This window comes from Akebia trifoliata, chromosome 1 (assembly GCF_017979445.1).
Source record: "Akebia trifoliata isolate Shusen 1 chromosome 1, ASM1797944v1, whole genome shotgun sequence".
NCBI classification, from domain to species: Eukaryota; Viridiplantae; Streptophyta; class Magnoliopsida; order Ranunculales; family Lardizabalaceae; genus Akebia; species Akebia trifoliata.
The window spans coordinates 27,850,407-27,986,789 of record NC_141375.1 but is presented as its reverse complement, the minus strand read 5'-3'; the positions used below and the strand labels follow the sequence as shown (position 1 = coordinate 27,986,789).

General features: G+C 34.0%; 10 protein-coding genes, 2 long non-coding RNA genes, 1 other non-coding gene and 3 pseudogenes across 36 annotated transcripts; 9 read left to right on the top strand and 7 right to left on the bottom strand.

Moving 5' to 3' along the window:
- Positions 1-1,126: 1,126 nt before the first annotated feature.
- LOC147411428 (G-type lectin S-receptor-like serine/threonine-protein kinase SD1-1) lies at positions 1,127-4,530 on the bottom strand. 2 transcript variants are annotated; one of them, XM_086448548.1, is made up of 7 exons: positions 4,312-4,530; positions 3,807-3,938; positions 2,767-2,894; positions 2,456-2,666; positions 2,114-2,351; positions 1,883-2,033; positions 1,127-1,692 (listed from the first exon to the last, which is right to left on the bottom strand). In XM_086448548.1, exons 1-7 carry the CDS (start codon positions 4,493-4,495, stop codon positions 1,396-1,398), a joined length of 1,341 nt encoding a protein of 446 aa, XP_086304674.1. In that variant the 5' UTR covers positions 4,496-4,530; the 3' UTR covers positions 1,127-1,395. The 2 variants fall into 2 exon arrangements, with proteins under 2 accessions (XP_086304674.1, XP_086304666.1); XM_086448540.1 differs by lacking the exon at positions 3,807-3,938.
- A 150-nt stretch (positions 4,531-4,680) lies between these two features.
- LOC147411427 (G-type lectin S-receptor-like serine/threonine-protein kinase At4g27290 pseudogene) lies at positions 4,681-5,610 on the bottom strand (annotated as a pseudogene).
- Positions 5,611-10,104: 4,494 nt separating this feature from the next.
- LOC147411426 (G-type lectin S-receptor-like serine/threonine-protein kinase SD1-1) lies at positions 10,105-11,747 on the bottom strand. The gene is made up of 4 exons (XM_086452594.1): positions 11,558-11,747; positions 11,217-11,454; positions 10,992-11,142; positions 10,105-10,462 (listed from the first exon to the last, which is right to left on the bottom strand). Exons 1-4 carry the CDS (start codon positions 11,607-11,609, stop codon positions 10,208-10,210), a joined length of 696 nt encoding a protein of 231 aa, XP_086308720.1. The 5' UTR covers positions 11,610-11,747; the 3' UTR covers positions 10,105-10,207.
- A 133-nt stretch (positions 11,748-11,880) lies between these two features.
- Positions 11,881-13,763, bottom strand: LOC147411425 (S-locus-specific glycoprotein S13-like; annotated as a pseudogene). The gene is made up of 3 exons (XR_015181153.1): positions 12,498-13,763; positions 12,146-12,277; positions 11,881-12,004 (listed from the first exon to the last, which is right to left on the bottom strand). The product of XR_015181153.1 is annotated as an S-locus-specific glycoprotein S13-like (transcript).
- A 10,387-nt stretch (positions 13,764-24,150) lies between these two features.
- Positions 24,151-30,086, top strand: LOC147411424 (Outer arm dynein light chain 1 protein). 2 transcript variants are annotated; one of them, XM_086448528.1, is made up of 5 exons: positions 24,151-24,297; positions 25,841-26,286; positions 26,405-27,659; positions 27,801-27,947; positions 29,327-30,086. In XM_086448528.1, the coding sequence occupies exons 2-5, from the start codon at positions 26,236-26,238 to the stop codon at positions 29,941-29,943; spliced, it is 2,070 nt and encodes a 689-aa protein (XP_086304654.1). In that variant the 5' UTR covers positions 24,151-24,297; positions 25,841-26,235; the 3' UTR covers positions 29,944-30,086. The 2 variants fall into 2 exon arrangements, with proteins under 2 accessions (XP_086304654.1, XP_086304646.1); XM_086448520.1 differs by having other exon boundaries at positions 24,151-24,629.
- An 8,091-nt stretch (positions 30,087-38,177) lies between these two features.
- LOC147411423 (Adenine nucleotide alpha hydrolases-like superfamily protein) lies at positions 38,178-42,770 on the bottom strand. Of its 9 annotated transcripts, none has more exons than XM_086448444.1 (4): positions 41,989-42,770; positions 41,337-41,406; positions 39,060-39,105; positions 38,178-38,562 (listed from the first exon to the last, which is right to left on the bottom strand). In XM_086448444.1, the coding sequence occupies exons 1-3, from the start codon at positions 42,686-42,688 to the stop codon at positions 39,075-39,077; spliced, it is 801 nt and encodes a 266-aa protein (XP_086304570.1). In that variant the 5' UTR covers positions 42,689-42,770; the 3' UTR covers positions 38,178-38,562; positions 39,060-39,074. The 9 variants fall into 9 exon arrangements, with proteins under 9 accessions (XP_086304570.1, XP_086304577.1, XP_086304586.1 ...); XM_086448451.1 differs by having other exon boundaries at positions 38,178-38,539; XM_086448460.1 differs by having other exon boundaries at positions 38,178-38,534.
- An 870-nt stretch (positions 42,771-43,640) lies between these two features.
- LOC147411422 (uncharacterized) lies at positions 43,641-46,390 on the top strand. 10 transcript variants are annotated; one of them, XR_015181021.1, is made up of 4 exons: positions 43,641-44,120; positions 44,241-44,317; positions 44,416-44,469; positions 46,230-46,390. It is a non-coding gene; the product is annotated as an uncharacterized LOC147411422 (long non-coding RNA). The 10 variants fall into 10 exon arrangements; XR_015181120.1 differs by having other exon boundaries at positions 46,207-46,390; XR_015181130.1 differs by having other exon boundaries at positions 46,194-46,390.
- A 2,675-nt stretch (positions 46,391-49,065) lies between these two features.
- On the top strand, positions 49,066-53,935 carry LOC147411421 (DNA repair metallo-beta-lactamase family protein). The gene is made up of 4 exons (XM_086448430.1): positions 49,066-49,573; positions 51,122-51,330; positions 52,087-52,194; positions 52,844-53,935. The coding sequence occupies exons 1-4, from the start codon at positions 49,282-49,284 to the stop codon at positions 53,516-53,518; spliced, it is 1,284 nt and encodes a 427-aa protein (XP_086304556.1). The 5' UTR covers positions 49,066-49,281; the 3' UTR covers positions 53,519-53,935.
- Positions 53,936-56,435: 2,500 nt separating this feature from the next.
- Positions 56,436-59,018, top strand: LOC147411420 (phosphoinositide binding protein). The gene is made up of 2 exons (XM_086448417.1): positions 56,436-56,817; positions 58,112-59,018. The coding sequence occupies exons 1-2, from the start codon at positions 56,579-56,581 to the stop codon at positions 58,785-58,787; spliced, it is 915 nt and encodes a 304-aa protein (XP_086304543.1). The 5' UTR covers positions 56,436-56,578; the 3' UTR covers positions 58,788-59,018.
- A 975-nt stretch (positions 59,019-59,993) lies between these two features.
- On the bottom strand, positions 59,994-67,361 carry LOC147411419 (uncharacterized). 3 transcript variants are annotated; one of them, XM_086448398.1, is made up of 5 exons: positions 67,154-67,361; positions 62,509-65,312; positions 61,832-61,933; positions 61,566-61,740; positions 59,994-60,619 (listed from the first exon to the last, which is right to left on the bottom strand). In XM_086448398.1, exons 2-5 carry the CDS (start codon positions 65,226-65,228, stop codon positions 60,413-60,415), a joined length of 3,204 nt encoding a protein of 1,067 aa, XP_086304524.1. In that variant the 5' UTR covers positions 65,229-65,312; positions 67,154-67,361; the 3' UTR covers positions 59,994-60,412. The 3 variants fall into 3 exon arrangements, with proteins under 3 accessions (XP_086304524.1, XP_086304515.1, XP_086304532.1); XM_086448389.1 differs by lacking the exon at positions 67,154-67,361 and having other exon boundaries at positions 62,509-67,121; XM_086448406.1 differs by lacking the exon at positions 67,154-67,361 and having other exon boundaries at positions 60,483-60,619; positions 61,566-61,732; positions 62,509-67,121.
- A 6,000-nt stretch (positions 67,362-73,361) lies between these two features.
- On the top strand, positions 73,362-78,320 carry LOC147411418 (PLAC8 family protein). The gene is made up of 5 exons (XM_086448378.1): positions 73,362-73,782; positions 74,305-74,368; positions 75,627-75,791; positions 77,446-77,511; positions 77,595-78,320. Exons 1-5 carry the CDS (start codon positions 73,511-73,513, stop codon positions 77,838-77,840), a joined length of 813 nt encoding a protein of 270 aa, XP_086304504.1. The 5' UTR covers positions 73,362-73,510; the 3' UTR covers positions 77,841-78,320.
- Positions 78,321-81,543: 3,223 nt separating this feature from the next.
- TRNAS-AGA (transfer RNA serine (anticodon AGA)) lies at positions 81,544-81,625 on the top strand. Its single transcript has one exon. It is a non-coding gene; the product is annotated as a tRNA-Ser (tRNA).
- Positions 81,626-90,950: 9,325 nt separating this feature from the next.
- On the bottom strand, positions 90,951-92,470 carry LOC147411416 (uncharacterized). Its single transcript, XM_086448365.1, has 2 exons — positions 91,953-92,470; positions 90,951-91,833 (listed from the first exon to the last, which is right to left on the bottom strand). The coding sequence occupies exons 1-2, from the start codon at positions 92,238-92,240 to the stop codon at positions 91,231-91,233; spliced, it is 891 nt and encodes a 296-aa protein (XP_086304491.1). The 5' UTR covers positions 92,241-92,470; the 3' UTR covers positions 90,951-91,230.
- Positions 92,471-107,746: 15,276 nt separating this feature from the next.
- Positions 107,747-109,368, top strand: LOC147411415 (transcription factor MYB30 pseudogene; annotated as a pseudogene).
- Positions 109,369-114,436: 5,068 nt separating this feature from the next.
- Positions 114,437-116,331, top strand: LOC147411414 (transcription factor MYB63-like). Its single transcript, XM_086451957.1, has 3 exons — positions 114,437-114,652; positions 115,002-115,131; positions 115,614-116,331. Exons 1-3 carry the CDS (start codon positions 114,520-114,522, stop codon positions 116,131-116,133), a joined length of 783 nt encoding a protein of 260 aa, XP_086308083.1. The 5' UTR covers positions 114,437-114,519; the 3' UTR covers positions 116,134-116,331.
- Positions 116,332-118,429: 2,098 nt separating this feature from the next.
- On the top strand, positions 118,430-125,839 carry LOC147411413 (uncharacterized). 2 transcript variants are annotated; one of them, XR_015180081.1, is made up of 6 exons: positions 118,430-119,961; positions 121,900-121,992; positions 122,941-124,315; positions 124,404-124,576; positions 124,664-124,851; positions 125,331-125,839. It is a non-coding gene; the product is annotated as an uncharacterized LOC147411413 (long non-coding RNA). The 2 variants fall into 2 exon arrangements; XR_015180080.1 differs by having other exon boundaries at positions 118,431-119,961; positions 124,414-124,576.
- The last annotated feature ends 10,544 nt before the right edge of the window (positions 125,840-136,383 follow it).

Genomic DNA, 136,383 nt, shown 5'->3' with positions numbered 1-136,383 from the left:
TAAAGGGTTTAGATGATTGAGTTGGTATGGGTTTTTTGCAATGGTCCATCAAGAGGTTGGATTACCTTTTGCACTAGCACTACACCAAGCAACAAGTTTGTGAGTGCTGAATTGGGTATGAGATGCAGGAGACAACATTTTTGTGGATGAGAAATAGCCCCCTCCTAACAGGTGTTTTTTCTTTTCTTTTGATTCAGGGAATATGGCTCTGTGAACACCGTGATTATGCAACTCCTCGCAAGATCGTGGTCACTCTTAATGGAATGCGAAGGATACTGCCTATTTGTTTTTTTTTTTTTTTATATGTTTATATGTGAGAATATACTTTACATACTGGTTCAGATGCATTTATAAAGATGTGCCTGTGGAGCTGCTAAGTGATGAGTTGATCTTCCTTTTTGAAGCAGTCAATCTCGAAAGGTCGAGATCGAGAGAGAGAGAGAGAGAATGTGATATTCGATTCTCTGTGATTTCAGTTGATCGAGAAAGAAAAGAGAAGGTTTTTCAATCAATCGGGTTCAAAGGAGACGAAAGGTTATCAGTCGAGTGAGAAGGAAACTGAGTTATTTCGTTGGATTTGGGTTTAGTTATAATAAAAAACATAAACGAGGGAGTTTTATACAAATAAACGATAGATTGAAGTTGACGAGGGACGCCTTCTCCGCCGTTGGTTCTCCTAAATCCAACGAATGATAATCATCTGTTTTTCATTCGGTTTTCAACACGTCCATCGAACCGTCCCCTACATATATATATATATATATATAGAGAGAGAGAGAGAGAGAGAGAGAGAGGAGAGAGAGAGAGAGAGAGAGAGAGAGAGACTAATTGAGTATTAGAGATAACATTATAAGTACTACTTTTTTGGCAATTAATCATCAGTGATATTCAATTAATTGATACCCAACACTCAAGTTTTAGCTCACTCTCTTTATGCACACGAGACATTGGGAGATAACTTGGACAGGTCCAATCGAACCTTAAGCAGAGCACGTGGTGGTGTTTTCCTTAGATTTGACCCCGTCGTCATAAACTAATAAGATTTAGTTACTGTAAAATTTAAATGGATGGTTGAGTAATTACTTATTTATGAAGTTAGGTTCCAGACTCTCTTTTCATGTAAACAATTGTTATTGAAGTAATGGAGGGGGAGAGTTTTTTAATTATTGAATGAGAATCGACTCTAGAATTTCTTAAATTCCATTGAGATCTATTGTATTTTCCTGGATTAGCAACCTACAAGAGGCTTTTCCTTCATTTCTCTCTTAGGAAATCTTGACTTCGATACCTGATGTCCTTTCTGCTGCCTACACGATGACTTCCAAGATTTCAAAAAGAAATAATAATAAAAAATTTATAGTTTTTGAAGTTATCAACATAAGTATTAAGAATCCTCTATCTAGCTTCCAATGATGTAATAGTTAACACATTTTCAGTGCAACGTTCTTCTGTACCTGTTTCAATAGGACTTGTTTCTCCAAAGAAACCTGGCTGTTTGGGTTGAGGCAATGCTGAGTTTTCAGTACCGAGCATAAAAACCACAGATGACATGTTAGGCCTGTCATCTCGTAATTTTTGTACGCACAGTAGGCCCACTTGGATACATCGTAACACTTCAGATACAATACATGAATCCTCCAAACATGAATCCATTAGTTTCAAGGCGTTGCTTTCTTCCCATAGTATCCATGCCTGAAATAATTTCAATCCATAACTTTGGTCATTAAATGACAGAATGGTGATATTTCAACAAAATAGTGTTTGTTTCAATGGACCATTTTTTGTTTGAAAGAAGATATAATTTTTCATAAGAACTTTCAAACTATTCTTCCTGGTGCAGAAATGGCAATCCAAACAGGCATTTTAAGTTCATCATACTTACATGTCCGAGAAGGTTGTGATGGTGATTCGGATGATAAAACCCTCTGTTCCTTTTGCCACTTACTATCTCCAATACTAAGACACCGAAGCTGAAGACATCAGATTTCACAGAAAAGTAGCCCTCTATCGCGTACTCAGGAGACATATAACCACTGCAAAATATCATTAAGTATAAATATCTGTGAATGATGAGGATATATTTATAATTTCTGATATATGTAATGGTACTTACTATGTTCCGACTACTCTCTTTGTTTTTGCTTCCGTTTGATCCCCTCCGAAAAGTTTTGCCATGCCAAAGTCTGAAATTTTTGGGTTAAGGTTGCTATCTAGTAGAATATTACTAGCTTTGAGATCCCTATGAATGATTCTCAATCTAGAATCTTGATGGAGATAAAGAAGTCCACGAGCAATCCCCAAAACAATTTCAAACCGTGTCTTCCAATCCACTAGTTTGCGACTAGTTTTATCTGGACAGTACATCCAAACCAACAAAAGCTTTTTGTTTAGTATGTAAATTTACATAAATCAATCCAATTATTTAAAAAATATGGAAGAGTTGAGAATAGAAGACCAAAAATGAAATAGTCCAAGCTTTTGTTGGGCATATATTCATAGATCAACATCTTTTCTTCTCCTTGAATGCAACAACCCAAAAGCTTAACGAGATTCCGGTGTTGAAGTTTAGCAATCAATATCAACTCATTTGTGAACTCGGTGAGGCCTTGGCCGGAATCCTTGGAGAGCCTCTTCACTGCTATTTCTTGTCCCCCCACTAGATTACCCTGGAGATTACATTTAGAATGATGTTCCCAGTACAATAGAAGAAAGAGAAGTTAATTACCTTATATATTATTGTCATTTTAGCCCATAAATAGAAATTACCTTGTACACTGAACCAAAACCACCTTCTCCAATTTTATTTGCGTAAGAGAAGTTGTCTGTGGCGGTTACTATGGTCGTCCAGTCAAACAAAGGTAGTTCTTGCTCTTCCTTCCCACTTTTGTTATTAACTGCTAGTTAGGAATATTGTTGGAAGAATGAATTAGTATAAAGAAACAATGATAATGTCCCTAGGGCTACACTATAATAATTGCAGAGTTTCACATCTTTATATATCATCATCGTTACAACTACTCAATGCAAATCATCTCTGTCCTATCCATGAAATGGAAAAAACTTATAGAATAATAACTTGGGTGTTTTGGTTCCAAGAATGTTGATGCTACCTATCAGATATCTGTTGCAATCATTTTGAATGATTTTTCTTTGGCATTAGTGTATGTTTTCTTGTTTCTCATATCAAAAGTAAACAGAGGAATCTGACATGATACATTTCCCCAGTAAATATATTTAGTTATTTGAATCATGTCTCAGTAAAAGCTAATGATCAGGATGACGCTAAGGAGATTTTTTTAGTCATTCATTGAAAATTCAACGAGACTCCTCTTTAACAAGATCCAACAAAGTTCTCCTTTCTAGCTAGGACATTTCCAGCCTTATGCAGATCATGCGTACAACGTCTTCGTTAATTTTAGCTTTAACATGTCCATATTTTATTGAAATAATTTGATAAATGGTGTGGTTCACCTAATTTAGTATATTTTTTCAGCAAATAAGTCTCACTTGGTTTGGGAGTCTAGACGACACTTCACGATCTGTTCTTGAATGACATGTTTCAATGCAGGGCTGAATGTTGACATTCATATCAAAACCACGCTAACACCTTAATTTCTTCTTTGGCAAGTGCAGGTGATAATGTCAAACCATCATCAAAGCAAAGAACAGGGTCAGTTTGGATCAACCCATGACATGAAAAGTAACTTCTTCAAGCATGTTTAATGTAATATAATAGCACTGAAGACAATTAGACAATCACATATTTTATGTTTGGAGATTTTTGTAATTGTTGAGAATGATTTTACCTTCTTTCTTTCTCCTTATTTTCCAAATTATGCACCCGATCACCAAACCCAAAAGAAACATAGATGAAGCTATTGATATGATGACTATTATCACCGGTGGTCTTTTCTTCTTATTGGTGGTGTTGATTGATTCTACACACCACAACGTTAAAAAAAGTAAATCATTTGTTAAAAGCTTAATACAACATTAGTAAGTCAAATCAACTTAAAAATAACTTATTTGCAAGAAACTTGGTGATTGAGAATCTAAAAAAGAAATGGAGAATTGAGTGTTTTGCAAAAGGACTTTCCACAAATTCATTGGAAGGCTATTCATTGTGTTGAAGGTAAATCTACATATTGCAGAGAGCTATAGAGAAATTGGTAAAAATATAAAAGAACTCCATGAAAACTATACACATCGAGAAAATTAGTCATTTGTGGCGAGAATCAAATTAAAGAACTTATTTTCTTATTGAATAAATTGTTAAAAAAAAACAAAAGGTAAAACAATAACAATACGCACCTAATTCGGATGCCGCCAACCGTATATACAGATCTTGCTCTGCTTCATCGATAAACTGTCTAACATCGATCAAATCCCCAAACCAGATAATACATCCACTGCCCCCTCCACGAATATCTGAATTAGCATAAGCTGTACAATTACAGTTCTTCAAGCACTCCACCTTACATTCCGAAAGGCTCATGCTTTTGTTAACCCTAAAATGCAACGTATCAGGCAATTTTACCTGTTCAATCTTTAAAAACCTGTCTCCCTTCCCACAATCCAATGGAATTCTCCGAACACAGCCTTCCAACCAAATGAAAGCTTCCCAATTTTGTTGTAATTTGGGTCTGAATCCATGCAAACACTGACACCATGAAGAATTGCTTATGTTGCAAATACTGTTATTGCCACAAAATCCATAATTGTCACATTGGTCTTTAGGCACGTGAATAAAAGCCTCCAATCCAGACTGTCATGGTTCCATGTAAAACGTTGAATTATCCCCGATTGATTCATTACTGATCTTGTAATAATAGAGGTATCGCTGATCTCAGTCGTGTAAAAGGCCTCATCTGAATTAAACTTGTATATGGGCTTGAAAACTGGGTTTGATACAGAATGTGAAAGTCCACTCAAACGAATGCCATTCCATGGTCCTGTTCTAAACTGTTTGATCGATCCTTTACGTAGAACTAGTTGAGGTAATTCAGAACGTTCCATACGGTAAGAATACTCTCCGATCGAAGGGTCATCGACGTTCTTCCACGATGTCAAATACTGATCCACCCCCATCGTTGAATTCCATCCCTGCATCATGCCCGGTATTAAAGTATCACATAGATAATCAAAACTCTGCCATAGATAACTTGCTGATTTACCATAGATATCATCTTTCAAAACAAGATTTCCAGAGTCTAAAAGTTGAGCAACCGGACTCTCGACCGATCTCGACATATTCGAAGACCAGATAACGCTCTTTGATTGATTGAGAAGGACAATTTCTCCATTATATGTTATTGTTAAAACTCCAGATGAATCTGTTAATGGGTCGTTTCTGTTGGCAACCCATACTACTGTTAGTGGGCTAAACTTGTACCAGATACCCAAATACCGGTTCTTTGAATTACTAGGACTGAAGAATCCTAATTCGAAAATTTGGTTTGGAGAAACTATGGTCTGGTTGTCGCTGATAAATTGGTTTGGAGTTATGGTGTCTAATGCAATGGAGATATTTGAGAGCAATGAGATGAAAGCTAGGAATGAGATGCACTTCTTCATCAATAATTTTGTGTTTTTTAGGATCAACTCTGTCATTGCTCACCATAGGTGAACTGTTGAAATTTGTGGTTAGGCAGAAACACGGAGGAAAAGAACACCACCATGTGAAGATTTTTTAAGATATTAAAAGCTCATCAGCTAGTCCAAGGCTGCAACCAAAAATTCAAGCAAAAAAGTCAAATAAAATAATATTAAATTTATAAATAGTAGTGTTTTAACATTTTAAAATAAATAAAATTATTATTATTCTTTTTTTTTCCACAAACAATATTATTATAATGAATAAGACTTGGTTTCATCAATCCAATCAATTGAATGCCTGCCCTTTTCTTTTTACAAATTTCAACGAAGGTGAGGACCTTTACTTACCCAAAATTTCTAAGCCATCTAAGGGTTGGTGAGACGGTCAAGTCCATTCCTCACGGAGTGGAGGTTTTGAGTTTGAATACCCTCTTACGGGTCACCCTCGTGGATGGAGTTAATCTCATAAATTATTTGGTATGTGCGGGGAGAGGGGATTGCATGTGCCCGAGAATTAGTTGGATAGTTTAAAAGGCCTATATACCTTGGATTAAAAAAAAAAAATCTGATTATTAATCACTCTGGTGTGTCACATAACATCTCTAGTTTGGGGTCTTTAGGCAAGCATGTCACGCATGGTAGTTGAGGTGCAAACTTTCTGGGTGCTCTTGGGATGTGCAATGTATAAAGCGGGACAACTCTCTCCTTGTAAGTTTGTTTCTGATGATGGGTTAGGCCAATGGGCTTTTAACATATGCCACATAGCTAATAGAGTATTTTACTTGAAGTTTGTGTTATAATCTGAAATTTTCCTTGACATGGTGGATGCTGATGTGAAAGATTCATTCTGGGAAATCTCTTCAATTTTTTTTTTTTACAGTCATGATGAATGCACACAGACTTGATACGATGGTTAGGTACAGAGATGATGTGGTAAGGGCATAGAACCATAGATTGTTTTCATTGAGATACACAAGAAAAAGGTGTGTGGTTCATTGCCACGTCAACTGTGTGCCTTTATCATTATTCTTTATTTTATCTTATTTTTCTATTGTGAAAGGAACATGTTGGAAATTTCCATTAATTTGTTTGACTTGTACTACTAAAAAATTTCTCAGTTTCTCCTTTTCTCCCTTTTAGTTTTTTCTGTGTGAACACTCTTTAGGGTAAACGACCTACAAATCTACAAATCGTGCAAATTCTTCTATAGATGGAATTGTGGTGGGGAGAGGGATATCCCATTACTTTGATCCAGTGCATGTTGGTCCATTGAAGTATGTTATTTGCACCAGTATGTTTTGCTTGACTTAATCTAAATAGTAAGACCTTTACGTCATCAAAATTTACCTTGATTAGTAATCGTAGACCTTCATTTGCAATTTTACTTTGACGCCCAAGTAAATAACAGTTCTGACACAGTATGAGAAGATAGCATACATTTGCCTTCACTTTCTTTCCTTCTTATAATTGTTGATCACTGATCTTAGTAAGTTGTAATCATGTTCTGAATTTGTGCGACAACGATTATACATTTTTTATCACCTTAGGAAATACATCCTATAGCTGCCACTTTTGATCATGTCTGACGGACAATAGGACCTAGTTCGGTTTGAAACATTTTGGGTTTGGATTTTTCTTATCAAGGAAATTGTGACTCATGATGGTGTAATCTTTGATAGCAATTGGCTCAGGATGGCTTCTTTGGATTTGCGTTTGAGAACTTTTAGAATAACGAGCTTCTTTGCTCAAAAGAAATTTCCTTTATGGATAGGATTTATAGTATTTTTACCTTTATGAAAAACGAGTTAGTGATTAAATGATGGAAAAAATGAATAAGGATCGATTTATCTTCTTGAATTAAATGAACCCTAATGGGATTTTATATAGAAAATAAGGAAAAATCCTAATTATATATAGGAAAATAAAAACTCTATGTAAAGAACCTAACCTTATTCATATTTTATCCCAATCTTCATCCTCATCTTCAAAGATATTAATTTGGCGTACCACAATATTGTTAGGTGGTCTCTCTTATGTGGGGACCACGTGAGCCAAAGTTTTTTTTTCTTTAAAAGAAAAAAAAAAAAACCTAGCCGGCTCAATGCTATATAAAATCACAATTAAAAAAAGAAAAGAGAAATAGCCGTCGTTTCTTGAGAGAGAAAATTAGGGTTTTTGACATAATATTTTCGTCAGAGATTGGAAGATCGTCTATGGTCTAATCTTGATCAAATTCTAGCATATTTTTCCTGACTACAAGTGTTACGCATCGACCAGTGTCGATCATTGATTTTCTTCTTCAGTTGTTCAATGAGATCTTTTTTATTCTTGTTGGAATCCATTTTATATAGTTATGAATTTGTTTTTTATCCAAAAATAGATATATTCTTGATGAACTAGTAGCCTCTCGATATTTTTCTAGAAAAGACTGTGTATCATATTATTATTCATAGTGAAAGTTTTGACTGGACTACGTGCCATGATTTTTTCCCTTCTCCTTGGAGGGTTTTCCACGTAAAAATTCTGGTGTCGTAATTGATTATAATTTATGCGTTGTGATTGAGTTATTTTATTGCTATTGACTATTTAATTTAAATAAATTCTGTTGTACTTTGTGTTTGGTGTTCACCCCCCTTAACAATTTATTATAATGCATGCTATAACACACTAATAGAAAATTCAATCAAAAGAAATATGTAAAAGAAGCATAGTTGACTATCTAGAAAAGGATTAAGAGTTGTCTTGGACAATGATATAAAAGGCCTAGATACTTTAAATCCCATCAAGCTATAGACCATCATTTTCTTGTGATGCACATAACTTTTTTTCTTAAATTAGTTGAGAAGCCGTCAACTGTGTTCGAAAGATTATTTTTCCAAGATGCTCATGCCTATGAAATTTGGGCATTATAAGAGAGCTGAGAGAGGAAAATTAGGTGTGATGTCGTTTTTATAAAATAGTGAGTTTAGACTTTAGATGGATGATTGAGATTTCTTACTTATTTCTAAAGTTAAGGTCTCAGTTTTTATATCTTTAGGAATAGTGGTTGTTATTGCAAAGAAGCTAGTTTTGTTATTGAATGAGAATTGACTCTAGCTTCTTAAATATTCCTTCTCAAATTTGGGCTTTGTTGGATTAGCAACCAACTAGAGGTTTTTCCTACATTCCCCGTAAGAAATCATGGCTTTAACGGTAGTTGAAGATTTATATCTTACTTTGTTTACCATTCTTTCAACGACCACCATCATGACTCACAAAATTTCAAAGAGAAATAATGAATTTTTTTTTTTTTTTTTTTTTTTTGCGGGGGTGGGGGAGGGCTGGGCAAGCGAGATTATTGGTCAGCAATTAGTAGGTGAAGGCAGATTCTGAACCAGTCGTGGTATCAACACTCACATACTTTAACCAACTTAGCACTGACACATTTTCCGAATTCTTCGGTACTTGTATCAATAGGAATCCTTTCTAAGAAGAAATCAGGCTACTTTCGTAGAGAAAATTATGAACTTTAAACACTGAGCATCATTTATAACCATAGATGACATGCTAGGCATGTCTTTTCAGAGTTTTTGCACACTCGATACTCCACTTGGATACATACTAATATCCCTTAGACATGCATCCATTAGTTTCAAGGCCTTGCCTTCTTTCCATAGTATACATGCCTGAAACAATTTCATTCCATATTTCTGGTAATAAAATAATAAAACAGTTATGCCCATCTCTAGAATTCCTCTTGTTTAAACCTTGACAAGGCACAAGCTTGTGTAATAGAAGTTATCTATGGCAGTTGGTATGGTTATCAAGTCAAACAAATGTAATTTACATCTTGTTGTTTCTATCAGCTCTTATTTCTCACCACAATTCAATTTGTTGTTGTTTCAGAAACTTTGAGGGAAATAAAGACTTGATAGGGATCTTACTGTTATAACCACTGTAATGCCCAATTAAAACTATTTAAAAATATGATGTCTATGACCAAGTAATATCATCTCCAAAAACTATGTTATTATTCCAACCATGGACTGTCTATTTGTCGAACTTTCTAGGACTATCTGCTTACGTAATCATCTCGTTTGCTTTTTCAATCTAATCTGAGGTAGATAATTTGAAGGCTAGACATATGGGAAGGTGTCCAATCTCAGGAACCACCTTCAAACATATAGATGGAAGGACACTTAGCTTGCGATGTGCCTTTTCGGGGAAAAAAATCAACTATTACTTTATCTAAAATTGTTATATTGTCCCCAAGGTTTAGGATTCCAGTTAATGGCTATTTGTTTTATCGATTTTGAAAAGTTTAGCTTGGACCAACCCTGCCAATCTATATTTTGAAAAGTGTTATTGACATGATAGATGCCAAGGTTCTTCCCCTTTAAAGGACCATTGATTTTAAAACTATTAGCTGGACTATATATATTCCTTTTTAATGTTGATGGATTTACACTCATTTTGCTGTTAACCAAATGAAACTAGATGACTGTTCTTTCACGGGTGCCGTTTGGTATAGAAATTCTCTAAATTGGTGTAGAAAATCCGCCTTAAAATTAACATAAGTAATAAGAAACATTTATCTACCTTCCATTAATGTAATAGTTAGCACATTTTTAGTTCAACATTCTTCAAGACTTTTTTCAGTACGACTCCTTTCTGTGAAGAAACCAGGCTGTTTAGGTTGAGGCAGTGCTGAATTTTCGCTACTAAGCATGAAAACCACAGACGACATGCTAGGCCTGTCCTCTGGGAGTGTTTGCACACACAATAGGCCCACTTGGATGCATCGTAATACTTCAGATATGACACATGAATCCTCCAAACATTCATCCATTAGTTTCGAGGCCATGCCTTCTTGCCACAATATCCATGCCTAAAAAAATTTCAATATATACTCTCATTCAGTAAATAACAGAACAGCTTAAGTTTAAACAGGAATTAATATTTTTTTTTTTCATAAGAAGTACCCTTCCCAGTGCAAAAAAATTGTGATTCAAAGAGGAATTAAGTTTAATTTGTTAAGTGTTGTAGGCCCGGTCTGATACCATGATAAATTTGGGGGTCCAACTCACCGATTGGCAATGAGTGGAGAGGTCCATGAGCTTATAAGGAGAGAAACAAGGCAATAAGTGTCCGATGTGGGACTAAACTCAACACGCACCCGCATGTAGCCGGACTGAGCCAAAGCATGTGGAGATATGAACTGGGTGACGTGGAGGAGAGAAAGGCCTGCTTTGCAACCATGATAAATTTGGGGTCCAACTCAAAACCAATTGACAATGAGTGGAGAGGCCCATGAACTTATAAGGAGAGAGAAGGCAATGAGTGTCCGATGTGGAACTAAACTCAACATAATTTATATAAGAGATTGGAAAAAAACCCTGTTTCGTCATCATACTTACGTGTCCTAGAAGGTTAAGGTGGTGATCTGGCTGATAAAAACCTCTGTTCCTTTTGCCAGTCACAATCTCCAATACCAAAACACCGAAGCTGAAGACATCAGATTTCATAGAAAAGTTGCCATCTATCGCATACTCAGGAGACATATAACCACTACAAAAAAATCATTAAGGATAAATACCCATGAATAATGAGAATGTATTTTCGATATATGTAATAGTACTTACTATGTTCCAACTACTCTATTTGTTTTTGCTTCGGTTTGATCCCCTCCGAAAATTCTTGCCATGCCGAAGTCTGAAATTTTGGGGTTAAGTTTGCTGTCTAGTAGAACATTGCTGGCTTTGAGATCCCTATGAATGATTCTCAATCTAGAATCTTGATGAAGATAGAGAATTCCATGTGCAATCCCTAAAACAATATCAAACCGCTTCTGCCAAGCCACTAGTGTGCTTCTATTCTGATCTGTAAATGTATCCAAAACAACACAAGCTTTGGTTTAGTATATCTATGTTTAAACAAGAGGAGTTCTAGACTCAAATATATCAAAGAGTTGACAAGGACAAACCAAAAATGAAATAGTCCAAGCTTTTGTTAGCCATGTATTCATAGATCAACATCTTTTCTTCTTCTTCAATGCAACAACCTAGAAGCTTAACAAGATTTCGGTGTTAAAGTTTGGCAATTAATATCACTTCATTCATGAACTCAACAAGGCCTTGTCCAGAATCGTTGGAGAGCCTTTTCACGGCTATCTCTTGTCCCTCTACTAGGTTACCCTGGTAATTACATTTAGAACAATGACAATAATGATATAATACAATACAATAATGATAAGTTAATTACGTTGTACATCATCGTAATTTTAGTCACTACCGAGAAATTACCCTGTACACTGAACCAGAACCACCTTCTCCAAGCTTGTTTGCATAAGAAAAGTTGTCCATGGCACTTACTATGGTTTTCAAGTCAAACAAAGGTAATTATAGGTCTTCCTTCTTGCTTTCGCTACGACCTGTTAATTAGAAAAATGATCGGAGATCTGATTTAGTAGAAAGGAAACAAAGGGTAATGCTCCAGGGCTGCACTACAATTTATCGTAGAATTACATAATTTATCATAGTAGATATTCAAATGTTTTAAGAAGTTCTTTTACCTCCTTTCATTGTCCTCATCTTCCGAAAAGTACACCAGATGACCAACCCCAAGAGAAGCATGGGTGAAGCTACTAATAAGATGACTAACAATATCACTCGTCTTTTCTTCTTATTGGTATTGTTGATTGATCCTACACACCACCACATTACAAAGAGTAAATATTTGGATAAAAAGCTTATTACAATCTTATCAAATCAAACGTACTATTAAAAAACAAAAAAACAAAAAAACAAAAAACTTTTCGAAAAAAATGAAAATTTTCATGATTGGGAATCTAATGGAGTATTAGGTTTTGAAACAGAGCTTTTCCCAAACTCATTGAATTAAAGCACAAAATTATAATTTCATACCTAGTTCCAATACTGCCAACCATATATATAAATCATGTTCACCATCATCATCAAACTGTCTAATGTCGATCAAATCCCTAAACCAGAGAATACAGCCACTACCTCCTCCACTACCATCTGAATTCGCATAAGCCATACAAGAACAGTTCTTCAAGCACTCCACCTTGCATTCTAAGAGACTCATACTCTTGCTCACCCAAAAATGTTCTGTATCGGGCAATTTCACCTCTTTAATCTTTACAAACTCATCCCCCATCCCACAATTCAATGGAGTTTTCCGAACACACCCACTCTTATCTAGCAATGAATTGGGTGTGAAACCCGGCAAACACTCACACAATGAAGTATTTTTTATGTATCAGATAGTATTAGCGCCACAATAAGCATAATTGTCACATTGGTCCTTGGGCATTGTGTACAAAGGAATCCAATCAAGACTGTGATGGTTCCATGTAAAGCGTTGAAGCATGCCCGATGGATTCAGAACAAACCTTGTAATAATGGAGCTGTCACTGTCCTCCATCATATAATATATATACATCTCATCTGGATTATAGATGAATGTGGATTTTATGCTTGCATCGGATCCAAAATATGGAAGGCCACCAAATCGAGCTCCATTCCATTTCCCGGTTCGAAATTTCTTGATCGATCCTTTACGTAGAACTAAACCAGGTAATTCAGGACAATCCATGCTGTAAGAATATTCTCCAACAGAAGGGTCGTTGATGTTCTTCCACGAAGTCAGATACCTATTAACGCCCGTTTTTAAGTCTCGACCCTGCTTCATGCCCGGTAGCATAGTATCACATAAATAATCAAAACTTTGCCATAGAAAACTTGATGACTTACCCAAGATACCATCTTTCAAAACAAGATTTCCAGAGTCTAGAAGTTGAGCAGCCAGATTCTCTATTGCTCTCGATGAATTTGAAGACCAGATAACACTCTTTGCTCGATCGAGAAGGACGATATTTCCGTCGTTTGTTACTGTTAAAACTCCAGACGAATCTGTTAATGGGTTGTTTCTATTTGCAACCCATACTACTGTAACTGGGCTAAACTTGTACCAGATACCCAAGTATCGATTCTTCGAATTACCAGGACTGAAAAAGCCTAATTCGAAAATTTGGTTCAACGAAACTAAGGTGTGGCCATCAGTGATTGATTGGTTTGGTGTAATGGTGTTAGCTGCAATGGAGAATTTTAAGAACAATGAGAGGAAAACAAGGAGTGGAAGACTCTTTATTGACATCTCTGGTGTTTTTTAAGGATATCCACTCTCATTTGGCACAACAAGTAAAGCTTTTTATTGATCAAAAATTCTGTTAAAGTGAACAAAACAACTTTTTGATTAACTCAGTCAAGGAAGATCATGACTAAGGTAGTTTCAATGGACATGAATCACATTTACATTAGAAAATTGCGAAAATTGGGAAAATTACTTAATGAACCTGACGAATGGATTTCTTTCAAAACTTAGGTACTACTTAGTATAAAAAAATTTGGGAAAATTACATAAAGGACCATCGCGAAAGGGTTTCTTTCTAAAGAATACTTAAGTTTTGCACATGAAATTAATAGGACATTTAGTAAACTTTTTCTTTCTTAATGGTCCCCTATATCAAGTACATAATTTTTACTTTCAAACTCGATACTTTTTTATTTAGTATTGAGTTCACATTTTTTATTGTCAAACTCACCACTTTCTATTTCTTGTCGAACTCGATGCTTTGTAATTGTTGTCGAGTTCACCGTTTTTTTAAATAAAAAATGGTAAACTCGACACTAGTAAAACCCACCCATTTTCAATTTTTGAGTTTTTCCGACCACATAGATAAATCAACTAAAAACTTGAGATAACGACTTGTTTAAATGATTTCAACCCAAAAGAACCATTATTGATTGATTTTCATCCAAAAACTAAGAAAAAAAGTGGGAAAAAAAAACTTAATTTTTTACATACATTTTCAAAATATTTGAAAGAACCTTGAAAATGACTTCTTCTTTCTTAAATCCTTTTTGACAAAATGGAGTCTCTGAAATTCGATTGAGGTGTCAAAAATCCAATTTTTAGATTAAAACAATGAGTTTGAACGGTTAGGACATTCAATCGTGAGAAATGTGGGAGATGAGATCCAGGGACTATTTAGAAAGAAAAAGTTTACCAGATGTCTTGCCAAGCAACCATGGTTTCAAAACTCGTTCGAGACCGAGGCGTATTGTTCGAGTTAACTCGGTATCAAAGTTGAACGAGACCAACTCACAAGTCACTTTTTTGACCAAGATTTAATACTTCATGTTCAATTTTTTTGATTTTTTGAACAAGACGTCTCAAACGTATCAGAAAACTCATCCGAGACGACTCAGTATCAGGCCTGGACGAGACAAGACGTGAAACCGAGTTTTAAAATCATGCAAGCAACTACTGAAAACTTTGAGACTATTTAGAATGAAGTCCCTCCGTGAAGGTCATTTAAGTAATTTTCTCTTCTTCTTTTTTTCTTTCTTAATGCCCCTCTACCCCTTTCAATTGTTGAGATCAACTAAGATTGTATACCCACTGAGCCAAGAATGTATCCACTCCTTAGCATGGTTTTTAAACTCGGTTTCATGTCTCGTCTCGTCTAGGCCCGATACCGAATCGTCTCGAACAAGTTTTCTGATACGTTTGAGACATCTCGTGAGACAAATCAAAAAATTGAACATAAGTCATAAATCTCGATCAAAAAGTTACTTTGTGAGTTGGTCTCGTTCAATTTCAATACCAAGTTAACTCAGGGCGATACGTCTCGATCTCGGACGAGTTTTAAAACCATGCTCCCTAGGACCATGGTCAACAAAAACAAATAACTTCAAAGGTCATTCACCAATTTTCCACAATAAGGAAAGATATAAGGAGAAAGTAAGTTCTAATTTAGCAAGGAAAAGTCAAACTTAGAAACCTTCATAGAAAGATATAAGCAGAAAGAAAACTCTTATTTGGCAAGGAAAAGTCAAATTTAGAAACCTTTATTAAAAGACATAAGGAGAAAGAACCTTCATAGAAAGATATAAGGAGAAAGAAAGTTCTAATTTGGCAAGAAAAAGTTAAACTTAGTGTATGTTTGGTAACACTTCTGAAGTCTGAATGGAGGTAGTCCACCTTTAAAATTTGGACTTTAGAAGCTTTATTTCTATTTGTTTTGGTTTAGATTTTAGACTTCAAAACCAAAATTCAAAAGTTTTGAACAAGCGATGGAGGGATGCTGAACAAAACTTAAAACCATTATTTTTTTAACTTTTCTACATCTCATTTCTTTTCTACCTCTCCTTCCTCTACAACTATATTGTCAAAGTATCTCCCCTTTCACTCATTTCATGTTCAAAAACCTTATATTTTTATATGAAACTATATTTTTCAACTAGAAAATGAATGATTATTTATTGTTTGATTATTACCTTGTTAGAATGTAATTTCTCAAGTATGAATTCAAATTGAAAATAATGCTTTTGGGGTGTTTGATGTGTTAGAAAGAGAAATTAAATATGTAGATGGTTTCATTATGCATAACATGTTATGTTTTTCGATTAACAATTTATTAGAATTACAAAAGGGTATTATTTTCAAAATGGCCATTATGTTTTAAATTCTATTTGTAACCAGAAGCTTTTAAAAATAATAAACAAACAACTTTTCCAGAGTAAGATTTCAGATTTCAAATTCCAAATATTAGAAAATAGCCTTCAGACTTCATACTCCAAATTTCAGAAGTGTTACCAAACATACCCGTAGAAACCTTCATAGAAAGAAGTCTCTCAATCCAAATTTAGAAGGAATTAATCCTTGATTTAATATGCCTCCCTGTAATTGTAAATTGTAAGGTGATCATAAGTTCCTAAGTTCACACATCTTTATCACATGTAGTGCAACCAATCCACCCCTGCACATGCCATCGACTGAAATGATAAAGAATTTTCTTTGTGGGACCCTTTATACCTACTCCAAACATGCATTAATTTAAGTCTTGTAGATACTTGCATAACATCTCCTATTCTTTCTACACATTCTTTCATAGATCTGCACCTTTATTTCTTCGATTAGAAAATTTTCTAATTTTTGAAATAAGGATTAAACTAGTCTTTGCTTCCCAAGTATGCGAGATTTCGAACGAACCCTTGTATCTTGAGGAGCTACATGTCCACCATGTGTCTCGTTTCTTTCCCCAATAAAATGTGAATATATGTTGCAATTTGTCTAATATCATGTTCTTACTTTGCGTTTTACTTAAGTCATAAAAATCAGTGCTTTTAAGAATTCAAATCTCAGACCTAACATATATAAGATGTAAGGTGAAAACCACTTGGATTTTGTCCTCTTTTCTTAAACAAACCATAATTATGGATGGTTTAGATTGCAATTTTTGAGTTGACACTTGACAGGCACGTTGCACCTGTTAATTAGCTCAGGTGACAGAAACAAAAGGGAATCTCAACATGCAAATTTCATGAGGAAAATGCTGGAATGACACAAACGGAGACACAAAGGTGACAAAAATGATGAGGTGACACGTACATAACCATAGATGCTTTTTACTCGTATCTCGCAGAAAAAGCATCTACAGTAATATGCACGACACCACGAGTTTTTGTCACCCTTGTGTCTCCCTTTGTGTCACCCCAGCACAACTCATTTCATGATTGTGTAGTCGGTGGTCCAGAGAAAAAGAATATCCCACGTTCTATTTATGCAGTCTTTCTTCAAATCATAATCATTTGGATTTTTGCAAGAAATGCAATCCCACCGCTTTTATTTATTTATTTCTGCTTGTATGAAGAGTAATGAGGTCTTAGTATGTTGTTGGGTATGTGGCTGACGTGGCAAGGGCACAAAACTGCACATCTTTTTCCTGTGTATCCCTTACTATGTCAGTTGTGTATCAAGACTTCGTGCATTCATCACGACTCTTATACGAAGTAAGATAGCCTGCCAATCAAACATATATATTGCTGTTTGTCCCCCTATGATTTCGTTAATCTCAAACTACCCCCACTTCGATCTGTCAAATGAATATATTTTATAATTTTATTTTTAACCCCACCTGTTTTAGTATTTACCAAACCACCACTATTTAATATCTACTCAATCATCTTATCCAAATATTGGGTCTGCAAAACAAACACACACACATACATACACATATATAAAAGGTTGCATGGACCAGGCGACCATGTAGAGCTTATATATTCACTCTATCATCTTACTCAAATATTGGGTCTGCGTCCCATGTATAAAAGGTTTCATGGGCCATGGGACCATGTTTAGCTTAGACAAAGGTCCTCATTTGGACCATGTGGACATCCATGTTGGTTCCAACAACACCTCAGCCCTCTAGATTATGTAGTCTAGATTCAGTTACTCTTTAAAAGTTTGTAAAATTTTATGCTTTACATCCATGTAGCACACAATCGAGTTTTTGGTTCCACATCGACATGTGGTCCAAAGTGATGGAGGTTTTTGGTCCATTTATATAATAAAATACAATTGTAGGATTCACTTGTGGGATAAGCGTCCCCTCATCTATAGTGGTTTCTTTCCTCACCCCTTCAACTTTATTGTCTCCCCCCACTTTTCAATAATATCTCTCCAATTTTACTTTCTCATTTTTTAACCTTTTTTTTCAATTACACCCCCTCTAACTTTACTATTGTTCCTCTTTTACCCCTATAACCTCAATCTTTTGTGTTTTTTTTTTTAATAATACCCTTTCAAATATATTGTTTTTCCTCTTTCACCCACAAATCCGAAAGAGGATGCCTGTGCCTACGGAATGGGTGAACTGTAGGCTATATAATAAAACACAATTGTATATCTCATTCTAACTACAATTATAAGGGATAAACGTCCCCTCCAAATACAATTTTAGAGTGGGCTCCACATTACCCACCCCCTTCAACTTTATTGTCTTTCCTTTCCTCTTCCCCCCTCATTTTTCAATAATATACCTTCAATTTTACTATCTTCCCTCTTTTACCTCATTTTTCAAACTTTATTATTTCTCCTTTTACCACCAACCTCAAAGAGGATGCATGTGTGATAAGCATGGGAAAACTCTAGTTTGTGTGTATATGTATACACAAACACACAATGAATTATGGACTAAATCACATGAGCAAATGGGTCTAACGTTAGGTTTTGATAGAGCCGAGATTGTAGAAAGTTTGGTTGTAACCAATAGATATCCAAATGAAATTGGTATCGTTGACAAAATTAAAGCTTTGTGGTAGGACCTCAAAGTTCAGAGTAGCACAAATTGAAAGGAGGGAGAAGCACGTTAACTAACATATTTTAATATCAAGAAGGGAAAAGGATGCTTTTGTTTGAATGCAAGTACACCTCAGTCCTCACTTCAAAGTCCACAAGCCAAAATGTAAAATTGTATTCAGGATGCACATTATATGTCCCTTAGAAGGGGTAATAAATGAGGATGCATGGTGATTTTCATTTTTCTCTTACTCTAGAATTAGACGAGGGGGCACGAGAGAGCAAGCTAGGAGTAAAATAGTCCTTCTTCCTTGTACAAATTCATTGTTGTAAGAATTTAATCCAAACAATCCTCGGTAATTGAAAAACAAGATCAAAATAATTGAAGAAGAAGAAGAATAAAATGCTTACTTTTTTATTATTTCTCCCCCAAAACAGAGTTACAATGGTATTTATAAAAGAAGAAAAAACAAGCAAAACCTAGTTCTATTCCAATTGTGTACTTACTATAAATAGTAAATATTATTTATACTAAGTCTAAAAATAGCAAAATCCTACTTACTTCCTAATTGGATTAAGAATCTTAAGTACGTTAAAACTCTCTTCTGCCATAACTTCATAATCACGATCGAATTAGAATTATTCGCAGTCAAAGATTCTATAAATAGAAAATTCAACTTTGACTATGATTTCGGAAGGGCAAACAATGTCGAAACGATTTCATAAGTTGCATCCTCTGAGTCCTCTTTCCAACGCTTTTGGAATCATCGAATTCTAAATCCATATGACAGTTATGTCCAAATTATTATAGATTATGTATGTAGATCTTCCTGGATCAGAATTGCATAAAATTCTCAGACATATAAAGTATTATACCCAAAGTCGTAAATTTTCTTGTCAATTTGAAAAGTGTTTCATAGTTGAGTTTGGGTGTTGTGGGACTAAAGCAGTCATCTACAGAAAGCTTTGGCTATTAGAGAAAGGCAGTATCTTTTTATGTACTTCTCATAGTATAAGCCCCTAAAAGAAAACCTTAACTTTTAACCACTTTGATTTTGACAAAAATTAGCCTGGATTGACACTGCAAATTTAGAAAACCTGTCAATTCCGAGTGTTCTTGACATGTAGGATGCCAATTTGGAAGATCCATATGGTCCATTTGATACTCGAAAACAGTATTATATCACATACATACGACTTCCTTCCCCTTTGAAGGACATGTCTTGTATGAGAGTGAAGTCTGCTGTGTCTGCTCAGATTAAGGTGCCTCCAATTATTTGCATGACTTTCAATAAATATTGAGAAGCACCATTTTTACCCTCAAAAGTTTTAGGCTTTTCAATCATAAATGAGTGCTGTTTGGTATGGATTTCCTCCAAATTATTGTACAAAATACCATCCAATGATGTGATAGTTTAACACATTTTTCGTACAAAATTCTTCAAAATAAAACTCTGTTGAGGCAATAATGAACTTTCAGTACCAAGCATAAAAACCACAGATCGATGACATGCTAGGCGTAGTTTTTGCACACACTATAAGCCCACTTGGATACATCGTAATGCTTCCAATACAACACATGAATCCTCCAAACATGCATCTATCAGTTTCAAGGCCATGCCTTCTTTCCATAGAATCCATGACTGAAACAGTTTAAATCCAAATTATTGGTCATTAATTTTTATTTTTATTTTTAAATAATGTTTCAAAAAAAATATAGTGCCTGTTTTTTATGAACAACAGGCATTAATGTTATATAGAGAATGAAAAAAAAGGTTTTTTTTTCCAGTAGTGCTCACATGTCCTAGAAGGTTATGATGGTGATCCGGATGGCAAAACCCTCTGTTCTTTTCGCCGTTTATCATCTCTATTACTAAGACACAGAAGCTGAAGACATCAGATTTCACAGAAAAGTGTCCATCTATCGTATACTCAGGAGACATATAACCACTATATGACATCATTTTGGATAAGTATTGGTGAATTATGAGAAAAGAATTTTTATGAGATTATATTTATGATATTTTTATCTAGTAAATTTATCCAAGCTAACACAAACTAATGTTTAGTGATCAGTTTAAACAAGAGGAGTTGTAGTGATTGACATAAATAGAAGTACAACTGAATCCAATTAATTTAAATATTTCAAAGAGTTAAGAAAAACACAAACCAAAAATGAAATAATGCAAGCTTTTGTTGGGTATGTATTCATAGATCAACATTTTTCTTCTCGTTGAATGCAACAACCCAACAAGCTTAACGAGACTCCAATGTTGAAGTTTAGCAATCGTTATCACCTTGTTCATGAACTCATTGAGAATATAGAGAGAGCAATGTATAACGATGACGGCAACAATAACAACAACTTCTTTGGTGATTGAGAGTATATATATAGTGTTATCTGCCAAGAAGTAGAGAATTAGGTTTTTGAAACAGAGTTTAATTTTCAGACATATTGAAGTCTACAAAGTATGTTGATGGTAAATGTAAATGAATGGTTGTAGAGAGAGAGAGAGATGGAAAAAATTTAAGAATCACAGAAGATCTTCCATCAACATCTGTGGAAGATTTTTTTTTTTTTTGAAACCCTCCATCTTTAGGTGAATATTTGAGATATCCCCCAATGTGTTCCAAACTTCGGTCTACTCTAGAAGACTAATTAAATGACCTAAATACCCTCATATTCAATTTCTTACTAAAAACCCTTAATTTTTCTACCTAAAAATTCATCATCTTCTACTTATGAGATAAAATCTTTTACCTTCTTCTTCAATTTGAATATTCTATTTATCTCAACTTTCAAACCTCACTAACATGATAGGATTTTAGGGGTAGTGGAAGCGATGGATTTTGGATCACAAATTTCTCCAAAGAGGTTGAGGACAAAGGATTGTAGACAAGGTAATTAATAATTTTATCTTAGAGATTGAAGATCTTTAATTAAGATGAAAGACGGGAGAGAAAAATAAAGGGTTCTTGGCTATATATTGAAATTGTGGGTATTTAGGTCATTTCATTTAAATCTTCTACAGAAGACTGAGGACAAACGGATATGTTACTAGTTTGAGAACACAGGATTAACTCGAATATTCACCCAACATGGCTATATCTAAATCTCCTCTTTTTAAAAATATTACTGTCTTATTCTTCTATTATTTATTTAGAAAGTTACTATTGCCACACCAATTGTTACTAATACCATACCAATTCTTATATAAATCATTAAAAAATTACACACAATTGGTATGGTATAATTAAAAGTTGGTTTGGCAATAACAACTCTCTTTATTTATTTTATTTATTTATTATTAAGTAAAAGCTTGATGGAGTCTCTTTCACTTTTTTAACTTAATACTATTAATATTATTATATTAAGTAAAAGTAGCAAAAATAGGATTAAATTGGATTTCACAAAATATAGACTTAATAAAAAATGGTTAAGGAGGGTCCTCAATTTTAGACCACAAGTCTTACATGGATGTTCTGTTATTGAAAATATCTTAAAATAAGAGAGCTGCTATTGGTATCTCAAATTTTACTTATGACACCCCAATTTCTTAAATTATTTATCACACGCCAGTTAAAGATTAAAACACACTCTTCAAAAATTACAACTCACATTATAACACTATTTCAAATAATTTCAGTAGTGTTTTACATTTGTGATTAGACTTGTATAAAATCCAAAATCGAAAAAATAGCAATCTAACAACAACAACAAAAAATGAGAGCGCTTCTATTGGCACCCCAACTTTTATTTATTCTCAATCATTCATTTATTTTCTTTATTTTGAATTGAGATGTAATAAATAAAGATTGGGGTGCCAATAGACTCTCTAAAATAATCTTTAGGAACAAAATAATTTATAAACTATGATAAAATATAAAGCAGCTTTTACTAAAAATTTGTTGCATTATTAAGCATCATTTGAGCATAAAGCCACAGTAGCTTACAACCATTCAAAATTATTCGGTAAATAAAAAAAAGGCACTTCTTTTTGGGGGTATTTCTCCTCTGTCTCTGAGACATTTTTACTGTAAAAACAATCGTCAAATATAAAGAGAAGTTCTCTTTTTTTTCAATAACTTTTTGTTAGGAAATATATGCTTTTTGTTTGGAAATATCCTATAAATTGTGTCTACATTCACATTGAAAGCAACCACTAATCACCAAAATTTGATCAGAAATCCCTTAATGGATGATATTATCCGTCCAATGTGTGCGGTACCCACATTTTTTTTCTTGCCCTGTGCACCACACATAGAAGAAATTTCAGTTTTAAAATCATTCTCGAAACTAGTCGGGTCAACTCAAATTTTAGCCCTACAAGTCAGAAATTCGATTGAATTATTTGGTTGTATATAATACTTTTGGAATAAAAATATATATTTATATTTTAAAATATTTATAAATTTATTATATTTTTATTTTACTCACTCGAGTCGGTACTTAATTGTTCGACTTCTTTTCTGAATTTTAAAACAGTGGTTAAAACTAGAAGGCTTTTACTCTAATAAAGATGACTAGCATCTTGACCATGGTAAATAACGTAAGGTTGAACAAAAAATGATCGAAATTGATTTTTTTTTTTTTTTTAATACTTCATCTTCATCCTTGATGACTTTACCGAATAAATAAAGGATGAGGGATTGGTTCAATGGCAACTTCGAACCAATAAGTTAGTGATTAATGTTAATAAATAATGGGTTCGATATCCAGTATGATCATTAATTCTTCAGGAACCACTCGTAAGGGCACACCCTTACTTACCTAGTGTGTGTGATGTTCGGACGTTGCATGTGTTTCAAGACTGGTCCTTGAAAAATACCGTAGTCTATGGATTGCAAAGCACAGATATGACCTGAGCCACAAAAAAAAATAAATAAATAAATAATCAAGGTTGAAAACAAATAAGATTTTGAGGGGTGTGTGTGTGCGCACGCGCGCATGCGTGTGTGGATGGAGGGAATTGAAAGTTGTCGAAGAATCAATATTTTCATCCTGAAGATTGAAGATGTTGACCCATCTTTCTTTTAAAATTAAAATAAAAAATTAAATTAAATTGTTATGTTGAAAAGGGAGTTTCATTAGTTGTGAACATTCTATTCATTTAATGCTAATATCTCTAACAAAACCAACGTCAAGGTGGGGCATGCCTAAATCACGAAAAATAAGGTTAGAATAGATTAAAAATGAATTACCATAAAAATTGAAAACAAGTGTTCTTTGGCTGAAGGTTGAAGATGAGGCCACTTAGGTCATTTCATGCAAGTCTAAAATAGAAAACTAAGTCAAGCGGCATTCATCAGTTGAAAATACAGGGGTATCTCAAATATTCACAAAACATAGGGGGGTATGTCTAAATTAGCTTTAAATTGTATAAATATATGGAAATTTTGCAGAAAAAAAAGGGGATCCACGAGAACAGTCGGCGAAAAGGATGAGTACGTGTGGACAGAACCAGAGAACATAAGCTTTGAAGAAACTCGAATTTAACCTTTTTTTTCTTTTCTTTTCTTCGATTTGAAGAAAGAAAACGTGGATAAATTAATCAGGTCCGTTGTTTTAGAACAATTAATTATATAATTTTCCTAATTATATTTTTTTTAAATAACCCATTTAAAGCCAACCTTAAACTTCGCAGTCATTAGGGTTAAGAGTTGAACTTGCCTTCCCCGTCTTCTCTGGTCTCTGGGGTCTCTGGTTTTGTCTGTTTTTTAATTTGTTTTTAGCTCTCCCTCTCTACACAAATGATATTAATATTATATAAGCCTCTCGTTTTCTTTCTTTAATAAACAAAATATTATAAGTTTTTGTTCCTGAGATCTGAGTCTCCGAGGTTTCAAATCTCTCTGAAGAATCACTCCTACAATCTGGCTGGAGAGGGGTTTGTTTCTCTTTCACAATCTTTTTAGTTGTTGTTGTTCACGATGATGATGTTGATGTTGATGCTGTTGTTGCTGTTGTGGTTGGTGTGAATCAATTTATATTATTCAAAGATCTTTTTTTTTTTTCAATAATATTGATAGGGTTCCATGAGTGGTACTAAAACAGGCCTGGCCTGGGTTCAATATCCACTTTCACCCAATTTTATTATTGGGTTGTTGGGTGATTTATCTGAGATGGTATCCAAATCGAAATCAAATGAAAACCCATTGGGTTTGGGAATTCGTGGTTTCAAAATTCCTTATCATCTCGTATAATTGTAAATTCATGTTTTGTATCATCTTCCAATTGATTAAGTTTATTCACGATCCATTAACTGAAGATATGAAACAATAATAATAATAATTGTGCTCCTTGACATGTCTTTGTATTTAATTTTTTTTTTTCTTGATACGACCTTTTTCAGTGTTTTTACATCCATAGGCTTTGCCAGGTAGCTTAGTTGGTAAAGTCTATGGGTGATGATCCCATAGACCTGGGTTCAATTCCCACCATCACCAAGTTATCGATCTCATTAAAGACAGGCTTACAGCTTGATTTCAGGTGGAATGTGTGTTTTTTGTATTGATTTCTACCCATTTTGTATTCTATGGTTGCAATGTTGGTAATTCCTAAGTGTGGAAGTTTGACAATATTATACCTGTCAATGGCATGTCTTGCTTAGCCACTGTAAACAGAAGTTTCTTATTGAGTCTGACTAACCTTACTAACTTAGTAAGATTGCAACTCTTACTAAGGGTCGTTGAACTCACCTTGTGGCATCCAAAAACATGCTCCGATGCCACAGGGTTGTAGAGGACAAAATTCTATGAACTTTGAAATAAAATTCAAAATAAAATTATTTTTCACTGTTGAATTTTAATTTTAAATTTGGGAGGTCTGTGGAAGTTTGGTAGCCGTCCATTTTCAAAACCTCGGATGAAGCCCAAAAAAAAAAGGATCTGAGTTCTTCCATGAAATCTAGAGGGTTATGGTGTTATTGCCTACGTGGTAATCCATTTGAGCAAAACGACCCTTAGTAAGACTTAAAAGCTTAGTTAGTAAGGAAAGTGTTTTTCTTTCTTATGTTATCTTGATGTTAGTAAAACTCATTGTCACTCCTTGGTTCTGAAGTATTATACATTTCCATGTATTGTTGTTTCTGTGTGGCAGGTGTTCATCTCTTCTCTATGCTTGGGGTTGGGTTTTCTTAGTTGACAAAGCATTTTTTTCACTCTGGCCGCTGCTAAAAATTCATACTCTTCTCGCACCGCCAAGTGGGTGTGGGGCATCTATGACGGGGTGATTAAAGTGTGTGTGTTGAGGAGATCGAGATCATCCCACATTTGGAGATTGTGTCGTGTTTCGGAGGGTTTGTCCCTCGACTATGGCTAAGGTTGCCCGTGTCTAATAGATCCAGAAAGCTTGGTAGATGCCTACTTTCTGATATTTGGATTGCAGGTTTAACATTCTCAACTTGTGTAATTTGCACCCGTGGACGTTAATGGTCATCACAGTTATTTATCAACTATTAGTGCGTGAATGAAGCTTTTATCTATTTTATCACAATGGTTAGGTTTTCATGCTTCAATACACACATCCATCACCACAAATCAAAGGTATGTAGAACAATAAGTACCATGGCCATCCATTGAAGTTGAAAATTTCTTCTTCTTTTTTTTTAGGGTGTAGGGGATATGAGTTTTTCTGACTGTGCACCTCCTTTCTTTTATTCAGAAGGAAGTTCAACAACGATCTGCAGAATCAATGCTAAAAAGAAGTCAAGATTGTTCATCTCAGGATCGAGTTCTGAAAGTTTCTATTGTCCCTAGTAGTTCAAGCCCATTACTTTCAAAAGCACACTACGATAATCCTTCCAATACAAGTGTGGAGCAAGTTTCTAGTTCCCCTTCTGTTGATCATTGTTGGAAATCTGAGGAAATGCGTAACAGTTTCAGTCCCGAGGGAAGTATAGAGGTTCATCATAGGGCTTGTATAAAGAAAAGTCAGTCTCTAGGAAGTGGTTTAGACAGAGAAGGAAGAATTTCAAGTGGTATTGATACCGAGGACGAGATAGATCAAGGTTTTCATGAAAAGAAGTCCATCGGAATTTTTGATGCTCTTGACCACAATGAGACAGGGGAACCGTTTGGCAGCAAGGAACCTGGTATGAATTTTTTTAACCAATATGGTGAAACTCTTGAAGAATCTTTTCGAGGAAATGATAGCCCAGTGCATAACGAAACCATCTTCTCAATTGGGGATCCAAAGCAACTAGAAGAAGAGCACGGAGATTTTGCTACCCAAGTGTCTGGACACCATATTCCTGGCATGCCATCCATGATTTCAAAATCATGCTCTTTGCCTAATCTGGTGGTCTCACCTACATCTGGTGAAGGTTCACCAAGTCATGCATATGTTGGACTTCGGTGCAGATCTTCTGAGGATCTGCTCGCTCTATATGCACACACAAAAGAGTTAGTAAATCATGAGGTCAGCTCTCATGCAGTGGCAGATCAAGAAAGAGAGTATAATATAGATGATAATAGAAAAAATTCTTATGACTTTGATGGTTTAGTGAAGGACTGGACAACACCTGGAATGGATCATGAGGTAGACATGACAGAAAATGATGGAAGGGAACCATCAGTCCAGAGGTGGGATGAATTGCCAAGCAAGGAATTCAAGATCAAACGAATCGAGGAATGGGTTAGCATGATTGACCTCGAAGATAGTAGTTCTTTGCAAGAAATCGGTGAATCGTCCCATTCAACTGATAAGGTAAAGAAAGGTTCCAATGTTCCAGGAAGTGTGACTGCTGCAAAGTTGGATGCTAGGATCACCCATGGCATGGAAGCTGCCAAAAACTACATCTCTTCTTTGACTGCCACTTCAACATCAGCACAGCTTACAAATCTTGGATTGGTTGTGATCCCATTTCTAAGTGCTTTTGTTAGCCTAAAGGTGCTTAATTTATCCGGAAATGGAATAGGTACACCTTAATAATAGTTTATTTAGTACGTAGTGGTGTTTCTTAATACTTAATTGGTGTGAATTAATGCTTCATGAATTATCAGATTGCATTTACCTTTTCTGTTTCTTATTTACTGATCTTTATGCATCTTTGTTTCAGTGAGGATGACTTCCGGTGCTCTTCCTCGAGGTCTTCATATGTTAAATCTGGCGAAAAACAGTATCTCTACTATTGAAGGTTTTCGTGAACTTACGCGTCTCCGAGTACTGGACCTGAGCTACAACCGAATTCTTCGAATTGGTCATGGTATGGCATGCTGAACTAGCATTTTCGCCCGCAGTTTGATATTTGGCATATTTTGAACTGGCATTTATGTGGAGACAATGATGAACATCATTTCTTTCATTTTAACATTTATGTGGAGCAGTAGGTGCCTCCCAGTTCTCATTTACAAATCAAACAAATGGATTGCGCATATTGAAACACATGATCATATGAAATTGTGAATACAAAATTTTGCAAAATTCAGGATGCTTTATATATTGCTTCAGTATTCCAATTCTAAACAAATTTTGAGTTGCATAAATTTGTAGAAGCCATTATAACATGTTATTATCATCATCAAAACCTTATCCCAAAAATTTGGGGTCGGCTAAATGAATCTTGTTCCTCCATTCAATTCTAATTTAACTGTGATTTCTTATGTTACTTCAATTGCCTTCAAATCTGCAATTACTATCTCATTCTACGTCCTTTTTGGTCTTTGTTTCGCCTTTTTAGAATCTTCAACTTGCATGTTCTTTCTAATTGGGCCTGATCTTGGCCTTGCTTGCACATGATCAAAACCATCTTAATTGACAGTTTCCTATAAATTATCACCTATTGGGGCTGCCTTTACATTTTCAGGAATACATTTCTTTCTAATTTCACATTTCTTGGTCTTTTTACACATCTACCTCAGCATCTTCATCTCTATTATGCTTAACCATTCAGAAAATCACCCACTTTAAGCATTCAGCTCTACTTCTATGGGCAACAACCTGCTTAATCTCTCAATCTTTACTGGTAATATAACAAAGACAATGGAAATGGTCACTTTCGGGTATTTCTTGGCCATAAATTTTAAGCCGTCCATTTCTCTGTGCTTTTACTGAAGTTGCACTTCATATGCTGTCTTGATCTACTTATTTTAAAGCCCTTCTAATCCAGAACAGACCCCAAGAATTCTAGTTTTACGTTGACTCCATCTCTAAACGTGTGTCATCTGCAAATAACATATTTCAAGGAAACCTCTAGTGAATTTGAGCTGTTATTTCAACAAAACAGATGTTATCATAACAATTTTTTTTTACTAGGCAAGCTAGGGGTTAGTGGGCAGTGTGAAGGTGGGTATAATGGGTTTCAACCCCAATTTGTGGGATCAACATTCCATATGCCTTACCAAGTTTGCTAAGTTGGCACCTTTGATGACATTATAACACATACTATATGTAAAAATCTATTTAAATCATATAATTGAGATTCTGAGTACAATCTCATTAGGTATGAGATATACCAATTTCAGCCCACCTAGACCAATTTACCTACCATAAGCAAGTAGCACGGCATGGTCAGTCTTTGTTTCACTTCATAAACCCGATAAAGCATTTCTGACAGTAATCTACTCTTTTAATTCTCTTTTGAAGGCCTTGCTTCTTGTTCCTCTCTAAAGGAACTGTATCTTGCTGGAAACAAAATTAGTGAGGTTGAAGGTCTCCACCGACTCCTCAAGCTGAACATTCTGGATTTGCGATTCAACAAAATCTCAACGGCTAAGTGTCTTGGCCAACTTGCAGCTAACTACAGTTCTCTACAAGCGATTAACTTGGAAGGCAACCCAGCCCAGAGGAATGTAGGAGATGAACAACTTAAGAAGTATTTACAAGGTCTTCTTCCTCATCTGGTTTACTTCAACAAGCGACCCATCAAAGCCGGCTCATTGAAAGAGATTGCAGACCGCCCAGCTCGGTCAGCCATTACTTCCCATCAGTTTGATCGAGGCTTAAGACCAGAACATAAGCTCACCCGTAAGGGAACCCCAAGTTTACACACTAGCAAGCCATCATCTTCTTCCAGCCATGGTCATACAGTTCTGCGGAGTTCACCTAAGCGGTCCAAGGACCGTCTTGGGCGCCTACCCCCAAGTGGAACTAAAGGAGCACATCAACGCCATCATTATCTGGAGCTGGGTAGCAAATTGTTAGGCTTGCGAAAGGATCTCTCTATGCGCCGAAGTCAAAGTGAGGGAAATCTGGGAGCTTAATGAGACTATTTCTATAACTATCTTCAATTCTTCCATATTAGTCTATATCTTGTAGCTATGGATCCTGAGATATTGGATAGATTTGTGATGTGTGTTATATCTTCATATTTTTAGAATTAACATGTTTTGCTGCATTATATTAAGATGTTTGTTCTTAAAAGGATTGAAGGTTCAAGAATGACATTTTTCATCGGGATGATAGTGATGGTAATGAAAATGTCCATCATCAAAAAAGCCTCATCCAGAAATTTGGTATTAGTTAAGCAAATCTTATTTCTATATTCAATTGTCTAAAGACATGTATGTTATTAATTATGGGTAGAGTTCAATGGCAAACTTTTTAGCAGACTTTTTGGCAAAACATTTTTCAAAACATGAGTTAGAGGTTTTGGAATGGGCTGATTTTTGGTGAGGATGATCTCTACGGTGAGGAGATCATCCTCACCAAAAATCAGCCCATTCCAAAACTTCTAACCCATGTTTACTAGTTGAAAAATTGTGGACTGTCCACTTTTTGTAAACTGTTTTTGATGGGGTTAGAGGTTTTGGAATGGGCTGATTTTTGGTGAGGAGGGTCTCTACACCATAGAGATCATCCTCACCAAAAATCAGCCCATTCCAAAACCTCTAACTCATGTTTTGAAAAATCTTTTGCCAAAAAGTTGGCCATTGAACGCCCCCCATTAATTATATACTGTGTTCTTATTGTTCTTCTTGCTCTTTTAGAATGTTCATCTTATCCATTCTGTTTAATTAAGGTCTATAATTGGCCCTTTTGTACATGATCAAACCATGACCATTTCTTACCTCACCAGAGGATCTGCATTTTTCATAAGGCAATCATTTCTATTTCAATTTCCTAATTAATATTTACTCATTCATCCTACCATTCTCATCTCTACCATGCACATAATGTTTCTTTATTGTCATGAGTTTATTTTGTTAAAAGGATATTTTTTTGAAAGCAAACATATTATTTCAGAGTGAGTGAACATGCTCCATGACAGAACCGTAGATCATTTGCCTCAGGATACACAAAATCACAAATCTTTGTATTGTATATCCCGAGGCAAATGATCTACAGGGTTCTTTGATGGGAGCGTATGTGAAAGTGGGGAATCAGATTATCATGACTCTTAAGTGAGTTGATTTAAAAAATACACACATACAAGAATAATTAGCAACAAGGTGAATTGTTATAGTACTTTTTTCCAGTGCATTGATAAGTTGAGAGAGTAAATTCAAAGTTAGAACCAAATAATAATAATGTTTGGCAGTGGGAAATTTACTACTGCTTGGTGGCCACTAGGAAATCTTTCGCAAAATCACTTTTTATGCCCATTTTTACAATGTAAATAATATATATATATATATAGGGGGGCGTTCAATGGCCAACTTTTTAGCAAACTTTTTGGCAAAACATTTTTCAAAACATGAGTTAAAGGTTTTCGAATGGGCTGATTTTTGGTGAGGATGATCTCTACGGTGAGGAGATCATCTTCACCAAAAATCAGCCCATTCCAAAACTTCTTACCCATGTTTACAAGCTGAAAAATTGTGGACCGTCCATTTTTTGTAAACTGTTTTTGATGGGGTTAGAAGTTTTGGAATGGGCTGATTTTTGGTGAGGATGATCTCCTCACCGTAGAGATCATCCTCACCAAAAATCAGCCCATTCCAAAATCTCTAACTCATGTTTTGAAAAATGTTTTGCCAAAAAATTTGCTAAAAAGTTTGCCATTGAACGCTACCCATATATATATATATTATATATATATATAATATATATATATATATATATATATATATTATATATATATATGGGTAGCGTTCAATGGCAAACTTTTTGGCAAAACATTTTTCAAAACATGAGTTAGAGATTTTGGAATGGGCTGATTTTTGGTGAGGATGATCTCTACGGTGAGGAGATCATCCTCACCAAAAATCAGCCCATTCCAAAACTTCTAACCCCATCAAAAACAATTTACAAAAAAAGGACGGTCCACGATGTTTCAGCTTGTAAACATGGGTTAGAAGTTTTGGAATGGGCTGATTTTTTATGATGATGATCTCCTCACCATAGAGATCATCCTCAGCAAAAATCAGCCCATTCCAAAACCTCTAACTCATGTTTTGAAAAATGTTTTGCCAAAAAGTTGGCCATTGAACGCCCCCCATATATATATATATGGGTCCCGTTCAGCAACAAACATTTTGGCAAAACATTTTTCAAAACATGGGTTAGAGGTTTTGGAATGGGCTGATTTTTGGTGAGGATGATCTCTACGGTGAGGAGATCATCCTCACCAAAAATCAGCCCATTCCAAAACTTATAGCCCCTGTTTACAAGTTGAAAAATCGTGGACCGTCCATTTTTTGTAAATCATTTTTGATGGGGTTAGAAGTTTTGGAATGAGCTGATTTATGATGATGATGATCTCCTCACCGTAGAGATCATCCTCACCAAAAATCAGCCCATTCCAAAACCTTTAACCCATGTTTTGAAAAATGTGTTTGCCAAAATGTTTGTCAAAATGTTTGTTGCTGAACATTTTCCTACATATATATATAGGGTCAGGTTCAAGGGCCATGTGAGAAAACATGTAAGAAAACTTTCGTTTTTCAAAATAAGGGTTAGAGGTTTTGGATTGAGCTGATTTTTTGCAAGGATGGTCACTATGATGAGAAGATCATCCTCACAAAAAATCAGCTCAATCAGAAACCTCTAAATCCATCAAAAGTGATTTACAAATTAGTGATAAAAATTGAAAAAAAATCGACGGTCCACATTCTAAATCACTTTTAATGGGGTTAGAAGTTTCAGATTGGGCTGATTTTTTTTTTTTTTTGATGATCTTCCCATCATAGAGATCATCCTCACAAAAAATCAGCTCAATCTAAAATTTCTAACCCATATTTTAAAATTTTATTTACCGCCGAAAGTTTTCTTACATGTTTTCTCACATGGCCCTTGAACCTGACCCATATATATATATATATATATATGGGTAGCGTTCAAGGGCAAACTTTTTAGCAAACTTTTTGGCAAAACATTTTTCAAAACTTGAGTTAGAGGTTTTGGAATGGGCTGATTTTGGTGAGGATGATCTCTACGGTGAGGAGATCATCATCACCAAAAATCAGCCCATTCCAAAACTTCTAACCCCATCAAAAACAGTTTACAAAAAATGGACGGTCCACGATTTTTCAACTTGTAAACATGGGTTAGAAGTTTTGGAATGGGCTGATTTTTGGTGAGGATGATCTCCTCACCGTAGAGATCATCCTCACCAAAAATCAGCCCATTCCAAAACCTCTAACTCATGTTTTGAAAAATGTTTTGCCAAAAAGTTTGCCAAAAAGTTGGCCATTGAACGCCCCCCTATATATATATATATATATATATATATATTATATATATATATATAGGGAAATGTTCAGCACCCTAAGTTTTACCACACACTTTAACAAACGTTTTTTGTCCTACATGGGTTAGAAGTTTTGGAATGAGCTGATTTTTGGTGAGGATGATCTCTATGATTAGAAGATCATCCTCCCCAAAAATCAGCCCATTCCGAAATGTTTAGCCCCATGTTTACATGTTGAAAAATTGTGGACCGTCCATTTTTTGTAAATCAATTTTGATGGGATTAGAAGTTTTGGAATGAGCTGATTTTTGGTGAGGATGATCTCCTCACCATAGAGATCATCCTCACCAAAAATCAGCTCATTCCGAAACTTCTAACCCATGTAAGACAAAACGCGTTTGTTAAAGTGTGTGGTAAAACTTAGGGTGCCGAACGGGACTCATATATATATATATATGGGAAATGTTCAGCAACAAACATTTTGGCAAAACATTTTTCAAAATATGGGTTAGAGGTTTTGGGATGGGCTGATTTTTGGTGAGGAGGATCTCTACGGTGAGGAGATCATCATCACCAAAAATCAGCCCATTCCAAAACTTCTAACCCCATCAAAAATGGTTTACAAAAAATGGACGATCCACGATTTTTCAACTTGTAAACTGGGGCTAGAAGTTTTGGAATGGGCTGATTTTTGGTGAGGATGATCTCCTCACTGTAGAGATCATCCTCACCAAAAATCAGCCTATTCCAAAACCTCTAACCCATGTTTTGAAAAATGTTTTGCCAAAATGTTTGTCAAAATGTTTGTTGCTGAACATTTTCCTACATATATATATAGGGTCAGGTTCAAGGGCCATGTGAGAAAACATGTAAGAAAACTTTCGTTTTTCAAAATAAGGGTTAGAGGTTTTGGATTGAGCTGATTTTTTGCAAGGATGGTCACTATGATGAGAAGATCATCCTCACAAAAAATCAGCTCAATCAGAAACCTCTAAATCCATCAAAGTGATTTACAAATTAGTGATAAAAATTGAAAAAAAATCGACGGTCCACATTCTAAATCACTTTTAATGGGGTTAGAAGTTTCAGATTGGGCTGATTTTTTTTTTTTTTTGATGATCTTCCCATCATAGAGATCATCCTCACAAAAAATCAGCTCAATCTAAAATTTCTAACCCATATTTTAAAATTTTATTTACCGCCGAAAGTTTTCTTACATGTTTTCTCACATGGCCCTTGAACCTGACCCATATATATATATATATATATATGGGTAGCGTTCAAGGGCAAACTTTTTAGCAAACTTTTTGGCAAAACATTTTTCAAAACTTGAGTTAGAGGTTTTGGAATGGGCTGATTTTTGGTGAGGATGATCTCTACGGTGAGGAGATCATCATCACCAAAAATCAGCCCATTCCAAAACTTCTAACCCCATCAAAAACAGTTTACAAAAAATGGACGGTCCACGATTTTTCAACTTGTAAACATGGGTTAGAAGTTTTGGAATGGGCTGATTTTTGGTGAGGATGATCTCCTCACCGTAGAGATCATCCTCACCAAAAATCAGCCCATTCCAAAACCTCTAACTCATGTTTTGAAAAATGTTTTGCCAAAAAGTTTGCCAAAAAGTTGGCCATTGAACGCCCCCCTATATATATATATATATATATATATATATATATATATATATATATATAGGGAAATGTTCAGCACCCTAAGTTTTACCACACACTTTAACAAACGTTTTTTGTCCTACATGGGTTAGAAGTTTTGGAATGAGCTGATTTTTGGTGAGGATGATCTCTATGATTAGAAGATCATCCTCCCCAAAAATCAGCCCATTCCGAAATGTTTAGCCCCATGTTTACATGTTGAAAAATTGTGGACCGTCCATTTTTTGTAAATCAATTTTGATGGGATTAGAAGTTTTGGAATGAGCTGATTTTTGGTGAGGATGATCTCCTCACCATAGAGATCATCCTCACCAAAAATCAGCTCATTCCGAAACTTCTAACCCATGTAAGACAAAACGCGTTTGTTAAAGTGTGTGGTAAAACTTAGGGTGCCGAACGGGACTCATATATATATATATGGGAAATGTTCAGCAACAAACATTTTGGCAAAACATTTTTCAAAATATGGGTTAGAGGTTTTGGGATGGGCTGATTTTTGGTGAGGAGGATCTCTACGGTGAGGAGATCATCATCACCAAAAATCAGCCCATTCCAAAACTTCTAACCCCATCAAAAATGGTTTACAAAAAATGGACGATCCACGATTTTTCAACTTGTAAACTGGGGCTAGAAGTTTTGGAATGGGCTGATTTTTGGTGAGGATGATCTCCTCACTGTAGAGATCATCCTCACCAAAAATCAGCCTATTCCAAAACTCTAACCCATGTTTTGAAAAATGTTTTGCCAAAATGTTTGTTGCTGAACGGGACCCTATATATATATATATATATATATATAGGATCTGTATACTCATAAAGCTACAATGTATTTTGTCTTATATGGGCAAAAATGTTTGGAATGGGCTGATTTTTTGTGACAATGATCTCTATGGTGAGGAGATCATCTTGCCAAAAATCAACCTACTATGAAACTTTTAGCCCCATGTTTACAAGTTGAAATATTTTAGACCGTCCAATTTCTGCAAATCAATTTTGATGGGGTTCGAAGTTTTGGAATGGGATGAGTTTTTGCAAAAATGATCCCCTCACCATAGAGATCATCCTAAAAAAAAATCAGCTTATTCCGAATCTTTTTAATCATATAAGACAAAAATGTTGTAGCTTTATGAGTAGCTTTGTATCTACAAAACCCAACCCATATATATATATAAGGTCCCATTCCCCACCCTAAGCTTTACCCTACACTTTAACAAACGTGTTTTGTCCCTACACTTTAACAAACGTGTTTTGTCCTACATGGGTTAAAAGTTTTGGAATAAGTTGATTTTTAGTGAAGATGATCTTCTAATCATAGAGATCATCCTGACCAAAAATCAGCCCATTCCAAAACTTCTAACCCATGTAGGACAATTACCCTACACTTTAACAAACGTGTTTTGTCCTACATGGGTTAAAAGTTTTGCAATAGGTTGATTTTTGGTGAGGATGATCTTCTAATCATAGAGATCATCCTAACCAAAAATCAGTCCATTCCAAAACTTCTAACCCATGTAGAGGACAAAAATGGTTGGCTAAAATGTTGGCCAAAATGTTTGGTGCTGAACAGGGCCCTCTATATATATATATAGAGAGAGAGAGAGAGTAACCTCAGGCTGGAATCTCATATCGCATTTCTTGACGTTAAAGTGAATAGGAACCATATATACTTTTTCAATTGTATCTCGATAAAAAGCATCTATTGTTCCCATACACTTTCACGTCAAAGAAATGTGATATTTGATTCCAGCCTGAGGTCACTTCAGCATTATTCATATATAGGGGTGGTTCAAGGGACATATGTAAAAACAATGATTTTTCAAAATATGAGTTAGAGGTTTTAGATTGAGCTGATTTTTTGCGAGGATGGTCACTATGATGAGAAGATCATCCTCACAAAAAATCAGCTCAATCTAAAATTTCTAAACCCATCAAAAGTGATTTACAAATTATTGATAAAAATTGACAAAAAATCAGCAATCCACATTCTAAATCACTTTTAATGGGGTTAGAAGTTTCAGATTGGACTGATTTTTTGTTTCAGATGATCTTCCCATCATAGAGATCATCCTCACAAAATATCAGCTCAATCCGAAACTTCTAACCATATTTTGAAAATTTATTAATATTGCACTGTTTTTACATATGTTTTTTCACATGCCCCTTGATCCTGACCTACATATATATACATATATATATATTCATTCAACCTCATCTTTAACCTCTTGCTAGAAATTATTGGGGAAAAAAATCCATCATCTTCAGCTTCTTATAACTTGTTATTGAGGTTTGAAAGTTGAAAAGAGAGGATTTTGAGGTTGAAAAAGAGAAAATATTCACCAAAGATATTGAACAGACAAGTTTGAGGAGAAAAAATCAAGGGTTTTTGATAAGAGGTTAAAGGCTTTTTATAAGAGGTTAAAGGTGCGCATATAGATTAATAAGTTTTATATCAGAAGTTGTTATTGTTGTCGTAATAGAATGATTGTACCCATTTACTTAAGCTTGATCATTTGGAACTATTGAAAGATAGACAGGGCAATGCACAGCGCTGCAAATAATTTGCGAAAATTCCTTAAGAAATTAGATAATTCATGCAAATCATTTGCTTTACTTCACCAAGCACCCATAGAAGTGATTATAGAAATTTTCTTGCATTTGCAAATGATTTGAAGTGTACAAACAAGGCCTAAATATTTATTTATTTACATCAACAAATAATTTGCTCATTAAAACTGTTCTCCTGATATCTGAACATCCGTGCTTAGTTGTATACAAAATCTAATTAAAAAACTAACCGAAAGGATGGCAAGTCAATGTTGGATATTTGATTGAATCGGTTCTATTCTAAAATGAGCTTCACCCAAGTCAATAGTTACATCGATTATAGGACAAATAAATTGTATAAGTGGGATCCTAACATTTGAGACTACCAGAATTGCAAAAGCAAATTTTAAAAAGTTCATCCGTGTGTAAATCAGGCCACGCCTTCACGCTGGTAAGTGTGATCAGTGGATGTACCTCAATCCTGAGGGAACCATGTAAAATCTCTATGTTTCTTTGCGTGATTGCATCTTGTGTTTGTTTTTCGATTCGTTTTTGTTTTTCGATTGCACCTGTTTTCTTAACAATTTGTATGGTGTTTGATCCCTCTAATGTGTTCATTCTATGAGATCATGGCGGTATGACAAGTGAACTAAGCAAAGTATAACATTTTTAATACAAGTACAACAAATCAAAAGGATGGTTCATGGAGTGGAGAACTCCCAACAATAAGACCAAATATTTCAAGGAGAAAGCAATTAAAAAACTTTTTGACCTACAAGAATCCCAGGGACCTCAACACCATATAAATACCCCATCACCAATCACCACACAGTATATTATGTGAGATTGTAAAAGGCAGTTTCACAAGAAGTAGAGCAAGTGGAGAGATAGATAGTAAACAACAACATTACCACCATCAATTTACATGGCATGAATCCAATTCCACCAAGAACATCTCATTGCTTCTTAAAGATCTCATCTTCCCTAGCCTTTGTTGACTCAAGCACCTTAACTTCATGAACACAAATGAAAAGGCTGAGAAAAAAAAAACCACTTCAGATGACATACATATCAAACAGAGAAGTAAACATAATCATGAACAACAAATTGAAGCATAGAGAAAGCATGTGAAATTAAACTAGGGAATGTAAACTGAAGTAATGGAACATAACAAACTACTAAGATGCCTCTACTGAACACATGGTATGTGCAATGTGCCACAACATATAAGCCAGATCAATACCCATAGGGAGATCAAATGACTTTGTATGCATTCGATGTAACTCATCAAAACATATGGAAGTCTGCAAAGGTTTTGGTATACTGAAATGAGGGTGTGTTATATAATATCAAGCAATAATGAAGGCCATGGCATGCTTGTGGTAAACTGGTAATGGGCCATTAAGGAGGGAGAGTCCCAACAAATATTCCAGGAATCATGAAGGCATAGCAAAAAAATAGTTGCAAACTAGAAAAGTTCAAAAATAAAAACACACTAAGATTTTCAAAATAAAAATGTATGTATATGTCACCTGGATTTGAGAGGACTATGCCATAATCTCAAGTATTCTTAAGCATCTGCCACAAAGAATAAATGTTAGAGAAATGTTTAAGCCACAAGTAGGTGTGCCATTTTAATGCCACTATACTTCAGTGTTTTATGCTGATTGAAAAACAAAAATGTATGGTGTGATTCTATATAAAATGAAGTTTTGTGACTATAACATCTATTCAATTATGGTGTGGTAATATCATTGCCCTGAGATAAAAACAAAGAAAGGTCAAGAAGTGTCTAACTCAACAAGAATCCGTATCATGAGATCGTTATGTCAATTTCGGGACTTCTCTTCCTTTGGTGTATGATTTTCGAGGAACCTAAAGAGATATCTTCTTCAAGGATCTTGTGGGTAGATGAGAGTGGGTTTGTAATAGATCGGTATGTAATGTGATGTCCATCAGCTTTTCTGCTTTTGTTTTCATGTTTGTACTTTCCTTGTTTGGGTATGGTCACCTCCAGTGTTTTTAGAGGCATGTGAGGCTTCCCCCTCGAGGCATGCCTCATGATGAGGCTTATTGAAAACGCCTTGAGGCATAAGATTGAAACCTTAAATCAGTCAAAACTTGCACTTCAAACCATGAGGCACGTAAAAGGCATATGCCTCAATGTGAGGCATACACGTTTTAGCCAAGGCACACGCCTCACATTATTTGTTTTTTAAATAGAATTTCTTTCTCATTTTTGTTATTCTTTTCTTGATAGTTCACTTCTTTATTTCTTTTCTGTTATCTGAGGAAGATTATATATATATATGGGACGGATCATGGGACATGTAAAAACAATGGTTTTGCAAAATATGGGTTAGAAGTTTCAGATTGAACTGATTTTTTGTGAGGATGGTCTCTATGATGAGAAGATCATCCTCACAAAAAATCAGCCCAATTTGAAAGTTCTAAGCCCATCAAAAGAGGTTTACAAATTATTGGTAAAAAACCGACGGTCCACATTCAAAATCACTTTTGATGGGGTTAGAAGTTTCAGATTGGACTGATTTCTTTTTAGGATGATCTTCTCATCATAGAGATCACCCTCACAAAAAATCAGCTCAATCCGAAACTTCTAACCCATATTTTGAAAAATTATTATTAGTACATTGTTTATATATATATATATATGGGAAATGTTCAGCACCCTAAGTTTTACCACACACTTTAACAAACGTTTTTTGTCCTACATGGGTTAGAAGTTTTGGAATGGGCTGATTTTTGGTGAGGATGATCTCTATGATTAGAAGATCATCCTCCCCAAAAATCAGCCCATTCCGAAATGTTTAGCCCCATGTTTACACGTTGAAAAATCGTGGACCGTCCATTTTTTGTAAACCATTTTTGATGGGGTTAAAAGTTTTGGAATGAGCTGATTTTTGGTGAGGATGATCTCCTCACCATAGAGATCATCCTCACAAAAAACCAGCCCATTCCAAAACTTCTAACCCATGTAGGACAAAACACATTTGTTAAAGTGTGTGGTAAAGCTTAGGGTGCTGAACGGGACCCTATATATATATATATATATTACTTCTATTCTTTATTATTGCTAGGACACATCTAATTAGAACACTTAAAAATGAATTTGAATACAAAATAGTAATGTGTACAAAGAAAATCGTTGAGTTAAGTTGATTTGTAAATAATTTTTTTTGTAGTATTTAGTATTATACAGATGAAATTATTGAAAAGTGATGATCTCTAGAAACATTCAACTATTCAAAATATAAAGTGATAATATTTTATATTATTATTTAATGTAATGGATTAAAACTTAAATTTCAATTGTGTGGATTTGAATTTTTTTAAATATGCATTGGCTATCTTAATTTTTAGTTTATTAATATTATATTATTTATAAAAATATCATGTGTTGGGTTTTCCCGAAAAACTTCCATTTGATGTTAGAAGGTTGGGCTTGCAACATCTTCTCTCGTAGAAAAAGGCACATTTGGGCTATTCTTCCTTCGGCCATAGGTTGCCGTCCTTGGAAAGAGAGAAACAACATGGTGCTCCAAAGCAAGGAGAACAATTCACATACGGTGTACATGGAGATTTTAGGGTTGCTGTTTTTTTGGGCGAAGTTAAGCAAGGACTTCTCTGGATTTTCGTTTGAGGACTTTGTTTTTGTATGGGATAGCTTATGTAACTAGCAAACTCTTGTTTTTTGCTTTCATTCTCAAGGCTATGTCGGTCCCCTTTCCTTCTTTTGATATTTATAAAATCTTTGTAGTTATAAAAAAAAAAATGTATGTGATGCTTACGCTTTACGCCTCGAGGCACTGCCTAGACTCGTGCCTTGCCTCACGCCTAGAGTCTGAAAACATTGGTCACCTCCACCGCGCATTTTCTCAATAACATCTCTTTACTAATAAACAAAAAAAACACTACCACCAAACACCAACAACAACAAAAACTGCATTTTTGTCCAATTAATTAACAAACATGTCAAGTCCTAGACAATTAAGAATTGAATTTGAAAAACCACGAGCCAAAATCTTTTGAACAACCCCCCACCCCCCAAAAAAGGGGGTTCAATAATTAAGGAACATGTAAATTGTAAAACCCTACCACTAATCAAAGATTCATTATAACAGAAACCCATCTTTTTTATCAATCCACCCCACCCCCAAAGATTCATGATAACTAAAGCTGAAACCCATATGAGAAGAAACCCATCTTTTTATCAATCCAACCCCCTCCCCTCCCCCCAAAATAAAAATAAAATACAAAATTCGGTTCAATGAGTAAGAAACGTGTAAAACCCAACCATCCACTAATCAAAGATTCATGGTAACTTAAAGCAGAAGCCCTTGTGAAAAAACCATCTTTTTTATCAATCCACCACCACCCAAAAAAATAAAACTACTGAATACTAGAGATCAACAAAACCAATTGAAATTTGTAAAGCTTTACCTTTATGTTCATCAGAGGCGTCGTGATATTCTTGCTCCTCTTCCAGTACCGGATGAAGCTCCACCTCCTTTTCTACAGACATCTCTGACCCCACCACAGTATCAGCTGCTCCATCCTTCTCATCAGGATACCGAACCACCACAACAGGACATACGCAGTGATGCACACAGTAATCGCTAACGCTTCCAAGCCTTGCCTTGATATTCCTCTTAGAAGCTCCAAACCCTCGACTTCCCATAATTACAGCACTCAACCCTAACCTCTCAACCTCCAAACAAAGCCTCTCCTTCATGTCGTGATCCTTCACTATATGAAGCTTAAAGGGGATCTGTGCCTCTACAAGTGGCTGAGCAAGATCTGTAGCTTTAGTGTTCGTGAAGGCATCGAAATCATCTTCAAGCTTCTGTTGGGATTCTTCATCTGTTTCTACCGACAGATCTATGGATCCCCAATCGGCTCCGTACAGGACACTTGTTGGTCTGACGTGGAGGAGGATCACGGCGTCACCAGGTCGGAGATAATTCTGAACCGCCCATTTCACTGCGTGGGCACTTTCGTCGCTAAGATCGACGGCTATCGCGATCTTACGGTGGGCCCCAGATGTTGGGGTACTGGTTGTAGAGAGATGGAAGCGTGGGGAGGACGGTTGGATGATTCCCGTCGGACGAGGTGAGTCCGGCTTAGCTTGTTGTGGATGCATTTGGAGCTTTTTTCTCCTTTATTTTTGTCCTTTTTCTTCTGAGAGAGAGAGAAGGTTCGACTGGAGAACGAAATGCGAGCGAAAGGGAGAACGGGTTTTGTACAATAAATGACCAAATTGTCCTTGGAATATTTGGGGTTTATACTGTAAATGACCAAATTATCCTTATTTTCGTTCTACTTAGATGATAATGATTTAGTAGATCCAAGGGTAATTGAATTTCAGTGAATTGTCCTATCAAATAATTGCCACTTGGCGTACTTGTTTATCATTATGCACGGATGTCTTAGTTTTTATTTATTTTTAATTTTCTTATATTCCTAATCCGTCGGATGGTGGCTTAGTAATCGTTCGATGCACTGATGCTTCGAGATGACTCAGGCTTGGTCATCTCATATCGGATAAGATCAAGACACTTTTTTAATTTTTACGTGGAAAGCTTCGCAAGGACTGCAAATGACTCCGTTCTTAAAAACCTTGGTGACAACAGACAAGCTGAGATTTAATTAAAAATAAATAAATAATCAATTTCAGGCATAAAATATACGTCTAAGAATCGTTATTGGTGGAGATGTCAAACCGTCAATTAAGCCCGGTCGCCAGGGATTAGGGCCTTTAGTCCACAAAGATAAGACTGGATTTAAAAAAAATAAAAAAAAAATAAGTCAACCTTTGAAAGCCACATCTTGACCCGGTCAAACAATACCCAGCCCATCCAGCTATTAAATTTTAATCTGGATGTACATATTATATTATGTATAAATAGATTTATGATCCTATAATAAAAGATGAATAAAACAAAGTATGAATAATTAGGTTCATGCCAACTAACTTAGTTGATAAAATCTTTAGGTGATGACACTAAGGGGGCGATTGATTGCGCTACAAAACGCAATTTTACCGGCGTTTGCGTCAAAACGCGGCGTTTTGAAGCTGAATCAAACGGACCGTAATCATTTGCCTTTTGTTTTACCGAGTTTGCGTTACGAAATTGCGTTTATAAACGTAAATGTGAAAAGCGGAATTTTAGAGCTTTTTCTATTTGCGTTTGCGGGAGACACGAATTACCGAAAAACGTCTCATGTGAAAAGACGTTATTACCCTTCGTTTTTTTTAACTCTTCTCTTCGTTTCTTCGACAGAACCCTCACAGCAACATCGATTTCTCTTCGTCTCTTCTTCGACAGAACCCTCACACAGCAACATCGATTTCTCTTCGTCTCTTCTTTGACAGAACCCTCACACAGCAACGTCGTTCTCGATAGAACCCTCGGACACCGACGTCGTCGTCTTCTCCTCTTCTCCTAAAGTCTCTCCCTCTCTCTCTCTCTCTCTCTCTCTCTCTCTCTCTCTGCCATACAAACCCTTGATTTAGTATGGGTGCTTCTCAATCATCTACCTTAGATCAGTCCCTCCATGATTTCACAGTCAAGGTAAGTTAATTTTATCAGATTTCAATTTCAATTTCAATTTTTTTTTCTCTGTCTCTCTGTATGAAAATTCATCACTTGCACGCATATGGGTTCTTTGAAATTATGGGATTTTCTCTTCAGGATTGTAAAGGGAAGGATGTTGATCTCAACATTTACAAAGGGAAGATTATTGTTGTTGGTAACGTTGCTTTCAAATGGTACTTTATTTTTCAAAAATGGGTTGTTCATCAATCTTATTTATTTATTTATTTTGGTTTTTCTGAATATTAATGGGATTGTGTTTGGAGCTGAACAGTGGATACCAATTATACCCAATTGACTGAGCTTTACACCAAATACAAGGATAAAGGTGAGATTCTGTTATATTGTTTTGTTTTCTTTTTGTTGGATCAATTTTTGAAGTACCCATGAAGGCTACACTTGGTAATTTCCTATGAAGGATTTTTGCTTAATTTTCCCTTTTTGGAGGTTAACCCATGAAGGGATTTGCTTACTTTTCTCAAATTTTGGATGATTATTGAAATTTTCATGAAGGACTTTTGCTTACTTTTACCTTTTTCTTTTGGAGCATCTAACCTATGAAGGGTTTTTATTTATTTATTTTGTTTTTCCCCTTTGTTGGAAAGATTAATGAAATCTGATCTAAATGGTAGAAAGATTAATATTTGGATGTCAATTATGGGAAAAAAATTTGACACCTATTTTAAAGGATAGGGAGATGTGCGGAATTGCACTACCTATTGTGGAATAGGGTCATGTAGAAAAGAATAATACAAGAAACAAACAAATGCAAACTTGGCTTCATGTCAGAGAGAACAACTAGAAAGATACGATTGGATATTACATGGATTATTTCAAAATCTTTAAATGTTGATATTTTATGATATAACTTTACAAAATAGCTTTTGTTTGTTTCATACCTTAGTGAAATTTACTCTTTAGGATAGATATTTTTATTAGTTTAACTTGATTATAGATTTAGATATAAATATAGTGGCCTTGCTAAAGACATCTAAGGGTATTTGAAAACCAAGGGTGCATCTCAAATATTCACTTAAACGTAGAGGTGTATGTTTGTCTAAATTACTTTCCTTTTTAAAGTAATTCCTTTAGGATTTTTTTATATTAAATAACCAAAACTCCCTTAGTTATATTAAATAACCAAAACTCCGATTGCTTTGCATTGAAAATATTTCTGCTTGCTTAGCATTGAAATAAATTTCTGTTTGTTTTCAAATAGATTTAAGTATCTTGTTCAATATTTTGTTATTGTTAAGATGAATATGAGATTCTAATATCATTGTTGTGTTTTGGTAATCCGATCCAACCTTAGTTACACAATGATTGAATTTTCTTCGATGGGTTATGGTAGGGCTAGAGTGGGATTTAATTGACACATTTCCATGCATTTTGGAATGTTATATTACTTTCAACATGGTCTTATTTCACCAAAATTGCGAATATTACATCCGTGCATTTTCTCTTTTTTTCTTATGACTGTTTTAATGTTCCATCACAATTACTTTTGTTGTAAATCCCATTACATTCACAACACTGCAACATTGCACTTAGCCTCATGGTAAGTCATGCATTAGTTGTTGATAGTGTAAGGCGATTTTACCCACTTGTGATACATGCCAAATGATACACATGGGCTGTTTTGTTAGAAATTAAAATTAAATGACTATTTTATGACAATTATCAACTTAGTTTTGTTAAGATCAACTAATATATACGATGTAATGTGGATGTGTTATGTACAATGTGAATTTTGGATTGTGTATTATGCAGGTATTTTGTTTATCAGGAAAATTCCATATGTCCATTTTTTTAAGGAGATGCTGCCGAAATTTCTATAGAATTATAAATTTTTTTCTAATTTCTATAGACATTTAAAAATTAAAATAATAATTATTTTAATTTTTATATAATTTTATTATATTTATATTTATATATATTTAGTGTAATTATCTATTTATAGGGGTATTCTGATCATTTTTAATGCATTCTGGGTGCATTATCAACCTTAAGGGTATTTTGGTCATTTTACCCTAACACAGCAAATTCTTGAAGCTGTATCAAGCAGTAATTACTAGATTCTGACAGCAGATTCTGACAGCACAGCACTTTTAGAAAGCTCTATCAAGCAAGCTTTTCAGTGTTTCAGATTCTGGCAACAGATTCTAACAGCAGATTCTGGCAGCAGAAGCTGACAGCAGATTCTGGCAGCAGAAGTTGACAGCAGATTCTGGCAGCTGAATCAATCAGGCCCTAAGATTTGGGTTCAAATCCCACCACCAACATCTAGTCAATAAAAATGGGACAATATTAATAAAGACCTATTTTTAAAAAATATATATCAAAAAATCTCTTTTTAAACAAATATAGACTTTTTAATACCTAATTTATCAAATACTAGTTTAAGAATTATTTTTTAAGTGAAAATATCATAATTATCCTTTAAATGATTTTTAAAATTAAAAGAAAAACATAATTATTTGAGAATATTTGAGTTATTCCTATGTTTTATAATTAATGACATGCCTCTTAACTATAGATATATCTTATAAATCAATTTAAAAAAAAAAAATCTTATTTCTCTTACCAATATTAGTAATCGTTAAATCATGGAGATGATGATGAAAATGAGTATGATTATCATCAAACTAATTAGGTTTATGTATATTATATTTATGAAAATATATGAATAATTTTAAATTTTAAATAATTAAAACGTAATTTTAAAATTCGACTTGAATGTTCATCGAATTGATTCAACTCAAAAATTAGCAAGTCAACACAAATGAGTCAAATAAAATTATATTAAATTTATGAATAATTTTTAATAAATAAAATATTTATTTTTTATTTTTCACAAAAATATTAATAACTAAGTAAATTGGTCAAGTTTTTTTATATGACTCCCTATATTTTTAGATTAAACACTTTGTAAAAGATGTTAAAAGGATATTTTAGGTATTTTCCTTTAAAAAGTCTTCAAAAGATCTTTAATAGATTAATATTTTATTAAGTGGAACTTAATTAATCTATATTCTTTACTAGGGGATTATTCGATACATATTCTCAATAAAGAATTCGCCAGAGTCATTCTCCCATAAATAAAAAAATATGGATAATTAGTTTACTTTCATCTTTAATTATTTCTCAATTATATGATAGATATTGGACTCTATTTTTTTAATCCCACTAGCACCGAGTTATTGACCTCAATAAAAGTAGATTTATATTTATTCAAAAAAAAAAATGCTTACCAATCAAAAAAAAAAAATTGTAGTTAATTAGTTTACTTACATCTTTAATCATTTCTCAATTATGATATATATTGAACTCTTATTTTGATGGGAAAAAAGGTTCAAATAACTCGAAATGATTCAAAAAAAAAAATATGAATTTAAATTTTCAGATAACCAACTCTACCCAAACACGATCTAAGCATGTTAAGGTCGGGCTTTGGCATAGCAAACTTAAGCCGAGTAGGAGCATAAGGTTGGTCAAAGGGATACCTTGCATATTTAGGATTGAGTTAGGGTTCAATAATGTCCACTTTCATTGGCGGCCATAGTTATTGGGTTTCAAAAGTTCGTTAAAAAATTGCCAGCTCAAGTTTAGTTCTTACAATTTTGAAATATCAACTGAAGTGGCTTGATTCTGAAACTAATCAATGTCATGGATGTTTCAAAATGAATATCAAATGCCTTAAAAACCAAAATTATTTATCTTAGCAATCTTAATCTCTAATGAGTTTTAAAACCATGTACTTGAACCTAAAGTTGATATAAAACGTAAAATATTTATTACGCAAGCATTATACTCACAATGCTCTCACCTAGGATTCAAGCTCTCGAACCTGGGGCATTACCATTATCCCAACACCAAGTTGGAGATCGTCAAAGAGAGTAAAATTATCCCAAGAAATTATCAAACTAACTTGCCAGTTAATAGTGTTAACATTATCGTAACAAGGAGTAGTTGACTTACTCAAGCATGTCCGCTAACATACTTATTAAGTGGTTGGTTTTGGTATCATATCAATACATGTTAATATTTTCAAAAATGATATATATTAAAAATATTTTGATAGACCTAAGAATTTATTTTTTATAAAACGAAATTCATTAAAAGGTAAAGAGAATGGGATCCGTTGTTTCTTAAGAATGACTCATAAAAAAAACACATGATCCCAACCCTTTAAACACAAAATCAAATGGTTGAAATTTATGAGTATTTTGATAACACAAATCTCGAAAATACTTATTTTATCAATAAATCTCAATCATTAAATTTTATAATTAAATAATTAGGATCACGTGTTTTTTCATGAGTCATTTTTAAAAGTCAACTGATCCAGACCCAAAGTAAAGGTAAGTAAGTTTATTTTGTTTAAACTTTTTTTTTTTTTTTTCAATGTTGAAATTTATATCAACCTGATAGTCAAAGACTCCAATTGCAACTGCAGACCCTCGGACGAGCCATCAACCTCAATGTCATGTCAAAGAAAGAAGGTTCAAGGGATTTGGTTGAAAAAAATTTACATTTATTAAAAATTTAAATAGGTACTATTGGCAATCCAATTAAAAATTAAAAAACATCTTTTAAACTTTACAAAGATTTAACTTAAATCATAATCTCAACATTACAAAACATTATAACACTTGTTTAAATAATTTTTGTAGTTTGTTTACAATTATGATTAGGCTTCTATAAAATCCTAAACCCAAAAATAAAAATCTTGTGTGAAAAAAAAAAAAGAGAGAGAGCTTTTATTAGCATCTTAACTTTTATTTATTTTAAATCAATCATTGATTTTCTTTATTTTTAATTAGGATGTAATAAGTAAAAGTTGAGGTGCCAATAGCATCTCTCAAAATTTAAATATTCGGTTGGACGCTACGGTTCGGTTTTAAAACACTTCGATGCACCCAAACCCCACGAGAATCGCGTACGTGTCATCCAAATTGGCAAATTTACAACACCCAACAAAACTACTCCCTCACCATCAAACCCAGATGCCTTTAAAACTAAATACAATTACCCGCCAAAACATTCAAAGTTTCAAACCCTAGAAGTATCTGAAATAGCAGACCTGCGTAGGAGTTCCATCAATGGAGATGGAGGGCCGATTTTAGGGCAAAACGAAGAAATGGAGAAAGGATTGATATCGGTGGATCGATGGAGCGAAGAGAGTCAAGCCTATTTCTTGACCCATCTCCATGCAGACCACACCAAGGGTTTATCTTCCAAATGGAACAGAGGTCCACTCTACTGTTCCCCCATCACAGCCAAGCTTTTCCCCCTAAAATTTCCCAATTTCAAGCTTTCCTTGCTTAGGGTTTTGGAGGTTGGTTTGTCTCATTCGTTTCGTCTGATTTCTCCTACTACCGGATCTGAGACTACTGTTCAAGTCACCGCCATTGATGCTGACCATTGCCCTGGTTTGTAAAGTTTAAACTATTGATTTGATTGAGAATTTGTTCTGGTAGTCGATAATCTTTATCTGATCTAAATATGATTATTAACTAATTCAGTTCATAATTCATATTCTCGCAAACTTTAGTTTTAATTTTACTGTAAATTGTACTATTTTTCTCTTCTACCAGTATCATAGAAAGAGGAATTTTTTCAGAGAGCTGCTATTGGCACACCAAATTTTACTTATTACACACAAATTTATTAAATCTTTCTCACACCCTAATTAAAGATTAAAACACACTCTTCAAACATTACAAAGGTTTGGCTCAAATTATAAACTCAACATTACAAAAAATTATTACACTAGTTCAAACAATTTTAATAGTTGTTTACAATTATGATTAGGCTCATATAAAATCCTAAACCCCCAAAAATAGAAATCTAGCAAAAAAAAACAAGGGAGCTTCTATTGGCACCACAACTTTTACTTATTCTGAACCATTTACTTATTTTCTTTATTTTAATTGGGGTGTAATAAGTAAAAGTTGGGTGCCAATAGCAGCTCTCACTTTGTATAGGAGCGAACTCGACTTATGTAGTTGTTCTTTCACTAATAAAGATGACTGTTGAAAGGTGAAAATACCGAAAATTGATATATATTTTTTTTTATCAAATTACGTAATCGGATATAATTTTGAAATATTTACGTTACTGGATATATTTATCAGTCTATGTAAAAGATTTTGTAATGAATTTACCTTTATAGTCTCTTTGGTTTTAATTGATTGTGTAAGTTTTGAAAAATGAAGGGGCATAAAGGTAAGTTCACTACAATAGTTTTTTGCACATATAAATTTATTTGGATACGTAAATATTTTAAAACCATATTTGATTACTTAATTTTTGAAAAACTTTTATCTGACTGTAAAAAGACAGGTTTTATATGTAAAAGCAAGCCAAGAAAGAATTAGTTTTTACCTACATTGCATTCCAGATGGTGAAATATTGCTACATCCTCAATGTATGCTTAGAGATCTTTTGCTCATATTTTGGAAGATCCTTTGCAGTGTAAATACATGAGACTTTAATTATATATCCATGTTTTGTTGTCGGTAGCTATCCTGAAAAAAAGTGAACACAAAAGAAGAAAAGTATTAACAATGTTAAACACGTAAGTGATGTTCAATGAATTTTTGTTCATGATATAAGTAGTGTTATGCTTCGATTCATGGATTGAAGTTTTGGTTTTGGGATTCAAACCCCATCACTCTATATTGAATAATGAAGAGATCAAATGTATGGATTATTTGGTGAAGGCAGGTTTAACAAATGTTAAACACGTAAGTGATGTTCAATGAACTTTTGTACATGATATAAGTAGCGATATATACTTTGATTCATGGATTGAAGTTTCGGGTTTGGGATTCAAACCCCATCACTCTATATTGAATAATGGAGAGATCAAATTTATGGATTATTTGGTGAGGGCAGGTTTGACAAATGTTAAGGATTTAAGAAAGTCTCTCTGATACTAATGGAGAATTATTCTTTTGTGTTCGTTTATTTTTCAGGTGCTGTCATGTACTTGTTTCGTGGGGAATTTGGTTTTATGCTCTATACAGGTGATTTTCGTTGGGAAGCAACCAGTGCGAGAGCCCTCAAAGGGAAGAGTATGCTGCTTGATGCTCTTGGGAATGATAAATTGGACTTCCTTTACTTGGACAATACATACTGTAATCCATCATATTCCTTTCCTCCCCGAGAAGTTGTTGCTCGGCAGGTTCACTTTCTTTTATATTTCTTGCAAAGGTTTTATAAAATTCCCTATTAGCAATAAATTTAATTGGCTTAATGCTTCATTTATATTTTCAATAGATCTCTTGGCTGATATTCTTTTGTATCTTAGATAGGTCAGCTAACTACCATGAAATCTTAACCCGAGAAGCTCAAAGGACATGTAGCGTTAAGCAGCTTATTTACAAGTTCGTATTGATATGGAATCTGGTCATCCTTCTCAGTGAATTTTAAAAAAAAAAATGGCTCTTGGGAATTCGAACAACAAATCATTCTCAGAGAAAGTGATTTATTCACCAAGTTCTTTGCACCAATTAATAGTTTTAAACCATGCATTACATGATGGTAATCTACAATAAGTCAAAACACTTCCACTGAAACCGAATCACCAATATAAATACTAAGAATAGTGAATTAGAAGTTTTCCCATTTACAGTCTTCGTCTTAACAGAGATGTAAACACTATATATACCTCTCGAGTAAGTTCATAAAACAAATTATATGGAATTTATAGATCTGTCACGATTGTTTTTTTCACTTTCATACTGTTTATGCACATAAGAACTTTATAAGTTGCCATTATTGTTGGATGGAAAATACAAAAGCATGGTATGGTCCATTAACTAGCATTAATTGAGGTTTTGAGGACTACACATTGAAATTGAATTTAAAAAAAAAAAAAAACAAATTGTTAAGCAGTTAGGTTTTTGCCTTACTGACTCTTGATTTCTGCTTAATTCAGGTTGTCGATATCATTGCTTCCCATCCTGAACACGATGTCATCATTGCCATCAATACACTTGGGAAAGAAGATCTTTTACTCCACATTTCACGTTCGCTAAACATAAAGGTGTCTTTGCACTCTCGAACTTCTTAATCACTCCATTCATATGCTATGATATGATTTGTAAGGAATGGCTGAAAGATTGATGCATTGTCTAGGTGGGAAAAATGTCAAACTCTAGGGAAAAAAAAAAAAAATCAGACTACATGTTTGGGTTTGTAATCTGGATCACTTATTTCAACTTTTGGTCAGGAACTCCCATTCTTGACCGGCCCAATTGTGGATCTTGCCCCGCTTGCATGATCTTCATTTGCAGCTATGGCCCTCACATACTTACCTTCACTTATAATCCAGGGACCGTTAGTCCCTTTTCATGTCTACTGCATCTATTTTTATAAGTTTATCATTTAAGCTTGCTCTTATTCTTTATTTATTTATTTTATCATTTAAGGACCCTTAGCTTGCTTGTCCTAAATTGTTGAGTAGTCACATTTTAATGTCAATCTTGTGTGGAGTGCAACTTTTTTTTTTCTGATGAATATTGGAATTATTATTGATAAACTAGGTAACCGTTTTTTTGTATCAAAATTTTTTTTTTGTTGAAAAGTTGAACGTCTTTGATATTGAGAGTGGATAGAGAAGTAGTTATTGTGCGTTATTGACTTCCAAGATCAGTTGCTCACCTTTATTTTTCTGTTATGACTGTTCTGTAAAGATCTGGGTATGGCCAGAACGTTTGCGAACAATGCACGTTTTGGGTTTCCAAGACATCTTCACAACAAAAACTTGTCTTACTAGAGTGCGCGCAGTTCCCTTTTATAGTTTCAGCATTGACACTCTCGAGGAATTAAATATAATGCGGCCTACCATCGGAATCATGCCTTCTGGTCTTCCATGGGTTGTGAGGCCTCTCGATGAGAATGACCCCTCCCTTAACTCTCCCTTTTCAATATGCCACCATAGGACCAAGAGTACTAATGGGAAGGATCATGTTCGTAGAAATCAGCAGAATGAAGAGTCAAGCTCTGCTAGAAACTTTCATCGCTACATCTATTCACTCCCATACTCTGATCACTCATGCTTCGATGAAATACAGGAATTTATCAAGCTTGTCCGTCCTTTAAATATGAGAGGCATAGTTTCTTCATCGGTTTGTTACATTGACCCTCTTTATTATCTTGGCCACCTTTGCGGACCTGATCCACTAATAGAGCGGTCTACCAAGAAGTTTCAAAGAAGAGCCAAATCTGTTCTTGGATGCAATAAATCCATTGATGCAAGGCTAAAAAAAGGAAGGATTATGAAGTTAAGTTCTTCAGGTGTACGTATGAGTAGGGTAAGTGTGTTGAGAAGACTAAGTCGAGGTGCGAAGATTGTGGATATTGATTGATGAGATCTTGAATGTTGGAATTGTGTAGCTTGGAAGTTTAACTATACTACTTGTATGGATACTGGACATATGATTCTGATATAATGGCATGTCTCTCTTGGATGTGAGTATTAGTAAATAAAACTAATGATTTCCACTTGGACTTCAAGGTGCATTAATGTAATTTTTTCCTGGTACACTTTAATCGATTGTTATAAATTTGTTGTAATATGTTATGGTCTGATGCAGTACTTGATGATACACCTCAATGGTTTAGTTCAAAAGCATTTTCTAAAGACAAGCTCCTTGATGAAAAGCTGAGTATATGTCACATATCCCTAAGATACATCACAAAAATTAGATTGTGTTTTTTAAGTGTAGTAATTGGGTTTCTTTATGAGCTCTATTTCATAATACACATCGCGGCAAGGGGCACCAACTTCCTATGTGGTTCAAGTTTTCTTTTTGAGTTCTATTTCATTTGGAAGCTGGTGTCCATCGTTGCAATGTGCGCCACTATATACATAAAGGTTACGTTGGCATAAATGGCACCTCAGCCATCTATTGTTCATGGTCTTGATTAGGTTAAAAAAATTTATTTATTTGTTTGATCAAAGGTTTTGAATTGAACTCCCAAATTTAGTGGTGAAAAAAATGTTTTTTTTAATATTTATTTTGGAGCTTTTAAAATTCAGTGCTCTATGTCAATGTGGATATTTGATCATGTTTTTCGGTGCCACATGAAGGTATGGTCCATATATATTTAGTCCTTCTGTCCATGCAACCTGAATCTCGTATGTATAATATAGAATTCTTCACCAAAATTATTTTTTGATATATAAAATTAAATAATTCAATTAAAAATATTAGAATTTGTAGCATTTTTGTATAAAAGAAATCTATATGAAAAGCAAACTGAAATTTTTTTTCTAGTATTTGGTATTTCAATACTTTGCTCATACTCTTGTTGTTGACTCGTCCAAGATCTTAGATGACTCACTTGACATTTTGTACATTTCTTGAGTCAACTAATTTTGATGTTTTTTCTTATAAAATTATGAATTTTCAGCAATTTATTTATGAATTTTATAAAATAATGTTTTTTGATTGAGCATTTATTAATGAACAATTGGGTGTGACACAAATGTCCAATCAACTACAGTGTTGTGAGAGGCAAATCCAATTAGGACAAATGTATTGGATTAAACCTCCTATCAAACTATAATGTCATGAGATCTACCTTATTTTCTTTATTCTTCATCTCTTTTAATTTTATTATATTTTATCTTTTACCCATTTAATTCATTTTATTATTTTTCATCTTTTACCTTTTTCTCATTTTTTTAAATAATACATCTCTAATTATTATTATTTTTTTCAAATGTTACCCCCCATTTGTCAAAAAGATGATGCCTCTTCTACCTTTACTATATTTTCTCTTTTACTTTTTTAATTCACTTTATTATTTTTCATTTCTTATTTCTTTAATCTCAATTTTTTTTAATAATACCCATTCACTCTAGTTATAAATTCTTGGAGCTTTCTTTATTTCATTTATTCTTCATTTTCCTTAATCTTATTATATTTCATTTTTTACTTTTTTAATCCATTTTATCATTTTTCATATTTTACTCCTTTAATCTCATTTTTTTTAAATATAATAATACCTCTTCAATTTATTTTTTTCACTTTATCCTTTAACTCAAGAGATGATGCCCTTGTTGCAGGCACACATGAATTCTTGTATTTAAATAAATTATATAAATTGATTTCAATTATTGAGATATTGGAGTTCGCAAAGTTTAACTTTGAAGCAACTTCCTTGTTATTAGACATGTGATGTTTTGAATTTATTTTACACCATTACATTTTCATCAAAATTTGAAATACCTCATTGGAAATGTCACATGTCATCCATTACAAAGAGTTTCAAAGTTTTTTCTCAATTCACTAGGGCATCCTTTTTTGGGTTTAGGAGATAAAAGCGAAAAAAAAAAAAAAAAAGTTGAAAGGATATTATTTAAAAAAAATTATGATTAAAGGGGTAAAAGACGAAAAATGATAAGATGTGTTGAAGGAGTAACAGGGAAAATATAAAAAAGTTAGTTTGGCGAGAGATTTATCCCTTAAAATGAGAGTATTTGTGTTTTACTATATAAATAAGTGAGTTTCATTATTATATTTTATTATATAGACTAGAGTTCGCTCGTGCCACAATATCCTCTCTTTAGGATAAAAAGGTTGAAGGCGAAAAAAAAAAAAAAGTTGAGAAGTATGATTAAATTTTTTAAGGTTAAGGATAAAAGATGAAAGTAATAAAATGAGTTAAAAGAATAAAAAAGGAAGAGTCACACTTTTTGATGTGAAAGTGGATAGGAGCCATAGATGTTTTTTCAATCATTTCTCTATGAAAAGCATCTATGATTCCCATTTATTTTCATGTTAAGATCACTTCAACATCATTCAAAAAGGAAATATAGTAAAATTAGAACGGATTGAAAATAAAAAATAATAAAGTACATTCAACAAAAATCATTATTAAAAAAAATATTTATTAAAGTTAGATGAAAATTTGTCCCCACGAAAGTGAGCGTTACAAGAAAATCTTTCACTCGGTCAATGCTCAGCTAACGTGGCATGGACATGAATCATATATTCTTTTCCTCGGGATATAAAACTGCATAGATTTTACGGAATGTGCAGTTGTGTCTCTGCCACATCAACGAAGTGTATTTGACGGAGTGAAGACTTTCTGGATGGAAAATCATTATTCTTTATTATATGGATTATTACTTGGTCATTCTTTTTAGTGGGACTACAGACCCTAAATCAGTTAGATCACATAATGAACGGTTAGGATGATCTTATCGAGCAACTCGGAGATCTAGTTCGGGTGGGACTCGCAAAAGCCCTCATCTTCTATATAAGCCATCAAGATCTCTTTCTTGAGATCCCTAAATCGATCTCTGATAAACATACAAATCTCGCTTTGTTTTTCTCCACTGTTTTTAGGGTTCTGCGATTTTTTTTTTTCCAGAAAATTAAATTAGGTTTTTGGAGTTCGAATAGGATTTTGAAGAGATGCCGCAGAGACATTCGAAGAACAATAACGATCTCGCCTTCTTCACGTACGATGAGAAGCGAAAGCTAGGGTACGGAACACAGAAGGAGAGGCTCGGGAGGGATTCTATTAAGCCCTTCAACGCATGTTCCCTTTGTTTGAAGCCCTTTATAGATCCTCTCTGCTGCCAGAAGGGTCACGTATTTTGCAAAGAATGCATTCTCGAGTGCTTGTTGGCACAAAAGAAAGACATTCAAAGGTCAGTGCTTCCATCCATCGGCTTCAATTTGTTGATTTTTATTTTTGTTGAATTATTCTCTTTGTTTTAATTTTGCATCGCTGGAGAAATTTTGTCTTAAATTGGATTCGAATCGTTTATTGCATTTATTAATCAGAGAAAAAGTTTACTACTTTCATTGTAATGGGAGTGAAAACTTGCGTTAATGGGTTTTCGATTGATCGTATTAGGATTGATGAAATTGTGCACCTTCCTGTCCATGGGTTTTTGTCTAGTAGGAAATTCGGATGTCAATTATTCGTTCAAGGGAATTAGTCGTTGTTTTTATTCGACGAAAATTCAAAGAAATTGGAGGATTTAGAAGAAATTTTGATGATTGGGAAATACCCATAATCACTGACTTCATGGATTGATTGTCTAGTGCTTCCATATCCGAGGGAGGAGGATTGATCAATATGGGCTGATACTAGGGATAAGATATTCTCAGTCAAGTCATCCTATAAATCTATATTGCAGGTTTCAGGTAGCCAAAACTTCTAGTGTTGGCCATCTGGGGTAAATAAAATTCCATCCAGAGTTTTTTTTTTTTCTTATGGTCTGTGGTTGCGAACAAAATTCAAACCATTGATAAGCATATTTTGTTATCTTATATTATCAGTTAGCTTTTGTTGTGTGTAAATCTTCTTCCATGGAGTCAATTAATCATGCACTCATCTGTTGAGATGTTGAATATTTTGTATGGGGTCTCATTTGATGTCTTTATTTCATTACTTAGGACGTTCACCTCCCTCAGTTCTATTGTTGTTTGAAAGTTTGCAATGCTAAGTCTTTCAAGCTAGTATTCACTACCTTGGTTTGCTTGGGTCTCTGGAAGAAGAGGAATAATCGAGTCTTTGAAGGGAAGGGGCAAACACTTCTAAATATCTCATTAGAATTTTTGTTGTTGTATTTGTGTGTAAGTTATTCGAGGAGTTTAATGATGTCTTCTTTGAATACATTATTCATATGGGATTCAATATGTAAGCAACAGGTTAGCCTAGTATAATTCCTGTCACCGATGATCAACTCAACCGTTGATCTCTTTAGTATTCACTATATATTGTAGTATACCATACTTTGTGCTTTTAGAACTGGGAAATGGGAAATAATCTGTTTGACATGACAGACATTCCTTTAATTCTTTAAAATAAACAAATGATCCATTGTTGCTTAGCACATCCATGCCTAGTGGGTTATAATCGCCGTGATTAATCCATTTAATACTATTATCATGTTCTTACATTTGAAGAATTCTGACTATTCTAAACTGTGGCAGGAAGCTAGCTGCCCATGCTACCCAACAGAAGCAAGAGAAAGAGGAAGAAGAAGAGAAGCTAACACTGCAGAAAGCTAGAGAGCTTGCTGCCTTTGATCAGCAAAACCATGGAGCAGTCCCTCAGTACAATGACAGGAGCTATGCTCATGACAAAAATGGTTTCCATGGGGCAAATAGTGTGAAAGTGACTTCATATGAAGAGGAAGCTCTCCGCAACATGAAAGCATTTTGGTTGCCTTCTGCAACCCCAGAAGCTCCCGTCAAGGTCGAGACCCCCTCCACCAGTACCGTCTGTCCTGAAGGCCAGGAGAAGATCAAACTAAAGACTCTTTTCCCCATATACATGACTGATGATGATAACAACAGTCAGAAGTCCAAGTCTGTGAGTAATACATTCATCTGTCCAAGCTGCAAGGTTACTCTAACCAACACGTTGACGCTTGTGGCCCTCAACACATGTGGGCATGTCTTCTGCAAGAAGTGTGCAGATAGGTTCATGGCTGTTGATAAGGTCTGTTTGGTCTGCAATAAGGGATGTAAGGAAAGGAATCTAGTTTGCTTGCAAAAGGGTGGGACCGGATTTGCCGCACATGGAAATCATTTGGAGGCAACCGATTTTAAGCATTTGGGGAGTGGTTCAGGACTGGGATTGGTGAGACCTGCAACAAAGACATAGACAACACTATGGAGTGATTTAGTTTACGAGTGTATTATGATACTTTTTTATTCCATGTTTACTTGGATAAGTATCCATCTGTATTGCCGCAATTTTCTGTATTTTGTAGTTAGCATGGTTGAACAATAGCGCTACAAATATGCATATTCTGTTATGTTTTATTTGTGGAAATTTGTTCATCAGTATTTATTCCAGGTTTGACAGTGGATTATGTGTTGTTTGGTTGGTTAATATCGTATCAGCATAGCAAGTGTTTTAGAGGTTAGCTATGGTCCATCAATTTGATCAGATCTGCTAACAATGTGATACATCTCACGCGATATGGACCGATGTCAGTTTCGGTTCTGTATGGTGTGAAATGGAGATGTCAGGCAAGTGGTGGTTCTGGTAACAGAAGTCCAAATATAAGGGGGGTATAAAAATGTCAGTAATAAATTGCTCAAAAATAAATAAATAAATAAAAATTGAGCCCTTGGTTGTGAAGTGCTCAAATTAATGTTCATATTTGTTGAGAAGTGTGGTGGTGGAAGTGCAGAACATGAAGTGAAGAAATGAGGTAGCGGAACTGCACAACCTCTGAGGGAATGGAGAACAATGATGGCTTGCAACGTTGTTGATCTGCCCCTGGTTCATTTAATTTGATTCTAGAATCTGATTATGCCCAATAGTCCGATTCTACAATCCAATGTTACGTTTGGAAAGTTTAGGTTGCTTTTGTCAATTCCATTTCTTGTTTCTTTATCAGGTCATCTCGACAGCTTTTTAAAGAAATTCTCTTGATTGATCCCCCAAAAAAAAAAAACAATTGGCAAAATTTTTAGACTGAAATGATCTTTTGCGCTTCGGTCTATAATATTTTGAGAGACAACTGTATAAACATGGTCAGCTAAAAATAAGTTAATTCTAAATTCTGAAATCAGTTTATAGCCAAAGTTTATTCTGGACTTTGAAAATCAGTTTTTGATAAATCTGATTCTCAATAGCCAACAATATTCTAGACCCTGGAAAACAGTTTCCCAATTTAACTTTGACAATTCAACCTCGAATTTAATAATCCAAACGTACTTCTTTCTCTAATCTTTTCCTCTCTTGTTCCTAGTCACGGTATCTTCTTCTTAGATTCTATTGAACTTTGTACGTAACAGTAAACGTAAAAAAACACAAAAACAAAAAAATCCTTCTGGAACTACGAAACACTGATACAGATTAGAGAAAAGGATATGGTTCATTATATGACAGATACTAACTAGCAATTAGGATACAAAAGTAAAATTTACAATGTGAATCTACTAGAAAGGTGTACACAGAAATACTTCTTATTTACACGATATAAGGAGGTTCTCAAAATTTAATTGCCCCTGTGATCTTACAGGTCAACTATGTTGTTGTAATGTTTGCTGTCCTTCAGACTCTAAGAACTAACCCTGGTCAGTGGTCTTCTTGTGCCTATACCAACAAACTAGTTTTAATTTCCGAGATGTAAACTGTACAATGGTATTCGTCTCATTAGCAACCATGGCTTTCCTCTATTATATACTGTACTGTAGAGCATTTGCGAATATGTTGCAGGTCTTTGCAAGCTGAAAGAATGAGGGACTGGTAAAAGCTTCACTATGACAACCACCTCAATGTTTCCGGGACAGGAAGAACTCATAATCTGGTTGCCGATTGGCAACTTTGATGTGGTCTTTCAAAACGCAACCTCTAGCAAATAACCATGCAGTTTCCTCTAGTGTTCTCAATCTTTCCTTGAGGATTTCAGAACTGTCGAAGGATGTAAATCCTTTAGAACAAGATTCAACTGGCTTTTTAGGATAAAACCAGCACTCACCCTGCAAATACAATTTGAAAAAATGAATATTATTTGGTGAATAAGCCAAAGTTTTCTAGAGGTCAGCAACAAATCCTTTTTGTTGGAAATTAGGAAGGAATGGACATCTCTGTCACATCACTAAAGTGTGGGTATGGTGTGCTAGTCGCATTTTGTTCCTAAATACACAGCAGACAGATAATCTGTCCCTCCTACTAGGGGTGCAACTTGAATTGATTTGGGGCCAAATCGGAACCAAACCAACATAGTTCGGGTCCACTAAATAAGAACCAGAATTGAACCAAACCCAACCGAACTATGCTTGTTTTGGTTCAGTTCAATTCTATGGGTTGCCAATATCCAATAAACTTGCTAAGAAGCAATATATTTTAATGAAAAAATAATAATAATAACTAATAAATATGATATTTCATATAATAAATCACTAATCTATTCATAAAAATGTCATTAATCTATCCATAAAAAAATCATTAATCTATGACCTAACTCCAAAAATAATTCATACTAAATCAACATATAGTTATTATATAAGCATTCTGTTCTTGGTTTGGTTCGGTTCTATACAAGCCTTAAAACGAGAATCGAAACGAATTGTGATCGGTTCTCCATTTTCTTAATCCGGAACCAAACCAAACCAACCCAAAGCTATCGGTTTGGTTCAGTTCTCGGTTTGAAGTGGACCAACCCCTAGTCCTTACTGGCTTGTTCAATTGGATAATGTGTGCCAGGAATAACATACAAGAGGAACACAAACATAAATCTATCCTTGGAAACAAGTAGAAATTCAGATAAATTGCAATGATCACAAAAGTTATTTAGTTCATTCGTTCTGAATTCTAGTTTTCAGAAGCCATCTAAAGTTTTTTAAAAGGAAAATGCCAGCTTATAAAAAAAGGCTAATGAAAATTTAGTGATTCCAGCACACAGATGAGAGCTCCAACAGTTACCTTTACATTGTAGCTCTGCAGTCCCAACACAGGAGAGACAACACAAAATTGGTTCCCTTTGAGAGAATCTGTTGAGCATCTTTGAACCAAATGTCCTAGGGCATGGTATGTCAAAAATGATGCGCGGAAATTGCCTTCTGGTATTCGATATATAGGATACCACGCCACTGAATACCTAAAATCGAGAAATCCAAGTAAGAATACTGAATGGTCCACCAAAAATGTAGCAAGTCTAATGGAGAATAATTATAATTTGCCTCTCTCACCAAGATGCAGGATGCAGATCATGCAGGTTCATGCATTCTAGCTTGGATGGATCACCGAATACTTGGTAATTAGAATTGCCAGCCTTAACGAGCTCCTTAATTCTGCAGTTTATTAGAGTATTCCAAAATCAGGTAGAGAATTATCAAACTACTTAACCATAGATCAGAAACATGATTAGATTTCATACTATAGTCGGGGGAATCTGGAAGATATATAAAAGCTGGGGGATAGAAATACTAGATGTAACTAAGGGCAAACAGTAAAATATCTTGATCCAGGAGCTAACATGTGGCCTTTAAAATTTTTTGTTGCTCCAATACATTTTTTATCAGACAACCATGAGTAGAAAAATCTCTGCTGGGTGTAGCAGTATTTGGTTCTACATTTGTGCTATAGGTTACAATTCATACAAATTGTGAAACAGTATAAGCAAACTCCTTTTCAATCATAAATATAGAAAGAATCAGCATTTTGTGTTGAGCCAAGATCCAATGCGTTCAATTTCGTTTGGTATATAAAAATGCACAAATGAAGTTTTCTTCTATGCCCATAATTACATTAATAGCTCAAAACCTTGTTAAAGGGCTCCGAGTAGATAAGGTATTGTACACCATATGAACAAGATATGTCATGGATATAACATTTAATCTTAGAGAGTGAAGTGGTTGGCACTTACTTATCATAAAATGGTTTCCGCTGTTGTGGTTGCTCATGCTCGAAGAATTCAAATAGGAGTTCCATATCCTCAGAGCAGGAAAGTTCTGAAGATAGGCCAGAAGAGTCACTACCAACAACAGGACAATTTTCTGATGAACACATCGGCTTATCTACTGATTTTAGTGTAGAAACACTTATTTCCTCAACTTGAAAATGACTAGGCCCAACTGTTCCTGGATAAGGTATATCTTCTGCAAGATGTTCTCCTTCTCCATTTTCTCGCATTTCAAAGTTAACATGTCTTATGCTACTACTATTATGTCTGGAGAGCTGCGAGTGACCAAACAACTGAACTGCTGAGAGGAAGGGTACAAAATGAGCATTAAATGAGACTGAACCAGTATCCAAGCCTTTTAGGTTTTGAGAATCTTCTGCTTTCACTTCCAACCCATAATTCCCCGGCTTCTCATACCAACTCCAAACAGCACTTAATGGAATACTCTGTGTACGATGTTTGCAAAGGGAACTATTGGAGAGCTGGTTACCCAAGTAAACACCGGGTGCAATGACTGGAGTTGCAGTATGGAGGAGTCTCTCGAACTCAGCAAGGGGAGTGCCCGTTGCTAGCCGAACACTCTCAGAAGCTGTATATAGTCTGTAAGCAGCACTCAGAGTTCTTGCTGCCATCCGTGAACCAATGTATAATAGGGGAGCTCCGTTTGCTCTACTACCAGGTGTAACACATTCTCTAGCTCTTTCGTCTCTGTGATTGTCTTCAAGGCTCTTACATATTTGGTCAAACTGTGGAGTTTCACTTTTAATTGTCATTAGTTTTGGTGTTTCCTGATTGGACATCAAGCATGCCTTGTCAGGATCAACTGATGCAAGGGACTCAGAAACAAGAATTGGATTCGCTTCCGGATGGGAGTCTGCTTTCTCCTTGCATGAAATTGGTGTAAGACTAGTAGTAGCACAAACAGAGTCATTGTTTTTCAGCATCCCAGAATCTTTTTTACCAACAGGAAGCCACTTCTGTGAACTCTCTCGAGAATTAAAATCTTGCTTATTATCTTTGTAAGAAAATTTGGAATTTAAGGAAGTAGGATTTCTCTGTACATTATCCAAGGAAGCATGTACAGACCCAAGCGATGCATTTTCAGTCCATGGAATCCTCATTGAGGTATATGAACCAGGTAACAATGCTCGATTTGATAAACTTGAGATTCTTGTCTGTGACATGCTTAGCTGTACACGAGCAGAAGTAGCATATGAATGTAAACAGCCTGATTCATCAATACTTCTATGAGCAGTAGGTTTGTTGTTATAATGACGTACTTCCTCTGAAATCTCTAATGCTTCCTTTTGGGAAAGAATTGCCCTATTTTGCAGCCTAAGTAAGTTCGATTTACAGCCCCCAACACCCTTCTTGCTATTGTTGATTTTCTCATGCTTAAATGACTCATTGTGCATTTCTTTAAACATTCCTCCATCTCTATTCCCCAAAGTGACATCTTGCCTCAACTCTGTGCCATACTGATTGAGACCACCATGGAACCTCTGCTGAGCCATCCATTGAGAAGATTCAACCATTACGTCGTAATGGGTTCTTCTATACAATCCTTGCTTGTTTTTCAGAACCTCCTGGAATCCGTGAGCAAAAACCATGTGCCCAGCAGAGGAAACTACGGGAGAGGGTAACAATGCATTACTAGAAAACGAATTATCCTTCATCAGTAAAGTGTCTTGCGAGTGAATATGATTAGATCTCTTTGCTACGTGGGTGCATGGATCCCTGATACTTCTCCTGCCCTTCTGCCAGATAGAGTTGCTGTTCTCCTTCCCGGTCTGGATACTATGGTGATACCTGGGCTTATTCAACATATCACTTTGAGAAATGATATTATAGGGTTCTCTGGGTGTAACTGCATGAGCAAAGCCAAAGTTAGTGCAATGGTTGTTGGGTTTGCTTCTGTCAGTGCTGCCAGCATTGCAACCCTCAAAGTTACTAGACATCATATTGTTTGCTTTGTAGGGCTTGTATTGAGAAAAATATCCTAAAGAAATATTTTCCTTGAGATCTTTAGTGCTGCAATTATTACAATGCATAGCAATCTTCTGCTCGGTAGTGTTTAATACTTCTGCCTCTTGCATGATTCCTTTTGTACTTTTACCACTGATAACTGTGTCATCAAACAGCTCATAACTCCCTGTATAATCCGTGTGTCCACCAAAGGAATGTTCAGAAAATAGCTTGCCGTCATTATTTTTTGCGTCCTTCAAAAATAGATTTGTTGGTTGACGGGCAAAACCAGATGCAATAACTGGAGGAGGAACTCTTTGGGTGCTTTTATTACAATTGACAATTTTATTGTCACAGTTGTCCGTAACCTTATCATCCTTTGCACTTCTTGTCTCCTCCACATATGACTGGTAAGATGATGCTCCAATATCTTGACCAAGTTCATTTGGTTCAATCTCAGCAATTATATTATATCGAAGCTTTGAATTTTTCTTTCCCTTTTTTCTGTTCTTCTTGATCTTTTTGGGTTTATCATTGCTAGTAGAATCAGTATTTGAGTTGGCTGTATTATTTGCAACAGAACTATCTAAACTTAAAGACGTGGAAAGTTCATTAAGACTGTCACAGGGTTGCAGGCAGGATCCAGAAATTTCCATATTCTCTTTAAGCATGGCATTTGGTGAAGCTTTATGTGCCGGTTCACCCATAATTCTTTGCATGTGTATATCATCAACTGTAGAACACGTTGAAGAACAATTAAATCCTAAAACGTTGCTTCTCAGGCTTTGTTGAAGGTCAATTTGCTGTAACAATGCCCCACAAAAGACCATCACTAGGGTATCCATTTCATAACGAGCTCCATTTAGGGATAAAAAAACAATAACTACATTAGCCAATTTAGGAAAAAAACAATTCAGAGGCAGAACAACCTACATTAGCCAAAAAACCTGACACAAAAGATGCATCGGAGACGCAAAGTAAAAGCAATAACTAGCAAAACCAGAGTCTAAAAGTTGGCAACACATACTAATCTGACCTTCCAGCACATATGACCCTCTGAATCAGTGTTTAATTCACACCATGAAAACCCCATTCGTATTCTTTTTTACTAAAATATAAAACCCATTTGAACCAATCCAAAGCCTTTTGCCAGAATGATGACCAACAGCTTATTTTGAGTAATGGTTACCATATCCCAGTGCTTGGACATCAATATTAATTGGATCAATACTTCAAACCCTTATTTTAAAGTCCTAGAAATCTCATATTGCTAATAAATCTTTGTTAGAACTGTATCAGTTCCATGATATTAAATATTGATATTTCCATAAATTACAACGGAATATTTCCATTTCCATAGCGCTTGATAGGAAATTCAAATGACGGTTTTTCTATATATTTTGGTGGGAATTACTATTCATTTTGCGAACTATTTGTTGAACAATAAATTTTGACCAAAGTAGTATTTCTAATTTTTTTATATTCGAATTATACGTAATATTCATCCTGAGTAGAAATGGATTATAATATCATCTTATTTTGATACATTCCAAGCCCATAAGGATGCACAAACAATTGTTCATACTCCAATTAATTGAATTAGTAATTTATTCATACATATAAAAAGATAGAAATATATATAATAATACATGAATGCAATACTCAATAGTTCATTCTTACATATAGTTGCTATTGTTTATCACGCTCTCAAATACCTTCATTAACATATAGCAGAACACCATTGATCTTTGCATCCACACTTCATTTGATTGTTTATTTTAGTTTGATGACTTATGGTGTGTTTTTATGCTTTTTTTTTTCCTAATCATTTCCCAAGGTTGAATGAAAATTTTCATAATATTTCTGCCATTCCCATTAAAAAATAATATTAGTTTCTATATTGATTAGAATATATGTGTGAAAATTTTCATTTTCGAGCTGACCAATAGAAACCAAAACTGAATTTTAGAACCTTGAATTCAGTTAAAAAATGCTAAATTACTATATCAATCTCATACATAACAATGAAGTTGGACAAATAATAGCTCCAATTCGAAGAAACATGCAAGTTGAAGATTCCTTAATAAAAGCAATAGAAAGACCAAGAAGAATGTGGTTTGAGATATCGAGAGCAGATTACAAAAACTTGAACCAACAGAAGACATGAATTTAGATAAACTTGAAAGAAATATCAATAATTGTTCAGTCAACCTTAGATTTTTTAGATAAACTTTGATCAAGATCAGTTCCATTTCCTACCAATCGCAATGAATATAACGATAGTACAAGAAAGTTGACCTAAATTTGATATCGATAAGATTCAATAACTAATTGCGGAATGATAGAAATTCATCCGACCTGATCATCACATCTTTAAAAATTGAAAATAAAATTCATAATTCTTCCTCTTTCATCGAAAGAACCTCATATTTAAAGAATTAAGAATATCTACAGAACCATCGTTAATAAAGAAATCTGAATATTTCCTTTTCCTTCAAAGATTCAACAAGAAAAATCAATGCAGCAAACATGATAACGGAAAACTAATCGATGGGATATCATTTGCCTTCTTTGAATCCTAAATCGAAGCAACAGAAAACATGGCCATCGAATAACAGCGAGAGAGAGAGAGAGAGAGAGAGACCTTAGAGAAGCGAATGGTGTAAAGAGAGAAGGTGGTGGAGCGCGCGCGGTGAAATGTGGTTCAAATGAAATGGGTTTGGAATTTAAATGAACATCTATCGTTCTTTTCTTTAGTGCTGTCTTTTCTGACGGTTTTCTTGCAAACCCGTAGATTGATTTTGGAAAAATCGCTAACGTGCGCCACTTTCCCAATGTGATCACACGCGCGTGAAGCTGTCTGAACTCTTGAATGTGAGCAAACGAATCTCTCTCTGTTGCACTGCACACGTGCATGCCAATTTTGGGCTTAGTCGTGGTTCACCAGATATTTAAAAAATTGGACTAAAATATATGAACTAATGAACCTGAAGGCCTTAAGGGAAAAAATCTAATTTTTTTAGGACACTTGTTATCATTTATCAAAAGTTAATTCAGCTATTGTAGAAGATTATTTATTATTTATTTATTTTTAATTGAAAGTTTCTTCTCCATCTGAACTTCTCAAAGATTCAATAAAATTTTCTTATTTTGAACTTGGCATATTATTCTTGAATTATACAAAATTTAGCATACTACATATGTTCACCGGGTGACTCGATACAAATTAAGGCCTAAGGTGAAAACTATGACATAGGCCTCTTTAACATACTAATATACTAATATAAAAAATATTAATTAATTATGGATATAATAAATATTTATTAAAATTCTTTTTTTTTTTAAATGCAAATCATTTTCAATAAATAATAATGCTAAAATCACAAAAAATCAAATTAAATCCTAAATAGGATTAAACAAAATATTTCTTTGACGATTCAAAAATAAGCTAACCAAAAACAAATAATAAATTAATTAATTATGTGATATTTAAATTAGAATAAATGATTAAAAAACAATGATGAAGAAAGAAATATTAATTAAAAATTTTAATTAGTTAAAATATTAAATTTATTTTAATAAGAATGTAGTCCTTGTGCCTCGATGCTCCAAACTAAATTGTATCTCTAACTAGCTCTTTAAGGTGTTTATAAAGAGAGATTATACGTGTATATGCGTGTGAGAGAGAAGAAAGAGGTCATAGGATGAGAGTAGTGAATTAAAAAATTGAGAAAGATATTAGATGAAAATAAATTATTTTTTTAGACCTCCAATGCAGAGGTGGGATTTCAAAGTTTTATTTATTTATTTATTTTTCGGTCTTTTAACGTAAAGGGGAGGGGGCCTTGGGTACCGATGGGAGCATTAAAAGGGCTTGATTTTAGTAACTACTAACATATCTTCGAATATATATTTTTTAATTTTTGAAAAACTTTCAAATTGGGAGAAGGGAGGAGGAGAAGTGTCACGTGAGAACTTTGAAGATTTTTCTTTTTTTTTTTTTTTTATGGGGGAGGGGGAGGTTCACATGACAACTTTGAAGAAAAAGGAGGATGGGATTTTTTTCAGCTTTTGGGACAAGGATTTATTAAAAAATAAAAGTTATTTTATTAAGATTTCCACTGTGAAAATCTTAAGAATTTCTTTATGACAAGAGTTTAAAACACATTGGACTCCTACTCACCAATTTATTTTCTAGATGGCATGGCTGCCCAATTTACATCTTTACTCTCCAATCAAAAAGTGCCACCTTGGCACTGTATCTTGTTAAGGGGCCTTCTATCAATGTGGGGCCTTAAGCAATTGCCTAATTCACCTTATGATTGAGTCAGTCCTAACTGTTTAGAAATTATTAAAATAATTACATTGAATGTTATAAAATTTATTCATTTTATTTTTATTTTTATTTATTTTGCCATTTTAAGAACTATTCCTTGAAATTTGAAACTTTCATATGGTAAGGTGAGTGCAAAAGGGCTTGGATCCCAAGTTCGATTAATTGTTGACTTATCAAAATACGACTTTGAGATCGTTAATTCAAGTTAAACTTACTTATAAAAAAAGCTGAAATATTAGCACACCCTTAAACTATGACTATTTCGCAATCTTATAGTATAATAATAACACATCATACTATTATAAAATTACATCATATAGATTTATTAGTTTTTTAAAACTTATATAATCAAACCAGTTATTTGAAGAGTAATTTTGAAGAATCCCTCTAAGAATTGATTAAAATTGGGGAAGTATACATATATAGGGTGGCGTTTGGAGACCTTAAAGAGAACTAAATATTGTGTCAAATATTTTTTCAATGTATTGATCCGAAATTTGGAAATGAGATAATTTTTTGTGAAGATGATCTCTATGATGAGGAGATTGTCCTCATCAAAAATCAGTCAATTCCAAAACTTCTAATCCCATAAAAATAATTTACAAAAATCAAACGATCCACAATTCTTTAACATGTAAACTATAATCATGAGTTTCAGGATGAGATGATTTTTTGTGAGGATGGTCTCTTCACCATAGAAATCATCCTCTCTCTCTCACACACACACACACACACACAAATCAACTCATTCCAAAACTTCGAACCTCTATTTATATACATATAGGATACAAGACAAATCCAATGGTCATCCTTGAATCCCGATTTATGCTCATACATTCATCATCTTCTTCAAGAATTTGATAATTGATTTTTAAAAGAAAAATAAAAGATTTCCTAATAATGTTTCATTAGTTGATAATATAAGACCGAGGTCAAGGGGCATACCAACAATTTGAAAACATAGAGGTATCTCAAATATGTACTGGGAAACGTTAAACTGAGCTGGCTAGTCAACCTCTTTAAAGTTTTTTCCCAATCCTCATCTCCATCCCAACAACAAAAAAGATAAGATGATGGCTTTCTTTAATTTATTTCTGATGACTTGTATCCAACTAAAGCACGTTGCTGTCCAACTAAAGCACATTGCTATAGTGAGTCAAACTGGGCGGTAGCCGGTAGGCCATTAGCTGATCCACAATACCTATCTTTTTAATGAGTCCAGCTTTGAAGAAACCTCTTTGCATCATGACCCTTGTTAGCATTCTCCCGTTTAATTCATGAAATTTTTTCGAAGTTTTTTTTTTTTTAATGAAAATTTTATTCTCCGAACTATTGAATTATTCCGAGTAATTCAAGCTTTTTTATTTTAAAAAAATAAAACATATATATATATATATATATATATATATATATATTTACAAATTTAACGACTTTTACGAATAAAAAAAAATACTCGAAAAAAACAAATGGTTACTGTAACTTGTTGTATATTGCAAAGTGCAAATTTGTAAATTGTGAAATGTAGCACAAATCAACTTTGAAGAGGTCATGCTTCAAAATTTTAGAGGAACCACTTTTTTACATGATAAACATATTTTTCTATCTTAAAAAAAACTAATTACATGGCATTCTATATTTATTTGAGATTACATCTTAATTTTTTAAATTAATGATTTATCCTTTGACTTTGATCTTTTTTTATTATTATTATAAATCCTTATAAACCAATGGAACAATAACTTCTATGCCCTCTTGATCACCACCCCGATATTAGTTATGGTGCGCACAAGTTGGTTCGGACACTCGGTTAGAAAAAAAAAAAAACATCATTATCATATTATCGAATTTAGATCGAATTTTTGTAATTCAAAATTAAATAGAACTCAAAATTTTCACGAATCAAAATTTTGTCATATTTCAAATTGCTAACAAGGATGAGGACATATAACTTTTTGGATTCATTCCAAAACCTTACTTTTATAAATATTTGGGATATATTAAAGATGCCACGTGTCATGATGTAAGGAGGGTTCTTCAAAAGTTTGAAGCGGGCTGGTGTCTTCAAAGTTTTACCCCTTTTCAAGGTTGGCTGAATTGGATTCCACGTGCATATATATTTAGTATATAAAAACTTGTTGCCATAGGTGCAACGGTTCCATCATCGAAATTATGGGTCCCGTTCGCCACCCTTAGTTTTACCACACACTTTAATAAACGCGTTTTGTCTTACATGGGTTAGAAGTTTCGGAATGAGCTGATTTTTGGTGAGGATGATCTCTATGGTGAGGAGATCATCCTCACCAAAAATCAGCTCATTCCAAAACTTCTAACCCCATCAAAATTGATTTACAAAAAATGGACGGTCCACGATTTTTCAACGTGTAAACATGGGGCTAAACATTCGGAATGGGCTGATTTTTGGGGAGGATGATCTTCTAATCATAGAGATCATTCTCACCAAAAATCAGCTTATTCCAAAACTTCTAACCCATGTAGGACAAAAAACGTTTGTTAAAGTGTGTGGTAAAACTTAGGGTGCTGAACATTTCCCCGAAATTATATATTTTGAACATGTGGATCTAACAGAACGTAATAAAAATAATAATAACAAATCTTTTTGTAGAGACGGCTCTATCCTTTGCTCTATTTTCTAAAATGCCATTGAAGTACAAGTGTCAATGAATCGGCTCCTAAGTTCCATTATGTTGATTTTGGTTGGTTTCGGGTTTGAATTCAAAATAAGTGAAATTAGAATCAGAAATAACAAACCCATTAGCTTTGGTTCTCAATAATCGAATGAGAAAAAATATTTTAAATCACTATAATAAAAAGTTCAAAAATTTGATATATTATCCCTATAATTATTAATTTAATTATTATTTGTTATACTAAAGATACGAGTTAATTATATTTTTTACAAAAATAAAAATTTATCTTAGTTAAGAGTAATATAAGAGATAGTTCATTTTAAATTCCAATCAATAATTTATATGAAAAATTGAACAATTTTATATAACATGTATTAATTTTGAAATAAATAATTGCTTAAATCAACTCTAGTATCCGGGTACTCGCAGATACCTATTAGATAGAACCTAACGACTCTAATTCCTATCGGTTGGATTCCATTTTAGACCCGACTCTAATCAGTTCTAATAAAGATGGAGCCACAAATAGAATTTTTGATTCAATTAAATGGGTATCCATTGACGCCCCTTATTGGAAGTAATAAATTTCAACTTGAAAGCCAAGGTAGTGTTTGGGAGTGTAGCCCTAAATTAAAGAGAAACAATTTTTTATAACAAAAGATTGCTTAGGTTTGATTGTCAAGTTCTAGAGAAGCAATTCAGATTAAATTTCTACTTTCGACATCAACAAGAAATAAGCTCACATTGAATGTACATTGCTTTTTAGTGCTTTTATATTTTATATTTTTATTTTAATAAAATTAATTTCATTACATCCATACCTTAAAATTTCAAAAATAAAAATAAATCCCAAATATTTTTAACCTCATTTGGGTATTGGCCAACTTGATTTTTCTAAGCCCCGTACTTAATATGATTATAATTTAAAAATATTCCTTATCTTAGTTTTTTTTACACTCATAAGTCATATATCCAAATTAACTTATGATTATTTTTATTAGAAAAATAATCATATTTGTTATTAATGCATTATTTTAAGTGTAATTCTATATTATCATATAATGATTATACTACAATTATTATTATTTTTTTCTTGAAAATTGTGATTATTAATAAAATGCTTATTTTAGTTAATCTTTTTATTTTTCTTCTTTCTTTAAATTAACTTATAATTATATTTATAAACTTTTGAGACACATTTTAAAGAAAAATAAGTATAAATTTTAAGTTCTTTTACATACCATTTATCTTTAAATAAACTCTTATCAATACTAAATTACTTAGTATAAATGAAGAATGTATTAACCCAACCAATCTGAGCAACCCGACTTGAGTATGGTTCGAGTTGAGCATTTTATACCCACGGTCGGGTTGGTCAACGGCACGGGTTGGTGTGGGTTGGTGTTTGTCAAGTTTGAGTTGGACTCGGATTGATCCTCAACTCAGCCCCAATCCGCCCGAGTTGCAGCCCTGATGCCAACCCAATCCTAACTGAAAACAGCCAAACAAAATGAGGTTTTTTTGTAAATACGGCTAACAACATGCTCAAAGTCTTAAGATGTAAACTAATCAGACTTTTAGTTGACTGTGAGTAGTTGTTTTTGTTAAAAAAAAACAAAAAAACAAACGAAATCTAATTATCCGACATGACAGCTGTCAATTCTCCAATGTGATAAGTACTGATCCACGTGGTACACCTGGATTGTCTGATGGGCGGCCTCCAGGTGGGTCCTACTGCTACTTTGAGAGGAAAACGAGTTCGATGCGAACTCCATGTACAAGAAAAACTATACGAAGTGCAAATAAGACGACACGTCATCGATTCCGATTCGAAAACCATTACAAAATATCTTTTTCTAACGAACCCCGAAAAAACAAATTTGCGTTCATAATTGATGGATGGAGGCGTTGCTTCGCCACGGAATGTTTGTTGAAGAAAAGAGAAAGTAGAGAAAAAGAAGGAAGAGCACAGAAACCCTAAACCTAGTTTTTTTCTTGAGAGGTGAAGGTTTCGTTAATGGCGGATTTGGAGAAGCAAGAGATGGTGGTTGTTAATGCCGTTGGAGAAGAAGAAAAAGATGAGGAGAGGTTCTTAGAAGGAACAGCAGTATTGGATTTCGATATGCTCTGCGCTTCGGTGGCTTTGCAAACGCAAAGTGGATTCTCTTCGAGGGAGACATGGGCGAAGTTGGAAGATGGAGGGGAATTTGGTGGAGGAGTGCAGAGGATGTGGGAAGGAGAAGTTCTTGATTGCTTCGAAGATCGTCGAATTGCCCTCGAAACTGCTTTGTAAGTTTTTCTTTTTCTTTGAAGATTGATTTTCGAGGAAGATTTCTTGAAAGAAACGTATTTTTATCTTAGAAGAGGTGTTCAAGGTTTTCGGTCTTTTGGGAAGAAAAAAGCCGAGATTTTTGGTAGATTTGCGGGTTTTAATTTGAAAAAGGAGGGACTTTGTGGTTTTAGAATTTAAAGACGACTTTTTTTTGTTTTTTTCTTAGTTGTCTTGGAATTTATTGAGTGGCTTTTTCAGGAATTTCTGAAATGGGTTGAATGGGGTTTTTATGCGAGTAGGAATTAAGACGATTCTTCAATTTCTTGGACCAATTTTTGTGGATAACAAAAGGGGTTTCTTGCTTTCAACTGGCTAGCCTCTTTTTATTTAACGGTGGTCTTTTTAAAAATTCGATTTGTTGATTTTGGTTGTTTTCTTCATTGCTTATGCTGACAGAAATGTGTTCTTTGTGAGAGGATTTGGCAAGAGAGTATAGACTATAGAATGATAACGATTGATGGTACTCTTTGTTCATGCAGTTGTCCGTGCTACAGATTTGGCAAAAACATGAGGAGAGCTGGCTTTGGTTCTTGTTTTATTCAGGTAAATTGTTCTCTCTTTGAAACATGCTTTTGAATACTAATTACTCGTCTTGGCACCCACGGCAACCGAGTTGACTCATCCTGTTTTGAATGAGGCAACCTCTTTAATATGTGTGTGAAGAAATCATTTAGTTCTTAAATATTTAAATTATTAAAATTTGATTATTACATACAAAAAGAATCAGAACTGGTCTACTCAGCCAAGATTTTCAAAATATTGGCGGAGTCATCTAGGATCTTGCACGAGTCAATGTGAAGACTAATTCACTTTGACTTTCTTGTTTGGTTGCCTCCGAGACTCAGATGACTCGAGTTGTATCAGCTAGAGACGAGAGTTAAAACCACCATGCTTTGAAACGGCACTGTAATTCAATAACCCAATCCTTTTTTTTTTATTATTATCGGTAATTCAATAACCCAATCCTAAAATACATTCTAGATTTCATTATCCTCAAAATTGGATATGCTTCCTTTTTATTAACATAAAGGTTTAAAGTCTTTGTTGACGCCTAATGCCTTAATGTACTGATTGGTTAAGTTCTGTATCATGCTCCTGGTCTTCCCTAGTCAACTTGAGTCATACCCAAGCTTAACAATTCCCATTTCAAAATGAATAAACGTCAACATGCTCGACCGTTTTATGATTCAACCAATTTTTTTTTAGTACTGTTTCTGAGTCCAAATATGTTTTCATTTGTGGTAGGCTTGCATAATTATGTCAAATGTACAACATACTCACACAATCATTTATAATAGTGTGTCCAAGGGGAAAATAGAAGGTTATGTTGGTTTAGCTTAAAATAGTGTGGGATATAGCAAAGGATACATAAGATCATTGGGGACCATCGCAGGTCTCATAGTAATAGTCCCTAGGAAATTCTAGGTGTTTGGCAACCAATTATGTCTTTTGAGATCTGCTCATTTTCTTTTCTGTGATCCTGTCAGCAATAACGCATAGGGTCAAATAGATTACTTTTAATAGGTAGAGACAAATATATTAATTAGCATGGCCACCAATTGGACAAACAAAGATCTATCTAAGATATGTTGTCAGAAATATTGGTATTGATCGATCTCTACAAGAGTTGAACAATTCGAGTATGTGCAAACACTTATCCATGTGTATTTTGATTTTCAATTTGCTGCTCAACTAGTGGCAATTCTCATAATATAAAAAAAAAAAATTCCTTTAAAATGGCACTTTGGGTGAATCCTAAGATGACTTCTAATAATCCTGGAGACTTGGTTTGCTTTTGCAGGGGACTGTTTATTTCATTCTTGCTGTCACCATTCTTGTCAATTACATTGCTTTTGCTGTTACCCTCCGACATTGCTTTCTGTATTTGGCAGTTGCTTTCACAATTTCATCTGGAATATACTTTGGTTATTTCCGTAGACGGATCAGAAAGCAGTTTAACATCAGGGTATGACTTTGCCTATAGTTAAATAGGACTCTTTGCATTTATGTGTTAGCTGATCTCTGTACATGGTTTTCCTTCGTATTTTTTTTTTTTTCTTTTTCTAACTATGGGCTATGGGGTGTATTCAGTTATGAGTAATTTCTAGGCTGGCAGTCCAAGGTGTACTATGGTATTGGCTTGTGTCCCCAGCTCGATAACTAATCTTCATGTCGCTAGTAATGTGGAAGTCTTCCCCATGTTTGGAAGAGTGAGAACTCCAACAATATCATCAGTTCCCTAAAGCATTTAACTTTTAGTTGTAGCTGGTTCCTTTTCTTCTTTATGGCGAAGAATTCATATCCTGCCTGCCTTCTCTAACCATCAACAATTGTCCAACTTCTTTCTGGAAAGTAGGCCACTTCTCCATGAATCTTCATTCACTTCATGCACTCCTTTGTCTGTACCAACACTAAAGTGCTTCCTCCCCGAAGCACCATGCCTAGGACTGCAAAGGCACACCAATGCTGTTGGATTCAATCTTTTTGTTGATTCCTTGGGACACAATGAACTTCTACCTCTTTAGGAGCATTCACCTTATGAAATTCCTCGTTTGCTTGGCTTTACATATGGTGAGTGGAGCTTAAATTTTTTGCATCTTGTGGAATCATATGTATTGCATGTTCAAACTGCAAACATCTTCAGCTCCCTGGGGGTCCTACATCCTTCTTGGAAGATTTGGTCCTCATTTTTCATCTAAAGTCGTTTCTGCTACTAGTAATGAGACTGATAGTCAAACTTCGCTATAGCGGTCACTGAAGATGCTCAAAATACCTATTTACCTGGAATTGCATTACAGCAAGCAGAAAGATCTTCAAAGTTAATTCTTTAGTCAACCAATATTTACGGACACACTTGTCTTGTTATACTGCCTTATTACCCTTCATTTAGCTTCAACTTCCAATAACATAGCCTTCTCTACTGCCTGCTGCCCTGTCTGCAGTTCTGACATGATGAATTTCATCTATACAAATTTCTACTCCATTCCCTCAACCCCTTTCATTATGGTGCTGCCATCTCTCATCCTCCCCATGCATATAATCCTCAGTTATGAGTCTTCTAAGAGTCCAAAAATCCTCCATTACAATGTTTGATTTGCACCACCTTACATCGCCGGTTCCTTTTCCAGCTACTCCATATTTGTTATGTTCATCATTCAAACCTAGCAAATGCTAGGCCATTCCTTGCTGATACCTAACTCTCATTTATCATACTAGAAGGTGGCATGTGCAAACTCACATGTATCAAGAGGGCTTATCTGTAATTTAAAACATTAATTAAAGGGTGGTTTTGAAGATTACATAGTAAAAAAGGATATTTTTATAATTTTGAAAATTTACCAGTGCAATTGCAATTTTCTTGGTTTTTGACCTAAAATGACCCTCATTATATTAAGTTTAAATGTTGAGGTGTGCGGCATTTTTAAAATCCAAATTTTATTGTTGGACCACTTTTACAGCCCCTTCTCTCATTATAATAGTAAAGATGACTGGGCCTCCAAATTTTACTTAAATTCTGTGTGATGAGGTTTTTAGCTCACATGTGTGAAGTTGTAATTCATTATGGGTTTTAATTGTACACATATGTTAACATAACAATTGACGAATATTTACTTCTGCAGGGTAGAGACATATCTTTGGATGATTGTGTCAACCATCTAATATGCCCTTGCTGCACACTTTGCCAGGTACATTTCTTTTTGAAAATTGTAATTGTAAAGCTAGAGAAGCTCGATAAAATAATCTTGCTATCCTTTTCAACTTGGAGCAGGAATCCAGAACACTGGAGATCAACAATGTTCAAGATGGCATATGGCGAGGCAGAGGTGAAACAATATGCATAGGGAGTTATGGTGAAGGGAGCAAAGCATTCACTGAGCTATGCCAACCTCCCTTGATACCAACGAAATCTCCTGATCCTTGCAACATGCAAAGAGCTTCAAACAGTAGCGATCACTCATGGAGTGTAGTGGATGTCAGCCATTCAGAACCATTGGTCCCATCAACCAAATTGTAGCCTTTCCTGTGAAGGTGGTAGGGACAGTAGGTCCTCTACCCTTTTGTATCTGGGTTAATTGTATGTATTTACTTCCATCAATTTCTCTGCAATCAGAATTGACTGGGAGCCAAAGTATGGTAGATCAAACCCATTGGGCTGTCAACACTTGACAATTGTTCCTTTTCCGGCTCTGGAACGTCGGGCTGGGTACTAGCTTATGAACAATGATGGTGGGAAAAAGAAATAGAAGCTCCATGCATGGCCAAGGCTGTTTTGCCCATATCTAGGGCTCAATATGGGACAATCACCATAATGTGGGCTGGTAAATTTGCCCTTGTTATGTGCAAATCTTATTTATAGTTGTAGTTTTGGTAGTTCGTGCAGTGGAAATCTTATTCATTTTTGTTATAATAATTATAATTTGGGGTTTTCATTAAATTGTTTGACCTAGTAAAAATACAATGTAACAAAGAAGAGAGAAAGAAAAAATGGTTCATTTTTCTAATGAATACCACCCAATGTTAAGCCACACAGAAAATATATAGTTGGTCTTACTGCTATTGTATAAAATTTTCATTTTACGCTGATGATACACATATAGGTCTCATGGTAATACTCTAGAAGGCAACATTCACCTAAAATCATCTAGCTGTGATTTCCTCAACGACATCTTCATCAAGCTCTCTATCCTTAATCCTTATGTATGATAATAAACCCAATATAATGAAAATGGTCATTTTTCATACCATCAACTCTTAAAAGATTTTTCATTTCATGAGTGAGAGTTAATAATTTAAGAGTACTAAATTTACACTTCACATACTTAGTCTTGTTTTTATTCATAGTTTTGAAACTTGAAAACTCAAATGTCTTAAAAATTAGGTCTAAAGTGCAATAGGCTGATTTTTCCTCATTAGCTCGATGGGCTGTTCTTTGTGATCGTGTGTCTTTTCCCTCTCCAGTGTGGTACTCACATTTTGATAATACAATGGTTGCTTATTCGGCAAAAAGAAAAACATATGAACTCAAAACCGAGCCTGATATAAATCAATTGCAATTGAAAGCTCATTTGTTTCATTTTCATTCGCTCTCTTATACAAATCACAGTCCTTAATTATGTTAAATTTTATTCGTTTTTCATGAGTTTTGAACACCATCTTAAATTCTTCATTACAACTATGTCAAGGACATCGAATTCCTATGAACTTATAAGAGATAGGTGCAAATAGGAATCCTTAATCCATTTTTTAAACCATTATAGATATCATTCTTCATTGCGACCCTATTCTGGCATATTTGGTCTCCTTTAATTCTCCTTCACTGGTTGGGGACCTTCTTAACTGAACTGAAATTCCTCATACCTCCTTATTGCCTACAGACTTGCAAAACCAAGTTTCATATATGGTGGCACTACTGCCTCTCCTCCTCCCCAACCTAATTTCTTGTGATTGCTGTTTAACACATTATTTGATTTTAGGTTCCCATCAAAGATCAGTTTGTAGGAGTAATTTATTTAGTGGTCATGATATTGCTGCACCATAAAAATATGAATAAATCCCATAAGTGATTTTGTCGTAACAAAATCACACCATAAGAGTGAGGGATTTTGTGACTGTAGCATCCATTCACTTATAGTGTGATTTAAAACAAAATCATTTATGGGATTTAATATTTATATTCTTTTATGGAACAATAATATCAGTCTTTTAATCAATGAGTGTTGAGCATAGTGGCCAAGGCATCCCTTTAAAAAAGAAGAGATCTTGAGTTTAAGTCCCCTCATTGGCCACCCATAAAGATTTATTCCTACTTATTTGGTATATGTGATTTGTACGGTATTAAATGGACCTGGGGGATTTGAATGACATATGGTGCTCTAAGAGACCAATTGCTTCACCTCTACTAGTCGGGCCTACCGTCTGGAATCCCCATAAAAAAAAAAAAAATGAATAAACCTAATAAGTGATTTTGTTGTAACAAAACCACACTATAAGTGAGGGATCTTGTGATTCATATTCTTTTATGGTTTAGGTAATATCACAATCCTTTATTTATACAAAATTTTCCCCATTACGTTTTATAGTTTATTTAAGTTTCAGAGTTCTATTTTAACTACAGTGGGGATCTAGAATGGTGTCCCATTCCTGTAACAAAACACAGTGTCTATCTATGTGGCACATGTTTATTGGAGAATAAACACGTTGGCCTGCATGCCATATTTCAAAACCGGTTTGGTCAGGAGTCCAATGTGTCCTAAACTCCTAAACATGACACATAGATACCATTCCTATGCCAATAGGAATAGGACACCACTCTGGATCTGCCCAACCAAAAAGATAAGTAAGCCCTGAAATCCTTGTCACCACTCTCCTTGTTTCTTTGAGTCACGATATTATGACATGAAAATCTTCACTTAGACTATACTCGGTCGATGTGGCAAGTGCACAGAATCATATATCTTTTTTTTGGGGATACACAAGGAGAAAGATCTATGGTTCTGTGCACTTGCCACGTCGAACGAGTACGAACTGAGTGAAAATTTTTGAGTCAGATTATCGTTAGTCTATTTCTTTTTAACCCTAGGAAGAGATTAATGCCCAATAATGTAAAATCATCCCGTGCATTACTGTCTATATAGATTTTCAAAACAGTTAGTTATGCTAATTAACCATTAGGTTAAGATCCCATTTAACAACTAGGATAAAAGATACATAAATAACACCTTAAAAGAACTTTGAAGAGGTCACCCGCTGTCTATGTATTCATGCATGTCAAGAAAGAAATATTTAAGTGCAAATATGTTTGTTTAAGAATCATATGGAAATAATTCATTATTATCACACATTGCTTTAAATGGTTCAAGCAAGTTTGCGTTCTACATGACATCTTGTTAGTGACTTATGGTCCTGCTTGGTATACCGCAAATCATTTGCAAATGCAAATAATTTTCTGAAATCGAATGCTTGGTTATACAATGAAAATGATTTACAAAGATCACCTAAATTCTTAAGAAATTTCAACAAATGATTTGCTATACAAAAAATACCGCAAATCAATTGCAAACAATGAAATTTTTTATTGCAAAGATCAACCAATCACACAAAAAAGATTTGCAAGAGATTTTCCAATAGTTACTAAGCAATAGTAAATCATTCATTGCAAATCATTTGTAATGTACCAAGCACGGCCTTAAAGTAAATAATTATCCTTGCTCTTTAAGTTAAAATAATTGAGAGGTGATTTAGACAAACCACCCTTTGTTTTGGTAAATATAGGAGATACTCACCGTGTTTTCAAACTAACAATAAACCCACTTTAACCTTGTTCTTCTATAAGAGATTCATAGAAAATAACCTAAACGCCCTTGTTTTCATCCTCAAGAGTGAATTCAACCTTTGGTTGAAGTCCTATCTTGTTCACAAGTTTTGGAGGTTTAAGTAGATGGATTTTTTTTTTTTTTTGCCTTTGATTTTGAAGATGGTAGGTTTATGGGAATCAAGGGTTTTTAGTTTGAGGATGGAGATGAGCATTTGTGTCATTTATTGTTAGTCTCCCATAGAAAACCAAGGTCAAGGGGCATGTGATCCTGTTAATAAGACAAGGGCTATCTCAAACTTTCAACCGGACCGTGAGCGGTACGTCTACATCATTATTAATTATTAAAAGATATCAAAGGAAAATAGTTAATTAATAATTAAAGTGTCGTAATCTTAACATAGTTGTGGACGTGCCGGAGTGGTTATCGGGCATGACTAGAAATCATGTGGGCTCTGCCCGCGCAGGTTCGAATCCTGCCGTCCACGTTTTTTTTAATACGAGTTTTTATCATGGTTTTATAACGGCGGTTTTAACTATTCTAAGTAAATTTCGAACTCAGATAAACACCACTCCATCACCATCACCATCACAACGGAAATGATCATGGATGTTACACCATTACTTATAGAAAAATGCTAAACCGACTTTCTACATCATGTTGATGTGGAAGTGTGCACAGAATCATAAATACTTTTCCTCACTGTTAGCGCAATGTTGAATGCTGTTTTATAGTGATTTTTTGCTTAAATTTTTTTTTTTTAACGCTCACAAACTCTTTCGTGCATGCCACATCAAACCTAACAATGATAATTTCGTAAATGAGGGATGTCATTCAATACACATAGGTTCATGTGATTGATGGATCTCAGATTTTGTAACCACTATAAGCAATTTTTTTCTAGCCGCACCAATTGGGAGTGATTATTGTTCATAGAATTTCTCATCATAATGCTCTTAGATTCTAGTGCTTGCCACATCAAGATGACGATGGTAGTTTTATAAATTGGGGACGTCATTCAATACACATGGGCTCATGTAATTGGTGAAACTTGGATTCTGTGAGCACTATGAGCAATTTTTTTTTTCCACCAATTAGACCTTGATTTACCCACTTCATTCAACAACATTGAATCTAACCTATTTTTCTTCACAAAATATGTTAGGGTCTGTTTGGTGTTGGTCAAGGTTCGAGCATGTCTCAATCAAGGATATGGAATCCGGTGAAAATATAAGGAAATTCCAGATTTATAGTTTTATTCCGGTTTACTATGGTCTTTTAATTCTAGGAAGTAATTTGGTATTTTTGAGAAAGTTATGTTCATATAATCTAACAAGAGAAATCGAAGGCCAAGATTCTTATTTGGGTATTTTAATAACATCCCAAGGTTAGGTTAAACCCACTTTACTGAAAGTCCACGTTTTTTTTTTTTGATGATTTTATAGTAAAATCTTAATTTTATTTAAAATACCTTTAAATGTTTAAATTACAGAGATAAAATTCAAATCAAGGGCATGAAGTTAAATTAGTCAATTTATCCCATACCACATATTAGATAACTGTTTTTGTAAAAATATAATTTTAAAATAAATAAATTTCCATTTCTGTAAATAAAAAAAAAATGGCTGGTTTAATATTTTCGATAAAATACGTGATTGTTTTAATGATTTCAATATAATATTACAAAGAAAAGGTGAAATTGTTTATTAAGTACAAGAGAAGGGAAGATGATTATCTATATATACCTTCAAATTCTTTTTCATTATTCAATCAAACTAATTTTTATTCTATTAATTTTGAATTGATATGGATGAAGAAATCAGCTCCACATCCATCAAGGGGTTTCTCTATTATTAAATTATGCATGAAAGAGAAGGAAAAGTATGTAATTGGTGGTTGTGAGTGATAGAGTTGATCTGAAAGAATGGAAGAACATTTGCTTACCTTTCCTCCATTCCACTTTAACCTTACAACTGGAATATGATAATAAGGCTACAAAAACTAGACCCTAGGCGCGCATTAAGATTTGATGCCTATCAACATCACTATAATAGGTGACAAGATGTGATCCAAGTGAAGTACCATTATAGGTAGATATAATGAGCAAACAAGCTGATTTAGATATCACCTGATTTGGACATTGGGCTGGCACTATTAACAGGACTCCTACCAACCAAAACCAATTATTTATATCCATTGAGCAATCTTTATAAACGTGTGGCGTAAAACATAACTCATAACATTAAAATATGTATTGGGTCTACACCTATAATTTAAAGTTTAATATAGGCATGGAATGCAATGATAGAGATATTTCGATTTTATTAGAGATCAACACAAAATGTTGATCTTGAAACAGAGTTACAAGAGTGCAGTAGGCAACACTATTGTTACTTAGGGCCTGATTGATTCAGCTGCCAGAATCTGCTGTCAGCTTCTGCTGCCAGAATCTGCTATTAGAATCTGCTGTCAGAATCTGAAATACTGAAAAGCTTGCTTGATAGAACTTTCTAAAAGTGTTGTGCTGTCAGAATCTGCTGTTAGAATCTGGTAATTACTGCTTGATACAGCTTCAAGAATTTGCTGTATTAGGGTAAAATGACCAAAATACCCTTGAGGTTGATAATGCACCCATAATGCATTAAAAATTACCATAATACCCTTATAAATATATAATTACACTAAATATATATAAATATAATAAAATTATATAATAATTAAAATAATTATTATTTTAATTTTAAAATGTCTATAAAAATAATAGAAAAATTTATAATTCTATAGAAATTTCGGCAGCATCTCCTTTTAAAAATGGACATATGGAATTTTCCTGAGAAATAAAATACCTGCATAATACGCAATCCAAAATTCACATTGTACATAACACATCCACATTACATCATAGATATTAGTTGATCTTAACAAAACTAAGTTGATAATTGTCATAAAATAGTCATTTAATTTTAATTTCTAACAAAACAGCCCATATGTATCATTTGGCATGTATCACGAGTGGGTAAAATCGCTTTACACTATCAACAACTAATGCATGACTTACCATGAGGCTAAGTGCAATGTTGCAGTGCTGTGAATGTAATGGGATTTACAACAAAAGTAATTGTGATGGAACATTAAAACAGTCATAAGAAAAAAAGAGAAAATGCATGGAAGTAATATTCGCAATTTTGGTGAAATAAGACCATGTTGAAAGTAATATAACATTCCAAAATGCATGGAAATGTGTCAATTAAATCCCACTCTAGCCCCACCATAACCCATCGAAGAAAATTCAATCATTGTGTAACTAAGGTTGGATCGGATTACCAAAACACAACAATGATATTAGAATCTCATATTCATTTTGACAATAACAAAATATTGAACAAGATACTTAAATCTATTTGAAAACAAGCAGAAATTTATTTCAATGCTAAACAAGCGGAAATATTTTCAATGCAAAACAATCAGAGTTTTGGTTATTTAATATAACTAAGGGAGTTTTGGTTATTTAATATAAAAAAATCCTAAAGGAATTACTTTAAAAAGGAAAGTAATTTAGACAGACATACACCTCTACGTTTAAGTGAATATTTGAGATGCACCCTTGGTTTTCAAATACCCTTAGATGTCTTTAGCAAGGCCACTATTTTTATATCTGAATCTATAATCAAGTTAAACTAATAAAAAAATCTATCCTAAAGAGTAAATTTCACTAAAGTATGAAACAAAGTAACCCGTGAGGTTCGGCTGTAAATTCTTTAAATTCAACATAGGACATATAAACTAAGTTCACCTTTACTATCCCCAAGAATTGCACTTATCACACGTTTCACCCCAAAAAAACGATACAAGACTACAACATGTAAATCATCGTCCTCTATACAATAGTTGTCCTACTTACTTTCCCTATAAGACAACGTTATCAGCTCCAATATTTTAGCGGAACAAATATAAATAGAAGTCTTATAAAAAAAATTCTTATACCCATCAAAAGAAAAATATAATAAAAGTTCATAGTTTCACAGTTCTCATTCCTAGCATGCTGTACAAGGTAACACCATAAGTAAATTACATGAGAAGATGAAACTACCAAAAATAATACATGCATTATTTATTTGGATATTTGAGGAGCATTTTCTTTGGGGCATCAAAAATGACTTTTTTATCCATTATAAAATCCTAAAAAATATATGAATCTATTTATCTCTTGAAATTGAGGGGACTAAAACTTGATAATATATGAATCTATTGTTCATTTGGGGTTTCAGATCTTGGTGAGTTGAGTTGGAGATCGAGAACTCCCCTTATAAATTTGATTATTGAATACCCAATAACATTATATTCAATTTATATATATATATATATATATATATATATATATATATATATATATATATATATATATATATATATAAATGATTGAATATCCGAAAACATTCGATACAATTTATAATAAATAAAAAAATTTATAATCTATAACATAATAATCTTTTGAATCGACTTATAAATATACAATCAACCAAAACCCTTGATTTTAAAAATGAACAATCATTCATTTTTATATACAAATTGAGGGTTTCTACAATGAAAGTCTGGGTTGCCTTGCCATCAATCAGAAATCAACGAAGGTCAGGTTTGCCCTGCCGTCGATCAGAAATCAAAAGGTATAGCATTTTTTACATAAAACGAATGTCTGGTATTCACATCGAGGGTTTCTACAAATCGAGGGTTTTTATAAATCGAAGGTTTCTATGACAAAGAGAGAGAGAGAGAGAGAGAAAGAGATGATACCTGCACGATCGCCTTGAGGTTGTAGATGAAGTCGAGATAGGCTCAAGCCTTGCGGTTTTGTCGAGAACGATGACAGAGTTATGTGTGGTTCTGTCGAGATTCAAGAACGATGATCTATAGGGCTGCTGATCTACAAGCACAGCTACGTGCTGACGAGAAGAGAGAGAGAGAGAGACTGTGTGTGGTTCTGTCGAGAACGAAGACTATGTGCAGTTCTGTCGATCGAGAGAAGAAGAGAAACGAGTTAAAACAAGCAAGGGTAATAACGTCTTTTCACATGAGACGTTTTTCGGTAATTTGCGTCTCCCGCAAACGAGATTGAAAAAGCGGTAAAAATGCGCTTTTCATATTTGCGTTTAGAAATGCAATTCCGTAACTCAGATTTTTAACGCAAATATTCGGATCTGCTTGATTCAGCTGCAAAACTCGGCTTTTCACCGCAAACGCCGGAAAATCTGCGTTTTGAAGCGGAATCAATCGCACCCTTAGTGAGTGAGGATGGAGGGGGTAACGCCATCTCCTCCCGACCCAAATTTTTTAAAGGGTAGGAAAAGAACAATCATATAATATTTTCTTAAAAATTTTCTATCTTTTAAAATTTTTTATTTTGAGAAGTTTTATATATTTTAATAATTCTTAATTATATAAATAGAGATCTTTAGGAGTATAAAACTTTTGAAAAAAAAAAGTGATTATTCTTGTTTTGTTACATGAACGTAATCATACTTTCAAATCACATAAATTCTTGTATTTCGTTGTAATTGTGTTATCTTTGCTATTTTATTTTTTTACAAGATGAATCTGAATATCGATCTTAGAATAATGCAAAAGATTTTAAACTATGATGTATGAAAAAAGGAAAAAGAAAAAGAAGGAACAAAACGAATTAAAATATTTGAAGATATTTTGATGATAGTTTCCTATTGGGTGGAAGAAGATCTACTCCCTTCCCCTATTCTTAAATGATGTTTAAAACGTTTGGTATCAATAGTAAATGGTCATCTCTATTATTTAAGGCTTCAACCAATCCCTTTCTCCTTTTGCGATAAAGCGCAGCAAACAAGCTTCCTTCCTTTTTAGAACTTTCTCTGTTTCTTAAACTATACTATAAGTCTAGTAAAGCAATTTCTAAGTCCTAAATAAATGCTATTTCTTTACAGATATTTTCCCCACTATTTAAATTCACGGGCATTAGAAAAGCTTCACAAGGACCCTGCCAGAAGCAACACCATAACTCCACGTGGCGCACACACACGTGCAGTCCTAACGAAAAAGTCAAGAAAGGAAAATCTATTAATCGATATACTTCTTAATTACAGCTGTGGGTATATTTAATTAGCCTAATCAAGATCTGAGGCCCACATCCCTTTTAAGATAAATATTAAGAAACATCTGTCTTGGTATTATCATCTGCATCCAAAATCATCTAGAAGACGATTAATTGATAATTTATCTTCTAATCCTTAAACAATAACTTGAAACAATAAGTCGTGATCTTCTGACTAATTTTTTTTTCCACCCAGTTTGTACTCGCTTGATGTGGAAAGGGTACACAACCATAGATCTTTTTCTTTAGAACATGTAAATTTTGAGTACGGGCCGAGTGCAAATTTTTGAGTCAGAAAATCATTAGTGTAAAACAATAATTGGTTTAGGGTTGTATCAAACACTATTAATCGGTACATGTGATATGTACAGCTGAGATGTGAGGAGAACCTTTAACACTAATTCCTTCCCAATATGAAAATCATTAATCAAGAATTTAATAACATTAGATTTTAAAAATTCATGTAACTTTGAAGAATATTTCGAGGAAGCGAAACTTAGGATTAAAAATGCAAGAGCAATGGTTATATACATCCGAAGCAATGAATGTCTAACGCTTTTGTAGTTTCAATATTTGAACTTTGAAGAATATTTTGACGAAAAATTAAAATTTCATCCTTTAAATCATAAAAAAAACATAACCTTGACTCTTACGATTAAGGGAGTAAATCTAATCTTGCATTTTTCAAGAGGATAAACTTAATATCAACAATTTAGCAGGGTATATTTCAAAAATACTGAAAAACTATCTCTTGAGAGAGGAGTATCTTCACTACTAAGGAATTAGTGAAGCAATAGCACGGACCCACGTTCATTTGCTAAAAAGCAAACGAACTTGTCTTAATTAATGGTTATCCTTCATTACGTCTCATTTCCTTTCTAAGTTTTATTATTAGAAAGCATACTTGATTAATTCTAAGTTCATAAAAATCTGTTTCATTAGAACCTAATTTTCAACGTTTCAAAGGTTACAGCTCACAACTTTCATGGGGCCAACCTAGATTTTGACCCTACAAAGAAACAACAGGGGCTGGTGGGGCTTGAGATTTGGGAAATTTTTTTGAAGCAGCCATCCCACATCAAAATTTCAAAGGAAACCTCTCTTTTGGATTACACGTGATATTTTTAAAGAGGTACTCTAAATATGGATGAAGACGTCGGAGTGTAAAATAAATGCAAAATGCCACGTGTCTTGTAATGAGGAGGATTCCTTCAAAGTTGGACTCTGATATGTGCCCACACGGACTGGATTTTCTATGTAAAGTGCACACCTAAAAATCTAAAAAGAGTCGTGATAATCTGACTCCCCCACATGACATACTCAAAATACTCTTCTGATAAGACATGTTCTAGAATTGTATATTTTATGCCTTGGGATACACATTGGCACATCTCCTTAATATGTGAAATTGTGTATCTTAAGGAAAAAGATCTATGATTCTAGCACATGCCACGTCAAGAGAGTATTTTGAGTATGCCACGTGGGAGAGTCAGAAAATCATTACTCATCCATAAAAGAGCAAGAGAAAGAAAACAACATGTTTGTTGATGACCTTTGAAATCAGCAACTACATTGGGCTCATGAGAGCTAATTTACCATTCTAAAATGTATCACAATATTCGAATAGAAAGATAATATAATACTAAAGACAGTAACAATATTCTTTAAATTAAGAAGCTGTTTCTCCTTCTAAATTGGGTCAGATTTCTCTTCCAATTCTAGTTTCTTTTAAAATAGATCTTACTCTTTTTTTTTTTCCTTATCAACCATGCCACATGTGAGAATCTTGAATGGGAAGATGGGTATCTTGACTTTAGGATGCACAATGGTTGATTTTAAGATATGGGTCTAGAGTAAGTCCATATTTTATGTATCCAAAACAATTACCTTTTTTGTTCCTCAAACATAAGATTTAGCCATATATGCCAGTGTATAAAGCATCCAAAAACAAAGAATAATCAAATTGCAGAGATCATTGTGTACAGGGAAGTTGATCTATTTATTAAAAAAAATAAAAAATAAAAAATTCTAAGGTGGAAAGATTACTGGTTATTGTTTAACGAAGAATATAGGATTTTGAAATGAAAAATTCTAGTGTCCAATGAACGATTGAGATGAGAAGATGTGCTCTATGGATTCCCAATTAAACTAATCTCTAGGAAGCATATACTATTCATTTGGAAATTTGTATTTCTTTTGGTCCCAAATGTTCATTAGAACTTAAAAAATATCCTTTGAATAAAAATCCTTTTTTTATTATTCTTTTACTAAAATGAAATATACATACATGAATCATTGGAAAATGAATGTATGATTCTTACTACATATATTCTAAATAATAACTTCTAATAGAATAATAAAACTTTATTAAAAAAAGTAAATAACTACATGGAATAATTGTACTGTTTTCTTTTTTATGAAATGTTGTTGGTCTTAAAAACGAAGTTTCGAAGAACATTACTGAAAATTTTTAAAATGACATAAATTTTAAATAAAAACATTTTATATGAGCATATCATTAAATAAAAAACATTTTATGAATTCCCAATTAAGCCAATTTGTAGTGATAATATGATATCAACAAGAATTTTCTAATGTTGTGTTTGGATTGAGAGAAATGTTGAGAAAAGAAGAGAAAATAAATGAGTTTTTCTCCATTTCTTTTGTTTGGATGGTAAAGTGGGGGAGAGAAGAGGAGAGAAACTCTTTTGAAATATTTTATAATTCCAACCCTACCCTTGGATCGGTTTTAAGATATTTTAAAATTTCAAAGTTGTCCTAAGTCCTCTCTTGTCAATCCAAACATGGTGAAGAGAAATTGAGTTTCTTTTCTTGCGACTTCTCTCAATCCAAACATAGCCTTAAAGGTAATATTTTTATCAACACTATTTATTAATAGGGAATCATGATATTTAAAAAAATATATAAAAATAAAATCGAAATTAAATAGGTTGAGAGGTTTCGACATGCTTTCACCAACTCCTATGGATTTCTTAAGCTCCCCTTCTATGATTAATTGATCACACTTTTATTTTTAGAGAGCTATTATTGCCAAACCAACTTTTACTAATATCACACCAATTCCTATGTAAATCACTAAAATAATTGCACATAGTTGGTGTGGCAATAGTAACTATCTTTTTTTATGATAGTGGTATCTGAACTTACGTCCGGCTAGTGGGATAGGGTGAGCCAGGGCCTAGATCAAGGCATATGGGTCCTTCCCCTAGGCACGGGCAACGCCCACACAACTCACGCACTTACTCATATTGGGTATCGAACACAAAACCTATGGACTCTCACCATTTTTTGGAATTGAAATTGCCATTGAGCCAACCAATCGGGGTTCTTAATAGATCACATTTGCTCCCCCAATTAGAATTTCCTTAGTTTTTATGGTCATAGACATAGACATTTACATATTATCTCAATTTTATGCAATTTGTTACAAGGTTTTATAATTGCAGATAATTGGTATATAAATTAGTAACCATGAGAGTAACATTATGCGATAATTGGTCTAAAAAAGAAAATCACAATTTTTTTAGAAGGGAAATCATTTTTTTCCATTCATTTACCATCCACAATCATAAAATAACAAAAAAAAGTTTTCATGCAACTTTGAATTACCATCATAAATAGTGATTAAAATAGAAACTAAATAAAAAATCAACCACTCAACCAAAAAAAAAAAAAAAAAAAAAAATCTTTCAATTTGAATTACAACTTTTACTACAACTCTGGATGGATAACACAAGTTTAGAAAGTAATTCATGTAGCTTTCATTTCTTGGAAAAACAATTAAAAGGAGAGAAGATTTTGTTTTATTTTTTTTCTCCAATCTCCCAAAAAGTAGACAAAGAGGTGTGTGCTGTGGGGGCAGAAATACTTTAAATTACAAAACAGAGAAAGAGAGATGTATCCAGCAAGAAACAGAGGATTTTCAAGTTCAAAAATTTATTGCACTTGAAGATTCAAATCCGGCTGTGGTTCCTTTCCAAGAAACCATCCATAATAACTCTCTTCTTATACTCTCTCGACTGTATCTCCTCAGGAAACTTTTCCGTCTCTGTGTCATCTTGCGTCTGACGACGACTTCGAGTAGGTAGGAAATAAAGCCACGTTGACGTGTACAATATCGCACAGATTCGACCCCAGAAGATTAAAGCAAACAGACTAATAACAATCAAACACAAATATGTCGAAGAAATGTAATTTATAGCAATCTTTCTCGTTTTGTTCTGTTTCGGCTTAACAGATGAAATCGTACTCTGTTTCTGATCGAAGGAATTTGAGCGGAAAGATTTGTTTCTGTCAGAAAATGATCTTAAATTTCTCTTTGATTCAGATATTGGCCAAGTGGAAACCATTGAACGTGAAGAAGCAGACGATAATGAAGATGAGGCGATCAAATTAGAAGCAAGAGATGAATTAGAAACAGAATCGATCTTCGAATCATATCTTTTCGATGATTTTCGACTTGATTTCACATCTGGAATCTTAGCGATTTTCTCACAAATATTACTCTCGCATCTATACGGATCTTGTCCAACTTTTCGGTTACGAATCTTCTTCGTCTGTAAGATAAAAATAAAATAAAATTAACAAACTAATCATCATCAACGAAACCAAAAAAAAAAAAGAAAAAAAGAAAAAAAAAATATTTTTGAATTTCGAAGATAGAAGAAGATCGAACCAATAAGGTTTCGAAGAACACAGCTTTGGCGATCCGAGAGAGGGTCTTACGAGCAGTTCTCTTCTGACTTCTGCAGACTGTTTCCCTTTCAGAAGAAACCTTAGAGATCGAACTAGCCTTCTCTGGGAGGGGCGATAAGATCGCCGGAATCATCAGATCTTCGTTTGCAACGGTGATGTAAGTGAAAAGAGGATCTCTAGAGCAGTTTTTACAGTCCGATTCGATCACTTCTTCCATGGAGATAGGTCGGAAACAGAGAAAAAACCTGTTTTTCGCTCTGTTATTCATTTTTTTGTCAAGATCTGTGGGGTTTCTATAGTTGACGAGGGTTTTGAGGTTCCATACTTCAAGGGATTTTTGAGAGGAGGAGATTTGGTAATCTGAGAAAACGAGAGAGAGAGAGAGAGAGAGAGAGAGAGAGTTTAGATTTGGTGGCGTTCCGGGGGGAGCGGCAAAGTCGCTTTTTGTTCTGCTCCGTTGGACGGCAAAACCAAAATTATATCCGTTTCCATTTCTTCTGCCCCAATCAAATGCCCGTATTTATATGTGTAAAATACTCCTGGTCGTTGTCTAGTATATGGGCAGAACTCGTGCTGCCCGTGAAAGACAGTTGTTTGAGAAAACTCCGTTAGTCCGTTGTCGTTTTAAGGATTATAAGCTCGTTTTAAATGAAGCGTAAATTTGTTTTTTTGTCTTCATTAATAGTAAGGGTGATTTAGACATCCCTTGACCTCAATCTTTTACATAAGTTAAGGGGAAAAGACTCAAATAACCTCATCTTTCATCCCTAGACAAAAACTTAGATTTTTCATTCTTTAAAAATCAGTCATTTTCAATCTCTTTTGGATAAAAAATTTAATCCTTGTCATTTATCTTAAGATTGTATCTATTTCAAATCTTCAACATTTAAATCTCAAGACAAGATCCAATTTTAGAGGAAGTATAAAATTATGAAATTTTAATAGAAAAATTTAGGATACTTTACAAAAGAAGGCAATATAGAAAATGACGAGTGAAAATTAAATTGAATATATATAAATTATCTTCGAGGTTGAAGAATTTGAAAATGATTGATTTTGGAGGAGAAAAATCTGGATTTTTGGCTATAGATTAAAGTTGAGAATATTTGAGTCTTTCTCCCTTAATCTATTTAGAAGACAAACGTCAAGGGATGCATGTCATGAATTTTAAAACATAGGGGGTATGTCTAAATCACCCTAATAATTGTTATTCTTAGTGATAATGATACTATGGTCCATTTCCCATAATGTTATATTACTACAATGTGACTTCCAATTGAAAAACACTCAACTGGATGGTCTATAAGGTTTGAAAAATGGTCCATTATTATTTATATTTTTTCATATTACCTCCACATCCTTCGGGATGGGACTAGTCCTTATGATAACACATATGAATTCTTCAAAATTTTCTCAATTTGTAATAAAGTAAGTTATGAGGCTATCAATTTCTGACACATGATCAAAGGGAGTAAACTCTATCGCTAGTTTTATGGTAGAGCCATTTATCTCCTCAATAATTGGTTGTAGGAGAAAATTATCAATCCAACATGTTAAACAAAGGTTTTTCATTTTCGATCAAAGCTAGAGGATGTATTCTTATCACTAAAATGTTGAGAGATATGAATGTATTTACCACGACGAGAGAGCGGATCTCATCATGTAAGAAAATAGGAATTAGATTAATACTTGAGGATGGTAAAAAGAAAATATTATATCTATGGGTAGTCAATGACAAGATTCATGAAAAGGACGATCTCAGATGAAAAAAAAAAAAAAACATTAAAGATGCATTAACACCAAGAGATGAGGAAATATTTAGAATAAATGAGGATAAATCTTATATAAGATAAGGTATTCCTTTTGGTTGAATTTTTATGTGTTTCCGATTAAAAACATTAATTACTATTGTAGAGGTAATTTTGGGTTGCCACTACCAACTCTTCCCCGTAGCTCTGATTTGATACTCCTTGCTCCACTTGTTGCTTAGTAGCACTGTTGTGGCACCTGCCAAAAATATTCCAATGATTAAATTAGATTTGCAAGAGAAAAATTTGTTTTGTGCATTTTTATTTTCTTGTGCCATGGGAGAAAGAGAGCCCCATTGCCTTCGATCTCTCTTCCCTTAATAGGATTTCTTTGAGAATGGGAATTTCCTAATTGATTCTTTCCAATTTGGGATTTGGTCATTGAGGATCCCATGTTCTAAGGAATTATAATCGAATTAGAATTATTCATCTTCTCGTCCCTATATTCTTGGGATTTCTCCTTATGCTTCGGAGGTTGGGGCACAGACCAAGATCTGCATATGTCTACTAATCTTGCTCTACCTTGCTTCCAGGGTAAACATCTATCCCCTTGACCTCCCATCAGGCAAGTATGAATTATCAACCTGATTGGGTAACACTTGCCCAACTGTTCCCATAATCTCTCATCTTTTTTCGTTTAGATCAAGGCACGTGTAGGGTCATGATTAAATACCATTTTTACCCTCTACAATTATAATTCTAATAAAGGTACCCAAGTCTCTATGATAGGTCTGAATGCAAAATCTTGGATCCACCTCAGTGGTCCAAAGATTGACTGGTGGAATTCCTCAAGATTTGATGTTCCTCAAATGCTATTTCTCCATAGCTCCTAGGTGTTCTTGCACCACAAACCCTCCTACGCCCAAGTCAATACTAAAAAACTCTTGTGGTCCATCCATCTTGGAATTTCTCTTTTTTGATTTAACTCACTAGAATTCATATTAATCCCTAACGTATCCCTATCTAATAGATATACCAAGGATCGACCTTTGAGCGTATCACCTTGGGATACTCAATCAATTCCCTCAGTCTAGGTTGGACTGAACAGATCCCTATGTGATACGTGACGCCATCTGATGGCATGGGGATTTTACCCCCCACAATAGGAATCCTACCAAAGTTTTAATGCTGAAACATCAAAGAGGCTTTTTGATTTTTTATATCTCGAGTTACCATGAATCTAATCGAGCAAGGTACCAGAGGGACAAAAAGAAATCCACTATGATAATTTATTTTGACTATAAACTTCAAAAAACTTCCTACAAATGAGCAATGTCAGATATATAAGAATAACTAAGGTAGTAGTCGGTCTCTATGGTATCCTTAATCTATGCCGTCCTATCCGTCATGGACATATTGTCGACAAAATATCAATTTGTTGGCTAATTCCAATATCTTACAATTTCTCTTAACTCTCACCTTTTATCTTTGTATGAAATGTACGGCTTTGATGAATTGTTTAAAACTTTAGAGGGCCGAATTGTCATTTGGACTCAAATGATGATTCATTTAGCAAAAATCAGTCCAAAGCAGTTGAGGCTGTAGTGTAAATAAATATGGAGCTTAAAACCATAGTTTTGGACTTAAAACAACGTAGAGACCAGACAATCTCAATAGATTTTGAAAAATATTTCTAAAAACCGGATATAATGACAATTTTAGGTCATCATACTCTGATATCTTTAAGAGGGTGGATCATCTCGTCAAGTGGAAGAATCGAGGGTTTTTTGGTAAATTAAAAAAATCATGTCTATTGATACATTCAAGGGTTGTTGACACTTAATTTGGACAAGTTCTTGCAAATTCAAAGGTGTTCTTTTAATTGGTATAATCGAAGGGAATCGAGGAGTCTTTCCAAAGGTTGACTCGACTCAATTGGTCCCTCGTTTACATTTTGCGTAATTTGGCAACCGACGTGTTCGACTGACTGTGTTGACTTTATTCTTATTCAACGGCTCTGATCTTCTTAATCGAATGGTCCACATCAATTCAATGATCAAAGAACAATAAAGTCTAGTCATGAGTGTCCCTGGTAGACGCTATAATGATGGCCCACCAAGAGCCCATCATAGTGCATCCCACCCACCAATAAGATGCCCAACTTTATGTATTTTGAAAACTTTCTTTTGTGGTCACTCGCCACTTATTTCTAGACATGTAGAAGAGAAAGGAAACGAGCAGAGATGCCATAAATAATTACAGTCACCATTTGCCCAACAATACTAAAACCACTTGTCGTCCTATCCCTGCTGTTTGCAAAAAGTCCCTCAAAATGATACAAAAATGGGCTTTGGCCTGGTCCAGTCCATTATGGATCGGGTTTTGATAGTGTCAATAGGTCTGTTTAGATGTTGGGTCCATTTCATGTTTATAGTCGGTTTGTTAATTTTTTGAGTTGAATCTATTTGATGAATATTCAAGTTGAGTTAAAATTTTTTTTTTTTAATTATTTATATATTTTAATAAATTTGATATACATAGATCAAATCAGTTTCATGATAATGATCATCTATGTGAGTTAAATATTACTAATTTTTGGAAGAGAAAAATAAGGAATTTTTTTTCTTCATTTAGATTATTTTTTTTCATTGTTCCATAAGAGATAACCATAGTCAAGGGGCATGTCCTTAATCTTAGAACATAGGAGTACCTCAAATATTCTCAAATAAACATATTTCTTTAAACTTAAAAAATTGTTGAAAAGGTAATTATGAAAATTTCATTTTAAAAATCCTTTTTAGCCTAATACTTGATAAAACGGGTACTAAAGAGTCCATATTTTTTTAGAGGGGTCTTTTGGTACATATTTTCAAAAAATTAGTCTTTGTGGTCATTGTCCCAAAAAATAATGTTGAGTGACCTCATTTCACACTTTCCTATTTTGGAAGTGTAGGAACCATAGACACTTGTCACTATGTCAGAGAAGTGTGAAATGAGGCCAATCTTGAGGTCACTGCAACACAACTCTCGGGAAAATTGCCAAAAATCGCACCCTGCACTAAACCTACAAAGTTTTGTTGTAGGTTTAATTTTCATTTCCCCCTTATGAGTGTTGTGTATGTGAATGCACCTTAGTGAAGTACACTTGGTACTTTGATCAAACACCTCTTGGATATTTCACCAAAATACTTCTTATAATATCTTTCAAGATCTTATTTGATAATGATAATAAAAGATAAATTCCAACAACACTAACTAATGTAAAGAAGATAAACAATTCTACAAAAAAAAAAGAGTAAAAACACAATCAACCTTTCGTCTCTTGACTTTTTTTAGAAAAGATTTACACTTATTTAGACAACAAAAGAAAATGAACCATTTTTAAGAAGTACCACATAAGTGAACCACTTAAATAAATTACAGGGTCAACCAAAATTATCTTGAACCAATTCAAAATTAAACACACTTGGACCAGGCCCAATAAATTTCTAGCCATACTTCAGCAGTGAGATTTATGAGTTATATCTGTGGAGTTTTTCAGTATGTTTTTTATTTATTAAATACAAGTTTGAGATCCATAACTTCGACTGATCATTAAATTTTTGAACGTATACATATAAATTAAATATGGAATGATACTCACTTGCAATTCTTACTTCCTCTTACACCTTGAGATACATTATATGATTAGAGGTTGATCATAATTTCGTGGTCTTGCAACTCTTACTTCCTCTTACACCTTGTAATTTATGTAAGTGAACTATATTAAAATGAACTGTCAGGGGCATAACCTGCAAAAAATTACAAATGAGGAAACACGGATTGTGGAGATTCATGCGATTCCCTACATAATTATTTTGGACACTCCATTTATGGGAAAGAGATTCACATCCCATAAACAACACATCATGATTTCAATTTTATAATCACATCGCATATAACAACACATCATGATTTCAATTTTATAATCATATAGTAATGCATCCATTGAATTGTACGATTTCTTGATAATAAAAAAAAAAAAGAAAAAAAAGACATTTTTAGATGAAAAGGGTAAATTCCTAAATTCAGCTTATTGAGCTCGTCCAATGAAGGATATTAATGACCCAACAAGGGTTAGCTTAGATGGTAAGAGAGATTGGATTTGCTCCCCAGGTTGTACCTTCAAATCTCTATGTACCCCCTCCACATAAAGTTGCTACTTACCTGTTATATAACACATGACAGGGCGGGATGGTGAGTGTGACTAGCAAAGCAAAATAAAAAATAAAAAAATGAAGGATATTAATGAGTTGGAGCTATATGCCGTTTTGGGTGTGTTGGAGGCAGTTTAGGGAGCCAATATTAAGAGATTTCAGATATCCACAGATTCAGAAACAACAATCAATAATATTATGGGGAAAGTTCAGATTCCATGCATGGTTAAAAGAATTTGACAATAAGCTTTGAGGTTTGATGAAGCCATTTTCATGCACCATTGGAGATGAATCGTTTTGCAGATTTTCTATCGACGTTAGGTCTGTAGTCATCAAATATGGCTCAGATGAGATGTCAAGTGGACCTTAGTATTGTTTGTGGAACCTGATGGTACTTGTGAAAGGGTGTAATTTATAAAACAAAATTTTCTCTTCATTATGGAATCAGTGGTGGATCTGTGTACTTACCTCAATCTTGAGGGAACCACAAAACATCTCTGTGATCTTGTATGCGAATGCATCTTGATTTATTTATTTTTCTTAATTGTTCTTGGATCGGTTTCTCTACAGTCTTATTGTATTTTAATCTCTTATTGAAGGAGATAGATCTTATATTATATAGTTCTGGCACAACACCAAAAAAAAAACCTATATTTGATGGACCAAGGTGTCAAAATTTTCATTGTCAATTTTTTTTTCCACAGACCTAAATTGTTAAATTAATGGAGGATGGGAGAAATTTGATGGCTCGAAGCCGTTGAATTGGGGATCATAAAAAATTTCAACAGCTATAGGACGTTAAAATTCGCTTTCTAAAATTTGTGGGCTTTGGTCTATCAAATTTTCTTGTCAAAATTTTTACAGTTTTCACATAGTGTGCAGCCTCCCTCAATAAAGGAAGAAGTCACACTTTTAGTGATTTTAGTGATAAAAAGAAAAAAAAAAGGTTTTGCATGATATTTCTAATAAAATTTGAGGGCCATCAACTTCTACACTTAACATAAAAAGAAAAATATTTTCTAATAAATATCAATAGTACATTTGTACGTAGTCCAAGGATATCCATATATTTTGAAATGTCATTGCCTTTATTACCAATATTGAGTTAGATTCAATCATCATATTCGAATAAAACTCAGGTAAAAATTTGAACATGTGCTGAGCAACGAAAGATAGATGGTTAAAATTAACAAATAAAACTCAAGAGAGGTCCCATATCAGTTCGCCCCGACAACCATCATTCGGATTAAACGAGCTACATCAACAGCATACACACGTGTAAAAGACATTTACATATTATAAAAAAAAATTTGATGGGCCAATCAAAGATATTTCATTTTGTATAATTATCCTTTTTCAAGAAAAGTACACCCAAGATTACAAATTTAGTGTTCCACCGAGAATTCAAATAGCTATCCAAAAATTAAGTTGATTATGTTCTTCTGTCTATGGAGAAAGACAACTATACAATTCCCAAGTTTCATATAAAAATAAAACCGACCATGGATAATGAAGAGATCTTGATAAATCAAAATGACTGATGCCTTGGGATTCACAACATTTTCCTATGAGAGAATAAGATACATTGTACTAAGATAAATGAGAGACACTATATCATTGCTAGTGTATCTCATCACAAATGGAAGGTTGTGATGGAGAATGATACATTTAGAGCTGTAGCAATGGTTTAGGGCACCATTGCCGGACTTAAATTCCTTTTTCATCTTCTTCTTCTTCTCTTCTATTACTACTTTAGTTTTCTTTCAATATTAAGCACACCTTTCTCTATATCTTTGTAAACGTCCCTAGTCCATTCACGTGTGTTTCATGATCTTTATTTTCTTTCTATCTTAAGCCTCTCTAACGAGAGTTCTTATATAAACCGCATGATCCTACTACTATAATATTTCCAAGAGAGAAGTATTGGAGGTGGAGCTTGATCTAGGCTTCTCTAGTGAAAGGGCTCTTTTAAAGTCTAAGCGACAATGGCCCCAAAGATGAAGGGAGAGCCCATTAGGCTTTCTCGACTAGGACATGGGGTAGGGGTGTCAATGGATAGTCGAAATCCAAATCCAAATTCGAATTCGTATTCAAAAAAATAAATATTATCTAAAATTTTTGGATATCATATTCGAATTCGGATAATTTTAAGATTCAAATTAATTTCCGAAATGGATTCGGATATTGGTACATCCGATCTGATAAAATTTGATTCAAAATAATTAAACATACATGAGTTGCAATTACGACGATACTTTCTACCATCACTGTCATAATAAAGCTCAGCCGTTTGATCTACAACGATCTAATGGTGTTAAACAACCTCAAAACCCATGGGGGTAAGGAGCATTGCCCTTGAGGCCAAATTTTTTGGGCTCAACTATAAAAGGGGGTTTTAACCCTAATTTTGGTGTTAGTTTCATTACTCTTGTGATCTTGAGGGCATGGGAGGTTTGAGAGGAGATAACTCTTGTATCCCCACCTTTCATATACTGGAATCAATGTGCATTCATGGACGTACTTCAACCTAGAAGGAACCACACAAGTCTCTATGTGGTTCACAGTTTTTTTTAATTCACTTCTTGGTTCGATTACCCTTATTTTCTTAACAATAAGGTGGACTCCTTCTCTTTTGGTTCATCATATCAATTTACACTAGTATTTTAAAAATCAAATTTGACTAATAGAATTACCAAGTCTGACCATAATATAAAAAAATCAGGCCCATTTGCTTAGAATTAGTACTTTGTAAATAATCTGACGTAGCAAATGCATACGAATGCATACGATTCAATTGATAAACAAGTAATAACTTGAAAGAAAATAAAGCAAAGAGTTAGAAAGTAATTAAGAGAAAAAATAATTGAATTGATGTATTTTTTTAATAATTGATTGAATTTCATTTTTGAAGTTCCTTATATCTATAACTTCATCATAACAACTTAGAAATCTTCTAAAATTCTAATAAATAATTTTATAACCTATCTATAATATATTACTAACTTTCTAATTATATTATAATTCAATTTGAACACTTTCAATTATAGTCTAAAAAATAAAAACGAATTTAGAAAAATAATAGAAACAAATTAGAAATTAGATAAAATAAAAACTTCCTAAAGTTGAAATAGAAATTCTATTAGAATTAGAAAATAAAAATCCTATTAGAATTAGAATTGGAAATAAATCCTACTAGAATTAGGAAACTACTTAAAACTGTTTAACTAAGATTAACAATATCCTATATCAGGCTTCCTTTCTTTAAGAAAACTTGTCATCGAGTTGTTCTTAAAGGTTCCTCTTTTTTTTTTTTTTTTTTTCCATTCATATCTAATTTTAATTCACTTTCAATGATACCTGATCTTCAAACTTTTCTTAATGATACAACCGTCAATGCACACGTGTCAAATTCCATCTTTCGTACATTATAACAAACTTGGCATAATGTATACAATCATATGTTTCTTAACGGTTTCTTCAAGATATAATTTGTCCACAGTCACTTTATGATTCGTTTGATGAGTTGGATAATTAAGAAAATTAATACTCGAGATAAAATTAGCATGTGTCAATTTGTTTCATAACAAACATTCCAATTGACAGATCACCTGGAAGGAGTTGGGAAAGGGGATTATTGGAAGGATTTTGATGGGGTGGTGGGGGAGGATAGGTTTGAGGGGTTTAGGGGAACCTGAGATGTAATTTGGGTATGAATAAAATTTTGGGCAGAATTTTTAAAATTGGTAGGTTTGATATCATTAATTAGTATCGTAAGGGTTGATTAGTTTTGAGGGGAATTAAAGGAGAAATTGTGGGAATCTTTGGGGTCTTCATCTCTAAGGATTTTCTTCCTTTCTCTTTCTCAAAGATGTTGAGAACCATGATCTAAACAAGGGATTTCAATTTAGCTATAATTTTAGTCTCGAACCTCTCAAATCAAGTTTTAAATTAAGATTTTGTGTCAATTAACTTCACCATCCATCTTTTGTAGATTATAATAAGAACTCAAATACTACTTGACATAGAGGAAGCATATGAATTAATAGATTCAATTAATAAATAAGTAATAATTTGAAAGAAAATAAAGTAAAGAGTTAGAAAGTAATTAAGAGAGAAAAGATAATTGAATTGCTATTTTTTTTTAATTGACTGAATTTCATTTTAGAAACTTATTATATGGAGAACTTTATCATAACAATTAAGAAACTTTCTAAAAAACTAACAAGTAACTTTCTAATATATCTATAATATTTTACTAACTTTCTAATTCTATTATAATTCAATTTGAGCACTTCTAATTATAACATAAAGAATAAAAATAAATTTAGAAAAATAAAAAAGAAAATTAATTAGAAATAAATTTAGGACGAAACAAATTAGAAACTAGACAAAATAGTTACTTTCTAAAGTTAAAATAGAAATCCTACTAGAATTAGAAAATAGAAATCCTATTAGTATTAGAAAATAAAAATAAATCTGATTAGAATTAAGACTCCTTAATTAAACTTGTAGATGTCCTACATCGAAACCTTGAGTTTTTCATGACCGATAGTTCAACAATACAAACCAGAATCAAAATTTCAAATTTGAAAATTATTACTATTCCATATAATTTTATTAAGATTTATTTATTTTTTTTTTTTGAAAGGAAGTTGAAAACCTTTATATTTGAAGAAAATGTTGTGGTTTGTGGAGCCTAATAGTATTGGTCAACAAGGAGGTACTGTAAATCAAACCACGTCTTCATGCTGGTTGGGGTTGCTAGGCGTCACCCTCGAAAGAAATTTTCCAAGAGTATTTTTGCAATTTCACTAATGTTCTGTAAGACCTAGTTAGGTTTCTTGGGGTGTTTATAAATTTCTTGTTTTTGTGAAAGGGTGTAATCTGTAGTTGTGGGTTTTCTCTTCATAGTGGAATTAGTGTGATCCATGGACGTATCTCAATTTTAAGGGAACCACATAAAATCTTTATATTTCTTTGTGTGATTGTATCTTTTGTTTATTTTTCGATTCATTTTCTTGCTTCGGTTGCACTTATTTTTTTTTACAGAAATTACAAAGATTGTAAGAAATTCTTTAATCTTTTGCGTTGCTTTTTTACATGAGAGAGCACATAAATTTCCTTTTTTTTTTCCCCTTCTCTCTCTATTTATTTATTTATTTCTGTATATTTAAAAATTATTCAAGAAATACAAACCAGTCTGACCGAATTAAACCTCGGTTGAACTCCTATCCGACCATTATTTAAGCAAAATTTTGATCTAATTATCGATCCAGCTTTTAAAACATTGTTTTACACAATAAACGCCAGCAACAACAAGCAGTGTGGGTTCAGTAGATCAACGCGTGTGCGCGTCCTGCAACTTGACTGAAGCATCTTTCTCTCTCTCTCTCTCTCCGAGTAAGGCTGCTAGTCCGACTAAGTTACTTAGAATATAATTTTTCAATTTGAAATAGCCGCACATGTTAAAAGCCCTCCTTCACCCCCTTAATGTTTCTATATTCTTCAAAACTTAGATTATATTTACATAATTTGAAATCTCAAAGACCCGGTCAACCATATAAATACCTTCAATTCAACCATATAAAGTATTTATTTATCTACACATATATATATATACTTATCTTCCATTCAACGGTGCATGCTTTTGACTTATATTAACTTATCTCTTTGATTTTTCTAACCATCTTATTAAATTGCAAGCTCCAACAATCATGTTTCAGGAACAAGGCATCTATGACATCCCTTGTAGAAATTCAATGACATCCTATTTTTTTTGTCAAATTTTTTAAAATATTTTTTGGAGAATTTTTTACATGCGGCCTCCAATATTGTGCACGTGAAATGGAGGTAATAAGAAATATATGAAAAAAAATGAATTGATTGCTAACGTCACTAAGAACAAATTCTAACGACGACTTAGAAATCTTAATTTTATCGACCCTAGTGGGCCTAAATGATGATGTTCATTTGAAGAAAAGTCAGATAAGCGAACCTTATGAACCTGATTCCAGATAATTAATCCACTAAGATGATCTTAAGCCCTTCAAATATTGGACCCATTGGAGGTGGATCGCATCACCTCTTCATGTGAAAGCTAGAGTAGGGATTTCACCCTTACTAAGGGTCCGATGATGCTTCAGGGTTGAATAAAAAATTCTTTCAAATTTGAAAAGAAAAGAAAAAAAAAAAGTTATTTTTCACCATTAAATATCATTTTTAAGTTTGCGAGTTATGGGAGAGTTCTTTAGCCGTCCATTTTCAAAACCTTAAATCTAATTAAAAAGAAATTATTTTTTGGATCTGAGTTTTTCAATGAAATCCCTTAGTAGGACTCAAAATCTTACTATGTTAGTAAGGAAAGAGTTTCACAAACCTATATTACTTAGTAGAAAGCAGATCATATCTTGGTAATCCATTTGAGTAAAACAACCCTTAGTAAGGCTCAAAATCTTACTATATTAGCGGGGTGGGAGAAAGAGTTTTACCCATGTGGGGGCCACTAAGAATAGAAAAAAATTTATTGGTGTAGTGAAAATATATTTTGTGGGGGCAATTAAAAGTGGATTTTCTTGTTTTTTTGTTTTTGTGGAGGTAATAGTGACAGATTTTTTCTTTTTATCCGTGGTTAATATTTGTCATAATAACTCATTAATCTAAAGACTTTGAAAATTCTTATGGGGGCAAGTGCCCCCATTGTAAATCTGCCCCTGTAACGAAAGGGTTTCACAAACGTATATTACTTAGTAGAAAGCAGATTGTCCTTAAGGTGTACTATGTGTGGGAACCCAAGATATGATCCGGACTAGGATTCTTTCTTCTTGACGTTAGTCACAACTCACATGTGATTCAAAGTTTCAAACTACACAAACTATCTTCTAAAGCAGGTGTGAAACCTTTTACCAATCATATATACTCAGTGTTTGATTTCTTTTTCTAATTTTATTAATGCAACTTGTTCTTTATTACAAGGGAAGAGAAAAAAATCTGTGGTGTTGGTTAGGAATTCATGTCCTACATGTCGGGTAGACATTGAAGATGAGGGCATTAAGATCATTTTTTACTAGTCTCTCAAAGATTATTGAGGACAACGGCATGTCATCAATTTGAAATCATGGGATATCTCAAATATTCACCAAAGCATGGAGGTGTTTGCATTGTCTAAGACAACAACAAAGTCACATCTCAAAGATTTACAACCCACCGAAATAAATGATGTTCTTCCATTTCATTTTGCACAAAGTCAAGTATTTCCTTATTGACAAGGGCTACGTCTAAATCATCCTCTCAAAATTAAGAGATTGACAGGGATCATGACCATGATTTTCATAAGTCAACTGATCTGACTTTGTGAAACCTAATCAATATTCAACAATTAAAAATATAGTAACTCATAAAAGATAACAAACTGCTTTTTTTTACATGAAGTATAATGATTTTGGAACTCAACTAGACAAGGTAACTCAAAAGCTCAACTGACGTGTACCTTACAAGAATCGTAGATTTTCCCCTAGAGATAAACAATTGCACATCCCCTTACACAAAATAACAAAAAAAAAAAAAAATTATACGCGATTGAATGGGCCGGATTTTGAAGATGAGATTTAGGGATTGGTTAGGATACGTTTGTATGGTAGAATTTTTTTTGGGAAAGGTAACATAAATTATCAAGCCTGCAGGCTCTTCAGCCAATGTTCATAATGGCCCACTGTGGCGGTTTTCACTTTCGTACCTCTTTTTTTTTTTTTTTTTTTTTTTCACTTTTGTACCCTCTTTTTTGGCCCCAAGGTAGCGGTAGCTCCTAGTCACCCCTTCCACCAAGGCCCCTGGTGCCCACTTTGATGTTGAGTCCGATACCCCTCTTTTTGGAATCCCAAGTAGCCCTTTCCCCTAATCTTTCCTCCCAAGGTTTGAACCAAAGACATGGACCTGATCCTAATAGCAAATGATAGAAACTAAATAAAATTCTCACTGTTTGGACCAACGCTAGAATCCCGAGAAGAAAAAAAGAAGACGATAAATTGATAATTTTTTTAAGTTAAGAACACCTAATTCTCTAGATAACTTTCAATGATTTATTCATACCTATTGTCTCCTTAAATAAGTATCACATTCCATCCCAAGGTGGCAACTTGAATTCAAATTCAAATATACTTAATCCTGAAAGACTAATGATAAATTGATGCTCTTGACTAGGCAGTGTACAAAATCATAGATCTTTTTTCCTGGTGTATCCCAAAGAAGAAGATCTATGGTTCTGTGCACTACCACTTCAAGAGCATCAGTTTATCATAACTCATCCTATTTTTTTTTTTTTAATAGAAAAAAAGGTCAATCTAGAATTTCATAAAATCTTGGATCAACCAATCCACACGAACTCATGTGCATTGAAGGCATCCCCAAATTACAAAACTACCCTTGTTAGGCTTCTTATGATTAATCAATGAGATTCTGTAAAATCTCAGGATTGAATTCTCTTTAAGCTAAAACCTCTTTTTAATCCTAGAGTTGTTCCACATCGACTTCATTGGATAATAGGTTCAACAGATGATGTGGTAGTGCACAGGGAGCCACAAATTTATTTCCTTGAGATCCGAAGTACGAAATCTATGGTTCTTTGTGCATTACAATGTCAGCACAGTGTTAAACGTAGTGCCCAATGAAGTCAATTCAGCATTTTCCTTTATCCTAAGTTCCTAACCTTGGCCTAAGCCTTAAGGCACCAATGGCATAACAATAACTAACCAAAGCAGTAATGAAACAAATCGAATACTTACATTTCATGGAATAATCTAGTAATGATTCTTCACGGATTGGTCCTTGTATGCGTGGATTTTTGCAAATGTGAAAGAATTCTTATTAGATCAAGGGTATTTAGGGATGAGTCAGTATCCAATATCCTATACATAGGACCGGTGTCTACGTGGCACACTTGGGATGGAGAATAAACACATTGGACTTCATGAATGGTTTGTTTAGGAGCCCGAGGTGATTTACATTACTTGAAATTTAGAAAATTCGATAGAAAAATTCGTCGGGTCAAGACCCACAAATTTTAGAAACTGAATTTTGACGGTCCAAAGTCATTGAAATATTTTATGTTCCCCAGATTTGATGGCTCAAAACAGTTGAATTCCTCCCATCCTCCGTTAATTAGACGGTTTTGACCCATCAAAAAAAAAAAAAAAATCGATGTACTTAGACACTTTGATCCATTGCATTTTATAAAATTCGGCAGACTTAGACCGTCAAATATGGGTTCTCCATGTTGTGTTGGACACCGTTCCTATAAGGACATCGTATTGGAGCCTGAGTCTTTAGGGATTGGGATTGGAGGCGTGGTTTTGAGGTATTTGTGTCGTTAATACAAGGGTTTGATTTTGAATGAGGTGAAAGTAAGTAAAGATTGAGGTTTGGTAGGCCAGAATCCCAAAATTTGGGCCTATGTAGCGAGGGAGAGAGAGAGAGAGAGAGAGAGACTTGCAACTTGCAACTTGCAAGTCTTTCTATATTTCACGACTTCGGAAAAGCAAGGCTACAGAGTCCAAAATCTAATGCGTAATTGTCTTTATTTTATTAATATAATATATTTTTGTTCAGACCCTCTCAGCAATGCAACGTAGGATTTGTTTCACATCTCCCCTGGATTGAGGGTTAAAAAAATACTAATTTTATATTCTAGGAGGGACCCTCCCTTGAATAAATGGCTTAGCTTTTGAAACTTGACTGTGAGATTGAAGTATCGGAAAACACGTTATTAGATGGAATCATAAGATAAATAGAAGCAGCACTTTTGTGAAGAGTTTGAGCTTAGAACTTGAACTCAAGAGATGGCGAAAAATTCTTGCTGTGAGAAAAAAGGATTGAAGAGAGGGGCATGGACTCCTGAAGAAGATCAGAAGTTATCAGCTTACATTAGGAGATATGGGCATTGGAACTGGCACGAGCTTCCGAAATATGCAGGTAGGAATCGAGTCATGATAAGAGTAGTTCCACTTAAGAACTCTCTCTCTCTCTCTCTCTCTCCTTGAGAACAAACATTGAAGAAATAATTTTTATTATATACATATATAATTTAAATTAACAAATTTGAGAACAAACACATTGAAAAAATAATTTCTATTGCTTTTGCATGATATTACAAGAGCCTTAATAGTATCTTTATAGAAAATTACAACCATCAATATAGAAAGAGATTCTTTTAAAACACTAATTTTTACTTATAACCAATCAGTTTGAAATTAAGTGGTGGTTTACATTATATTGGTATGTCATAGGTAAAAATTGTAGTGTTAATAGAACATCTACTATAGAAAGCATAATAAATTAGAAAGAATTTAAGTTCCTAATTAATCAATATTTCCTAACTAGAAATCTAAATATTTCTTGTAGATACTGAGATACAATTTTCTTGTTTTAAAATTTTATAATACACACCAAAATGATTCCATCTATCTCATGGTACATTTATTCAATGCAACTTTATGATCTAATACAACCAATGTTTTAATTATAGTGAATTTGATTGGATTCTTATATGATACAACTTTGGTTAATGGATTATCTTTCTTGTTTTAATTTCCTTTGCAGGTTTATCAAGGTGTGGGAAGAGTTGCAGACTCCGGTGGATGAATTACCTACGTCCCAATATCAAACGAGGGAACTTCAGCCGAGAGGAAGACAAAATTATCATCAACTTACATGAAACACTTGGTAGTAGGTATGCACTCATAGAAATTTCTTTGTGAAGGTTTGGTGATGATCAAACCCTAAATCTTTTCTAGAAAAAAAAAACCCCATTGTTTTCTCTCTTCTACAAATAATGGACAACAATTGATCTGATCATAAGAGCTCTCAAGATGAACTAGTATTAAATTCTGAGTCTTCTATTTCCAGATGGTCTTTGATTGCGGCAAAATTACCAGGAAGAACAGATAATGAGATAAAAAACCACTGGCACAGCTGCCTAAAGAAATGCTTGAAACATAATTCATCGGTATCGGAGGATGCAAAATTTCAGTCCGCAGAAACATTGAAATGCAAAGCCAACATGGAGAAAGAATCCGAAGCCAACAATTTTCTTCCTATTGCTCCAACACCCCAAATTTTGGAAAGCTCCAGCCTTGCTTCGATGTCAATGGAGAAGTCTTATTTGAATTCTGATGGTGTAACAGGTGAAAACCTAGGGACAAATGGTAATATATATTCATCAGAAACATTTGTAGAATTCGATGGGAATTTCTGGACTGAACCTTTTTTGGTTGAAGATTCCTGCTTTCAAGACCATTTTACATCAACCTTGTCTGAAGCTGAACTTGAATTTCCATTATCTCCGATGTCCCTCAACGAGACCTTGTGGCCAGATGAATTTTTGTACAATGGCAGCAACATGGATTTTTTTCAACGACTTGATGAAAGTTGGAGAATCGCCGATAATTTGATATTTGATTAGCAGATCCTCCTCAAGACTGCTCGATATCGTTTTGGCTAGAAAGAATTGAGAAAGGTTGCATCTAGTTGTTCTCTTGGGTTCTCAACCATAGTAGAGAGAGGTGAATGTAATGCCAAATAAATTCCAAATAATCTTGTAATATTTCAATTATTATGTTATGAAGAATTGAAATGCACAATTTTCTGGTGAAATGGACTTTGGTTAGGCCATTACACATTAATTTGCATTTAGTTATTCTCAACTATTTCCATTTTTGATATTTAATATTATTTATAGAAGAAGATAATAAATGTATTTATTATGTAAAATACTCACATACCTTTGTCTTTTGGAAAATGCTGAAATGACTGCGATTTTCATGAGTCTAACGTGGGATGTGTACATAACCATAGATGCATTTCCTTGCGATACAAGTAAAACCCATCTACGGTTATGTATGCATGTCCCCGTTAGACTTTTGAGAATCACAGTAAATCTTGTATCACCTCAGCACGACTCTTGTCTTTTCAATAAAAGACAAAATGAAAAAGAGTATTATAAGAAAACAAATATGGAGGATAATGCTAATGTCCCTCATAGGGACGATATCACTCCTCATACACTCTTATTTTTTTTTCCACTAAAAGACAAAATGTAAAAGGGTATTATTGAAAAGTGAATTGATGAACAATGCTAACGTCCCTATGAGATTTTGGATGTTAGTATTCCCCATATATATATATATGGATTAGGATCTAAGGACTCATGAAAGTGAAGTCATATGTTCACACACAATCTTGACCGTGTATATGTGATACCTAATGGTTGAGATTTATATCCACATCAGTACCTTAATTTTTTTAGGCAATGCTACTAACAACACAGCTGAATTTTCAGCGTTATTTTATGGCGTAAATTTATTTCCTCTGGAATCCTCTGGAAAGGAAGAAAGTTTTAATTGAAATTGATTCAAGATTGTTGGCTGAATTAAGCTCTCAATGGTGGAAACATTTGCGCTTGGAAAATTTGGTGGTTCGGAGCCTTCGCATGCTAAGTAACTTGCAATGGGAGGTTAGGCATGTATTTAGAGAAGCTAATTTTTTGCTGACTCCCTTGCATTATTTGCTACTTATTCAAAATGTAATTTTCTTTTTTAATTCTTCTGGGAGTCTTCCAAAATGTTATGGGAGATTGGTTAAATTTAGGAACCCCTAGATGGCTTTATTTTGTATCCTTTCCATTTTATTAATACCATTTGCATGCTTAGCAACTAATAAATAAACTAGTATTTTTTCAGCATCTCTAAATTTTAAGCTTTTAACCTATTCATCAATGACCTTTTGTTGAAAATTATTTTACTAAAATTTTAGTTTCTCTTGGATTAATATTTTCACTTGCTTCATACCGTATATTATAATAGATGCAAAATGTATGTTTGCATAGTGATAATGAGTTTAACATCCTTTCTCGCGATGCTCAGATATATTGTGTGATTTTGATGAGGAAGATGATGGCTGATTGCTATGTTCTCCAATCATCAAGAAAGATGTCTGAACCATGTGGTATCTTACTATCTTATCTTCAAGTTTAAGGCTTGATCGGTTGAGAAGAACATATGACTTCTCTTTATATAAAGGGATTGCATGTTCAATTTTTTCTAGAACTTTGGTGTGACTTTCTTCTCTCCAGTTTGAGTTGATTGATGGAGAATGAGGCCTTGATTTTCGAGAAGAGCTTGTAACTTTGATGACTCAATCATGACCCAAATTACCTTAATGGGTGGGTGTGAAACTAGGCCTCACGATCATATGGAGATGTTTTGACCATATGTTTTTTTTATTTGTATCAAGATTCGGACCGTGGGAGGCTCCATTCATCTACGTAGAACCCAATTTGAATGTGCCAAGACTCATTTACGGCTTCTAGAGATTTTTTTTATGACTTTAAGTGAATTTAAGGACCTCTATGTTGTTTCACATTATGTATCTACAACTATAAAAGTGGCTTGGAATTTTTCAAAAGGTGTTCTCTTTTTGTAATTTAGCAATTGATTGAACAAAAACAAGGCATAGTATAGAGTAAATATGATTTATTATAATACGGTGTATGGAGATGCATGAACGAGTAGCGATCTAGAACGGTGTCTTTTTCCTATACTAACATACAGTGTCTATGTGACATGTTTTAGTCGATAATTAAATACATTGGGCTGTGTGCAATGTAGAAAACGGTTTGATTATGAGCCCATTGTGTTTAAAACGCCAACCAAATACATTGGGCTGTGTTTTACCTGATCCTGATTCTACACGAATTATGAATATTAGATTAGATTAATGGAAACAGATCATCAATCTGCAGTTGCGATTCTCTATATTAAAAGGATGGTTGAGATGCTTGGGATTCCAAAGAAAAAAACATTCGTGGAAGAACTTGTTCTAATCCCTAGAAGGTCTGCCACAGATCTCTAGAACTAAAAAATGTCCTCCTGGAAGCACTTCCTTCTTCTCGAACTTAAAAAAATGCCGAAAATGCATTTGAAGAGCAACAATGACAAACAGTTGCTACATGATCATTTCCCTTGCTCGTTGACCTCATAACGTCCATATACATCCAACAACAAGAACCACTTGCCGCGTGGGTTTAAATTACTTAAACCACTTTCGTAGTTTGACTTGACTGGTCAAGCAACTCTCACACTTTCTCAGTAAGCACTATTAAGTACACATGTTTTATGCCTTCCACTACTCTCTTTTTCTTTATTCTTCTTAACTTAGACCACTTTTGTACTATTTGAAACCACAGTGACTCCGTCAACCATCCGTATATAGTATCATCTTCAATTAAAGAACTACAACGTTGCATGCTTTTGACCCATATTTGTTTCTTTCTTGGATTTTTCCAACCAACTTCTTCGAAATTCTTTCTCAAATAATAATAGAATTTTTTTTTGATGTGGAATGCTATACATCTTCAAGAAAAGCTTTCAAACAAAAGAGTCCTAACAACTATATTCAGATGGAGAATCAAAGGTCCAAATATATGTAAGAAAACACATATGACTTGATTGATGATATATTGCCCTTATCAACTCAATTGTTAATCTTGAGCCCTTCAAATATGGGAGGGACCCATTGAATGGTTGAGATCTCACCATCTCTTCAGCTGTGAAACTCATATTGCTAGGTCGTAATTAACTAGCTTGTCCTTATCCTTAAGGTGCACTATGTGGGAACCCTAGTTGCTATTTAATTTCAAAGAGATGATCTGACCTCAGGAAAGATTCTTCGCCATTGACTTTTAGTTCACAGGTGATTCAAAGTTTCAAACCACACACAAAAAAGATGTCTAAAGACTCAACTTTTAAAATAGGTGTGAAACCCTTTACCTATTATATAATAGCTACTTGTGTTTCAATTTTTTATATTCTAATTTTCACACTTAGGTCAAGAGGACACTTTATGAGATTAAGGGTTTCGATTTTTCGAGGAAACAACCAATTACAGTTGTTCATGGACTCTGACAAATTTTCATTTTCTCATATTTTCTAGAATCACGATAAACTGTTGCGCAAAACTGACGTTCTTGATGTCGAAGTGCACAAAACCAATGATCTTTTTCTTCGGGATACGCACAGAAAAGATTTATGATTTTGTACACTGTCAAGATCATCAGTTTTTTTCTAATCATTATCATTATTCTATTTATTATTATAAAAATGATTGCTGCAAGTTTAGGAATCAACCAAATTTCATAGGTCAGTGTAGCTAGGAGCGCTTGCCACGTTGCAGTATTTGGTATGGCCCACATGCTGGATATGTATTTGTAGGGAACATCTAAGATTTCCTCTTATTTAATATTAGTATATAATAAAGGTTTTGGCCGGTGCTTATTACTTAATGCTTACGTTTTGCACGTGACATCATTTTTCCAACGTAAGGAAACACAAGGAGACACATTAGAGAAACGTAGATCCCGATTTACACCTTCCGATTCCAAGTTCTCTCACACCGATTTGACTCTGCAAACCCAAACCAAGATTTATATATATATATATTTCAAGTGCAACTTTAAAAAAGAGAAATTTTTTTTTTTAATAGATGCCACATCCTAATAACTTCATTAAAAAAATGTCATCTATAACTGTTCGTGTATTAAGATGATGCATTGTAATAAGATGGAGTACAATACATCAAATCAAATATTTAGAAGATAAAGATATTGATTCTAATGATGAAGATGAAGATAGATAAATTAGGGTATTGATTCTTATCTTTTATGTTTTCTATTTAAATTCTATCATGATTAGTTTCTTTTAATTGATAAAAGTTCAAATTTACTAAAATCCATTAAGTATTCGTAAACATCGAAATCAATTCCAGTAGATTGAGTTTGGACAAATTTAGTCAAGTTAATGAGATTGCTGAATCTTGAAATTATGATTGCACATAGACCATAATATTCCTTATTTGTTACCAAGGGATGGTATGTGGGACAACATCTCCTTAAAGAATCCTTTCCAAACATTCTCTTCAGAATTGAAGTGGGAAGTCCTGTCTAAAACACGTTCAACTCCAATCAAATTAATAGAGGATTGAAGAAATTTGACGGCTCCAAACCATCAAATTTAGGGAATATAAAAAAATTGACAGTCCTAAACCATCAAAATTCTATTTCTAATATATCACCCAAATTTTATAGTTTTCACGTAGTGTAAGAATTTTTTTAATCTCAATAAAAAAGGACATAAAAGAAATTTAAAATAAATTAATGGATTATTTTCAAACTTAGAGAAAAAATGGAAGCAAAAATCTTTTAAAGTGTGAAGGCAATATATCACCCAATTGAGGTACTATGATGAGTCAATATAATTTTGGGATGCAAATAAACTCTGATGGGTGAATATGATTTAAATTCAAAGAGGTCATTGTCCTTGTTATATAATAGGCTTTTGTTCAGGTGCAGTCTTCGGTGGTTAAAAAAATATTAATTGCATCTTCTAGGAGGGACCCTCCCTTGAATAATTGGCTTAGCGTTCTAAGCTTGACTGCGAGATTAAAAAAGAGAGTGTCTGAAAACACGCTATTAGATGGAATCATAAGATAAATAGATCGAGTACTTTTGGTTAAGTCTCTGAGCTTGAGAGCTTGAATTCAAGAGAAGAGTTAGTGAGAGATGGTGAAAAATTATTCTCGTGAGAAAACAGAATTAAAGAGAGGGACATGGACTCCTGAAGAAGATAGGAAGTTATCTGCTTACATTAAGAGATATGGGCATTGGAACTGGCGCGAGCTTCCGAAATATGCAGGTATATAGTGATGAGTGATAAATTTGATTCCGGGATTCATTTGGGTTCCCCTCGTTAGTCTTGAATTCCCTCATTCTTTCTTTGATTCATGGGTAACTAGATGATATAGTTCATTTTTTTTTCCTTTCATTTTATATATAAAAAAAAAAAACACCTGTTTAGGTGATTTTGAGGGAGAGAGAGTGTGTGTGTTTGTGTGCTTGAATGCATTTAATAAGATAATTTAAATGAACAAATTTTACAACCACCAAATGTTTTAATTGATGAAGTAAAGTTGTTGATTTGCTTAGTACTAATGCTAATTGATGGGTTACCAAACTTCATTTTATTTTTTTGGTTTTCTTTTCAGGTTTATCAAGGTGTGGGAAGAGTTGCAGACTCCGATGGATGAATTACCTACGACCTAATATCAAAAGAGGGAACTACAGCCGAGAAGAAGAAGAAATCATCATCAATTTACATGAAAAACTTGGTACTAGGTATGGGCTTCGTTAATTTATTGTTCCTTGAAATTTCTTTTTAAAGCTATTGAGATCAAACATACAAAAAAAAATATATGAAAAAGAAACTATGAAGATCAAACTGAATTGTTTACAATTTCTATGTTATAAATGCATGATTTGTAGCCCAAAAGTTTGTCAAGAACCAAGCATATAACATTACAATCGAAGGCATTAGCACAAAAGCACTTGAGCATTCTTTAAAGCCTTAAAACTGGCTTATGTGTTTGTTCTTTTAACAAAAAATTCTTCTCCTTGGTAGAAAAAAGTGCACTCCTACACATTGGTGGCATGTTCGCGATTTAGTAAATAAAATGCCCACTAGATGATAGAAAATATTTGATATGGTTATCTATTGAATTTTATTTGCTACGACTAAGATAAAGAACCTAATAGTTATTAAGGGGAGCTTAATAGGATGAAGCACTATTACAAAAATTCTCATAGTCTTCTATATCCAGATGGTCTGCTATTGCGACAAAATTACCAGGAAGAACAGATAATGAGATAAAAAATCACTGGCACACCCATTTAAAGAAACGCTTGAAACATCATACATCGGCATCGAAAGAGGAAAAACCTGATCAATCAGCAGAAATATCAGAATGTAAAGCCGACAAGGAAGGAGAATCAGAACCCAATTCTCCAACACCCTCAATTTTGGAAAGCTCTAGTGTTTCTCTGAAGTTAACACAGAAGTGTACTTACACCGATCCTGATGTTGGGACCGGCCAAAACCAGGTGCCAAATGCTAATATAAACTCATCAGAAATATTAGTGGAATCCGATGGCAATTTTTGGACTGAACCTTTTTTGGTGGGAGATGACGCGTGCTTACTGGAGGATTTTACATCAACCTTGGCTTATCCTGAACTTGAATTTCCATTTTCTCTGATATCTCTCGGTGAACCCTTGTGTCATGATGATGAGCTTCTGTCCAATGACAGCTACATGGATTTTTGTTTCGACCAATCACGATAGCTGAAGAATCGCCAAGAATCTGACATTTAATTAGTATATTCTCTTCAAAAGTGCTGGACCATGTTTTCTGTTACAAATAAGCATTGAATTACTAGAGAAATGCAAATGTGACGCGTAAATAAAATTGTATGAAATGCTCTCTTGTAATAGTTTGCCAAATATTATGTTGTGGTGGAATGGGCACTACAACATTTTTGATCTACAGCGACGTTTTATAACGGCGGATAGTTTTATCCGCCTCTATAGATACATTTTTGTAGCGGATAATTGTATCCGCCGCTATAGGAACCTGCGCATACGCAGAAATTTCACACCAATTATTCATGTGCATATAGCAGCGGAACATATATCCGCCACTAAAAAAATCAAAATTTTTTATATATAAAATACTCGGTTCTTCTTTATCAAAAAATTTTTTAATGGAATATAGCAGCGGATTTTATTATCCGTAGCTATAGAATACAATTTTTCTACGTATAAACCTCGATTTACTGTGTTTTCTCTATAATTTTTTTTTAATTGAATATAGCAGCGGATTATATTTTCCGCCGCTATAGAGTAAAATTTTGAGCAAATTTTTTAATTGAATATAGCAGCGGATTATATTGTCCGCCGCTATAGAGTAAAATTTCGAGTGATTTTTTTAATTGAATATAGCAGCGGATTATTATTTCCGCCTCTATAGAGTACAACTTTTCAATTTAGTGAGTTTTCTCTATAAATTTTTTTAAATTAAATATAGTAGCGGATTATTATTTCCGCAGCTCTCTATAATTTTTTTTTGTAAATTAAATATAGTGGCGGAGTATATTTTCCGCCGCGATAGAGTATTATTTTTCTATATTTAAAACTCGATTTAGTGAGTTCTCTCTATAAATTTTTTATTTTTATTGAATATAGCAGCGGATTATATTTTTTGCCGCTATAGAGTATAATTTTTCGATATATAAAATTCAATTGAGTGAGTTTTCTCTAATTTTTTTTTAAAGTAAATATAGCAGCGGATGAGATTTTCCGCCGCTACAGAGTATAATTTTTCAATATAAATACTTGATTCAGTAATAAGTTCTCTTTCAAATTTATTTTTAAAATTAAATACAGTAGCGGATTATATTATCCGCCGGTACAGAACCGTTCATACCCGCTAGCTAAAATAATTTCCCGCTCGGAATGTACATAGAGCAGCGGAAAAACGAATCCGCCACTAAAGAAAATTTCAGTTTTCATAAAATACTCAGACGTCTCTGTTTGTCTCTCTGCTCTCTCTCTCTCTCTCTCACACAAACACTCTGCCCTCTCTGCTCTATGTTCTCTCTTAGTGAAAAATTTCAAGTTCGATGGCTTGGTTTGTGTGTCATAAGCCGTCAATTTTTTGGAAGTTCGATTTGATGAGATCGATGCTTCGATCCTGTCACAACGCTTCAAAGAAATATGATTCGAAGGCTGATGAAGAAAAGAATTTGCTCTCTCTCTCTCTCTCTCTCTCTCTCTCTCTCTATCTCTCTCTGGTTTTTCTCTTGGAGCTCTTACAAAGGGTATCATCGCCTCCATAAGGTACATTTCTTAGTGATTTCAAGTAGAAACCCTTCAATTTCAAGATTTTTTTTATCAGAAACTCTGCAATTTCTAAGGGTATCATCGCCTCCTTTGATGTTTTAATGTATCTAGTTTATAGTTCATAGTTTGCAATGGTTATTTGGAAGCACGGTTGTCAATTTGATGAAAAATCAAGTGATAGTGAGGATGATAAAGGTCATTTTGAGAAGTAACTTGGGTTGCTTTCTCAGAACACCATGGTCATCCTATTGGAACTTGGGCTTCCTGTACTAGATTATTGGATTATGGGAAAAAATGGTTTTTAATTTGTTTTTAAAATATCCTATCGTTGAAGAATGACACTAATGGGAACTGCCTTCTCAAGCTACTTTATTTACTGTCTTATGGTTTGAATTTTGGCTTCAGTGGCAAACTGTATATAAAAACTTTAAAGAGATTTCTCATGGGATTCTACAAGTACTAAATTGTTGATTAGAACTTATTCATTTTGAGAATTTTGGTTCATGAGATGTTCCATTATTAGTCATAATGGCCACAATCAGAAACCCATAAGCAACCCATATCAGAAAAGAAAAAAAATTTGCAAGTATTGCAAGATGATGTAGTGTTCATAATGGTTACAATCAGAAACCCACAAGCAACCCATATATATATATATATATATATATATATATATATTACATCTACTATCAAGGATGGACCTTTATTTACAAAATCTGCCTCAAGGTGCATGAAAAAATTGCATCTATTATTATTTATAGAGGCTATTCTAGCATGGAGTCTGAACAGACTTGATAGGAGAAATGATTTTCATGTAACAAACTTGTGGGCATACCATTTGCAAAAGGATTCCGACCTTACTAAGGGTACTTGGGCTCAATATGGTATGTGACAGCAGTATAACAAAAGTTATATGTAGATTAATATTCTACAGAAGAATTTTCAAGGATGAGAACTTTGAAAATTTTATATCTAAGGAGACATGACAATATGCTTCAATTATTATGCTTGAAGTGTTCCACAAAAACAGTGAACTTGATTTAGCTATACATATTTTTTTTAAAAATATTTAGGCTGCCTATTACTATTTATCAAAATATTCTACCGCAAACTTGCATTTTATGCTGTCCATGAAGCACAAGGACTAGCCCTAGCAATGCACAATTGAAGTTCTTGTGTGGTTGATTATCTTCCCCTTATCTCCTTTATTGCTGCCATTGTTATTAATAATGTGGATATCCCTTTAGTACTCTGTTATTGTTTTGTTGCATGGGTACACTACTCCAACAACTTGCATTTGAGTAACTAAGTTGGGTCTCAATTCACGACCCAATACCCATGAACCTCAATTGACCTTAAAACTAAATGATTATTGTGTCATCATCATCATCAAATCTTTATCCCAAAGATTTGTTGTCAGCTAATTGAATGTTTTTTTTTATGCCTTTTCTAAACCTCTTCACTTGGTTTTATATTTATTTTCCATAACTTTCTCTATTTGTTCATTTTATACAATTGTCTTCCCTTGTTCACTTTGTTGTTCACATGTTAATCTTTTATCAACTTTCTTTTCTATACTTATCTTATGCTTTTACTAAATTGGATCTTTCAACTTTGACTATAGTTTACTCTTAATTGGTCTAGTAAGGTCATTTATTGGTTGTCATATGGTTTAAAGTTTTGGTTTGTGTTGGAATGTATCGTATTATTTCGGAATGTTTCAGTTGAGACAGTTTCAATATTTTTCTCAATAGAAACATTGCCTTGAGATGAGTGGTCATATACTTTGTATTATATCATCCAAAAGTAGATATAATTATTGGAACTTGAACTAGAATTAAAAATCGTGGTTCTGAATCCATTTTTATTAGTGCTGATTAGAGTCGTATCTAAAAAATTTGAACCAATTAAGAATGCATACTCTGATATTCTGATGATAGTAATGAAGTACTGCAACATATGTATTAGTGATAGTGGGAATTGATTGTGTTTCGGGTTGTTTGCATTATTTCGTTGGCTAGCCTCAAAGGTACTCTACCAATAGCATTCTTTCATTGCATATTATATTGCCTATTTCATTTAGTCTTTCCTTTATTTTATTTCTTGAATATTGAATTTTGACATCTTGCACGCCTGAGAGCACATTTTACATATCCCTAATGAAGGCCAAAATACTCAGAAGATGATGCAAAGGCTGTCATGGTACAGATATTGAATGTTGTTGCATTTTTCCATCTACAAGGTGTGGTACACCGGGATCTTAAGCCAGAGGTAGAGCATATTCCCATGTAACTTGTTAATTTATTTTATAAGATGGAATTACTTCTAGGGGATGCTCTTGTCATGCGAGTTGGAAGTTATTTATTTGTTAATCTACCTTGGGAAATAAGATTTCCCATCTTGGAAGTTATTGCATATTCTCATGACACATAGTGATTACTGGATAATTAGTAGATTTTTGTTTATTTTTCTGCATTCTATAAATATAAATTCCGAAGACGGATTACTTTTGGTTCATCACTAACACACACATACATATATGTGCTGGAAATATCTTTGTTGGTCCCGCACCTCAAATGTGAGGATATGGTTGTCATGGTTCGAATTGGGTGGTCTTTTTATCTGTAAAGGGCTAACTTTATAGATAATCTCACCATGGATAAAGAATGTAAGGTGGTGAGTTTAGTCATGCAAATATACCTTATAAAAGTTTCATTTTCCAATCTCATTTTAATCTTTTTTCCTTTTTCCTCCAAATTAACTTATAAAACTTAAAATATTAGTGTGTGTCTGATGAGATTTGTGCCATATGTTGATTTCATCTCTTTATTTTTGCTCCAAATTCTTGCTTTCTCTCCCTTTTCTCCACTATTTTCACTATAAATACCCCACCCCATATGTCTCATTTTTCATCAAGGAAACCAAAAATTAACTAGTAAAGTATAGAGAGAAAGATGGGGTATTGTAGGCTTGAATTAGCACTACTAGTGTGTCTGATGGGCTTGAATTTGCCTTACTTCTAGCGAATGACCAATTCAACTCATTAGTCGAAATTGCACCTGATGACCTTTTTGTGTTTGTGTTTTTGATAAATGTACCTGGTTGTCGATAGACTACTAAAGAATATGATTCTAATGAAGCATGCTACTATGCCTTCTTTTGGGTGTGTACATAGCACACTGATTTATTCTTGAGCACCTCTCTACTCTATTTAAATTCTTTGCCTTATTGTTGTGGTGTAATTGAAGAATGACATTATACAAGTTTTTGAAAAGTTGTTGTTTACAATTATGATTAGATTCATAGAAAATCCTAAACACACACACAAAAATACTGATACTTGCAAGCCAATAAACTCTCTAGCAAGTTACCTGGCTCCGCGAATATGACTGACTGACTAGTAATGGAGGCTGCAAGGCCAATCTACTACCAATCTATTATAATTATATTTATATATTTATAAGACTGAATGTTGCTTTGTCTTCCCAACAAGATTTGGGGGGGACCCCTTCTGGTTGAAAGAAAGCAAAGTTGTTGTTGTTATTATGGTATTGTGATTAGTAAGATTTTTATTATTATATGTATGAAGGCTTGAGAAGACTGTTTGCATATATTTGTGTCCATGGATCTTTTGGTGGACTGTTAACTTCATTGTGAATGCTTTTTTTTTCCTAAAAATTTGAAGTTAGCCTAATGAATATTGTTCCTTTATTTATTTATGGATAAATTACCCAATCATTAATTCAAAAACACTTGACTATCTGAAAACAGAACATATATTTGTTATTTAGAAATTTATGTGCCAAGGTGATGAACCAATGGCTTGATGCCATGTGTATTAAATGAGCAAGAGTGATTGGTTAATTTAGGAGCTGTTTTAAGTTAGGGTGCCAATATCAGCTCTCTTTTTAAATTGTGATTGTAATATGCATTATTCTCGTTTTAAAGATCTTTATTAATAGGCATAATAAATGCATAACAATAGAAAAAATGGAAAGAAGAAAAAAGTGAAATAATTGTTTACTTGTCATCCTTGTTGTAACAAAATAACATAGACACAAGGGTTGTGTTTTGACTTTGATTGGAATATTACATGTTCCAATGGTAAACTTACTTGATACTAGTTTTTATTGACTTATTTATTGTCTTCTAGGACTTTTACATTATTTTCTATTATTTAATTAATAACTAATAGTTTTTTCTTTTTAGGTAAACTTTTTTAAACCTTTTACATTGCCGGTCCCAAACCCGGATAAAGGAGGAAAAATGATGATCTAGCTTCCTATAATAGGCCATCAAGAGGTACGTTTTTGAACTTAAACAATTGGTAACATATCAATTACTATGTCCTTTCATGAAGCCTTTTTCATTTTCTAATGCTTAGGTTTTTATTTAGTTTTTATTTTCATGAGCGGCTTCTTTTTGTACTAGTATGTTCAATGTCCTATCTGTTACATGTGGAAGTTTATAGGATGTTATACTGTTGCAAGTGTATGAATCTAATCATGCTAGCATTGTGAGGGTTGGCTTAATTCAAGGCCCATGTGAAGTTCTTCCTCCAAACAAGTTTAAGGAGGAAAGTGAAAGACGTATTCATTTAGAAAACAAGACAAATGATAGGTCACAATTAGTTTTCCTGTGCAAGTAAGTCTCTCCGTTTATTGGTATGAACATCATTGAAGGACATTAATTTCACCCACAATATGTCATGGCAAATATAACTCTTTTTGTCTGAATACTTGAATACTGTTGGCTACTACAGATGCACCTATTCAACTAATTCCCAGCACAAGTTTGTAAAATACCTGATACCGGATTCTTTCCAATAATTTAAATATCTGTGTTAATTAGCATTGTGTTATGTTACAGAAGGCAATGCTCTGGACATTATTGAAAGGAGGAATAGGATTTGTGTAGCTGATCCCAAATCTATTAGGCTTCAATGATGATGAAATCAAAGATGGGTTAAGTCTGCAGAGCACTACATTAAAACTTATCATTAGTATTCTCATTCCTTGAACATTGCATTGGATATTTTATTGTAGGTGCTTGAAAAAATGTCACTAAAAATGGAACTTTAATAGATCAATTTGAAGGGAAGGAATGAAAGTGCTGCCAATGAACCATTGGAAAGTCCATCTTTTATTTCATTAATTTCATTCCTTGTAGTAAGTTGGAATTGTATGCTTATTACTTACTTATCATTTATAATCCTTTTTTGTGTTCCATCCTTGTCTTGCATATATTCAGGTGCCAGTGAAATAGATGACCTTGGTCTATGGGGAAACTATTCGATCCCAAGTGAAAATCCATATTTCGATGATAAGGACTTGCAGCCAGAAATTTGGGCCCTCAGGTAGAGAAATCCATGGCGTTGTAGTTGGAATACCAAATTCTCATTGAAAGTCGTATTACTAGACTATAAACCATTTGAATTGCTTAAAATAGTCAAATAATTCAATACAAGTAGAACCATTGAAGATCTCCTAGACTAATCTTATATCAATTGTAACAGAAATTCAGTGTAGGACCTTATGCTTGTTCGAATTCACTGCATCGATATGGTGGTCTCTTTGTTCCAAAATTTTGGGTAGCTTTTTTGAATTTGGAGTAACTATAGTTCAATATATGTATATATATAAATTTTGGGTGAGGTGGCACTACGACGGTCTATGTTTCCAATTGCATTTAATATATTAAATGCAATAACTTACTGCCATCTATTGGCTGAAATATCTCATGTTATAGTTCTGATAGCTCTGTTTCTTTTGGGAATTATTGATAAATTTTGCACTATTCTGATAGTTCTTGATAAACATAATTCCTTCCTCACTCAAAGAGTGTTTGCTATGATACATAAAAGAAGAATTTAAGAGTATATAGTGGCTATATGGGGAGAGATATCTTTGTACTTTATCCTATTAACAACTTCTTGGATCTTCAATCCTAGTAACATAATCAATTAATTATATTCATGCCAATAGTCGATTTTTGGCCCAAGAGTTACCTTTGCTGGGATTATTTTGCCAATCCTTGTGCTTGACTAAACTGTAGGATTGATATTTCCCATTTAGGGTATTGGGCATTTACAGCTCCGACTTATGTTATGGTTACAATAGCTTTAGCAATAAAATGAAATTACTTGTTACCATCTTTGAATCTTTGGGTTCAGTTACTTTATAATGTGCTCACACGTCATACATCTATTACATTACTTGTGCCTTTGTTTCAGCATTTTCTACATATAAACAACAATGGTTATTGTCCATCGAATCTATATTTATCAAATGTTCTATATCTGTTGGATAAATAAAAGATGAAATCATAGATAAGCAATCACAGACCAGCAACTTAGCCATGACGAATGCTTGCAGAAGACCTGAATTTCATCCTACATTCTTAGAAGAAGCTTACGAACGTTGTCGATGCCTTTGCACGCTGAATATGCTAAGACCTTTTACTTTGGTTCTCTCACTCACCCTTACTTTCTTTCTCACCAAGCACATATTCTCACAATCACATAATTAACTATAGGATTTATGTATGATTTGGCTATTAATTGACCATATTTCAGGAATTTTATTAATAACCGAGGAACGTCAAAAAGCGATATGGGCTATTTATGGTAAATTGTTATAGATGTATTTGATGATTAGCAAATAGGATTGAATTGGTATATATATATAGATGTTGCAAATAATGATTTTAAATAGTGTGGTGTAGAATGATAGATGAGCTGGTTGGCGGCCTCAACGCCATCCATATGAGCACTGTAGTTCTTGATAGATGGGAGGAGAGACTTCTAGATATCTTCAATGAATGCCCTTACGATATGTTCGGTGCTACATTAACTGCTATTGTCTAACAATTTCCCATAGACATCAAGGTACTAATAAAATTAATTTAATATCTTTTTTCATTGTACAAAGATTACTCTAAACTGAACAAGAAGTTAAAATTTTGAGTGTTGTAGCCCTTCAACAACATGATCGAAGGATTGCGAATGGATACAAGGAAATGTTGGTACCAGAATTTTCAAGAGCTTTATCTCTGTTGCAACTATGTGGCTGGAACGGTTGGCCTAATGAGCGTTCCTGTTATGGGAATTGCACCTGAATCTCCAACTTCTATCCACAATTTATGAAGCTGCGTTCTATTTAGGTATCGATAATCAACTTACTAACATTCTCAGAGATGTGGGAGAAGAGTAAGTCTATATTATATATCCTATTCTATTTTTTGTTTCCTTTTTCAAAAAAAATTTCTGTAAAATTCTCCTCTTTACATTGCTTTGAGAGGGAGAGTGTGTCTACCACAAGATGAGCTTGTAGAGTTCGTTTTTATATGATTTTCTTACCAAAGAAGATTGAATATATACAAAATAGAATTATTAGTTTTATATAGAGGATTCAATGTCTCAGATTATTGATCTTGCACGTGTATCCAATGTCAGAAAAGAGCACTAATTTATTATTGTTACTTTTCTTTTTCCTGGAAACTATGAAAATAATGTAAAGATTTTGTAGGATTTTATTTTAAATACATCATGTAATTTGAAAGTTTGTTAACAACTGTATATTGCTTGTTGTCCCATTACTTTCCTACTACTTCCATTAATTCACTTGTTCCTTATTTTACAGAAAGAAATTGCCCAGCTTACATGTGAATGTGAATGCCACATTGGAATACAATCTGGTGGGATGGACCAGGTGGGATATCTCTTTCTTCATGCTTATAGTTTTGATGGATTTCTTGTTCTACCCAAGAAACTAGAGAGAGGAAATGATGCATGCATGCCCTCTTTTGAAATATAATGCTTTTTTTTTTCATTCTAAGTTTCCAACTTCCCAAGGAGGGGAGTCTGTTAGTGGTGTATGTTGGTTTGACATTTGAATGAAACATAAATATTTGGCTTCAGGTCAATCTTTATTTTTTCTCACTGTGTTGTCGAAGGTGAATGTGTCAGCTTGCAAAGTTGGTTTAAGTATGTGAGGGTTGATACCACGACCTGGGTTCAATGCCTGCCTTCACAAACTAATGACTAACCTAACCACTAAACAAGCTTGCTTATAAAAAGAAATTGTGTTGTCAAAGGTGACTGCTTTTTTTATGGAACTTAGGTTATATACTTGGCTTTTTAGGTGACTGCTTAGATAACCTTAAAATCTAAGTATTCACCTGTAATGTTTGGTTATCGTCAATACAAGCTTCTTGGAACATTGTGAATATGATAAACTTACTGTTACAAGCTTATAGTATATTACATTATGTGTATTTTATTTATGGTGCCATACATTCATATATGCATTTATAGTGAAAATATTCGTGAATGCGTAATTTGTTTTTCGATTTCGTAGATGCATGTTTGGTAGATTGTAGTTTATGTTTGGTAAAATATTCATTTACAGGTTGTGGTATTTTTTTTATAAACATTCTGTGCAGAATTAATAACTTGTTCCTATGGAAATTACCATTCCTTTTTGTCAATATAGTCTTGACTACTGAATAAAGATGTTAGTTTAAATTATAAACATGTGCAGTTCTTTGATGATTTACTTATGTATTAGTGCGGGATTAATAAAAGTTAGTGTGGCAATAGCAGCTCTCTTATATTATTTATTTTAAAGTTTTCAATCTGTACAGGTTGGAGGACACAGGTTAAATGTATATATATATATATATATATATATATATATATATATATGAAAAAAAATTGCAGCAGTGGATACAAATTCCGTCTTTATATATTAATTTTGAAGGATATATAATAATTTTTTTTTAAAAAAAAAGCGTATAGCAGCGGATTTTAATATCCGCCGCTATATCTGTAATATTTTTTTTTAAAAAAATTGACCTATTGCAGCGGATCTTAATATCCGCCGCTATATGAATTATATTCTATTTGTTAAAAATTCGACCTATTGCAGCGGATCTTAATATCCGCCGCTAAAGATACTACCTGCAACAGCGGAATACGTTATCCGCTGCTATAGTTAGCGACGGAGGAAACAACGACGGATATTTGGTTCCGCTGCTCATTGCCGCAATAGCTTTTACCGGCGGAAAAATTACCTTTTAGCGGCGGAAAAATCCGCCGCTGTAGATCAAAAATGTTGTAGTGGGGACTCCTTTTGAGTTATTTCAAGGGTATGTTTATGCAGTTAGTTCTCAACCATTTCCATTTGTTGGTGATTGTTTGTAAGAGAAGTCACTGCAAAACTTTTTGAACTTCATGAATAAAAATACTTTCACAAGTTCCTACAAGATTGGGAAGTAATTTTTCACAATTGGAAAATAATTGCAACTACATGGTAATAATTTCTCCATCTTGGAAACAAATATCATCACTTGAGGAATTGCATTCCTTGTGGGTAGTCGTCATCTTATGAGCTTTCCAAATACAAATTAAAAGATTTTCTTACAGAAAGCCTTGTAGAAATTTTACATCCCCCAAAATTTCCTTGTTTCTAGAGAAATTTTGGTTTACCAGAAATTATTTTCCTTATCTATATAATGCCTACTATCTCTAGAATTATAGAAAAATCTCCACTTTTTTTTTTTCTCAATTCCAATTGTAGCTAGAGAATCACAAAGCCTTATCTCTATGGTACCATTTTGTTGGTAAAGTTGTAGTTCTCTTGTAATGTTATTTGTATCAAATGTGCACCTTATTGCGATGGAACTGTTATTTCTGAATACTGATTTCTTTTATGGCAAAGTGAGAAGAAGTTAGAACAAACCTTATATTTCGAAATTGAATGTAAAAGAAAATATTACCTACAAAGAAATGGTTGAGGCGTGCACAAAGCACTGTCCTAAAACGAAATTCGCCCCTGCTACGGTACCACAGTCTGTAGGCGTTCGTTCTGCAGGATTCAACAACCCACGTAGGCCTGTCAACGGATATGTATCCGATCGGATACTACTATATCCGAATTCGAATCCGAAAAAAAACAATACTATCCGAATTCGAATTCGAATCCGATCGGATATCCTTAACAAACATTCGAATTCGAATCCGAAAAATATATCGGATATCCGATAATATCCGATTCGAAAAAAAAAATCCTACAAAATACCGTCGTCTTCGATCTATCGGAGTTCGCACAGTCGAAACCCCCGAAAAATCACTCCGATCGGATATCCCTAATAAACATTCGAATTTGAATCCGAAACATATATCGGATATCCGATAAAAAAATCCTACAGATCGAACAGTCGGAGTTCGCACAGTCGAAAGACTCGAAACCCACATATTTCCTCCGACTGGTTCGGATCGGAGAGAGAGAGAGAGAATATATACATGCATGCTCGCCGACCGGAGAATACGTATCGGAGTTCGTACAGTCGACATTCGAAACCCACACATTTCCTCCGAAAAATCAGTCCAACTGATTCGAACTTCGAAGAGAGAGAGAGAGAGAGAAAATATATATTTGACGCTCGCCGACCGGAGAAGACGGTGGTTACGGGAGTTCGATCGAAGACCACCGTCGACTGATTTTCGTTTTAGCCATTAACGTGGTTGAGAGACTGAGAAGAGAAGATAAGTTTAAAAAATAAAATTTTGTTATATAAAACGAATACACAATAACATATAAAACATAAATAAAAGTTTTGTTATAAAACATAAATACATAATACATATACTATATCGGAGCGGATATTATCGAATCGGATATCGCGATATCCGAATTCGTATCTGAAATTCATTCGAATTTTAAAATGGTATCCGAATCCGAATCCGATATCCGAAAATTTCGGATAATATCCGATTTTTCGAATTCGAATTCGAATTCGAATTCGGATTTCGGCTATCCATTGACACCCTTAAACCCACGTATCCAAAAGGGTACTCTAAATTGGAACGTAACTTCGAACTCGACTACGTAACGTCGTACGTGTGCACACGCATTAAGGTTTTCGGACCGGTGGATCCAAATTCCAATTAGAACCATGGGTTTTCCTCTTGGACCCCCGTATGCGCGCGTGAGCCCGCCCACTACTTCTATCCACTTTAAAGCTATTAGAAGCACAACTACTTAAGAATTGCAAATCAATTCTTCTCCTAGTCGATGTGGGATTATTATTTCTCAAGACAAAATCAAAACATTCAACTAAACATAAAGCAATAAAGTAAAAAAGCAAAAAAGCAAACATGGGATTTAAATACCCTATGGTTAATGATTTACCATATGGTTGCAATTAAATGAATATTAAAGGGTTTTCTAATTCAACCCTCTAAATTCCAACAGGAACATCCTCTCTCTTAAGTTGTAGTTCTCTTAAAGAACCTAAATCCGGGCCAAACATTCATAATGACAAGTCGTGGGAGACAATTCTGTTTTGATCCTTTGATCATAATGTGTTTAGTACTAAGGTAGAAAGACTAAGAAGAAGAATAGAATAAGAGAGAAGATGAGTATTTTGTTTTCTTTTTCAGTTTCAAGATTATGTTCATCAAAGTTTACATGACTTACATGATAAACCTCCTACTAATTTTGAAATATGGGTATATTGCCCAACTAATAGCAAAATAACATATCAAAATCGTAATAGAATAATAAATACACATTGCTCACCCAAAATATTAACTAAATAACCTGTATAAATTTAGTGGAATTTTGTTAAACAACATTGGTCATTTATAATATAATAAGTGAAAAAAATATGTGAGATCAAACTAGAGTATGTGAGCACCATAGTGAACCTCACGTGGTAGTTTGATCAAACACCTCTTGGGTAGTCAACAAAACCTCTTATGTCACACCTTCAAAACTTTGTTTGATAAAATGGTAATAAAGAATGAACCCTAATAATAGAAATAAAAGAAAGGAATCACGACCACATAAAAAAAAAGAAGAAAAATACAATGCCCACAAGATAAAAGATAAAAATTTACGTGATTCACCTAGAGACCATGTCCATGGAAGTTTGTTCTCTACTATCTTCTTTATGCTTCTAGAAAAAAAAATCCATTTTAGAAATTCCAAAGTGAGTCACTTACACGAGTTACAAATCCAACCCAAACTACCTTGGACCGGTCTAAAAACAATAACACTTGGACCGTGCCTAATATGTGTAGGCGCCTATCTTCAACAAGCCCAAGCCCGTGTAAGTTTGGGTAGGTCTTTGTCTGTTTAGGCTCAATGGAGGTTTAGGGCTAGACTCGGACAACGCATCTCTTTAATAGCCCCATTTGGAACTGAGACGAGCCCACACATTCTATAGCCCCATTTGGAATCCCATATATCTATATCCAGCCGTGATTTGTATCCATTAATAGATGGATAATTTATGCTAGTGGACGGTACGTCAAGTAATTAATTGGCTGAGATATTGGTGGGGTTGGAGAAGGGAGACAGACATTCACAGCCACCCAAGGCCTCCAAAAGTCATAAATTCGAATTTCTCTCTCGTATGTCGTTGAAGGGCAAAGGCAAACAAAGCAATAACAACTCGATTCATGTACGGATGAGGCTACCCTTACTCTCTAACGCAATCCACGTGACTCCTGCACTGCACACTCTCAATCTCCCTAACTTAATTGCACTGTTTCACTGCTTCTTCTGCATTGTATAGTCAGGCCTTAGGTCCATTCTCTGCCATCCCAACGGCCCAAATGATAATTTTGTCTTTGTTACGTATGATTGTAAGATATAAATAAGCTAGCCTTGTAGCCAAACATTTCCTAAAATATTTCCATCACTAATAAAGTCTCTGGCTAGCTTATTCATTCCACATTGCACAATATCTCCAAATGTCTTGGGTGGTTTATGCAATTTGTAAATAGTTATCTCTATTATTGTTGCTGGGACCCACCATTTCTATGACATTAAAATGTGAAACTTAAAAAAAAAAAAAAAAATTTTAAAAAGGTTTTTTATTGAAATGATAGAGAAATATTTGTAGATTACTACATGTGTAATGTAGGGGAAACTTTTAGACTTTCCTTCACCCCCATGAGATTAAGAAATCCTGCCCTAAACACTAGTATGGTATCTGTTTTTTATGAAAAAACTCTAATTAGTGCAAGTTATATCTATATAATAAAATACAATTGTAAGGTCAACCATTGCTACAATTTTGTGAGGATAAACATCCTTTAATTACAATTTTATAAGGGACAAATATCCTATCGAAATATAATGCCTTTTCTCTTTACCCCTACCGTCCAATTTTACCATCTTTCAACTTTTACGCTTTTTTTTAATAAAGCCCCTCTTAATTCTACCATCTTTCCTCTTTAAGCAATTATTTTTATTCTTTTACCCCTTATCCTCAAAGATTTTAAAATACCTCTCAAACTTTATTATTACTTTTTCTTTTACCTCCTTATCCCCAAAGAGGATGCCCGTGCTTGCAACTCAAGTCTATTTATACACGTTGTGAGCAATAAAAAGGGCCTTTTCTATGGAGTAGGGACTCGCCTCATGTGTTTGTCTGATTTATTTGTGAGAATTATCTTCAAGGTAAGGTTAATTCATTATATGATTGGATTGCATAAAATGTTATCCACACGAGCCCTGTATTACTATTTCTTAGTCACCTCTTCGTATCAATTTATTTTCACTCATTGATCATTAGGTTTTGATAGAAGAATCTTTGGCCCACCACCCTTGGTCATGTTTGATCATATATGTCAACTGGGTTGAACTTTTATTATCAAGAGTTTGAAATCCTAATTTAATTTTACTCATAAACATGGCTCAGTACAAACTTGCTCGAATTAAATAAATTAAAATTACCAATCTGGATAGCTTTTGGTGTCATTACAGCTTCATTCTTCAATTATTGAAATGCAGTCCAATGAAATCTTGACACATAACTATAATTCTTCTTGTGGTGTCAATCAAAACTCATATCTCGATAAAAAAAATCTACGGTTCCGTACACACTTGTAAGAAGTCAGTTTAGCATTTTTCCACGGTTTAAGCAACCTCGCAATCAAGAAATTCCCCTTAAACATCACATTTATTATGGAAAGCTATTACGTGTCAGCGTATCATTCGTGTCCTTTAAAATCTTACATTTGAATATATAGTTGCAATATTTGCTGCAACAAGCTACATCTAAATAATTTTCTGGTGCACCCCGAAAATTACCGCTCACCAAGTATCCAAGGCCGCAAGAATGTTTCTTTCTCCGATCCAAACATACCGGGCCACTTCCTTAAATTCGTTGTACTGTGGACTGCATAGATGTTGATGTTTCGAACGAAATTAAGAGGGACCACCTTCAATAAATAAATAAAAAAAAGGTTAAGTAGGTGTTTTTTGGTTTGTGTTCTGTTTGGTACATCAAAAATCGGTTTTACTTTACTTGTTCTAAGTTGGGCTATAAGTTGTTTATTTGATATTGAACTTGTCATCTATGGGTTCGGATTTTGTGTTGTATATGTAATATTTAAATCTTCACCCATAACTTTAAATAAGTGAAGGGAAAACAAGTGGAGATCTCGTGATCCACATAGATGACGGAATGTATTTTAATAAATTAAATAAATAAAGAAGTATGAAATGTATTTAGCACTTTCACATTAATTTTTTCTTTCCCCTCTGAATTGCATTTATGGTTGGGCAAAGGAGTTGGATTGGGTGCATGCAATTCTCTCAAATATATTTTCTGTTAAATATTAATTTCAAAGAATAAGTAAATCATTCTGTAAAGGGTAAAATGTGTATTTCATCAAGATCCTACACGTGTCTCAATAAAGGCATGAGCTGAAGAGTAGAACATCAACTTCTAAGAGCAGGCCAATAATCCAACCCAGCCTAGTAGAAGGGCAAAACATAACTAGAGACCTGCCATGCTGGCATGACAGACTAAGTCAATATATTCGCATGATCCCATATTGCATGTGTCAAGTTCCAAGATCCTAAGAGAAATCCCAAGAATCCTGGAGCATGATAAGGAAGATTCTATTTCAATTTGGGATCCGTGTGATCGTGAAATCCCTCATAATCATATCTCGAATAAAAGGGAAATCTTGACCTAGGGAGACCTTATATATTGTACAGATGACCCAGAGCTAGAGATCTTCTTGGCTCCCTCTCGATTTGAGTGAACATCTATTTTTCTTTTTTTTTGCAACTCTAACTTGACTGTCGAAGGATTATTGGTAGGTACCACGCTGATGCCATCACGGAGGAGCAAATAGTACTTTTTCAAAGCAACATAGCAGAGTAATTAGAGGTAAAACTCCAATTTGCCTCTACACATTCATTGTGTTATTCCATTGATAATTTGCATTTTATCTTTATTGATTTGATAAGCAAATGAATTAGTGGCTAGTCAAAAGATGGGTTTCGAACTTAGGTTTTCAAGTTTTGGTCTCAACACTCGGGTTGCAACTTGGGCTAGTCAACTTGAACTCAACCAAAGTTCAACCCAATCAATAGGTGAGCCTAGGCTAAGGTTTTCATGTTTCGAACAACCCAACTCAATCTAAACCCGATGCTATATAATAACATATAAGTATTTTTATTTATTTTAATTTTTTTTAACCATCTCGTCCTAAATATATTTATAAAATTAAGAAAAAAAAAATCTTTTTAAATCTATTGTTATATATGTTTATGTATAATAGTATAATTTTTGAAGATGAAAAGCCCAACTCGCCGAAAGTTACCTAACTCGGGATAACATAAGTTTAAACCCGATGGTCGAGTTAAGTTGAGCTCAGGTTGATGATTCTACAACTTGAGTTGAGCCTGAATTTACCTTCCAATTTGCCCAGGTTGCAGTCCTAATTAACACTTGGGGACTTTAACAAACCTTGCAAATTGGACTTTAATTATTGATTGATTGCTAATGTCCATATGATATGATTTACAATGTCAATTAGGGCTTTAAATAGGTTGGATTCAATTTGAGTATAGTCATATTCAACCGAATTTCTTTATCCGAATTTGAATTTATATTTGAATTCACCTCTGATCCCACTAGATAAACCATATCCGAATCCTTTTAATTTCACTTAATTCAGAGCCAATTGAATTGCTTGATTCGGGTCAGATAATTCTATACTTGCTTGTTAATGGTTATGTTATTTTATTTTATCATTATAATCTTTTTATTGGATAAGAATTTATATTATATTAAAGTAGTATAGAAGGATGTTTTGAAAATGTAAAAATATAATTTTTAAAGCAGCATATAATCCGGATCTAGGTGGATATATGAATGGATCCGTATCAAGGGATTTGTCTCGAATCATGGGACATCGACCCATTTTTATTATTTAGACCTATTCCAAGGACCGAAACCCGCTAAATTTGAATTTTGAATCACTGGGATTTTAGATAAAATCTGACTCATCTTATGCCTTAGTGTCAATGGGTAGTACTAGTTATTTTTCTATTTGGTTCTCTATAACCATTGAAGACACCTGTTATGTTTCCTTCAAGAATCCAATGGGTATCTCAAAGATACTTAATAGTACATTTGTTTTACTTATAATCTATTTATAAAAACATTAAATATTAATCGATAAATAGTGAGAAATAAATATATTTCGGTGGGAAATAAAACTTGATGGATTTCAAATATGAAGGGAAGAGGAGGAAGAAGAACAAAAATGTGTAGTAATCCTGAGAAGATCGTAACTAATCTTGAGGAAATCTGTGTTTTGCCTCAAATCCTAGCAGCCACGTTGATGAAGAGCCTCAACGTGGGATGAGGTTAGAAAATCCGTATAAATATTAAAAGAGAGCTACTATTGGCACTCCAACTTTTACTTATTACACCTCAATTTCTCAAAATTATTTATCACACCTTAATTAAAGATTAAAAAACACCACAAAAGTTTGGTTCAAGTTATCACTTCTAACATTACAAAGTATTATTAACCTAATTAAAGATTAAAAAACATTGGTCGAACATTACAAAGGTTTGGTTCAAGTTTTTTTTTTTTGTTTTTGATGATAGGGGTGTTTGAACTTATGTTTGACTAGGGGGACCGGAAGAGCCAAGGCATATGGGTCCCTCCCCCGAGCACGTGCATGGCCGGCACATCACATGTACTGGGTAAGTGAAGGTGCGCCTTTCAGGTGGCCCCAAGGAAATACTGCTCATATTGGGTATCAAACTTACAACCTATGGAATCTCACTGCTTATCACTTTTACCATTACAAATCATTATTAACACATTCAAACAACTTCCAGTTGTTTACCATTAGGATTAAGAGCACCTCCAAAGCAACACCCTCTACCCATACCCATAAATGAGCTTTTTGGGTATAGTGTGTTGCAATTATGGGTATTTATGGAGTGTTTACTCCAATCGCACTACCCATAAACGAGTAAAGAGGTTGTAAACAAGTAAAGGTTGGTGTGCCAACAACAACTACATAAGGGTAGCGTTCAAGGGCAAACTTTTTAGCAAACTTTTTGGCAAAACATTTTTCAAAACATTGGGTTAGAGGTTTTGGAATGGGCTGATTTTTGGTGAGAATGATCTCTACGGTGAGTAGATCATCCTCACCAAAAATCAGCCCATTCCAATACTTCTAACCCATGTTTACCAGCTGAAAAATCGTGGACCGTCCATTTTTTGTAAACTGTTTTTGATGGGGTTAAAAGTTTTGGAATGAGCTGATTTTTGATGATGATGATCTCCTCACCGTAGAGATCATCCTCACCAAAAATCAGCCCATTCCAAAACCTCTAACTCATGTTTTGCCAAAAAGTTTGCTAAAAAGTTGGCCATTGAACGCCCCCCACTACATAATTAGGGTGTAAATAAGTAAATGTTGGGGTGTCAATGAAGGAACCCAACGGTTTAAAAACCATGAGCCCAACAACAATCAATAGCGATCACGAGATTGTAAAAACAAGTAAAAGATGGTGTGCCAACAACAACTACATAATTAGGGTGAAATAAGTAAATGTTGCGGTGTCAACGAAGGAACCTAATTCAATAAAAACCATCTAATTCGTCATCTTCCCCAAGAAAATGAAACCAATTGACAGAGAGAGAGAGAGAGAGAGAGAGAGAGAGAACTTGAGAATTGAATCCATGGGTTTCAGTTGGTGTGCTGGAGCTCAATGAGAATAAAAAAGAATATTTCAGTTGTAGAAGTAGAATTGAGCTTTACCTTGATCAACTTTGCTCTACTAATCCGAAGTAGCTCTTAAGTCCCTTCTGTAAGCATCTGTGTGATACCGGCCAATAATCATCCGACACCCAAGTTAGAGTTGCAGAGAAAATAGTATTAAAGAAAAAAAGTTTCAACCTTCATTCTTCGAGTGCCTCTCCCCCATCCTCTTCTTTTTTCACTAAAAAAAAGATCTTTTTTCCTCCATTAATTCCTTTATTTATAAGTTCTTCTTTCAAATCAGGATTTTCCCTTTAATTGAGATTCGATTATGGTGAATCCCCTGATTACAAAAATCCTAAACGAAATTTGAATATCTGAGATTGAGTCCAAGATTCTTGGGAGATCTCTTCTGAGATTTCTGAACTTAACATGTGTAATCTAAAATTTTGTAAATATTTAGATTAAGCCTACCTTGCTAAACATGTCAGGTCTCTCCTTATGTTGTTCTACCCTATCAATCAGACTAGATGCTACTATCTTGATCTACCCTACTGCTAGGTAAGATTGGATTTACTGGCTCACTTCAAGTATCACTTACTCAACTAGGACACGTGAATGATCTAGATAACGTACCATTTTTATCTTCCACATC

Coding starts and splice junctions, on each gene's coding strand:
- LOC147411416 (XM_086448365.1), bottom strand. CDS start 92,240: ATGAATAACAGAGCGAAAAACAGGTTTTTTCTCTGTTTCCGACCTATC. Junction 91,834..91,952: donor TGTTCTTCGAAACCTTATTG/GTTCGATCTTCT, acceptor TTTATCTTACAG/ACGAAGAAGATTCGTAACCG.
- LOC147411428 (XM_086448548.1), bottom strand. CDS start 4,495: ATGAGCCTTTCGGAATGTAAGGTGGAGTGCTTGAAGAACTGTAATTGT. Junction 3,939..4,311: donor GTTGGCGGCATCCGAATTAG/GTGCGTATTGTT, acceptor TGTGGTGTGTAG/AATCAATCAACACCACCAAT. Junction 1,693..1,882: donor ATCACAACCTTCTCGGACAT/GTAAGTATGATG, acceptor AAATTATTTCAG/GCATGGATACTATGGGAAGA.
- LOC147411426 (XM_086452594.1), bottom strand. CDS start 11,609: ATGTTGATCTATGAATACATGGCTAACAAAAGCTTGGACTATTTCATT. Junction 11,455..11,557: donor CTTGGACTATTTCATTTTTG/GTTTGTCCTTGT, acceptor ATACATTTACAG/ATCAGAATAGAAGCACACTA. Junction 10,463..10,991: donor ACCTTAACCTTCTAGGACAC/GTAAGTATGATG, acceptor AAATTTTTTTAG/GCATGGATATTGTGGCAAGA.
- LOC147411423 (XM_086448444.1), bottom strand. CDS start 42,688: ATGCATCCACAACAAGCTAAGCCGGACTCACCTCGTCCGACGGGAATC. Junction 41,407..41,988: donor CGCCTCTGATGAACATAAAG/GTAAAGCTTTAC, acceptor TGCGCGGTGGAG/GTGACCAATGTTTTCAGACT. Junction 39,106..41,336: donor AGTGCCTCGAGGCGTAAAGC/GTAAGCATCACA, acceptor TCTTTGTGGCAG/ATGCTTAAGAATACTTGAGA.
- LOC147411420 (XM_086448417.1), top strand. CDS start 56,579: ATGCCGCAGAGACATTCGAAGAACAATAACGATCTCGCCTTCTTCACG. Junction 56,818..58,111: donor CAAAAGAAAGACATTCAAAG/GTCAGTGCTTCC, acceptor AAACTGTGGCAG/GAAGCTAGCTGCCCATGCTA.
- LOC147411414 (XM_086451957.1), top strand. CDS start 114,520: ATGGTGAAAAATTATTCTCGTGAGAAAACAGAATTAAAGAGAGGGACA. Junction 114,653..115,001: donor CGAGCTTCCGAAATATGCAG/GTATATAGTGAT, acceptor TTTTCTTTTCAG/GTTTATCAAGGTGTGGGAAG. Junction 115,132..115,613: donor CATGAAAAACTTGGTACTAG/GTATGGGCTTCG, acceptor TTCTATATCCAG/ATGGTCTGCTATTGCGACAA.
- LOC147411418 (XM_086448378.1), top strand. CDS start 73,511: ATGGCGGATTTGGAGAAGCAAGAGATGGTGGTTGTTAATGCCGTTGGA. Junction 75,792..77,445: donor GAAAGCAGTTTAACATCAGG/GTATGACTTTGC, acceptor TTACTTCTGCAG/GGTAGAGACATATCTTTGGA. Junction 77,512..77,594: donor CTTGCTGCACACTTTGCCAG/GTACATTTCTTT, acceptor AACTTGGAGCAG/GAATCCAGAACACTGGAGAT.
- LOC147411424 (XM_086448528.1), top strand. CDS start 26,236: ATGGTTAGGTTTTCATGCTTCAATACACACATCCATCACCACAAATCA. Junction 27,660..27,800: donor TTTATCCGGAAATGGAATAG/GTACACCTTAAT, acceptor TCTTTGTTTCAG/TGAGGATGACTTCCGGTGCT. Junction 27,948..29,326: donor AATTCTTCGAATTGGTCATG/GTATGGCATGCT, acceptor TCTCTTTTGAAG/GCCTTGCTTCTTGTTCCTCT.
- LOC147411421 (XM_086448430.1), top strand. CDS start 49,282: ATGGAGAAAGGATTGATATCGGTGGATCGATGGAGCGAAGAGAGTCAA. Junction 51,331..52,086: donor GAGAAGTTGTTGCTCGGCAG/GTTCACTTTCTT, acceptor TGCTTAATTCAG/GTTGTCGATATCATTGCTTC. Junction 52,195..52,843: donor CACGTTCGCTAAACATAAAG/GTGTCTTTGCAC, acceptor TGTTCTGTAAAG/ATCTGGGTATGGCCAGAACG.
- LOC147411419 (XM_086448389.1), bottom strand. CDS start 65,354: ATGGATACCCTAGTGATGGTCTTTTGTGGGGCATTGTTACAGCAAATT. Junction 61,934..62,508: donor CGGAAACCATTTTATGATAA/GTAAGTGCCAAC, acceptor AATAAACTGCAG/AATTAAGGAGCTCGTTAAGG. Junction 60,620..61,565: donor TGCAGAGCTACAATGTAAAG/GTAACTGTTGGA, acceptor TTGTATTTGCAG/GGTGAGTGCTGGTTTTATCC.